Below are 144179 nucleotides of genomic sequence, written 5' to 3'. Positions count from 1 at the left end.
ATCATGTGGGGAGTTATATTAGGAGGTTCCATCAGGTTTTCAGTGAGTACCTTTGAGTAGCAATGAAATGTATACTTCATTCTATGCTAAAGCACTCTATGGTTTCCGAAATCAACTTTTTTGTTTTGAATACCTGAGTGATATAGCAGGTGTCAAACATCTTAGGATCATGTGGGGAGTTATACTCAGATGTTTCCATAAGGACTGAAGTCAGTTCATTTGAGTATAATTGAAATGTATCCTTCTTTCAATGCCAATACTCTCCAGGCACTGAGAAATCACGATTTTTGACTTGAATACCTGAGTTATATAACAGGTGTCATACATCTCAAATGAAGTGGGGAGTTATATTAGGATATTTCCATAAGGTTTGTAGTCAGTACGTTTGAGTAAAATTGAAATGTATTCTTCATTCAATGCCAATGCACTTTATGCACTGAGAAATCAACTTTTTTGTCTTGAATACCTGAGAGATATAACAGGTGTCAAACATCTCAGAATCATGTGGGGAGTTACATTAAGATCTTTGCATAAGGTTTGCATTCAGTACTTTAGAGTAAAATTGAAGATATACATTTAGTGCCAAAGCACTGCATTCACTGGTAAATCAACTTTTTTGCCTTGAATAACTGAGTGATATAGCAGGTGTCAAGCATCTCAGGATCATGTGGGGAGTTATATTAAGATGTTTCCGTCAGGTTTGCATTCAGTACCTTTGAGTAAAATTGAAATGTATACTTCATTCAATGCTAAAGCACTGTATGAACTGAGAAATCAACTTTTTGTCTGGAATACCTGAGTGATATAACAGGTGTCAAACATCTCAGGATCATGTGGGGAGTTACGTTAAAATGTTTCCATAAGGTTTGCATTCAGCACTTTAGAGTAAAATTGAAATATATACTTTTAGTGCCAAAGCCCTGCATTCACTGAGAAATCAACTTTTTGGCCTTGAACGCCTGAGTGATATAACAGCTGTCAAACATCTCAGTATGATGTGGGGAGATATATTAGGATGTTTCCATAAGGTTTGCAGTCAGTACCTTTGAATAACATTGAAATGTATACTTCTTTCAATGCAAATGCACTCTATGCACTGAGAAATCAACATTTTTTGTCTTCAATACCTGAGTGATATAACAGGTGTCAAACATCTCAGGATCATGTGGGGAGTTATATTAGGATATTTCCATAAAGTTTTATATTCTGTACTTTAGAGTAAAATTGAAGTATATACTTTTAGTGCCAACGCCCTGCATTCACTGAGAAATCAACTTTTTTGTTTTGAATACCTGAGTGATATAGCAGGTTTCAAACATCTTAGGATCATGTGGGGAGTTATACTCAGATGTTTCCATAAGGACTGCAGTCAGTTCATTTGAGTATAATTGAAATGTATCCTTCTTTCAATGCCAATACTCTCTAGGCACTGAGAAATCACGATTTTTGACTTGAATACCTGAGTTATATAACAGGTGTCATACATCTCAAATGAAGTGGGGAGTTATATTAGGATATTTCCATAAGGTTTGTAGTCAGTACATTTGAGTAAAATTGAAATGTATTCTTCATTCAATGCCAATGCACTTTATGCACTGAGAAATCAACTTTTTTGTCTTGAATACCTGAGAGATATAACAGGTGTCAAACATCTCAGAATCATGTGGGGAGTTACATTAAGATCTTTGCATAAGGTTTGCATTCAGTACTTTAGAGTAAAATTGAAGATATAGTTTTAGTGCCAAAGCACTGCATTCAGTGAAAAATCACGATTTTTGTCTTGAATACCTGAGTGATATAACAGGTGTCAAACATCTCAGTATCATGTGGGGAGTTATATGAGGATGTTTCCATAAGGTTTGCAGTCAGTACCTTTGAGTAAAATTGAAATGTATACATCATTCAATGCTAAAGCACTATATGCTTTGAGAAATCAACTTTTTTGTCTTGATTACCTGAGTGATATAACAGGCGTCAAACATCTCAGTATCATGTGGGGAGTTATATTCGGATGTTTCCATTAGGTTTGCAGACAGTACCTTTGAGTAAAATTGAAATGAATACTTCATTCAATGCTAAAGCACTGTATGGTTTCAGAAATCAACTTTTTTGTCTTGAATACCTGAGTGATATAACAGCTGTCAAATTTCTCAGGATCCTGCGGGGAGTTATGTTAAGATGTTTCCATAAGGTTTGCATTCAGAACTTTAGAGTAGAATTGAAATATATACTTTTACTGCCAAAGTACTGCATTCACTGAGAAATCAACTTTTTTGCCTTGAATACCTGAGTGATATAACAGCTGTCAAATATCTCAGGATCCTGAGGGGAGTTATGTTAAGATGTTTCCATAAGGTTTGCATTCAGAACTTTAGAGTAAAATTGAAGTATATACTTTTAGTGCCAAAGCACTGCATTCACTGAGAAATCAACTTTTTTGCCTTGAATACCTGAGTGATATAGCAGGTGTCAAACATCTCAGGATCATGTGGGGAGTTATATTAAGATGTTTCCGTAAGGTTTGCATTCAGTACTTTTGAGTAAAATTGAAATGTATACTTCATTAAATGCTAAAGCACTGTATGAACTGAGAAATCAACTTTTTTGTCTGGAATACCTGAGTGATATAACAGGTGTCAAACATCTCAGGATCATGTGGGGAGTTATGTTAAAAAGCTTCCATAAGGTTTGCATTCAGTACTTTAGAGTAAAATTGAAATATATACTTTTAGTGCCAAAGCACTGCATTCACTGAGAAATCAATTTTTTTGTCTTGAATAGCTGAGTGATATAACAGGTGTGAAACATCTCAGGATTATGTGGGGAGTTATATTACCATGTTTCCGTAAGGTTTGCACTCAGTACTTTAGAGTAAAATTGAAGTACATACTTTTAGTGCCAAAGCCCTGCATTCACTGAGATATCAACTTTTTTGCCTTGAACAGCTGAGTGATATAGCTGGTGTCAAACATCTGAGGATCATGTGGGGAGTTATATTAAGATGTTTCCATAAGGCTTGCATTCAGTACATTTGAGTATGATTGAAATGTAGACTTCTTTCAATGCCAATACTCTCTATGCACTGAGAAATCAACTTTTTTTTCTTGAATACCTGAGTGATATAACAGGAGTCAAACATCTCAGTATCATGTGGGGATTTATATTAGGATGTTTCAATAAGGTTTGCAGTCAGTACCTTTCAGTAAAATTGAAATGTATACTTCAGTCAATGCTAAAGCTCTCTATGCTCTGAGAAAACAACTTTTTTGTCTTGAATACCTGAGTGATATAACAGGTGTCAAACATCTCAGTATCATGTGGGGAGTTATATTAGGAGGTTCCATCAGGTTTTCAGTGAGTACCTTTGAGTAGCATTGAAATGTACACTTCAATCTATGCTAAAGCCCTCTATGGTTTCCGAAATCAAGTTTTTTGTCTAGAATACCTGAGTGATATAACAGGCGTCAAACATCTCAGGATCATGTGGGGAGTTATGTTAAGATGTTTCCATAAGGTTTGCATTCAGAACTCCAGAGTAAAGTTGAAATATAATATTTTAGTCCCAAATCTCTGCATTCACTGAGAAATCAACTTTTTTGCCTTGAATACCTGAGTGAAATAACAGCTGTCAAACATCTCAGGATCATGTGCGAAGTTATATTAAGATGTTTGCATAAGGTTTGCATTCAGTACTTTAGAGGAAAATTGAAATATATACTTTTAGTGCCAAAGTAGTGCATTCACTGAGAAATCAACTTTTTTGTCTTGAATACCTGAGTGATATAACAGGTGTCAAACATCTCAGTATCATGTGGGGAGTTATATTAGGATGTTTCCATAAGGTTTGCAGTCAGTACCTTTGAGTAAAATTGAAATGTATACATCATTCAATGCCAATGCACTCTATGCATTGAGAAATCAATGTTTTGTCTTGTATACCTGAGTGATATAACAGGTGTCAAAAATCTCAGTATCATTTGGGGAGTTATATTAGGAAGTTTGCATGAGGTTTGCAGTTAGTACATTTGAGTAAAATTGAAATGTATTCTTCCTTCAAACCAATGCACTTTATGCACTGAGAAATCAACTTTTTTGTCTTGAATACCTGAGAGATATAACAGGTGTCAAACATCTCAGAATCATGTGGGATGTTACATTAAGATCTTTGCATAAGGCTTGCATTCAGTACTTTAGAGTAAAATTGAAGATATACTTTTAGTGCCAAAGTACTGCATTCACTGGTAAATCAACTTTTTTGCCTTGAATACCTGAGTGATATAGCAGGTGTCAAACATCTCAGGATCATGTGGGAGTTATATTAAGATGTTTCCGTCAAGATTGCTTTCAGTACCTTTGAGTAAAATTGAAATGTATACTTCATTCAATGCTAAAGCACTGTATGAACTGAGAAATCAACTTTTTGTCTGGAATACCTGAGAGATATAACAGGTGTCAAACATCTCAGAATCATGTGGGATGTTACATTAAGATCTTTGCATAAGGCTTGCATTCAGTACTTTAGAGTAAAATTGAAGATATACTTTTAGTGCCAAAGTACTGCATTCACTGGTAAATCAACTTTTTTGCCTTGAATACCTGAGTGATATAACAGCTGTCAAACATCTCAGTATAATGTGGGGAGATATATTAGGATGTTTCCATAAGGTTTGCAGTCAGTACCTTTGAATAACATTGAAATGTATACTTCTTTCAATGCAAATGCACTCTATGCACTGAGAAATCAACATTTTTTGTCTTCAATACCTGAGTGATATAACAGGTGTCAAACATCTCAGGATCATGTGGGGAGTTATATTAGGATATTTCCATAAAGTTTTATATTCTGTACTTTAGAGTAAAATTGAAGTATATACTTTTAGTGCCAACGCCCTGCATTCACTGAGAAATCAACTTTTTTGTTTTGAATACCTGAGTGATATAGCAGGTTTCAAACATCTTAGGATCATGTGGGGAGTTATACTCAGATGTTTCCATAAGGACTGCAGTCAGTTCATTTGAGTATAATTGAAATGTATCCTTCTTTCAATGCCAATACTCTCTAGGCACTGAGAAATCACGATTTTTGACTTGAATACCTGAGTTATATAACAGGTGTCATACATCTCAAATGAAGTGGGGAGTTATATTAGGATATTTCCATAAGGTTTGTAGTCAGTACATTTGAGTAAAATTGAAATGTATTCTTCATTCAATGCCAATGCACTTTATGCACTGAGAAATCAACTTTTTTGTCTTGAATACCTGAGAGATATAACAGGTGTCAAACATCTCAGAATCATGTGGGGAGTTACATTAAGATCTTTGCATAAGGTTTGCATTCAGTACTTTAGAGTAAAATTGAAGATATAGTTTTAGTGCCAAAGCACTGCATTCAGTGAGAAATCACGATTTTTGTCTTGAATACCTGAGTGATATAACATGTGTCAAACATCTCAGTATCATGTGGGCAGTTATATTAGGATGTTTCCATAAGGTTTGCAGTCAGTACATTTGAGTAAAATTGAATTGTATACTTCATTCAATGCCAATGCACTCTATGCACTGTGAAATCAAAGTTTTGTCTTGTATACCTGAGTGATATAACACGTGTCAAACATCTCAGTATGATCTGGGGAGTTATATTAGGATGTTTCCATAAGGTTTGCAGTCAGTACCTTTGAGTAAAATTGAAATGTGTACTTCATTCAATGCTAAAGCACTGTATGGTTTGAGAAATGAACTTTTTTGCCTTGAATACCTTAGTGATATAACAGCTGTCAAACATCTCAGGAGCATGTGGGGAGTTATGTTAAGATGTTTCCATAAGGTTTGCATTCAGAACTCCAGAGTAAAATTGAAATATAATATTTTAGTCCCAAATCTCTGCATTCACTGAGAAATCAACTTTTTTGCCTTGAATACCTGAGTGAAATAACAGCTGTCAAACATCTCAGGATCATGTGCGAAGTTATATTAAGATGTTTGCATAAGGTTTGCATTCAGTACTTTAGAGGAAAATTGAAATATATACTTTTAGTGCCAAAGTAGTGCATTCACTGAGAAATCAACTTTTTTGTCTTGAATACCTGAGTGATATAACAGGTGTCAAACATCTCAGTATCATGTGGGGAGTTATATTAGGAAGTTTGCATGAGGTTTGCAGTTAGTACATTTGAGTAAAATTGAAATGTGTACTTCATTCAATGCTAAAGCACTGTATGGTTTGAAAATGAACTTTTTTGTCTTGAATACCTCAGTGATATAACAGGTATCAAATATCTCAGGATCATGTGGGGAGTTATATTAAGATGTTTGCATAAGGTTTGCATTCAGTAATTTAGAGTAAAATTAAAGTATATACTTTTAGTGCCAAAACACTGCATTCACTGAGATATCAACTTTTTTGTCTTGAATACCTGAGTGATATTGCAGATGTCAAACATCTGAGGATCATGTGTGGAGTTATATTAAGATGTTTCCATAAGGCTTGCAGTCAGTACATTTGAGTATAATTGAAATGTATACTTCATTCAATGCCAATGCACTTAATGCACTGAGAAATCAACTTTTTTGTCTTGAATACCTGAGCGATATAACAGGTGTCAAACATCTCAGGATCATGTGGGGAGTTATATTAAGATCTTTGCATAAGGTTTGCATTCAGTACTTTAGAGTAGAATTGAAGTATATACTTTTAGTGCCAAAACACTACATTTACTGAGAAATCAAAGTTTGTCTGGAATACCTGAGTGCCAAATATAGCAGGTGCCAAACATCTCAGGATCATCTGTGGAGTTATATTAAGATGTTTCCATAAGGTTTGCAGTCAGTACATTTCAGTAAAATTGAAATGTATACTTCTGTCAATGCAAATGCACTCGATGCACTGAGAAATCAACAGTTTTTGTCTACAATACCTGAGTGATATAAAAGGTGTCAAACATCTCAGGAGCATGTGGGAAGTTATATTAGGATATTTCCATAAGGTTTGCAGTCAGTACATTTGAGTAAAATTGAAATGTATACTTCATTGAATGCCAATGCAATTTATGCACTGAGAAATCAACTTTTTTGTCTTGAATACCTGATCGATATAACAGGTGTCAAACATCTCAGGATCATGTGGGGAGTTATGTTAAGATCTTTGCATAAGGTTTGCATTCAGTACTTTAGAGTAAAATTGAAGTACATACTTTTAGTGCCAACGCCCTGCATTCATTGAGAAATCAACTTTTTTTATTTTGAATACCTGAGTGATATAGCAGGAGTCAAACATCTTAGGATCATGTGGGGAGTTATATTCAGATATTTCCATAAGGACTGCAGTCAGTACATTTGAGTAAAACTGAAATGTATACTTCTTTCAATGCCAATACTCTCTATGCACTGAGAAATCAACTTTTTTCTCTTGAATGCCTGAGTGATATAACAGGTGTCAAACATCTCGGTATCATGTGGGGATTTATATTAGGATGTTTCAATAAGGTTTGCAGTCAGTACCTTTCAGTAAAATTGAAATGTATACTTCATTCAATTCTAAAGCACTCTATGCTCTGAGAAAACAACTTTTTTGTCTTGAATACCTGAGTGATATAACAGGTGTCAAACATCTCAGTATCATGTGGGGAGTTATATTAGGAGGTTCCATCAGGTTTTCAGTGAGTACCTTTGAGTAGCAATGAAATGTATACTTCATTCTATGCTAAAGCACTCTATGGTTTCCGAAATCAACTTTTTTGTTTTGAATACCTGAGTGATATAGCAGGTGTCAAACATCTTAGGATCATGTGGGGAGTTATACTCAGATGTTTCCATAAGGACTGAAGTCAGTTCATTTGAGTATAATTGAAATGTATCCTTCTTTCAATGCCAATACTCTCCAGGCACTGAGAAATCACGATTTTTGACTTGAATACCTGAGTTATATAACAGGTGTCATACATCTCAAATGAAGTGGGGAGTTATATTAGGATATTTCCATAAGGTTTGTAGTCAGTACGTTTGAGTAAAATTGAAATGTATTCTTCATTCAATGCCAATGCACTTTATGCACTGAGAAATCAACTTTTTTGTCTTGAATACCTGAGAGATATAACAGGTGTCAAACATCTCAGAATCATGTGGGGAGTTACATTAAGATCTTTGCATAAGGTTTGCATTCAGTACTTTAGAGTAAAATTGAAGATATACATTTAGTGCCAAAGCACTGCATTCACTGGTAAATCAACTTTTTTGCCTTGAATAACTGAGTGATATAGCAGGTGTCAAGCATCTCAGGATCATGTGGGGAGTTATATTAAGATGTTTCCGTCAGGTTTGCATTCAGTACCTTTGAGTAAAATTGAAATGTATACTTCATTCAATGCTAAAGCACTGTATGAACTGAGAAATCAACTTTTTGTCTGGAATACCTGAGTGATATAACAGGTGTCAAACATCTCAGGATCATGTGGGGAGTTACGTTAAAATGTTTCCATAAGGTTTGCATTCAGCACTTTAGAGTAAAATTGAAATATATACTTTTAGTGCCAAAGCCCTGCATTCACTGAGAAATCAACTTTTTGGCCTTGAACGCCTGAGTGATATAACAGCTGTCAAACATCTCAGTATGATGTGGGGAGATATATTAGGATGTTTCCATAAGGTTTGCAGTCAGTACCTTTGAATAACATTGAAATGTATACTTCTTTCAATGCAAATGCACTCTATGCACTGAGAAATCAACATTTTTTGTCTTCAATACCTGAGTGATATAACAGGTGTCAAACATCTCAGGATCATGTGGGGAGTTATATTAGGATATTTCCATAAAGTTTTATATTCTGTACTTTAGAGTAAAATTGAAGTATATACTTTTAGTGCCAACGCCCTGCATTCACTGAGAAATCAACTTTTTTGTTTTGAATACCTGAGTGATATAGCAGGTTTCAAACATCTTAGGATCATGTGGGGAGTTATACTCAGATGTTTCCATAAGGACTGCAGTCAGTTCATTTGAGTATAATTGAAATGTATCCTTCTTTCAATGCCAATACTCTCTAGGCACTGAGAAATCACGATTTTTGACTTGAATACCTGAGTTATATAACAGGTGTCATACATCTCAAATGAAGTGGGGAGTTATATTAGGATATTTCCATAAGGTTTGTAGTCAGTACATTTGAGTAAAATTGAAATGTATTCTTCATTCAATGCCAATGCACTTTATGCACTGAGAAATCAACTTTTTTGTCTTGAATACCTGAGAGATATAACAGGTGTCAAACATCTCAGAATCATGTGGGGAGTTACATTAAGATCTTTGCATAAGGTTTGCATTCAGTACTTTAGAGTAAAATTGAAGATATAGTTTTAGTGCCAAAGCACTGCATTCAGTGAGAAATCACGATTTTTGTCTTGAATACCTGAGTGATATAACATGTGTCAAACATCTCAGTATCATGTGGGGAGTTATATGAGGATGTTTCCATAAGGTTTGCAGTCAGTACCTTTGAGTAAAATTGAAATGTATACATCATTCAATGCTAAAGCACTATATGCTTTGAGAAATCAACTTTTTTGTCTTGATTACCTGAGTGATATAACAGGCGTCAAACATCTCAGTATCATGTGGGGAGTTATATTCGGATGTTTCCATTAGGTTTGCAGACAGTACCTTTGAGTAAAATTGAAATGAATACTTCATTCAATGCTAAAGCACTGTATGGTTTCAGAAATCAACTTTTTTGTCTTGAATACCTGAGTGATATAACAGCTGTCAAATTTCTCAGGATCCTGCGGGGAGTTATGTTAAGATGTTTCCATAAGGTTTGCATTCAGAACTTTAGAGTAGAATTGAAATATATACTTTTACTGCCAAAGTACTGCATTCACTGAGAAATCAACTTTTTTGCCTTGAATACCTGAGTGATATAACAGCTGTCAAATATCTCAGGATCCTGAGGGGAGTTATGTTAAGATGTTTCCATAAGGTTTGCATTCAGAACTTTAGAGTAAAATTGAAGTATATACTTTTAGTGCCAAAGCACTGCATTCACTGAGAAATCAACTTTTTTGTCTTGCATACCTGAGTGATATAACAGCTGTCAAACATCTGAGGATCGTGCGCGGAGTTATATTAGGATGTTTCAATAAGGTTTGCATTCAGTACTATTGAGTAAAATTGAAATACATAAACCTTTTAATGCCAAACCACTGCATGCACTGAGAAATCAACTTTTTTGTCGTGAATACCTGAGTGATATAACAGGTGTCAAACATCTCAGTATCATGTGGGGAGTTATATTAGGATGTTTCCATAAGGTTTGCAGTCAGTATATTTGAGTAAAATTGAATTGTATACTTCATTCAATGCTAAAGAAATGTATGCTTTGAGAAATATAGTTTTTTGTCTTGAATATCTGAGTGATATAACAGGTGTCAAACATCTGAGTATTATGTGGGGAGTTACATTAAGATGTTTCCATAAGGTTTGCAGTCAGTACATTTGAGTAAAATTGAAATGTATACTTCATTCAATGGTAAAGCAGTGTATGGTTTCAGAAATCAACTTTTTTGTCTTGAATACCTGAGTGATATAACAGCTGTCAAACATCTGAGGATCATGTGGGGAGTTATGATAAGATGTTTCCATAAGGTTTGCATTCAGAACTTCAGAGTAAAATTGAAATATAATATTTTAGTGCCAAAGCACTACATTCACTGAGAAATCAACTTTTTTGCCTTGAATACCTGAGTAAAATAACAGCTGTCAAACATCTCAGGATTATGTGGGGAGTCATATTGGGATGTTTCCATAAGGTTTGCAGTCAGTACCTTTGAGTAAAATTGAAATGTATACATCATTCAATGCTAAAGCTCTATATGCTTTGAGAAATGAACTTTTTTGTCTTGAATACCTGAGTGATATAACAGGTGTCAAACATCTGAGTATTATGTTCGCAGTTATATTAGGATGTTTCCATCAGGTTTGCAGTCAGAACCTTTGTGTAAAATTGAAATGTATACTTGATTCAATGCTAAAGCACTGTTTGAACTGAGAAATGAACTTTTTTGTCTTGAAGACCTTAGTGATATAACAGCTGTCAAACATCTCAGGATCATGTGGGGAGTTATGTTCAGATGTTTCCATAAGCTTTGCATTCAGTACTTTAGAGTAAAATTGAAATATATACTTTTAGTACCAAACCACTGTATGCACTGAGATATCAACTTTTTTATCTTGAAGAGCTGAGTGACGTATCAGGTTTTAAACAACTCAGAATAATATGAGGAGTGATGTTAACATGTTTCCATCAGTTTTGTATTCAGTACTATTGAGTAAAATTAAAATACATACTTCTGTTAATACCAAACCACTGGATGCACTGAGAAATCAACATTTTTATCTTGCATAGCTGAGTGATAGAACAGGTGTCAAACTTCTCAGAATCATGTAGTAAGTTATGTTATTATGTTTCCATAAGGTTTGCGTTCAGTACTTTGGAGCAAAATAAAAATATATACTTTTAGTGCCAAAGCACTGCATGCACTGAGAAAACAACTTTTTTGTCTTGAATAGCTGAGTGATATAACAGGTGTCAAACATCTCAGGATCACGTGGGAAGTAATATAAAGATGTTTCCATAAGGTTTGCATTCAGTACTTTGGAGCAACATTGAAATATATACTTTTAGTGCCAAAGCATTGCATGCACTGAGAAAACAACTTTTTTATGTTGAATAGCTGAGTGATATAACAGGTGTCAAACATCTCAGGATCACGTGGGAAGTAATATAAAGATGTTTCCATAAGGTTTGCATTCAGTACTTTGGAGCAACATTGAAATATATACTTTTAGTGCCAAAGCATTGCATGCACTGAGAAAACAACTTTTTTATGTTGAATAACTGAGTGATATAACAGGTGTGAAACATCTCAGTATCATGTGGGGAGTTATATTAAGATGTTTTCATAAGGTTTGCAGTCAGCACCTTCGAGAAAAATTGAAATGTATACTTCATTGAATGCTAAAGAAATGTACGCTTTGAGAAATAAACTTTTTTGTCTTGAATACCTGAGTGATAGAACAGGTGTCAAACATCTGAGTATTATGTAGGGAGTTATATTAGGATGTTTCCATAAGGTTTGCAGTCAGTACCTTTGAGTAAAATTGAAATGTATACTTCATTCAATGCTAAAGTACTGCATGCACTGAGATATCAAGTTTATATCTTGATTAGCTGAGTGATATAACAGGTGTCAAACATCTCAGGATCATGTGGGGTGTTATATTAATATGTTTCCGTGAGGTTTGCATTCAGCACTTTAGAGTAAAGTTGAAATATATACTTTTAGTGCCAAATCACTGCATTCACTGAGAAATCAATTTTTTTGTCTTGAATACCTGAGTGATATAACAGGTGTCAAACATCTTAGGACCATGTGGGGAGTTATATTCAGATGTTTCCATAAGGACTGCAGTCAGTTCACTTGAGTATAATTGAAATGTATACTTCTTTCAATGCCAATACTCTCTAGGCACTGAGAAATCACGATTTTTGTCTTGAATACCTGAGTTATATAACAGGTGTCAAACATCTCAAATGAAGCGGGGAGTTATATTAGGATGTTTCCATAAGGTTTGTAGTCAGTACCTTTGAGTAAAATTGAAATGTATTCTTCATTCAATGCCAATGCACTTTATGCACTGAGAAACCAACTTTTTTGTCTTGAATACCTGAGAGATATAACAGGTGTCAAACATCTCAGGATCCTGCGGGGAGTTATGTTAAGATGTTTCCATAAGGTTTGCATTCAGAACTTTAGAGTAAAATTGAAGTATATACTTTTAGTACCAAAGCACTGCATTCACTGAGAAATCAACTTTTTTGTCTTGAATACCTGAGTGATATAACAGGTGTCAAACATCTCAGTATCATGTGGGTAGTTATATTAGGATGTTTCCATAAGGTTTGCAGTCAGTACAGTTGAGAAAAATTGAAATGTATACTTCATTCAATGCTAAAGCACCGTATGGTTTCAGAAATCAACTTTTTTGCCTTGAATACCAGAGTGATATAACAGCTGTCAAACATCTCACGATCCTGTGGGGATTTATGTTAAGATGTTTCCATAAGGTTTGCATTCAGAACTTTAGAGTAAAATTGAAATACATCCTTTTAGTGCCAAAGCACTGCATTCACTGAGAAATCAGCTTTTTGGCCTTGAACGCCTGAGTGATATAACAGCTGTCAAACATCTCAGTATGACGTGGGGAGATATATTAGGATGTTTCTATAAGGTTTGCAGTCAGTACCTTTGAATAACATTGAAATGTATACTTCTTTCAATGCAAATGCACTCTATGTACTGAGAAATCAACATTCTTTGTCTTCAATACCTGAGTGATATAACAACTGTCAAACATCTAAGGATCATATGGGGAGTTATATTAGGATATTTCCATAAGGTTTGCAGTCAGTACATTTGAGTAAAATTGAAATGTAAACTTCATTGAATGCCAATGCACTTTATGCACTGAGAAATCAACTTTTTTGTCTTGAATACCTGAGCGATATAACAGGTGTCAAACATCTCAGGATCATGTGCGGAGTTAAATTAAGATCTTTCCATAAAGTTTGCATTCTGTACTTTGGAGTAAAATTGAAGTATATACTTTTAGTGCCAACGCCCTGCATTCACTGAGAAATCAACTTTTTTGTTTTGAATACCTGTGTGATAAAGCAGGTGTCAAACATCTTAGGATCATGTGGGGAGTTATATTCAGATGTTTCCATAAGGACTGCAGTCAGTTCATTTGAGTATAATTGAAATGTATACTTCTTTCAATGCCAATACTCTCTAGGCACTGAGAAATCACGATTTTTGTCTTGAATACCTGAGTTATATAACAGGTGTCAAACATCTCAAATGAAGCGGGGAGTTATATTAGGATGTTTCCATAAGGTTTGTAGTCAGTACCTTTGAGTAAAATTGAAATGTATTCTTCATTCAATGCCAATGCACTTTATGCACTGAGAAACCAACTTTTTTGTCTTGAATACCTGAGAGATATAACAGGTGTCAAACATCTCAGGATCCTGCGGGGAGTTATGTTAAGATGTTTCCATAAGGTTTGCATTCAGAACTTTAGAGTAAAATTGAAGTATATACTTTTAGTACCAAAGCACTGCATTCACTGAGAAATCAACTTTTTTGTCTTGAATACCTGAGTGATATAACAGGTGTCAAACATCTCAGTATCATGTGGGTAGTTATATTAGGATGTTTCCATAAGGTTTGCAGGCAGTACAGTTGAGAAAAATTGAAATGTATACTTCATTCAATGCTAAAGCACCGTATGGTTTCAGAAATCAACTTTTTTGCCTTGAATACCAGAGTGATATAACAGCTGTCAAACATCTCACGATCCTGTGGGGATTTATGTTAAGATGTTTCCATAAGGTTTGCATTCAGAACTTTAGAGTAAAATTGAAATACATCCTTTTAGTGCCAAAGCACTGCATTCACTGAGAAATCAGCTTTTTGGCCTTGAACGCCTGAGTGATATAACAGCTGTCAAACATCTCAGTATGACGTGGGGAGATATATTAGGATGTTTCTATAAGGTTTGCAGTCAGTACCTTTGAATAACATTGAAATGTATACTTCTTTCAATGCAAATGCACTCTATGCACTGAGAAATCAACATTCTTTGTCTTCAATACCTGAGTGATATAACAACTGTCAAACATCTAAGGATCATATGGGGAGTTATATTAGGATATTTCCATAAGGTTTGCAGTCAGTACATTTGAGTAAAATTGAAATGTAAACTTCATTGAATGCCAATGCACTTTATGCACTGAGAAATCAACTTTTTTGTCTTGAATACCTGAGCGATATAACAGGTGTCAAACATCTCAGGATCATGTGCGGAGTTAAATTAAGATCTTTCCATAAAGTTTGCATTCTGTACTTTGGAGTAAAATTGAAGTATATACTTTTAGTGCCAACGCCCTGCATTCACTGAGAAATCAACTTTTTTGTTTTGAATACCTGTGTGATAAAGCAGGTGTCAAACATCTTAGGATCATGTGGGGAGTTATATTCAGATGTTTCCATAAGGACTGCAGTCAGTTCATTTGAGTATAATTGAAATGTATACTTCTTTCAATGCCAATACTCTCTAGGCACTGAGAAATCACGATTTTTGTCTTGAGTACCTGAGTTATATAACAGGTGTCAAACATCTCAAATGAAGTGGGGAGTTATATTAGGATGTTTCCATAAGGTTTGTAGTCAGTACCTTTGAGTAAAATTGAAATGTATTCTTCATTCAATGCCAATGCACTTTATGCACTGAGAAACCAACTTTTTTGTCTTGAATACCTGAGAGATATAACAGGTGTCAAACATCTCAGAATCATGTGGGGAGTTACATTAAGACCTTTGCATAAGGTTTGCATTCAGTACTTTAGAGTAAAATTGAAGATATACTTTTAGTGCCAAAGCACTGCATTCAGTTAGAAATCACGATTTTTGTCTTGTATACCTGAGTGATATAACATGTGTCAAACATCTCAGTATCATGTGGGCAGTTATATTAAGATGTTTCCATAAGGTTTGCAGGCAGTACATTTGAGTAAAATTGAAATGTATACTTCATTTAATGCCAATGCACTCTAAGCACTGTGAAATCAAAGTTTTGTCTTGTATACCTGAGTGATATAACAGGTGTCAAACATCTCAGGATCACGTGGGGAGTTATATTACGATGTTTCCGTAAGGTTTGCATTCAGTAGTTTAGAGCAAGATTGAAGTATATACTTTTAGTGCCAAAGCCCTGCATTCAATGAGAAATCAACTTTTTGACCTTGAACGCCTGATATAACAGCTGTCAAACATCTCAGTATGACGTGGGGAGATATATTAGGATGTTTCCATAAGGTTTGCAGTCAGTTCATTTGAGTATAATTGAAATGTGTACTTCATTCAATGCTAAAGCACTGTACGGTTTGAGAAATGAACTTTTTTGCCTTGAATACCTGAGTGATATAGCTGGTGTCAAACATCTGAGGATCATGTGGGGAGTTATATTAAGATGTTTCCATAAGGTTTGCATTCAGTACTTTAGAGTAAAATTGAAGTATAAACTTTTAGTGCGAAAGCACTGCATTCACTGAGAAATCAACTTTTTTGTCTTGACTACCTGAGTGATATATAAGGTGTCAAACATCTCAGGTTCATGTGGGGATTTATAATAAGATGTTTCCATAAGGGTTGCAGTCAGTGCATTTGAGTAAAATTGAAATGTATACTTCATTCAATGCCAATGCACTCTATGCACTGAGAAATCAACTTTTTTTCTTGAATACCTGAGTGATATAACAGGTGTCAAACATCTCAGTATCATGTGGGGAGTTATATTAGGATGTTTCCATAAGGTTTGCAGTCAGTACATTTGAGTAAAATTGAAATGTATACTTCATTCAATGCTAAAGAAATGCATGCTTTTAGAAATATACTTTTTTGTCTTGAATATCTGAGTGATTTAACAGTTGTCAAACATCTGAGTATTATGTGGGGAGCTACATTAAAATGTTTCCATAAGGTTTGCAGTCTGTAGCTTTGAGTAAAATTGAAATGCATACTTCATTCAATGCTAAACAAATGTATGCTTTGAGAAATAAACTTTTTTGTCTTGAATACCTGAGTGATATAAAGGGTGTCAAACATCTGAGTAGTATGTCCGTAGTTATATTAGGATGTTTCCATCAGGTTTGCAGTCAATACCTTTGAATAAAATTGAAATTTATACTGCATTCAATGCAAATCACTGTAGGGTTTCAGAAATCAACTTTTTTGTCTTGAATACCTGAGTGATATAACAGCTGTCAAACATCTCAGGATCATGTGGTGAGTTATGTTAAGATGTTTCCATAAGGTTTGCATTTAGAACTTCTGAGTAAAATTGAAATATAATATTTTAGTGCCAAACCACTGCATTCACTGAGAAATCAACTATTTTGCCTTGAATACCTGAGTGATATAACAGGTGTCAAACATCTCAGGATCATGTGGGGAGTTATATTAAGATGTTTGCATAAGGTTTGCATTCAGTACTTTAGAGTGAAATTGAAATATATACTTTTAGTGCCAAATCACTGCATTCACTGAGAAATCAATTTTTTTGTCTTGAATACCTGAGTGATATAACAGGTGTCAAACATCTCAGGATCGTGCGCGGAGTTATATTAGGATGTTTCCATAAGGTTTGCATTCAGTACTATTGAGTAAAATTGAAATACATAAACGTTTTAATGCCAAAGCACTGTATGCACTGAGAAATCAACTTTTTTGCCTTGATACCTGAGTGATATAGCTGGTGTCAAACATCTGAGGATCATGTGGGGAGTTATATTAAGATGTTTCCATAATGTTTGCATTCAGTACTTTAGAGTAAAATTGAAGTATAAACTTTCAGTGCAAAAGCACTGCATTCACTGAGAAATCAACTTTTTTGTCTTGACTACCTGAGTGATATATAAGGTGTCAAACATCTCAGGTTCATGTGGGGAGTTATATTAGGATGTTTCTATAAAGTTTGCAGTCAGTCCCTTTGAGTAAAATTTAAATGTATACTGCATTCAATGCTAAAGCACTGTATGCTTTGAGAAATCAACTTTTTTGTGTTGAATACCTGAGTGATATAACAGGTGTCAAACATCTCAGGATCATGTGGGGAGTAATATTAAGATGTTTCCATAAGGTTTGCATTCAGTAGTTTAGAGTAAAATTGAAGTATAAACTTTTAGTGCCAAAGAACTTCATTCACTGAGAAATCAACTTTTTTGTCTTGCATACCTGAGTGATATAACAGCTGTCAAACATCTCAGGTTCATGTGGGTATTTATAATAAGATGTTTCCATAAGGGTTGCAGTCAGTACATTTGAGTAAAATTGAAATGTATACTTCATTCAATGCTAAAGAAATGTATGCTTTGAGAAATATACTTTTTTGTCTTGAATATCTGAGTGATTTAACAGTTGTCAAACATCTGAGTATTCTGTGGGGAGTTACATTAAGATGTTTCCATAAGGTTTGCAGTCTGTAGCTTTGAGTAAAATTGAAATGTATACTTCATTCAATGTTAAAGAAATGTATGCTTTGAGAAATAAACTTTTTTGTCTTGAATACCTGAGTGATATAACAGGTGTCAAACATCTGAGTATTATGTCCGTAGTTATATTAGGATGTTTCCTTCAGGTTTGCAGTCAATACCTTTGAATAAAATTTAAATTTATACTGCATTCAATGCAAATCACTGTAGGGTTTCAGAAATCAACGTTTTTGTCTTGAATACCTGAGTGATATAACAGCTGTCAAGCATCTCAGGATCATGTGGGGAGTTATGTTGAGATGTTTCCATAAGGTTTACATTCAGAACTTTAGAGTAAAATTGAAATATATACTTTTAGTGCCAAAGTACTGCATTCACTGAGAAATCAATTTTTTGCCTTGGATACCTGAGTGATATAACAGGTGTCAAACATCTCAGGATCATGTGGGGAGTTATATTAAGATATTTGCATAAGGTTTGCATTCAGTACTTTAGAGTGAAATTGAAATATATACTTTTAGTGCCAAATCACTGCATTCACTGAGAAATCAACTTTTTTGTCTTGACTACCTGAGTGATATATAAGGTGTCAAACATCTCAGGTTCATGTGGGGATTTATAATAAGATGTTTCCATAAGGGTTGCAGTCAGTACATTTGAGTAAAATTGAAATGTATACTTCATTCAATGCCAATGCACTCTAAGCACTGTGAAATCAAAGTTTTGTCTTGTATAGCTGAGTGATATAACACATGTCAAACATCTCAGTATGATCTGGGGAATATATTAGGATGTTTCCATAAGGTTTGCAGTCAGTACATTTGAGTAAAATTGAAATGTGTACTTCATTCAATGCTAAAGCACTGTATGGTTTGAGAAATGAACTTTTTTGCCTTGAATATCTGAGTGATATAGCTGGTGTCAAACATCTGAGGGTCATGTGGGGAGTTATATTAGGATGTTTCTATAAAGTTTGCAGTCAGTCCCTTTGAGTAAAATTTAAATGTATACTGCATTCAATGCTAAAGCACTGTATGCTTTGAGAAATCAACTTTTTTGTGTTGAATACCTGAGTGATATAACAGGTGTCAAACATCTCAGGATCATGTGGGGAGTAATATTAAGATGTTTCCATAAGGTTTGCATTCAGTAGTTTAGAGTAAAATTGAAGTATAAACTTTTAGTGCCAAAGAACTTCATTCACTGAGAAATCAACTTTTTTGTCTTGCATACCTGAGTGATATAACAGCTGTCAAACATCTCAGGTTCATGTGGGTATTTATAATAAGATGTTTCCATAAGGGTTGCAGTCAGTACATTTGAGTAAAATTGAAATGTATACTTCATTCAATGCTAAAGAAATGTATGCTTTGAGAAATATACTTTTTTGTCTTGAATATCTGAGTGATTTAACAGTTGTCAAACATCTGAGTATTCTGTGGGGAGTTACATTAAGATGTTTCCATAAGGTTTGCAGTCTGTAGCTTTGAGTAAAATTGAAATGTATACTTCATTCAATGCTAAAGAAATGTATGCTTTGAGAAATAAACTTTTTTGTCTTGAATACCTGAGTGATATAACAGGTGTCAAACATCTGAGTATTATGTCCGTAGTTATATTAGGATGTTTCCTTCAGGTTTGCAGTCAATACCTTTGAATAAAATTTAAATTTATACTGCATTCAATGCAAATCACTGTAGGGTTTCAGAAATCAACGTTTTTGTCTTGAATACCTGAGTGATATAACAGCTGTCAAGCATCTCAGGATCATGTGGGGAGTTATGTTGAGATGTTTCCATAAGGTTTACATTCAGAACTTTAGAGTAAAATTGAAATATATACTTTTAGTGCCAAAGTACTGCATTCACTGAGAAATCAATTTTTTGCCTTGGATACCTGAGTGATATAACAGGTGTCAAACATCTCAGGATCATGTGGGGAGTTATATTAAGATATTTGCATAAGGCTTGCATTCAGTACTTTAGAGTGAAATTGAAATATATACTTTTAGTGCCAAATCACTGCATTCACTGAGAAATCAACTTTTTTGTCTTGACTACCTGAGTGATATATAAGGTGTCAAACATCTCAGGTTCATGTGGGGATTTATAATAAGATGTTTCCATAAGGGTTGCAGTCAGTACATTTGAGTAAAATTGAAATGTATACTTCATTCAATGCCAATGCACTCTAAGCACTGTGAAATCAAAGTTTTGTCTTGTATAGCTGAGTGATATAACACATGTCAAACATCTCAGTATGATCTGGGGAATATATTAGGATGTTTCCATAAGGTTTGCAGTCAGTACATTTGAGTAAAATTGAAATGTGTACTTCATTCAATGCTAAAGCACTGTATGGTTTGAGAAATGAACTTTTTTGCCTTGAATATCTGAGTGATATAGCTGGTGTCAAACATCTGAGGGTCATGTGGGGAGTTATATTAGGATGTTTCTATAAAGTTTGCAGTCAGTCCCTTTGAGTAAAATTTAAATGTATACTGCATTCAATGCTAAAGCACTGTATGCTTTGAGAAATCAACTTTTTTGTGTTGAATACCTGAGTGATATAACAGGTGTCAAACATCTCAGGATCATGTGGGGAGTAATATTAAGATGTTTCCATAAGGTTTGCATTCAGTAGTTTAGAGTAAAATTGAAGTATAAACTTTTAGTGCCAAAGAACTTCATTCACTGAGAAATCAACTTTTTTGTCTTGCATACCTGAGTGATATAACAGCTGTCAAACATCTCAGGTTCATGTGGGTATTTATAATAAGATGTTTCCATAAGGGTTGCAGTCAGTACATTTGAGTAAAATTGAAATGTATACTTCATTCAATGCTAAAGAAATGTATGCTTTGAGAAATATACTTTTTTGTCTTGAATATCTGAGTGATTTAACAGTTGTCAAACATCTGAGTATTCTGTGGGGAGTTACATTAAGATGTTTCCATAAGGTTTGCAGTCTGTAGCTTTGAGTAAAATTGAAATGTATACTTCATTCAATGCTAAAGAAATGTATGCTTTGAGAAATAAACTTTTTTGTCTTGAATACCTGAGTGATATAACAGGTGTCAAACATCTGAGTATTATGTCCGTAGTTATATTAGGATGTTTCCTTCAGGTTTGCAGTCAATACCTTTGAATAAAATTTAAATTTATACTGCATTCAATGCAAATCACTGTAGGGTTTCAGAAATCAACGTTTTTGTCTTGAATACCTGAGTGATATAACAGCTGTCAAGCATCTCAGGATCATGTGGGGAGTTATGTTGAGATGTTTCCATAAGGTTTACATTCAGAACTTTAGAGTAAAATTGAAATATATACTTTTAGTGCCAAAGTACTGCATTCACTGAGAAATCAATTTTTTGCCTTGGATACCTGAGTGATATAACAGGTGTCAAACATCTCAGGATCATGTGGGGAGTTATATTAAGATATTTGCATAAGGCTTGCATTCAGTACTTTAGAGTGAAATTGAAATATATACTTTTAGTGCCAAATCACTGCATTCACTGAGAAATCAACTTTTTTGTCTTGACTACCTGAGTGATATATAAGGTGTCAAACATCTCAGGTTCATGTGGGGATTTATAATAAGATGTTTCCATAAGGGTTGCAGTCAGTACATTTGAGTAAAATTGAAATGTATACTTCATTCAATGCCAATGCACTCTAAGCACTGTGAAATCAAAGTTTTGTCTTGTATAGCTGAGTGATATAACACATGTCAAACATCTCAGTATGATCTGGGGAATATATTAGGATGTTTCCATAAGGTTTGCAGTCAGTACATTTGAGTAAAATTGAAATGTGTACTTCATTCAATGCTAAAGCACTGTATGGTTTGAGAAATGAACTTTTTTGCCTTGAATATCTGAGTGATATAGCTGGTGTCAAACATCTGAGGGTCATGTGGGGAGTTATATTAAGATGTTTCCATAATGTTTGCATTCAGTACTTTAGAGTAAAATTGAAGTATAAACTTTTAGTGCAAAAGCACTGCATTCACTGAGAAATCAACTTTTTTGTCTTGACTACCTGAGTGATATATAAGGTGTCAAACATCTCAGGTTCATGTGGGGATTTATAATAAGATGTTTCCATAAGGGTTGCAGTCAGTACATTTGAGTAAAATTGAAATGTATACTTCATTCAATGCCAAAGCTCTCTATGCACTGAGAAATCAACTTTTTTGTCTTGAATACCTGAGTGATATAACAGGTGTCAAACATCTCAGTATCATGTGGGGAGTTATATTAAGATGTTTGCATAAGGTTTGCATTCAGTACTTTAGAGTGAAATTGAAATATATACTTTTAGTGCCAAATCACTGCATTCACTGAGAAATCAATTTTTTTGTCTTGAATACCTGAGTGATATAACAGGTGTCAAACATCTGAGTATTATGTCCGTAGTTATATTAGGATGTTTCCATCAGGTTTGCAGTCAGTACCTTTGAATAAAATTGAAATTTAAACTGCATTCAATGCTAAAGCACAGTAGGATTTCAGAAATCAACTTTTTTGTCTTGAATACCTGAGTGATATAACAGCTGTCAAACATCTCAGGATCATGTGGGGAGTTATGTTGAGATTATTTCCATAAGGTTTGCATTCAGTACTATTGAGTAAAATTGAAATACATAAACGTTTTAATGCCAAAGCATTGTATGCACTGAGAAATCAACTTTTTTGCCTTGATACCTGAGTGATATAGCTGGTGTCAAACGTCTGAGGATCATGTGGGGAGTTATATTAAGATTTTTCCATAAGGTTTGCATTCAGTACTTTTGAGTAAAATTGAAGTATAAACTTTTAGTGCGAAAGCACTGCATTCACTGAGAAATCAACTTTTTTGTCTTGACTACCTAAGTGATATATAAGGTGTCAAACATCTCAGGTTCATGTGGGTATTTATAATAAGATGTTTCCATAAGGGTTGCAGTCAGTACATTTGAGTAAAATTGAAATGTATACTTCATTCAATGCCAATGCTCTCTATGCACTGAGAAATCAACTTTTTTGTCTTGAATACCTGAGTGATATAACAGGTGTCAAACATCTGAGTATTATGTCCGTAGTTATATTAGGATGTTTCCATCAGGTTTGCAGTCAATACCTTTGAATAAAATTGAAATTTATACTGCATTCAATGCAAATCACTGTAGGGTTTCAGAAATCAACTTTTTTGTCTTGAATACCTGAGTGATATAATAGCTGTCAAACATCTCAGGATCATGTGGGGAGTTATGTTGAGATGTTTACATAAGGTTTGCATTCAGAACTTTAGAGTAAAATTGAAATATATACTTTTAGTGCCAAAGTACTGCATTCACTGAGAAATCAACTTTTTTGCCTTGAATACCTGAGTGATATAACAGGTGTCAAACATCTCAGTATCATGTGGGGAGTTATATTAGGATGTTTCCATAAGGTTTGCAGTCAGTACCTTTGAGTAAAATTGAAATGTATACATCATTCAATGCTAAAGCACTATATTCTTTGAGAAATCAACTTTTTTGTCTTGATTACCTGAGTGATATAACAGGTGTCAAACATCTCAGGATCATGTGGGGAGTAGTATTAAGATGTTTCCATAAGGTTTGCATTCAGTACTTTAGAGTAAAATTGAAATGTATACTTTTAGTGCCAAATTTGTGGATTCACTGAGAAATCAACTTTTTTGTCTTGAATACCTGAGTGATATAACAGGTGTCAAACATCTCAGTATCATGTGGGGAGTTATATTAGGAGGTTCCATCAGGTTTTCAGTGAGTACCTTTGAGTAGCATTGAAATGTACACTTCAATCTATGCTAAAGCACTCTATGGTTTCCGAAATCAACTTTTTTGTCTAGAATACCTGAGTGATATAACAGGCGTCAAACATCTCAGGATCATGTGGGGAGTTATATTAAGATGTTTGCATAAGGTTTGTGGTCAGTACATTTGAGTAAAATTGAAATGTATTCTTCATTCAATGCCAATGCACTTTATGCACTGAGAAATCAACTTTTTTGTCTTGAATACCTGAGAGATATAACAAGTGTCAAACATCTCAGAATCATGTGGGGAGTTACATTAAGATCTTTGCATAAGGCTTGCATTCAGTACTTTAGAGTAAAATTGAAGATATACTTTTAGTGCCAAAGCACTGCATTCACTGGTAAATCAACTTTTTTGCCTTGAATACCTGAGTGATACAGCAGGTGTCAAACATCTCAGGATCATGTGGGGAGTTATATTAAGATGTTTCCGTCAACTTTGCTTTCAGTACCTTTGAGTAAAATTGAAATGTATACTTCATTCAATGCTAAAGCACTGTATGCTTTGAGAAATCAACATTTTTTGTCTTGAATACCTGAGCGATATAACATGTGTCAAACATCTCAGTATCATGTGGGCAGTTATATTAGGATGTTTCCATAAGGTTTGCAGTCAGTACATTTGCGTAAAATTGAAATGTATACTTCTTTCAATGCCAATGCTCTCTATGCACTGAGAAATCAACTTTTTTGTCTTGAATACCTGAGTGATATAACAGGTGTCAAACATCTGAGTATTATGTCCGTAGTTATATTAGGATGTTTCCATCAGGTTTGCAGTCAATACCTTTGAATAAAATTGAAATTTATACTGCATTCAATGCAAATCACTGTAGGGTTTCAGAAATCAACTTTTTTGTCTTGAATACCTGAGTGATATAATAGCTGTCAAACATCTCAGGATCATGTGGGGAGTTATATTAAGATGTTTTTATAAGGATTGTATTCAGAACTTTAGAGTAAAATTGATGTATATACTTTAAGTGCCAAAGCACTGCATTCACTGAGAAATCAACTTTTTTGTCTTGAATACATGAGTGATATAACGTGTGTCAAATATCTCAGTATCATGTGGGCAGTTATATTAGGATGTTTCCATAAGGTTTGCAGTCAGTGCATTTGAGTAAAATTGAAATGAATACTTCATTCAATGCCAATGAACTCTATGCACTGAGAAATCAAAGTTTTGTCCTGTATACCTGATGATATAACACGTGTCAAACATCTCAGTGTTATTTGGGGAGTTATATTAGGATGTTTCCAGAAGGTTTGCAGTCAGTACCTTTGGGTAAAATTGAAATGTGTACTTCATTCAATGCTAAAGCACTGTATGGTTTGAGAAATGAACTTTTTTGTCTTAAATACCTCAGTGATATAACAGGTATCAAACATCTCAGGATCATGTGGGGAGTTATATTAAGATGTTTGCATAAGGCTTGCATTCAGTACTTTAGAGTACAATTGAAGTATAAACTTTTAGTGCCAAAGCCCTGCATTCACTGAGAAATCAACTTTTTTGTCTTGAATACCTGAGTGATATAGCAGGTGTCAAGCATCTCAGGATCATGTGGGGAATTATATTAGTATGTTTCCATTAGTTTGCAGTCAGTACATTTGAGTAAAATTGAAATGTATTCTTCAGTCAATGCCAATGCACTTTAAGCACTGAGAAATGAACTTTTTTGTCTTGAATACCTGAGTGATATAACAGGTGTCAAGCATCTGAGGATCATGTGGGGAGTGATATTAAGATGCTTGCATGAGGTTTGCATTCAGTACTTTAGAGTATAATTGAAGTATATACTTTTAGTGCCAGAGTACTGCATTCACTGAGAAATCAACTTTTTTGTCTTGAATACCTGAGTGATATAGCAGGTGTCAAACATCTCAGGATCATGCGGGTAGGATCATGTGGGGAGTTTCCATAAGTTCTGCAGTCAGTACATTTGAGTAAAGTTGAAATGTATACTTCTTTCAATGCCAATGCTCTCCATGCACTGAGAAATCAACTTTTTTGGCTTGAATACCTGAGTGATATAGCAGTTGTCAAACATCTCAGGATCATGTGGGGAGTTATATTAAGATGTTTCCATAAGGTTTGCAGTGAGTACATTTGAGTAAAATTGAAATGTATACTTATTTCAATGCCAAAGCGCTCTATGCTCTGAGAAATCAACTTTTTTGTTTTGAATACCTGAGTGATATAACGGGAGTCAAACATCTCAGGATCATGTGGGGAGTTATATTAAGATCTTTGCATAAGGTTTGCATTCAGTACTTTAGAGTAAAATTGAAGTATATACTTTTAGTGCCAACGCCCTGCATTCACTGAGAAATCAACTTTTTTGTCTTGACTACCTGAGTGATATATAAGGTGTCAAACATCTCAGGTTCATGTGGGGAGTTATATTAGGATGTTTCTATAAAGTTTGCAGTCAGTCCCTTTGAGTAAAATTTAAATGTATACTGCAATGAATGCTAAAGCACTGTATGCTTTGAGAAATCAACTTTTTTGTGTTGAATACCTGAGTGATATAACAGGTGTCAAACATCTCAGGATCATGTGGGGAATTATATTAGTATGTTTCCATTAGTTTGCAGTCAGTACATTTGAGTAAAATTGAAATGTATTCTTCAGTCAATGCCAATGCACTTTAAGCACTGAGAAATGAACTTTTTTGTCTTGAATACCTGAGTGATATAACAGGTGTCAAGCATCTGAGGATCATGTGGGGAGTGATATTAAGATGCTTGCATGAGGTTTGCATTCAGTACTTTAGAGTATAATTGAAGTATATACTTTTAGTGCCAGAGTACTGCATTCACTGAGAAATCAACTTTTTTGTCTTGAATACCTGAGTGATATAGCAGGTGTCAAACATCTCAGGATCATGCGGGTAGGATCATGTGGGGAGTTTCCATAAGTTCTGCAGTCAGTACATTTGAGTAAAGTTGAAATGTATACTTCTTTCAATGCCAATGCTCTCCATGCACTGAGAAATCAACTTTTTTGTCTTGAATACCTGAGTGATATAGCAGTTGTCAAACATCTCAGGATCATGTGGGGAGTTATATTAAGATGTTTCCATAAGGTTTGCAGTGAGTACATTTGAGTAAAATTGAAATGTATACTTATTTCAATGCCAAAGCGCTCTATGCTCTGAGAAATCAACTTTTTTGTTTTGAATACCTGAGTGATATAACGGGAGTCAAACATCTCAGGATCATGTGGGGAGTTATATTAAGATCTTTGCATAAGGTTTGCATTCAGTAGTTTAGAGTAAAATTGAAGTATATACTTTTAGTGCCAACGCCCTGCATTCACTGAGAAATCAACTTTTTTGTCTTGACTACCTGAGTGATATATAAGGTGTCAAACATCTCAGGTTCATGTGGATATTTATAATAAGATGTTTCCATAAGGGTTGCAGTCAGTACATTTGAGTAAAATTGAAATGTATACTTCATTCAATGCTAAAGAAATGTATGCTTTGAGAAATATACTTTTTTGTCTTGAATATCTGAGTGATTTAACAGTTGTCAAACATCTGAGTATTCTGTGGGGAGTTACATTAAGATGTTTCCATAAGGTTTGCAGTCTGTAGCTTTGAGTAAAATTGAAATGTATACTTCATTCAATGCTAAAGAAATGTATGCTTTGAGAAATAAACTTTTTTGTCTTGAATACCTGAGTGATATAACAGGTGTCAAACATCTGAGTATTATGTCCGTAGTTATATTAGGATGTTTCCTTCAGGTTTGCAGTCAATACCTTTGAATAAAATTTAAATTTATACTGCATTCAATGCAAATCACTGTAGGGTTTCAGAAATCAACGTTTTTGTCTTGAATACCTGAGTGATATAACAGCTGTCAAGCATCTCAGGATCATCTGGGGAGTTATGTTGAGATGTTTCCATAAGGTTTGCATTCAGAACTTTAGAGTAAAATTGAAATATATACTTTTAGTGCCAAAGTACTGCATTCACTGAGAAATCAATTTTTTGCCTTGAATACCTGAGTGATATAACAGGTGTCAAACATCTCAGGATCATGTGGGGAGTTATATTAAGATATTTGCATAAGGTTTGCATTCAGTACTTTAGAGTGAAATTGAAATATATACTTTTAGTGCCAAATCACTGCATTCTCTGAGAAATCAACTTTTTTGTCTTGACTACCTGAGTGATATATAAGGTGTCAAACATCTCAGGCTCATCTGGGGATTTATAATAAGATGTTTCCATAAGGGTTGCAGTCAGTACATTTGAGTAAAATTGAAATGTATACTTCATTCAATGCCAATGCACTCTAAGCACTGTGAAATCAAAGTTTTGTCTTGTATAGCTGAGTGATATAACACATGTCAAACATCTCAGTATGATCTGGGGAATATATTAGGATGTTTCCATAAGGTTTGCAGTCAGTACATTTGAGTAAAATTGAAATGTGTACTTCATTCAATGCTAAAGCACTGTATGGTTTGAGAAATGAACTTTTTTGCCTTGAATACCTGAGTGATATAGCTGGTGTCAAACATCTGAGGATCATGTGGGGAGTTATATTAAGATGTTTCCATAATGTTTGCATTCAGTACTTTAGAGTAAAATTGAAGTATAAACTTTTAGTGCAAAAGCACTGCATTCACTGAGAAATCAACTTTTTTGTCTTGACTACCTGAGTGATATATAAGGTGTCAAACATCTCAGGTTCATGTGGGGATTTATAATAAGATGTTTCCATAAGGGTTGCAGTCAGTACATTTGAGTAAAATTGAAATGTATACTTCATTCAATGCCAATGCTCTCTATGCACTGAGAAATCAACTTTTTTGTCTTGAATACCTGAGTGATATAACAGGTGTCAAACATCTCAGTATCATGTGGGGAGTTATATTAAGATGTTTGCATAAGGTTTGCATTCAGTACTTTAGAGTGAAATTGAAATATATACTTTTAGTGCCAAATCACTGCATTCACTGAGAAATCAATTTTTTTGTCTTGAATACCTGAGTGATATAACAGGTGTCAAACATCTGAGTATTATGTCCGTAGTTATATTAGGATGTTTCCATCAGGTTTGCAGTCAGTACCTTTGAGTAAAATTGAAATTTATACTGCATTCAATGCTAAAGCACAGTAGGATTTCAGAAATCAACTTTTTTGTCTTGAATACCTGAGTGATATAACAGCTGTCAAACATCTCAGGATCATGTGGGGAGTTATGTTGAGATTATTTCCATAAGGTTTGCATTCAGAACTTTAGAGTAAAATTGAAATATATACTTTTAGTGCCAAACTACTGCATTCACTGAGAAATCAACTTTTTTACCTTGAATACCTGAGTGATATAACAGGTGTCAAAAATCTCAGGATCGTGCGCGGAGTTATATTATGATGTTTCCACAAGGTTTGCATTCAGTACTATTGAGTAAAATTGAAATACATAAACGTTTTAATGCCAAAGCATTGTATGCACTGAGAAATCAACTTTTTTGCCTTGATACCTGAGTGATATAGCTGGTGTCAAACGTCTGAGGATCATGTGGGGAGTTATATTAAGATTTTTCCATAAGGTTTGCATTCAGTACTTTTGAGTAAAATTGAAGTATAAACTTTTAGTGCGAAAGCACTGCATTCACTGAGAAATCAACTTTTTTGTCTTGACTACCTAAGTGATATATAAGGTGTCAAACATCTCAGGTTCATGTGGGTATTTATAATAAGATGTTTCCATAAGGGTTGCAGTCAGTACATTTGAGTAAAATTGAAATGTATACTTCATTCAATGCCAATGCTCTCTATGCACTGAGAAATCAACTTTTTTATCTTGCATAGCTGAGTGATAGAAGAGGTGTCAAACTTCTCAGACTCATGTAGTGAGTTATATTACGATGTCTCCATAAGGTTTGCGTTCAGTACTTTGGAGCAAAATAAAAATATATACTTTTAGTGCCAAAGCACTGCATGCACTGAGAAAACAATTTTTTGTCTTGAATAGCTGAGTGATATAAAATGGGGTCAAACATCTCAGGATCACGTGGGAAGTAATATAAAGATGTTTCCATAAGGTTTGCATTCAGTACTTTGGAGCAACATTGAAATATATACTTTTAGTGCCAAAGCATTGCATGCACTGAGAAAACAACTTTTTTATCTTGAATAGCTGAGTGATATAACAGGTGTGAAACATCTCAGTATCATGTGGGGAGTTATATTAAGATTTTTTCATAAGGTTTGCAGTCAGTACCTTCGAGAGAAATTGAAATGTATACTTCATTGAATGCTAAAGAAATGTACGCTTTGAGAAATAAGCTTTTTTGTCTTGAATACCTGATTGATAGAACAGGTGTCAAACATCTGAGTATTATGTAGGGAGTTATATTAGGATGTTTCCATAAGGTTTGCAGTCAGTACCTTTGAGTAAAATTGAAATGTATACTTCATTCAATGCTAAAGTACTGCATGCACTGAGATATCAAGTTTATATCTTGATTAGCTGAGTGATATAACAGGTGTCAAACATCTCAGGATCATGTGGGGTGTTATATTAAGATGTTTCCATGAGGTTTGCATTCAATACTTTAGAGTAAAATTGAAATATATACTTTTAGTGCCAAAGCTGTGCATGCACTGAGAAAACAACTTTTTTGTCTTGAATAGCTGAGTGATATAACAGGTGTCAAACATCTCAGGATCATGTGGGGAGTTATATTAAGATGTTTCCATAACGTTTGCAGTCAGTACCTTTGAGTAAAATTGAAATGTATACTTCATTCAGTGCTAAAGAAATGTATGATTTGAGAAATATACTTTTTTGTCTTGAATACCTGAGTGATATATCAGGTGTCAAACATCTCAGGATCATGTGGGGAGTTATATTAAGATGTTTCCATAAGGTTTGCAGTCAGTACCTTTGAGAAAAGTTGATATGTATACTTCATTCAATGCTGAAGCACTGTATGCACTGAGAAATCAACTTTTTTATCTTGAATAGCTGAGTGATATAACAAGTGTCAAATATCTCAGGATCATGTGGGGAGCTATGTTAAGATGTTTCCATTTGGTTTGCAGTCAGTACTATTGAGTAAAACTGAAATACATACACCTTTTATTGTCAAAGCACTGTATGCACTGAGATATGAACTTTTTATCTTGCATAGCTGAGTGATATAACAGGTGTCATACATCTCAGAATCATGTGGGGAGTTACATTAAGATGTTTGCATAAGGATTGCGTTCAGTACTTCAGAGCAAAATTGAAATATATACTTTTAGTGCCAAAGCACTGCATGCACTGAGAAAACAACTTTTTTGTCTTGAATAGCTGAGTGACATAACAGGTGTCATACATCTCAGAATCATGTGGGGAGTTACATTAAGATGTTTGCATAAGGATTGCGTTCAGTACTTCAGAGCAAAATTGAAATATATACTTTTAGTGCCAAAGCACTGCATGCACTGAGAAAACAACTTTTTTGTCTTGAATAGCTGAGTGACATAACAGGTGTCAAACATCTCAGGATCATGTGGGGAGTTATATTAGCATGTTTCCATAAGGTTTGCAGTCAGTACCTTTGAGTAAAATTGAAATATATACTTCATTCAATGCTAATGCACTGCATGAACTGAGAAATCAACTTTTAAGTCTTGAATACCATAGTGATATAACAGCTGTCAAACATCTCAGGATCATGTGGGGAGCTATGTTAAGATGTTTCCATTAGGTTTGCAGTCAGTACTACTGAGTAAAATTGAAATAGATACACCATTTAATGCGAAAGCCCTGTATGCACAGAGATATCAACTTTTTTTATCTTGCATAGTTGGGTGATATAACGGGTGTGAAACATCTCAGGATCATGTGGGGAGTAATATTTTTTGTCTTGAAGAGCTCAGTGATGAAACAAGTCTCAAACAACTCAGAATCATACGGGGAGTGAAGTTCAGATGGTTCCATCAGGTTTGAAGTCAGTACCTTTGAGCAAAATTGAAATGTATACTTCTTTTAATGTCAATGCACTGCATGCACTGAAAAAAGAGCTTTTTTATCTTGAAGAGCTCAGTGATAGAACAGCTCTCAGACAACTCAGAATCATATAGGGATTTAAGTTCAGGTGTTTCCATCAGGTTTGCAGTCAGTACTGTTGAGTAAAAGAGAAATGTAACCTTCTTTCAATCACAAAGCACTGTAGGAACTGAGAAATCAACTTTTTTGTCTTGAAGTGGTCAGTGATCAAACAGTTCTCAAAAAACTCAGAATCATATGGGGAGTTAAGATCAGATGTTTCCTTCAGGATTGCAGTCAGTACTTTTGAGCAAAATTGAAATATATACTTCTGTTAAGGTCAATGGACTGAATGCAGTGAGAAAAGAGCTCTTTTATCTTGTAGAGCTCGATGATACAACAGGTCTCATACAGCTCAGAATCATATGGGGAATTTAGTTCAGATGTTTCCATCAGGTAAGCAGTCAGTAGTGTAGACCAAAATTGAAATGTATACTCCTTTTAATGTCAATGTATTGTAAGCACTGAGAAAACACTTCAGTTTTCTTGAAGAGATCATTGATGATACAAGTCTCAAACAACACAGAATCCTATGGGGACTGAAGTTCAAATGTTTCCAACAGGTAAACAGTGAGTACTTTAGAGGAAAATTGAAATGTACAGTTATTTCAATGTCAATGCACTCTACGCTCTGAGTAAACAACTATTTTGTCTTGAAGTGCAGAGTGATGAAACAAGTCGGAATGAACTCAGAATCATATGGGGAGTTAAGTTCAGATGTTTCCATCAGGTAAACTGTCAGTACTTTAGAAGAAAATTGAAATGTATACTTCTTTTAATGTCAATGCACTGCATGCAGTGAGAAAAGACGTTTTTTTATCTTGAAGAGCTCGGTGACAGAACAGGTCTCATACAACTCAGAATCAGATGGGGAGTTAAGTTCAGGTGTTTCCATCAGGTATGCAGTCAGTACTTTTGAGTAAAATAGAAATGTATACTTCTTTTAATCACAATCTGCTGTAGGCCCTGAGAAAACAACTTTTTTGTCTTGAATTGCTCAGCAATGAAGCAGTTCTCATACAACTCAGAATCATAAGGGGAGTTATGTTCAGATGTTTCCATCAGGTTTGCAGTCAGTACTTTTCAGTAAAATTGAAATGTATACTTCCATTAGTCATTAAACTCTACTCACAGAGAAAACAAATTTTTTGTCTTGAAGAACTCAGTGATCAAACAGGGCTCAAACAACTCAGCATCATATGGGGAGTTAAGTTCACATGTTTCCCTCAGGTAAACAGTCAGTACTTTAGAGGAAAATTGAAATGTATAGTTCTTTTAATGTCAATGCACTGTTCGCAGTGAGAAAACAACTTTTTTGTCTTGAACTGCAGAGTGATGAAACAAGTCTGAAACAACTCAGAATCATTTGGGGACTGAAGTTCAGATGTTTCCATCAGGTTTGCAGTCAGTACCTTTGAGCAAAATTGAAATGTACACTTCTTTTAATGTCTATGCTCTGCATGCACTGAGAAAAGAGATTTTTTATCTTGAAGAGCTCGGTGAGAGAACAGGTCTCATACAACTCAGAATCATATGGGAATTTAAGTTCAGGTGTTTCCATCAGGTTTGCAGCCAGTACTTTTGAGTAAAATAGAAATGTATACTTCTTTTAATCACAATGCACTGTAGGCACTGAGAAATCAACTTTTTTGTCTTGAAGAACTCAGTGATCAAACAGGGCTCAAACAACTCATAATCATATGGGGAGTTAAGTTCAGATGTGTCCATCAGGTTTGCAGTCAGTACTTTTTAGTAAAATTGCAATGTATACTTCCATTAGTCATTAAACTCTATTCACTGAGAAAACAACTTTCTTGTCTTGAAGAACTCAGTGATCAAACAGGGCTCAAACAACTCAGAATGATATGGGGAGTTTAGTTCAGATGTTTCCATCATGTAAACAGTCAGTAGTTAAGAGGAAAACTGAAATGTATAGTTCAATGTCAATGTACTGTACACACTGAGTAAACAACTTTTTTGTCTTGAAGTGCAGAGTGATGAATCAAGTCTCAAAGAAATCAGAATCATATCGGGAGTTAAGTTCAGATGTTTCCATCATGTACACAGTGAGTACTTTAGAGGAAAATTGAAACGTATAGTTCTTTTAATGTCAATGAACTGTACGCCCTGAGTAAACAAATTTTTTGTCTAGAATTGCTCAGTCATCAACTCAGAAACAACTCAAAATCATTTGGGGAGTTAAGTTCAGATGTTTCCATCAGATTTGCAGTCAGTACCTTTGAGCAAAATTGAAATGTACACTTCTTTTAAAGTCAATGCACTGCATGCACTGAGAAAAGAGCGTTTTTATCTTGAACAGCTCAGTGATAGAACAGGTCTCATACAAGTCAGAATCATATGGGGAGTTACGTTCAGGTGTTTCCATCAGGTTTGCAGTCAGTACTTTTTAGTAAAATAGAAATGCATACTTCTTTTAATCACAATCTGCTGTAGGCACTGAGAAAAAAACTTTTTTGTCTTGAATGGCTCAGCAATGAAGCAGTTCTCATACAACTCAGAATCATATAGGGAGTTAAGTTCAGATGTTTCCATCAGGTATGCAGTCAGTACTTTTGAGCAAAATTGAAATGTATACTTCTGTCAATGTCAATGGACTGCATGCACTGAGAAAAGAGCTTTTTTATCTTGAAGAGCAGGGTGATAGAACAGGTCTCATACAACTCAGAATCATATGGGGAGATAAGTTCAGATGTTTCCACGCGGTAAGCAGTCAGTACTGTAGAGCAACATTGAAACGTATACTTTTAATGTAAATGCACTGTACGCACTGAGAAAACAATATTTTTGCCTTGAAGAGCTCAGTGATGAAACAAGTCTCAAACAAATCAGAAACATATGGGGAGTGATGTTCAGATGTTTCCATCAGGTTTGCAGTCAGTACCTTTGAGCAAAATTGAAATGTACACTTCTTTTAATGTCTATGCACTGCACACACTGAGAAAGGAAATTTTTTATCTTGAGGAGCTCGGTGATAGAACAGCTCTCATACAACTCAGAATCGTATGGGGATTTAAGTTCAGCTGTTTCCATCTGGTTTGCAGTTAGTACTTTCGACCAAAATTGAAATGTATACTTCTGTCCATGTCAATGGACTGAATGCAGTGAGATAAGAGCTTTTTTATCTTGAAGAGCTCAGTGATAGAAAAGGTCTCATACAGCTGAGAATCATATGGGGAGTTAAGTTCAGATGTTTCCATCAGGTAAGCAGTCAGTGCTGTAGACCAAAATTTAAATGTATACTTCTTCCAATACAATGCACTCTACGGACTGAGAAAACACCCTTTTTGTCTTGAAGAGATCAGTGATGAAACAAGTCTCAAACAACACAGAATAACATGGGGAGAGAAGTTCAGATGTTTCCATCAGGTAAACAATCAGTACTTTAGAGGAAAATTGAAATGTATAGTTCTTTGGATGTCAATGCACTCTACGCCCTGAGTAAACAACTTTTTTGTCTTGAAGTGCAGAGTGATGAAACAAGTCTGAAAGAACTCAGAATCATATAAGGAGTTACATTCAGATGTTTCCATCAGATTTGCAGTCAGTACTTCTAAGGAAAATTGAAATGTATACTTCTTTTAAAGTCAATGCACTGCACGCAGTGAGAAAAGAGGTTTTTTATGTTGAGGAGTTCGGTGATAGAACAGGTCTCATGCAACTGAGAATCATATGGGGAGTTACGTTCAGGTGTTTCCATCAGGTTTGCAGTCAGTACTTTTTAGTAAATAGAGATGTATACTTCTTTTAATCACAATCCGCTGTAGGCACTGAGAAAACAACTTTTTTGTCTTGAATTGCTCAGCAATGAAGCAGTTTTCCTACAACTCAGAATCATATGGGGAGTTAAGTTCAGATGTTTCCATCAGGTATGCAGTCAGCACTTTTGAGCAAAATTGAAATGTATACTTCTGTCAATGTCAATGGACTGCATGCACTGAGAAAAGAGATTTTTTATCTTGAAGAGCAGGGTGATAGAACAGGTCCTATACAACTCAGAATCATATGGGGAGTTAAGTTCAGATGTTTCCATTAGGTAAGCAGTCAGTACTGTAGAGCAAAATTGAAACGTATACTTGTTTTAATGTAAATGCCCTGTGCGCTCTGAGATAACACCATTTTTGCCTTGAAGAGATCAGTGATGAAACAAGTCTCAAACAACTCAGAATCATATGGGGAGTGAAGTTCAGATGTTTCCATCAGGTTTGCAGTCTGTACCTTTGAGCAAAATTGAAATGTACACTTCTTTTAATGTCTATGCACTGCATGCACTGAGAAAGGAGGTTTTTTTATCTTGAGGAGCTCGGTGAGAGAACAGGTCTCATACAACTCAGAATAATATGGGGAGTTAAATGCAGGTGTTTCCATCAGTTTTGCAGCCAGTACTTTTGAGTAAAATAGAAATGTATACTTCTTTTAATCACAATGCACTGTAGGCACTGAGAAATCATCTTTTTTGTCTTGAAGAACTCAGTGGTCAAACAGGGCTCAAACAACTCAGAATCATATGGGGAGTTAAGTTCAGATGTTTCCATTAGGTTTGCAGTCAGTACATTATAGTAAAATTGAAATGTATACTTCCATTAGTCATTAAATCTATTCACTGAGAAAACAAATTTTTTGTCTTGAGGAACTCAGTGATCAAACAGGGCTCAAGCAAATCAGAATGATATGGGGAGTTAAGTACAGATGTTTCCATCAGTTAAACAGTCAGTACTTCAGAGGAAAATTGAAATGTATACTTCTTTTAATGTCAATGCACTGTATGCACTGAGAAAACACCTTTTCTTGTCTTGAAGAGCTGAGTGATGAAACATGTCTCAAACAACTCAGAATCATATGGGGAGTGAAGTTCAGATGTTTCCATCAGGTTTGCAGTCAGTACCTTTGAGCAAAATTGAAATGTATACTTCTTTTAATGTCAATGCACTGCATGCACTGAGAGAAGAGCTTTTTTATCTTTTTTATAATATAATTTTTATTGAGTTTTCAAAAAGAATACAAGAAAGATAAAATCTACCCTCCCCCTTCCCCTCAACCCTACCCCCCCCATATATAGTCCTACCTAAAAGGAAGAAGAGAAAAAAAAAAGAGCCGCCTGGGTGTTGGAAGGTTTCCACATGCTCCATGGGATTCAAAATAAATTTGGTATAATTATTCGTTACTTTCCCCAAGGGACCAAGATCTTTTTCGGAGCACTTAAATATGCCATCCTATCTTTTGTAAATAAGGGCGCTAAATGTTCAAAAATGTTACATATTTATCTCTTAAATTATAAGTAATTTTTTCGAGTGGAATAGAACTAGCCATTTCATTATTCCAACGATCCATACTTAAATACGAATCAGATTTCCAAGTAACTGCTATAGTCTTCTTAGCTACTGCCAATGCAATTTTTATAAATTCTTTCTGATATTTATTCAATTTAAGTTTCGGCTTTATCCCTCAATATCACCTAATAGAAATAATACAGGGTTGTGTTGAAGTTGAATTCCAGTAATTTGTTCCAGTAAGACTCTTAGATTTATCCAAAAGGGTTGAATTTTAAAACAAGACCAAGTAGAATGTAAAAAAGTACCAATTTCTTGATTACACTGAAAGCATTTATTGGATAGATTTGAATTTAATCTATTTATTTTTTGTGGTGTAATACATAATTGGTGTAAAAATTTATGTTGTACTAATCTAAGTCGAACATTTATTGTATTTGTCATACTGTCAAGACAAAGTCTTGACCAATTTGTTTCATCAATAATAATATTCAGATTTGTTTCCCATTTTTGCTTTGACTTATGGATTCCTTGTTTAATTGTCTGTTCTTGAATCAATTTATACATACAAGAAATATTTTTTTTAATTTTCCCTTTTTGAATTAAAATTTCAATTTCATTAGGTTTTGGCAAAAACATTGTTTGACCCAGCTTACCTTTTAATTGAAGGTAACAAAAGAAAGTATTACTTGATATTTTATATTTATCCTTTAATTGTTCAAATGACATCAATATACCTCGTTCATAACAATCTCCTATAAATTTAATCCCTTTTTGGTACCAATTATATAAAAGTTGATTGCCCATTGTAAAAGGAATAAGTCTGTTTTGGAACAAAGGTCTCCTTGCTAATAGAGATTTCTGTATTTCATTATCAACATTTATCTTATTCCATAGATCAATCAAATGTGTTAATATAGGAGATTCTTTCTTTTCCCGTATCCATTTAGATTCCCATTTACATATAAAATCTTCAGGTCCATTTCTCCTATCTTGTCTAATTCTATTTTAATCCATGCTGGTTTTCGATCATCGAAGAAAGATGCAATAAATCTAAGTTGATTTGCTTTATAAAAATTTTTAAAGTTTGGAAGTTGTAACCCTCCTAACCGAAATTTACATGTCAATTTTTCCAATGATATTCTTGACATTTTACCTTTCCAAATAAATTTTCTCACATATTTATTTAACTCTTGAAAAAATTTCTGTGGCAGTTGTATTGGTAATGTTTGAAAGAAATACTGTAATCTAGGAAATATATTCATTTTTACAACATTGACTCTACCTACTAATGTTATTGGTAGTATCATTCATTTGTCAAAATCTTCTTGAATTTTTTTCAATAGTGGTAAATAATTAAATTTATATAAATTCTTTACATCATTATCAAGTCTTATACCTAAATACTTTATACCATTTACCGGCCATCTAAATTGGGTTACTAATTGACATTGACTATAGTCTCCTTTAGTAAGAGGTACAATTTCACTTTTATCCCAATTTATTTTGTAACCTGATACCTTCTCATATTCATCCAACCTAGAAGATAATTTACAAGATTTAGAAGATAAAACACATAAACTCCCAGAATCTTTTTCAACAGCGATTGTAATAGTATTGCCAAAAAAAGACAGAGACCCTATGAAACCAACATCATACAGGCCTATTTCTCTGTTGAATACAGATTATAAAATAATAGCAAAAATTTTATCGAATAGATTATCTAAATATTTACCAAAATTAATACATATGGATCAAACAGGATTTATTAAAAATAGACAGTTGGCAGATAATGTAACCCGGCTACTCAGTAAAATTCATTTGGCACAAAAAAGGGACAAGAAGAGTATAGTAGTAGCCTTGGATGCAGAAAAAGCATTTGATAGATTAGAATGGGATTTTTTATTTAAAGTATTAGAAAAATATGGGTTAGGAACATCTTTTATAAATTGGATTAAAACTTTAAATTCTAATCCTAAGGCTAAAGTAGTCACAAACTCTCAAATTTCAACACCATTCCAGTTAAAAAGGTCAACTAGACAAGGTTGTCCATTATCACCTGCTTTATTTGTACTGGTGATAGAGCCATTAGCAGAACGAATCAGAATTGATCCAGATATTATGGGTTTTAGAGTTAATCAGGAGCAATATAAAATTAATCTTTTTGCCGATGATGTTTTGATCTACTTAACAAACCTACAACATTCGTTACATAAATTATCTTCGAGCTTTTTTATCTTGAAGAGCTCGGTGATAGAACAGCTCTCATACAACCCAGATTCATATGGGGATTTAAGTTCAGGTGTTTCCATCAGGTTTGCAGTCAGTATATTTCAGTAAAATAGAAATGTATACTTCCATTAAACTCTATTCACTGAGAAAACAACATTTTTCTCTTGAAGAACTCAGTGATCAAACAGGGCTCAAGCAAATCAGAATGATATGGGGAGTTAAGTTCAGATGTTTCCATGAGGTAAAAAGTCAGTACTTGAGAGGAAAATTGAAATGTATACTTCTTTTAATGTCAATGCACTGTACGCACTGAGAAAACACCTTTTTTTGTCTTAAAGATCTGAGTGATGAAACAAGTCTCAAACAACTCAGAATCATATGGGGAGTTAAGTTCAGATGTTTCCATCAGGTTTGCAGTCAGTACCTTTAAGCAAAATTGAAATGTATACTTCTTTTAATGTCAATGCACTGCATGCACTGAGAAAAGAGCTTTTTTATCTTGAAGAGCATGGTGATAGAACAGCTCTCATACAACTCAGAATGATATGGGGAGTTAAGTTCAGATGTTTTCATCAGGTAAACAGTCAGTACTTTATAGGAAAATTGAAATGTATAGTTATTTGAATGTCAATGACCTGTACGCACTGAGTAAACCACTTTTTTGTCTTGAAGTGCTCAGTGATGAAACAAGTCAAAAACAACTCAGAATCATATGGGGAGTTAAGTTCAGATGTTGCTATCAGGTTTGAAGTCAGTATTTTTGAGGAAAATTGAAATGTATACTTGTTTAATGTCAATGCACTGCATGCTCTGAAAAACGAGCTTTTTTTAATCTTGAAGAGCTCGGTGATCAAACAGTTCTCAAACAACTCAGAATCATATGGGGAGTTAAGTTCAGATGTATCCGTCAGGTAAACAGTCAGTACTTTTGAGCAAAATTGAAATGTATACTTCTATTAGTCATTAAACTCTATTCACTGAGAAAATAACTTTTTTGGTCTTGAAGAACTCAGTGATCAAGAAGGGCTCAAACAACTCAGAATGATATGGGGAGTTAAGTTCATGTTTCCATCAGGTAAACAGTCAGTATTTTAGAGGAAAATTGAAATGTATAGATGTTTGAATGTCAATGACCTGTACACACTGAGTAAACACATTTTTTGTCTTGAAGTGCAGAGTGATGAAATAAGTCTGAAAGAACTCAGAATTATATGGGGAGTTAAGTTCAGATGTTTCCATCAGGTAAACAGTCAGTACTTTATAGGAAAATTGAAATGTATGGTTCTTTTAATGTCAAGGCACTGCATGCCCTGAGAAAAGAGCTTTTTTATCTTGAAGAGCTCGGTGATAGAACCGGTCTGATACAACTCAGAATCATATGGGGAGTTAAGTTCAGGTGTTTCCATCAGGTTTGCAGTCAGTACTTCTTAGTAAAATTGAAATGTATACTTCCGTTAGTCATTATCTCTACGCACTGAGAAAAGAACTTTTTTGTCTTTAAGAACTCAGTGATCAAATAGGGCTCAATCAACTCAAAATGATATGGGGAGTTAAGTTCAGATGTTTCCATCAGGTAAACAGTCAGTACTCTATAGGAAAATTGAAATGTATAGTTCTTTGAATGTCAATGGACTGTAGGCACTGAGAGAACACCTTTTTTGCCTTGAAGAGTTCAGTGATGAAACAAGTCTCAACAACTCAGAATCATATGAGGAGAGAAGTTCGGATGTTTCCATCAGGTAAACAGTCAGTACTTTCGAGCAAAATTGAAACATATACTTCCATTAGTCATTAAACTCTATTCACTGAGAAAACAACTTTGTTTGTCTTGAAGAACTCAGTGATCAAGCAGGGCTAATACAACTCAGAATGATATGGGGAGTTAAGTTCAGATGTTTCCATCAGGCAAACAGTCAGTACTTTAGAGGAAAACTGAAATGTATAGTTGTTTGAATGTCAATGACCTGTACACACTGAGTAAACAAATTTTTTGTCTTGAAGTGCAGAGTGATGAAACAAGTCTCAAAGAGCTGAGAATCATATGGGGAGTTAAGTTCAGATGTTTCCATCAGATAAACAGTCAGTATTTTATAGGAAAATTGAAATTTAAAGTTCTTTTAATGTCAATGACCTGTATGCACAGAGTAAACAGCATTTTCGTCTTGAAGTTTTCAGTGATGAAACAAGTCAAAAACAACTCAGAATCATACGGGGAGTTAAGGTCAGATGTTTCTATCAGGTTTGCAGTCAGTACTTTTGAGTAAAATAGAAATGTATACTTCTTTTAATCACAATGCATTGTAGGCACTGAGAAATCAACTTTTTTGTCTTAAAGAACTCAGTGATCAAACAGGGCTCAAACAACTCTGAATCACTGAGAAAACAACTTTTTTGTCTTGAAGAACTCAGTGATGAAACAGGGTTCAAACAACTCAGAATGATATGGCGAGTGAAGTTCAGAGGTTTCCATCAGATAAACAGTGAGTACTTCAGAGGAATATTGAAATGTATAGTTCTCTGAATGTCAAAGCAGTGTACACACTGAGTAAACAACTATTTGTCTTGAAGCGCAGAGTGATGAAACAAGTCTCAAAGAACTCAGAATCATATGGGGAGTTAAGTTCAGATGTTTCCATTAGGTAAACAGTCAGTACTTTAGACAAATATTGAAATGTATAGTTCTTTTAATGTCAATGACCTGTACACACTGAGTAAACAACTTTCTTGTCTTGAAGTGCTCAGTGATGAAACAAGTCTCAAACAACTCAGATTCATATGAGGAGTTAAGTTCAGGTGTTTCCATCAGGTTTGCAGTCAGTACTTTTTAGTAAAATTGAAAAGTATACTTTCATTAGTCATTAAACAGTATGCACTGAGAAAACAACTATTTTGTGTTGAAGAACTCAGAGATCAAACAGGGCTCAAACAACTAAGAATGATACGGGGAATTGAAATCTGATGTTTCCAACAGGGAAACAGTCAGTAATTCAGAGGAAAATTGAAATGTATATTTCTTGTAATGTCAATGCACTGTACGCACTGAGTAAACAACTGTTTAGTCTTTAAGTGCAGAGTGAGGAAACAAGTCTGAAACAACTCAGAATCATACAGTGAGTTACGTTCAGATGTTTCCATTAGGTTTGCAGTCAGTACTTTGGAAGAAAACAGAAATGTATAATTACTTTAATTTCAGTGCTCTGCCTGCACCGATAAAAGAGCATTTTTTCTTGAAGAGCTCGGTAATAGAACAGGTCTCATACAACTCAGAATCATATGGGGAGTTAAGTTCAGATGTTTCCATCAGGTTTGCAGTCAGTACTTTAAGCAAAATTGAAATGTATACCTCTTTCAATGTCAATGGTCTGCATTTAGTGAGAAATGAGCTTTTTTATCTTGAAGAGCTCGGTGATAGAACAGGTCTCATACAACTGAGAATCATATGGGGAGTTAAGTTCAGATGTTTCCATCAGGTTTGCAGTCAGGACTTTTAAGCAAAATTGAAATGTATACTTCCATTAGTCATTAAACTCTATGCGCAGCATGCACTGAGAAAAGAGGTTTTTTTTTTATCTTGAGGAGCTCAGTGATAGAACAGGTCTCATACAACTCAGCATCATATGGGGTGTTAAGTTCAGGTGTTTCCATCAGGTTTGCAGTCAGTATTTCTGAGTAAAATCGAATTGTATACTTCTTTTAATCACAATGCACTGTAGGCACTGAGAAATCAACTTTTTTGTCTTGAAGAACTCAGCGATCAAACAGGGCTCAAACAACTCTGAATCACTGAGAAAACAACTTTTTAGTCTTGAAGAACTCAGTGATCAAACAGTGCTCAAACAACCCAGAATGATATAGCGAGTTAAGTTCAGATGTTTCCATCAGGTAAACAGTCAGTACTTCAGAGGAATATTGAAATGTATAGTTCTTTGAATGTCAAAGCACTCTACGCACTGAGTAAACAACATTCTTGTCTTGAAGCGCAGAGTGATGAAACAAGTTTCAAAGAACTCAGAATCATATGAGGAGTTAAGTTCAGATGTTTCCATTAGGTAAACAGTCAGTACTTTAGACGAAAATTGAAATGTATAATTCTTTTAATGTCAATGACCTGTACGCACAGAGTAAACAACTTCTTTGTCTTGAAGTGCTCAGTTGTGAAACAAGTCTCAAACAACTCAGAATCATATGGGGAGTTAAGTTCAGGTATTTCCATCTGGTTTGCAGTCAGTACTTTTTAGTAAAATTGAAATGTATACTTGCATTAGTAATTAAACTGTACGCACTGAGAAAACAACTTTTTTGTCTAAAAGAACTCAGAGATCAAACAGGGCTCAAACAACTAAGAATGATATGGGGAGTTAAGTTCAAACGTCTCCATTAGGTTTGCAGTCAGTACTTTTGAGCAACATTGTAATGTATACTTCTGTCAATGTCAATGGGCTGCATGCACTGAGAAAAGAGCTTTTTTATCTTGAAGAGCTCGGTGATAGAACAGGTCTCATACAACTCAGAATCATATGGGGAGTTAAGTTCAGGTGTTAGGACAAGTGACAGACGTCTGTGTAGGGGAGCACTTTGGTTCCAGTGATCATAACACCATTAGTTTCAACTTGATCATGGACAAAGATAGATCTGGTCCTAGGGTTGAGGTTCTTAACTGGAAGAAGGCCAAATTTGAAGAAATGAGAAAATATCTAAAAAACGTGGATTGGGACAGATTGTTCTCTGGCATGGATGTGATGGGTAGGTGGGAATCCTTCAAAGCAGAAATTTTGAGTGTGCAGAATTTGTATGTTCCTGTCAGGATTAAAGGCAAAGTGAATAGGAATAAGGAACCTTGGTTCTCAAGGGATATTGCAACTCTGATAAAGAAGAAGAGGGAGTTGTATGATGTGTATAGGAAGCAGGGAGTAAATAAGGTGCTTGAGGAGTATAAAAAGTGCAAGAAAATACTTAAGAAAGAAATCAGGAGGGCTAAATGAAGACATGAGGTTGCCTTGACAGTCAAAGTGAAGGATAATCCAAAGAGCTTTTACAGGTATATTAAGAGTGAAAGGATTGTAAGGGATAAAATTGGTCCTCTTGAAGATCAGAGTGGTCGGCTATGTGCGGAACCAAAGGAAATGGGGGCAGATCTTAAATAAGTTTTTTGCGTCTGTGTTTACTAAGGAAACTGGCATGAAGTCTATGGAATTAAGGGAAACAGGTAGTGAGATCATGGAAACTGTACAGATCGAAAAGGAGGAGGTCCTTGCTGTCTTGAGGAAAATTAAAGTGGATAAATCCCCGGGACCTGACAGAGTGTTCCCTCGGACCTTGAAGGAGACTAATGTTGAAATTGCAGGGGCCCTGGCTGAAATATTTAAAATGTCGCTGTCTACAGGTGAGGTGCCGGAGGATTGGAGAGTCAGTAGTAGGTAAGTTATTGGAGGGAGTACTAAGAGACAGAATCTACAAGCATTTGGATAGACTGGGACTTATTAGGGAGAGTCAACATGGCTTTGTGCGTGGTAGGTCATGTTTGACCAATCTATTGGAGTTTTTCGAGGAGATTACCAGGAAAGTGGATGAAGGGAAGGCAGTGAATATTGTCTACGTGGACTTCAGTATGGCCTTTGACAAGGTCCCGTATGGGAGGTTAGTTAGGAAAATTCAGTCGCTAGGTATACATGGAGAGGTGGTAAATTGGATTAGACATTGGCTTGATGGAAGAAGCCAGAGAGTGGTGGTAGAGAATTGCTTCTCTGAGTGGAGGTCTGTGACTAGTGGTGTGCCACAGGGATCAGTGCTGGGTCCATTGTTATTTGTCATCTATATCAATGATCTGGATGATAATGTGGTAAATTGGATCAGCAAATTTGCTGATGATACAAAGATTGGAGGTGTAGTAGACAGTGAGGAAGGTTTTCAGAGTCTGCAGAGGGACTTGGACCAGCTGGAGAAAAAGGGCTGAAAAATGGCAGATGGAGTTTAATACTGACAAGTGTGAGGTATTGCACGTTGGAAGGACAAACCAACGTAGAACATACAGGGTTAATGGTAAGGCACTGAGGAGTGCAGTGGAACAGAGGGATCTGGGAATACAGATACAAAATTCCCTAAGAGTGTCGTCACAGGTAGATAGGGTCGTAAAGAGAGCTTTTGGTACATTGGCCTTTATTAATCGAAGTATTGAGTATAAGAGCTGGAATGTTATGATGAGGTTGTATAAGGCATTGGTGAGGCCGAATCTGGAGTATTGTGTTCAGTTTTGGTCACCAAATTACAGGAAGGATATAAATAAGGTTGAAAGAGTGCAGAGAAGGTTTACAAGGATGTTGCCGGGACTTGAGAAACTCAGTTACAGAGAAAGGTTGAATAGGTTAGGACTTTATTCCCTGGAGCGTAGAAGAATGAGGGGAGATTTGATAGAGGTATATAAAATTATGATGGGTATAGATAGAGTGAATGCAAGCAGGCTTTTTCCACTGAGGCAAGGGGAGAAAAAAACCAGAGGACATGAGTTAAGGGTGAGGGGGTAAAAGTATAAAGGGAACATTAGGGGGGGCTTCTTCACACAGAGAGTGGTGGGAGTATGGAATGAGCTGCTAGACGAGGTGGTAAATGCGGGTTCTTTTTTAACATTTAGGAATAAATTGGACAGATACATGGATGGGAGGTGTATGGAGGGATATGGTCCGTGTGCCGGTCAGTGGGACTAGGCAGAAAATGGTTCGACATAGCCAAGAAAGGCCAAAGGTCCTGTTTCTGTGCTGTAGTTTCTATGGTTCTATGGTTCTATGGAACATTAGGAGCGGCTTCTTCACACAGAGAGTGGTGGGAGTATGGAATGAGCTGCCAGACGATGTGGTAAATGTGGGTTTTTTTTAACATTTAAGAATAAATTGGACAGATACATGGATGGGAGGTGTATGGAGGGATATGGTCCGTGTGCAGGTCAGTGGGACTAGGCAGAAAATGGTTCGGCACAGCCAAGAAGAGCCAAAAGGCCTGTTTCTGTGCTGTAGTTTCTATGGTTTCTATGGTTTCCATTAGGTTTGCAGTCAGTACTTTTGAGTAAAATTGAAATGTATACTTCTTACAATGTGAATGGACTGCATGCACTGAGAAAACAGCTTTTTTACCTTGAAGAGCTCGCTGATAGAACAGGTCTCATACAACTCAGAATCATATGAGGAGTTAAGCTCAGATGTTTCCATCAGGTAAGCAGTCAGTACTGTAGAGCAAAATTGAAATGTATACTTCTTTTAATGTCAATGCACTATATGCACTGAGAAAACACCTTTTTTGTCCTGAAGAACTCAGTGATGAAACAAGTCTCAAACAACTCAGAATCATACGGGGAGTGAAGTTCAGATGTTACCATCAGGTTGGAAGTCAGTACCTTTGAGCAAAATTGAAATGTATACTTCTTTTAATGTCAATGCACTGCATGCACTGAGAAAAGAGCTTTTTTGTCTTGAAGAACTCAGTGATCAAACAGGGCTCAAACAACTGAGAATCATTTGGGGAGTTAAGGTGAGATGTTTCCTTCAGATTTGCAGTCAATACATTTGAGCAAAATTGAAATGTATACTTCTGTCAATATGAATGGACTGCAGGCACTGAGAAAAGAGCTTTTTTGTCTTGAAGAGCAGGGTGATAGAACAGGTCTCATACAACTCAGAATCATATGGGGAGTTAAGTTCAGGTGTTTCTATCTGGTTTGCAGTCAGTACTTTTGAGTAAAATTGAAATGTATAATTCTTTTAATCACAATTCACAGTAGGCACTAAGAAATCAACTTTTTTGTCTTGAAGAACTCAGTGGTCAAAAGGGCTCAAACAATTCAGAATCATATGGGGAGTTAAGTTCAGATGTTTCCATCACGTACACAGTCAGTACTTTAGAGGAAAATTTTAAACGTATAGTTCCTTTAATGTCAATGCACTGTACGCACTGAGTAAACAAATTTTTTGTGTTGACGTGCTCAGTGATCAAACAGTTCTCAAACAACTCAGAATCATTTGGGGAGTTAAGTTCAGATGTTTGCAACAGGTTTGCAGTCAGTACTTCTGAGCAAAATTGAAATGTATTCTTCTTACAATGTCAATGGTTTACATGCACTGAGAAAAGTGCCTTTTTATCTTCAAGAGCTCGCTGATAGAACAGGTCTCATACAACTCAGAATCATATGGGGAGATAAGTTCAAATGTTTCCATCAGGTTTGAAGTCTGAATTTGAGTAAAATTGAAAAGTATACTTCTTTCATTCACAATTCACTGTAGGCACTGAGAAAACAACTTTTTTGTCTTGAACAGCTCAGTGATCAAACAGTTCTCATACAACTCAGAATCATATGGGGAGTTAAGTTCAGGTGTTTCTATCATGATTTCAGTCAGTACTTTTGAGTAAAATTGAAATGAATATTTCTTTTAATTGCAATGCACAGTAGGCACTAGGAAATCAACTTTTTTGTCTTGAAGAACTCAATGATCAAACAGTTCTCAAACAACTCAGAATCATTTGTGGAGTTAAGTTCATGAGTTTCTATCTGGATTGCAGTCAGTACTTTTGAACAAAATTGAAATGTTTACTTCTGTCAACGTCGATGGACTGCATGCACTGAGAAGTGAGCTTTTTTATCTTGAAGAGCAAGGTGATAGAACAGGTCTCCTACAACTCAAAATCATATGGGGAGTTAAGTTCAGGTGTTTCAATCAGGTTTGAAGTCTGTACTTTGAGTAAAATTGAAATGTACACTTCTTTTATTCATAATTCATTGTAGGCACTGAGAAAACAACTTTTTTGTCTTGAACAGCTCAGTGATCAAATAGTTCTCAAACAACTCAGAATCATAAGGGGAGTTAAGGTCAGATGTTTCTATCAGTTTGCAGTCAGTACTTTTGAGCAAAATTGAAATGTATTCTTCTTACAATGTTAGTTGACCGCATGCACTGAGAAAAGAGCTTTTTTATCTTGAAGAGCTCGGTGATAGAACAGGTCTCATACAACTCAGAATCATATGGGAAGATAAGTTCAGAAGCTTCCATCAGGTAAGCAGTCAGTACTGTCGAGCAAAATTGAAATGTATACTTCTTTCAATGTCAATGCACTGTCAATCCATCAGGTTTGCAGTCAGTACTTTTGAGCAAAATTGAAATGTATACTTCTGTCAATATCAATGGACTGCATGCACTGAGAAAAGAGCTGTTTTTTCTTGAAGAGCAGGGTGATAGAACAGGTCTCATACAACTCAGAATTATATGGGGAGTTACGTTCAGGTGTTTCCATCAGGTTTGCAGTCAGTACTTTTGAGTAAAATTGAAATGTACACTTCTTTTAATCACAATTCACTGTAGGCACTGAGAAAACAAATTTATTGTCTTGAACAGCTCAGTGATGAAACAGTTCTCAAACAACTCAGAATCATAAGGGGAGTTAAGTTCTGATGTTTCCTTCACGTACACAGTCAGTATTTTAGAGGAAAATTTGAAACGTATGGTTCTTTTAATGTCAATGCACTGTACGCACTGAGTAAACAAATTATTTGTGTTGACGTGCTCAGTGATCAAACAGTTCTCAAACAACTCAGAATCATTTGGGGAGTTAAGTTCAAATGTTTGCATCAGGTTTGCAGTCAGTACTTCTGAGCAAAATTGAAATGTATTCTTCTTACAATGGCAATGGTGTACATGCACTGAGAAAAGTGCCTTATCTTCAAGAGCTCGCTAATAGAACAGGTCTCATACAACTGAGAATCATTTGGGGAGATAAGTTCAGATGTTTCCATCAGGTTTGAAGTCTGAATTTGAGTAAAATTGAAAAGTATACTTCACTGTAGTTCACTGTAGGCACTGAGAAAACAACTTTTTTGTCTTGAACAGCTCAGTGATCAAGCAGTTCTCATACAACTTAGAATCTAATGGGGAGTTAAGTTCAGGTGTTTCCATCATGATTTCAGTCAGTACTTTTGAGTAAAATGGAAATGTACACTTCTTTTATTCACAGTTCACTGTAGGCACTGAGAAAACAACTTTTTTGTCTTGAACAGCTCAGTGATCAAACAGTTCTCATACAACTCAGAATCATATGGGGAGTTAAGTTCAGATGTTTCTATCAGTTTGCAGTCAGTACTTTTGAGCAAAATTGAAATGTATACTTCTTACAATGTCAATCGACCGCATGCACTGAGAAAAGAGCATTTTTATCTTGAAGAGCTCGGTGATAGAACAGGTCTCATACAACTCAGAATCATATGGGAAGATAAGTTGAGAAGTTTCCATCAGGTAAGCAGTCAGTATTGTCGAGCAAAATTGAAATGTATACTTCTTTTAATGTCAATGCACTGTACGAACTGAGAAAACACATTTTTGTCTGGAAGATCTCAGTGATGAAACAAGTCTCAAAAAACTCAGAATCATATGGGGCAATAAGTTCATATTTTGCCATCATGTAAGCAGTCAGTACCGTAGAGCAAAATTGAAATGTATACTTCTTTTAATGTCAATGCACTGTACGCACTGAGTGAACAACATTTTTGTCCTGAAGTGCAGATTGAAGAAACAAGACTCAAACAACTCAGAATCATATGGGGAGTTAAGTTCAGATGTTTCCATCATGTAAAAGGTCAGTACTGTAGTGCAAAATTGAAATGTATAGTTTTTTCAATGTCAATGCACTGTACGCACTGAGTACTTTTGAGGAAAATTGAAATGTATACTTCTTTTAACGTCAATGCACTACATGGCATTAAGAAAAGAGGTTTTTTTATGTTGAAGAAAAGAGAAAGAGCTTTTTTATGTTGAAGAGCTCTCTGATAGAACAGGTCACATACAACTCAGTATCATATGTGGAGTTAAGTTCAGATGTTTCCATCAGGAAAGCAGTCAGTAATGTAGAGCAAAATTGAAATGTATACTTCTTTTAATGTCAATGCACTGTACGCACTGCGTGAACAACATTTTTGTCTTGAGGTGCAGAGTGAAGAAACAAGCCTCAAACAACTCAGAATCATATGGGGAGTTAAGTTCAGATGTTTCCATCATGTAAACGGTCAGTACTGTAGTCAGTACCTTTGAGCAAAATTGAAATGTATACTTCTTTTAATGTCAATGCACTACATGCACTGAGAAAAGAGCTTTTTTATCTTGAAGAGCTCGGTGATAGAACAGGTCTCATACAACTCAGAATCATATGTGGAGTTATGCTCAGATGTTTCCATCAGGTGTGCCGTCAGCACCTTTGTGCAAAATTGAAAGGTATACTTATTTTAATGTCAATGCACTGCATGCACTGAGAAAAGAGCTTTTTTATCTTGAAGAGCTCGGTGGTAGAACAGGTCGCATGGAACTCAGAATCATATGGGGAGTTAAGTTCAGATGTTTGCATCAGGTAAATAGTCAGTACTTTTGAGCAAAATTGAAATGTATACTTCCATTAGTCATTAAACTCTATTCACCGAGAAAAAAACTGTTTTGTCTTGAAGAACTCAGTGATCAAACAGGGCTCAAACAATTCAGAATCATATGGGGAGTTAAGTTCTAATGTTTCCATCAGGTAAACCGTCAGTACTTTGGAGGAAAATTGAAATGTATAGTTCTTTTGATGTGAATGAACCGTACGCACTCAGTAAACAACTTTTTTGTCTTGAAGTGCAGAGTGATGAAACAAGTCTCAAAAACAACTCAGAATCATATGGGGAGTTACGTTCAGATGTTTCCATCATGTAAACAGTCAGTACTGTAGAGCATAATTGAAATGTATAGTTCTTTTAATATCAATGCACTGTACGCACTGAGAAAACACCTTTTTTTCTTGAAGAGCTCAGTGATGAAACAAGTCACAAACAACTCAGAATTTAATGGGGAGTGAAGTTCAGATGTTTCCATCAGGTAAACAGTCAGTACTTTAGAGAAAAATTGAAATGTATAGTTCTTTTAATGTCAATGCACTGTACGCACTGAGTACTTTTGAGGAAAATTGAAATATATACTTTTTTAACATCAATGCACTGCATGGCATTAAGAAAAGAGCTTTTTTATGTTGAAGGAAAGAGAAAAGAGCTTTTTTTATGTTGAGGAGCTCGCTGTTAGAACTGGTCTCATACAACTCAGAATCATCAAGGGTGATAAGTTCCGATGCTTCCATCAGGTAAGCAGTCAGTACTTTAGAGTAAAATTGAAATGTATATTTCTTTTAATCGCAATGCACAGTAGGCACTAATAAATCAACTTTTTTGTCTTGACGAACTCAGTGATCAAACAGTTCTGAAACAACTCAGAATCATTTGGGGAGTTAAGTTCAGATGTTTCCATCAGGTTTGCAGTCAGTACTTTTGAACAAACTCGAAATGTATACTTCTGTCAATGTCAAAGGACTGCATGCACTGAGAATAGAGCTTGTTTATCTTGAAGAGCAGGGTGATAGAACAGGTCTCCTACAACTCAGAATCATATGGGGAGATAAGATCAGAAGTTTCCATCAGGTAAGCGGTCAGTACTGTAGAGCAAAATTGAAATGTGTACTTCTTTTAATGTCAATGCACTGTATGTTCTGAGAAAACACCTTTTTGTCTTGAAGAGCTCAATGATGAAACAAGACTCAAACAACTCAGAATCATATTGGGAGTTACGTTCAGATGTTTCCATTAGGTTTGCAGTCAGTAACTTTGAGGAAAATTGAAATGTATACTTCTTTTAATGTCAATGCACTGCAAGCACTGAGAAAAGTGCTTTTTTATCTTGAAGAGCTCAGTGATAGAACAGGTCTCATGCTATTCAGAATCATATGGGGAGTTAAGTTCAGGTGTTCCCATCAGGTTTGCTGTCAGTACTTTTGAGTAAAATAGAAATGCATACTTCTTTTAATCACAATGCACTGTAGGCACTGAGAAAATAACTTTTTTGTTTGAAGTGCTCAGTGATCAAACAGTGCTCAAAGAACTCAGAATCATATGGGGAGTTAAGTTTAGATGTTTCCATCAGGTTTGCAGTCAGTATATTTTAATAAAATTGAAATGTATACTTCCATTAGTCATTAAACTCTATTCACTGAGAAAAAAACTTCTTTGTCTTGAAGAACTCAGTGATCAAGCAGGGCTCAAACAACTCAGAATGATATGGGGAGTTAAGTTCAGATGATTCCATCAGGTAAACCGTCAGTACTTTGGAGGAAAATTGAAATGTATACTTCTTTTAATGTCAATGCACTGTACGCTCTGAGTAAACATCTTTTTTGCCTTGAAGAGCTCAGTGATGAAACAAGTCTCAAACAACTCACAATCATACGGGGAGTGAAGTTCAGCTGTTACCATCAGGTTGGCAGTCAGCACCTTTGAGCAAAATTGAAATGTATACTTCTTTTAATGTCAATGCCTGCATGCACTGAGAAAAGAGCTTTTTAATCATGAAGAGTTCGGTGATCGAAAAGGTATCATACAACTCAGAATCATATGGGGAGTTTTGTTCAGATGTTTCCATCAGCTATGCCGTAAGTACTTTTGTGCATTATTGAAATGTATACTTCCATTAGTCATTAAACTCTATTCACTGAGAAAAAAACTGTTTTGTCTTGAAGAACTCAGTGATCAAACAGGGCTCAATCATCTCAGAATCATATGGGGAGTTAAGTTCAGATGTTTCCATCACATACACAGTCAGTACTTTAGAGGAAAATTGAAACCTACAGTTCTTTTAATGTCAATACACTGTACTCACTGAGTAAACACATTTTTTGTCTTGAAGTGCTCAGTGATCAAACAGTTCTCAAACAACTCAGAATCCTTTGGAGATTTAAGTTCAGATGTTTCCATCGGGATTGCAGTCAGTACTTTTGGACAAAATTGATATGTATACGTCTGCCAATGTCAAAGGTGGGCATGCACTGATAAAAGAGCTTTTTTATCTTGAAGAGCAGGGTGATAGAACATGTCTCCTACTACTCAGAATCATATGGGGAGTTAAGTTCAGGTGTTTTCATCAGGTATGCAGTCAGTACTTTTGAGTAAAATTGAAATGCATACTTCTTTTAATAACAATTCACTGTAGGCACTGAGAAAACAACTTTTTTCTCCTGAACAGCTCAGTGATGAAACAGTTCTCAAACAACTCAGAATCATAAGGGGAGTTAAGTTCTGATGTCTCCATCACGTACACAGTCAGTACTTTAGAGGAAAATTTGAAACGTATAGTTCTTTTAATGTCAATGCACTGTACGCACTGAGTAAACAAATTTTTTGTGTTGACGTGCTCAGTGATCAAACAGTTCTCAAACAACTCAGATTCATTTGGGGAGTTAAGATCAGATGTTTCTATCAGGTTTGCAGTCAGTACTTTTGAGCAAAATTGAAATGTATTCTTCCTACAATGTCAATGGTCTACATGCACTGAGAAAAGTGCCTTTTTATCTTGAAGAGCTCGCTGATAGAACAGGTCTCGTACAACTCAGAATCATATGGGGAGATAAGTTCCGTTGTTTCCATCAGGTTTCCAGTCAGTACTTTTGAGTAAAATTGAAATGTATACTTCTTTTAATCGCAATGCACAGTAGGCAATAATAAATCAACTTTTTTTTCTTGAAGAACTCAGTGATCAAACAGTTCTCAAACAACTCAGAATCATTTGGGGAGTTAAGTTCAGATGTTTCCATCAGGTTTGCAGTCAGTACTTTTGAACAAAATTGAAATGTATACCACTGTCAATGTCGAGGGACTCTATGCACTGAGAATAGAGCTTTTTTATCTTGAAGAGCAAGGTGATAGAACAGGTCTCCTACAACTCAGAATCATATAGGGAGTTAAGTTTTGGTGTTTCAATCAGGTTTGAAGTCTGAATTTGAGTAAAATTGAAAAGTATACTTCTTTTATTCACAATTCACTGTAGGCACTGAGAAAACAACTTTTTTTGTCTTGAACAGCTCAGTGATCAAACAGTTCTCATACAACTCAGAATCATAAGGGGAGTTAAGTTCAGATGTTTCTATCAGTTTGCAGTCAGTACTTTTGAACAAAATTGAAATGTATACCACTGTCAATGTCGAGGGACTCTAGGCACTGAGAATAGAGCTTTTTTATCTTGAAGAGCAAGGTGATAGAACAGGTCTCCTACAACTCAGAATCATATAGGGAGTTAAGTTTTGGTGTTTCAATCAAGTTTGAAGTCTGAATTTGAGTAAAATTGAAAAGTATACTTCTTTTATTCACAATTCACTGTAGGCACTGAGAAAACACATTTTTGTCTTGAGGAGCTCAGTGATGAAACAAGACTCAAACAACTCAGAATTAAATGGGGAGTTAAGTTCAGATGTTTCCATCAGGTAAACAGTCAGTACTTTACAGGAAAATTGAAATGTATATTTCTTTAATGTCAATGCACTGTACGCACTGAGGAAACAACTTTTTTTGTCTTGAAGTGCAGAGTGATCAAACAGTCCTCAAAGAACTCAGAATCATATGGGGAGTTAAGTTCAGATGTTTCCATCAGGTATGCCCTCAGTATATTTTAGTAAAATTGAAATGTATACTTCCATTAGTCATTAAACTCTATTCACTGAGAAAACAACTTTTTTGTCTTAAAGAACTCAGTGATCAAACAGGGCTCAAACAACTCAGAATGATATTGGGAGTTAAGTTAAGCTGTTTCCATCAGGGTAACCGTCAGTACTTTGGAGGAAAATTGAAATGTATAGTTCTTTTAATGTCAATGCACTGTACGCACTGAGTAAACAACTTTTTTGCCTTGAAGTGCAGAGATATGAAACAAGTCTCAAACAACTCAGAATCATATGGGGAGTTAAGTTCAGATGTTTCCATCATGTAAACAGTCAGTACTGTAGAGCAAATTTGAAATGTATAGTTCTTTTAATGTCAATGCACTGTACGCCCTGAGTACTTTTGGGAAAATTGAAATGTATACTTCTTTTAACGTCAATGGCATTAAGAAAAGAACTTTTTTATGTTGAAGAAAAGCGAAAAGATCTTTTTTATGTTGAAGAGCTCGCATAGAACAGGTCTCATACAACTCAGAATCATATGGGGAGATACGTTCTGATGTTTCCATCAGGTAGCAGTCAGTATTTTTGAGTAAAATTGATATGTATATTTCTTTTAATCGCAATGCACAGTAGGCACTAAGAAATCAACTTTTTTGTCTTGAAGAACTCAGTGATAAAACAGGGCTCAAACATTTCAGAATCATATGGGGAGTTAAGTTCAGAAGTTTCCATCACATACACAGTCAGAGGAAAATCGTAACCTACAGTTCTTTTAATGTCAATGCACTGTACTCACTAAGTAAACACATTTTTTGTCTTGAAGTGCTCAGTGATCAAACAGTTCTCAAACAACTCAGAATCATTTGGATAGTTAAGTTCAAATGTTTCCTCAGGTTTGCAGTCAGTACTTTTGAACAAAATTGAAATGTATACGTCTGTCAACGTTGAAGGTCTGCATGCACTGAGAAAAGAGTTTTTTTATCTTGAAGAGCAGGGTGATAGAACACGTCTCCTACTACTCAGAATCACATGGGGGGTTAAGTTCAGGTGTTTCCATCAAGTTTGCAGTCAGTACTTTTGAGTAAAATTGAAATGTATACTTCTTTTAATCACAATTCACTGTAGGCACTGAGAAAACAACTTTTTTGTCTTGAACAGCTCAGTGATGAAACAATTCTCAAACAACTCAGAATCATAAGGGGAGTTAAGTTCTGATGTTTCCATCACGTGCACAGTCGGTACTTTTGAGGAAAATTGAAATATATACTTCTTTTAATGTCAATGCACTGCATGGCATTAAGAAAAGAACTTTTTTATGTTGAAGGAAAGAGAAAAGAGCTTTTTTATGTTGAAGAGCACGCTGATAGAACAGGTCTCGTACAACTCAGAATCATATGGGGAGTTAAGTACAGATGTTTCCATCAGGATTGCAGTCAGTACTTTTGAACAAACTTGAAATGTATACTTCTGTCAATGTCAAAGGACTGCAAGCACTGAGAATTGAGCTTGTTTATCTTGAAGTGCAGGGTGATAGAACAGGTCTCCTACAACTCAGAATCATATGGGGAGATAAGTTCACAAGTTTCCATCAGGTAAGCGGTCAGTACTGTAGAGCAAAATTGAAATGTGTACTTCTTTTAATGTCAATGCACTGTACGCTCTGAGAAAACACCTTTTTGTCTTGAAGAGCACAGTGATGAAACAAGACGCAAACAACTCAGAATCATATTGAGATTTATGTTCAGATGTTTCCATTAGGATTGCAGTTAGTAACTTTGAGGAAAATTGAAATGTATACCTCTTTTAATGTCAATGCACTGCAAGCAGTGAGAAAAGTGCTTTTTTATCTTGAAGAGCTCAGTGATCAAACAGTCCTCAAAGAACTCAGAATCATATGGGGAGTTAAGTTCAGATGATTCCATCAGGTAAACCATTAGTACTTTGGAGGAAAATTGAAATGTATACTTCTTTTAATGTAATGCACTGTACGCTCTGAGTAAACATCTTTTTTTGTCTTGAAGAGCTCAGTGATGAAACAAGTTTCAAACAACTCGCAATCATACGGTGAGTGAAGTTCAGCTGTTACCATCAGGTTGGCAGTCAGCAACTTTGAGCAAAATTGAAATGTATACTTCTTTTAATATCAATGCACTGCATGCACTGTGAAAAGAGCTTTTTTTATCTTGAAGAGCTCAGTGATAGAAAAGGTATCATACAACTCAGAATCATATGGGGAGTTTTGTTCAGATGTTTCCATCAGGTATGCCGTCAGTAGCTTTGTGCATTATTGAAAAGTATACTTCCATTAGTCATTAAACTCTATTCACTGAGAAAAAACTGTTTTGTCTTGAAGAACTCAGTGATCAAACAGGGCTCAAACAACTGAGAATCATTTGGGGAGTTAAGGTGAGATATTTCCATCAGGTTTGCAGTCAGTACTTTTGAGCAAAATTGAAATGTATACTTCTGTCAATATCAATGGACTGCATGCACTGAGAAAACAGCTTTTTATCTTGAAGAGCAGGGTGATAGAACAGGTCTCATACAACTCAGAATCATATGGGGAGATAAGTTCCGATGTTTCCATCAGGTAAGCAGTCAGTACTTTTGAGCAAAATTGAAATGTACACTTCTTTTAATCGCAATGCACAGTAGGCACTAAGAAATCAACTTTTTTGTCTTGAAGAACTCAGTGATGAAACAGGGCTTAAACATCTCAGAATCATATGGGGAGTTAAGTTCAGATGTTTCCATCACATACACAGTCAGTACTTTAGAGGAAAATTGAAACCTACAGTTCTTTTAATGTCAATGCACTGTACTCACTGAGTAAACACATTTTTTGTCTTGAAGGGCTCAGTGATCAAACAGTTCTCAAACAACTCAGAATCATTTGGAGAGTTCAGTTCATATGTTTCCATCGGGATTGCTGTCAGTACTTTTGAACAAAATTGAAATGTATTCGTCTGTCAATGTCAAAGGTCTGCATGCACTGAGAAAAGAGCTTTTTTATCTTGAAGAGCAGGGTGATAGAACACCTCTCCTACTATTCAGAATCTTATGGGGAGTTAAGTTCAAGGGTTTCCATCACGTACACAGTCAGTACTTTAGAGGAAAGTTTGAAACGTATAGTTCTTTTAATGTCAATGCACTGTACGCACTGAGTAAACAAATTTTTTTGTGTTGACGTGCTCAGTGATCAAACAGTTTTGAAACAATTCAGAATCATTTGGGGAATTAAGTTGACATGTTTCTATCAGGTTTGCAGTCAGTACTTTTGAGCAAAATTGAAATGTATTCTTTTTACAATGTCAATGGTCTACATGCACTGAGAAAAGTGCCTTTTTATCTTGAAGAGCTCGCTGATAGAACAGGTCTCGTACAACTCAGAATCATATGGGGAGATAAGTTCCGATGTTTCCATCAGGTAAGCAGTCAGTACTTTTGAGTAAAATTGAAATGTATACTTCTGTCAATGTCGAGGGAATGCATGTACTGAGAATAGAGCTTTTTTATCCTGAAGAGCAGGGTGATAGAACAGGTCTCCTACAACTCAGAATCATATGGGGAGTTAAGTTCAGGTGTTTCAATCAGGTTTGAAGTCTGAATTTGAGTAAAATTGAAAAGTATACATCTTTTATTCACAATTCACTGTAGGCACTGAGAAAACAACTTTTTTGTCTTGAACAGCTCAGTGATCAAACAGTTCTCATACAACTCAGAATTAAATGGGGAGTTAATTTCAGATGTTTTCATCAGGTAAACAGTCAGTACTTTACAGGAAAATTGAAAGGTATATTTCTTTAATGTCATTGCACTGTACGCACTGAGAAAACAACTTTTTTGTCTTGAAGTGCGGAGGGTTCAAGCAGTCCTCAAAGAACTCAGAATCATATGGGGAGATAAGTTCAGATGTTTCCATCAGGTATGCAGTCAGTATATTTTAGTAAAATTGAAATGTATACTTCCATTCGCCATTAAACTCTATTCACAGATAACAACTTTTTTCTCTTGAAGAACTCAGTGATTAAACAGGGCTCAAACAAGTCAGAATGATATGGGGAGTTAAGTTAAGACGGTTCCATCAGGTAAACCGTCAGTACTTTGGAGGAAAATTGAAATGTATAGTTCTTTTAATGTCAATGCACTGTATGCACTGAGTAAACAACTTTTTTGTCTTGAAGTACAGAGTAATGAAACAAGTCTCAAACAACTCAGAATCATATGGGGAGGTACGTTCAGATGTTTCCATCATGTAAACAGTCAGTACTGTAGAGCAAAATTGAAATGTATAGTTCTTTTAATGTCAATGCACTGTATGCACTGAGTACTTTTGGGAAAATTGAAATATATATTTCTTTTAACGTCAATGCACTGCATGCCATTAAGAAAAGAGCTTTTTTATGTTGAAGAAAAGCGAAAAGATCTTTTTTATGTTGAAGAGATCGCTGATAGAACAGGTCTCATACAACTCAGAATCATATGGGGAGATAAGTTCCGATGTTTCCATTAGGTAAGCAGTCAGCATTTTTAGGTAAAATTGAAATGTATATTTCTTTTAATCGTAATGCACAGTAGGCACTAATAAATCAACTTTTTTGTCTTGAAGAACTCAGTAATCAAACAGTTCTGAAACAACTCAGAATCATATGGGGAGTTAAGTTCATGTGTTTCTATCAGGTTTGCAATTATTACTTTTGAGTAAAATTGAAATGTATACCTCTTTTAGACACAATTCACAGTAGGCACTAAGAAATCAATTTTTTTGTCTTGAAGAACTCAGTGATGAAGTAGGGCTCAAACATCTCAGAATCATATGGGGAGTTAAGTTCAGATGTTTCCATCACATACACAGTCAGTACTTTAGAGGAAAATTGAAACCTACAGTTCTTTTAATGTCAATGCACTGTACTCACTGAGTAAACACATTTTTTGTCTTGAAGGGCTCAGTGATCAAACAGTTCTCAAACAACTCAGAATCATTTGGAGAGTTAAGTTCATATGTTTCCATCGGGATTGCAGTCAGTACTTTTGAACAAAATTGAGATGTATTCGTCTGTCAATGTCAAAGGTCTGCATGCACTGAGAAAAGAGCTTTTTTATCTTGAAGAGCAGAGTGATAAAACACGTCTTCTACTATTCAGAATCTTATGGGGAGTTAAGTTCAAGTGTTTCCATCACATACACAGTCAGTACTTTAGAGGAAAATTTGAAACGTATTTTTCTTTTAATGTCAATGCACTGTACGCACTGAGTAAACAAATTTTTTGTGTTGACGTGCTCAGTGATCAAACAGTTTTCAAACAACTCAGAATCATTTGGGGAGTTAAGTTGACATGTTTCTATCAGGTTTGCAGTCATTACTTTTGAGCAAACTTGAAATGTATTCTTCTTACAATGTCAATGGTCTACATGCACTGAGAAAAGTGCCTTTTTATCTTGAAGAGCTTGCTGATAGAACAGGTCTCATACAACTCAGAATCATATGGGGAGATAAGTTCTGATGTTTCCATCAGGTAAGCAGTCAGTACTTTTGAGTAAAATTGAAATGTATACTTCTTTTAATCGCAATGCACAGTAGGCACTAAGAAATCAACTTTTTTGCCTTGAGGAACTCAGTGATCAAACAGTTCTCAAACAACTCAGAATCATTTGGGGAGTTAAGTTCAGATGTTTCCATCAGGTTGCAGTCAGTACTTTTGAACAAAATTGAAATGTATACTTCTGTCAATGTCGAGGGACTGCATGTACTGAGAATAGAGCTTTTTTATCTTGAAGAGCAGGGTGATAGAATAGGTCTCCTACAACTCAGAATCATATGGGGAGTTAAGTTCAGGTGTTTCAATCAGGTTTGAAGTCCGAATTTGAGTAAAATTGAAAAGTATACTTCTTTTATTCACAATTCACTGTAGGCACTGAGAAAACAACTTTTTTGTCTTGAACAGCTCAGTGATCAAGCAGTCCTCAAAGAACTCAGAATCATATGGGGAGTTAAGTTCAGATGTTTCCATCATGTATGCAGTCAGTATATTTTAGTAAAATTGAAATGTATACTTCCATTAGCCATTAAACTCTGTTCACTGAGAAAACAACTTTTTTCTCTTGAAGAACTCAGTGATCAAACAGGGCTCAAACAACTCAGAATGATATGGGGAGTTAAGTTAAGATGGTTCCATCAGGTGAACTGTCAGTACTTTGGAGGAAAATTGAAATGTATAGTTCTTTTAATGTCAATGCACTGTACGCACCGAGTAAACAACTTTTTGTCTTGAAGTGCAGAGTGATGAAAAAAGTCTCAAACAACTCAGAATCATATGGGGAGTTAAGTTCAGATGTTTCCATCAGGTATGCAGTCAGTACTTTTGAGCAAAATTGAAATGTATACTTCTGTCAATGTCAATGGACTGCATGCACTGAGAAAAGAGCTTTTTTATCTTGAAGAGCAGGGTGATAGAACAGGTCTCCTACAACTGAGAATCATATGGGGAGTTAAGTTCTGGTGTTTCAATCAGGTATGCCATCAGTACCTTTGTGCAAAATTGAAATGTATACTTCCATTAGTCATTAAACACTATTCACTGAGAAGAAAACTGTTTTGTCTTGAAGAACTCAGTGATCAAACAGGGCTCAAACAACTGAGAATCATTTGGGGAGTTAAGGTGAGATGTTTCCATCAGGTTTGCAGTCAGTACTTTTGAGAAAATTGAAATGTATACTTCTGTCTATATCAGTGGACTGCATGCACTGAGAAAAGAGCTTTTTTATCTTGAAGAGCAGGGTGATAGAACAGGTCTCATACAACTCAGAATCATATGGGGAGTTAAGTTCATGTGTTTCTATCAGGTTTGCAGTCATTACTTTTGAGTAAAATTGAAATGTATACTTCTTTCAGTCAGAAGAAATCAACTTTTTTGTCTTGAGAACTCAGTGATGAAACAGGACTCAAACATCTCAGAATCATATGGGGAGCTAAGTTCAGAAGTTTCCATCATATACACGGTCAGTACCTTAGAGGAAAATTGAAACCTACAGTTCTTTTAATGTCAATGCACTGTACTCACTGAGAAAACACATTTTTTGTCTTGAAGTGCTCAGTGATCAAACAGTTCTGAAACAACTCAGAATCATTTGGAGAGTTAAGTTCAGATATTTCCATCATGTTTGCAGTCAGTCATTTTGAACAAAATTGAAATGTATACTTCTTTTAATGTCAATGCACTGTACACACTGAAAAAACAACTTTTTTGTCTTGAAGTGCTCAGTGATAAAACAGGTGTTAAGGAACTCACAGACATATGGGGAGTTAAGTTCAGATGTTTCCATCAGGTTTGCAGTCAGTAATGTTGAGTATAATTGAAACGTATACTTCTTTTAATGTCAATGCACTGTATGCACTGAGGAAACAACTTTTTTGTCTTGTAGTGGTCAGTGAAAAAACAGGCCTCAAACAACTCAGGATCATATGGGGAGGTCAGTTCAAATGTTTCCATCAGGTTTGCAGTTAGTCCTTTGGAGTAAAATTGAAACTTATACTTCTTTTAATGTCAATGCACTACACACACTGCGAAAACAACTTTTTTTTCTTGAATATCTCAGTGATAAACATGTCTGAAGCAACTCAGAATCATATGGGGAGTTAAGTTCAGATGTTTCTATTAGGTTTGCAGTCAGTACTTTTGAGCAAAATTGAAATGTATACTTCATTTAATGTCAATGTACTGTATGCAGTGAGAAAACATCTTTTTTGTCTTGAAGTGCTCAGTGATAAATCAGGTCACAAGGAACTCAGAATCATATCGGGAGTTAAGGTCAGATGTTTCCATTAGGTTTGCAGTCAGTACTTTTGAGCAAAATTGAAATGTACACTTTTAATGTGAATGCGCTGCATACACTGAGAAAAGAGCTTTTTTATCTTGAACAGCTCGGTGAAAGAGCAGGTCTCATACAACTCAGAATCATATGGGGAGTTAATTTCAGGTGTTTCCATCAGGTTTGCAGTCAGTACTTTTGAGCAAAATTGAAATGTGTACTTCTTTTAATGTCAATGCACTGTATGCTCTGAGAAAACAGCTTATTTATCTTAAAGAGCTCGGTGATAGAGGAGGTCTCAAACAACTCAGAATCATATAGGGAGTTAAGTTCACATGTTTCCGTAAGGTTTGCAGTGAGCAGTTTGGAGTAAAATTGCAATGTATACTTCCATTAATCAATACACTGTATTCACTGAGAAAACAATTTTTTTGTCTTGAAGAGCTCAGTGATCAAACAGGTCTCAAACAACTCACAATCACATGGGGAGCTAAGTTCAGATGGATTCATCAGGTTTGCAGTGAGTACTTTTGAGTAAAATTGAAATGTATACTTCTTTTAATGTCAATGCTCTGTACACTCTGAGAAAACAACTTTTTTGTCTTGAAGTGCTGAGTGAGATAACAGGTCTCAAGGAACTCAGAGTCATATGGGGAGTTCGGTTCAGATGTTTCCATCAGGTTTGCAGTGATTACTTTTGAGTAACACTGAAATGTATACTTCTTTTAATGTTATTGCACTATATGCACTGAGAAAACAACTTTTATGTCTTGTAGTGCGCAATGAAAAAACAGGCTTTAAATAACTCAGAATCATCTGGGGAGGTAAGTTCAAATGTTTCCATCAGGTTTGTAGTCAGTATTTTTGAGTAAAATTCAATGCATACTTCCATTAGTCAATACTCTGTATGCCATGAGAAGACAACTTTTTGTCTTGAAGAGCTCAGCGATCAAACAGGTCTCAAACAGCTCAGAATTATATGGGGAGTTAAGTTCAGATGTTTCCATCAGGTTTGCGGTCAGTACTTTTGAGTAAAATTCAAATATTTCCTTCTTTTAATGTCAATGAACTGTATGCACTGAGAAAACAATTTTTCGGTCTTGAAGTGCTCCATGATAAAACAGGCCTGAGACAACTCAGAATCACGTGGGGTGTTAAGTTCAGATGTTTCCATTAGGTTTGCAGTCAGTATTTTTGAGTAAAATTAAATGCATACTTCCATTAGTCAATACTCTGTATGCCATGAGAAGACAACTTTTTGTCTTGAAGAGCTCAACGATCAAACAGGTCTCAAACAACTCAGAATTATATGAGGAGTTAAGTTCAGATGTTTCCATCAGGTTTGCAGTCAGTACTTTTGAGTAAAATTAAATGCATATTTCCTTTAGTCAATACACTGTAAGCACTGAGAATACAACTTTTTTATCTTGAAGATCTCAGTGATAAAGCAGATCTGAAACAACTCACAATCATATGAGCAGCTAAGTTCAGATATTTCCATCAGGTTTGCAGTCAGTACTTTTGAGTGAAATTGAAATGTATACGTCTTTTAATATCAATGAACTGTATGCACTGAGAAAACTATCATTTTGTTTTGAATAGCTCAGTGATCAAACAGGTCTCAAGAAACTCAGAATCATATGGGGAGTTAAGTTCAGATGTTTCCATTAGGATTGCAGTCAGTACCTTTGAGTAATATTGAAATGTATACTTCTTTTAATGACAATGCGCTGTATGTAATGAGAAAACAACCTTTTTGTCTTGTAGTGCTCAGTGAAAAAACAGGCCTGGAACAACTCAGATTCATATTAGGAGTTAAGATCAGATGTTTCCATCAGGTTTGCAGTCAGTACTTTAGAGTAAAATTGAAATGTATACTTCTTTTAATGTTAATGTACTGTACGCACTGAGAAAACAACTTTTCTGTCTTGAAGTGCTCAGTGGAAAAACAGCCCTCAAACAATTCAGAATCATCTGCGGAGTTAAGTTCAGGTGTTTCCATCAGGTTTGCAGTCAGTACTTTTGAGTAAAATTCAAATATTTCCTTCTTTTAATGTCAATGAACTGTATGCACTGAGAAAACAATTTTTCGGTCTTGAAGTGCTCCATGATAAAACAGGCCTGAGACAACTCAGAATCACATGGGGTGTTAAGTTCAGATGTTTCCATCAGGTTTGCAGTCAGTACTTTTGAGTGAAATTGAAATGTATATGTCTTTTAATATCAATGAACTGTACACACTGAGAAAACTACCATTTTGTTTTGAAGAGCTCAGTGATCAAACAGGTCTCAAGAAACTCAAGTATACATTTCACAGATCCTCAGTCTCTCCCCAGCCGAGGGACGACTGTTCACAAGTGTGAGCATTTTTCCGCTCTTTCCAATGGGTACCATTGGATTCCTGGTAGGAGCTATATTAAGCAAGGAATGAATATTGAAACCGAAGGTTAAAAGTCGAAAATAATGAAAGAAAAATTCACTGCTGGCTTATCTTCGGCCTAATTTTGATGAAATATTCAAGGTAATCATCCAAAATCCTCTTCTACAGCTGGATAAAGTGAATTTATTTTTTTACAACCAAACTATAAGCTAGTTTTACATCATTTCAACTATCATTAAAAGCGGATCAACCCCTTGGCCTAGCTCCACCAACTATAGTTGATTGGAAAGGGGGCCTCTTTGTCTTTGTGTTGATTGGAAAAAGAGTAATTTAGTGAGGCAATGAATGAGATGAAATGCATTTCCAAACTTCCCAAATGGTTACTCTCCTCCCCATTAGCATTTGTCACTTCCAAAATATGATATTTATTATTCGTATAGGTACAATAATAATTTATGTAAAGATTCAAGCTGCTTTAACTTTTTATATATTGAAAGACTAAACAGGATCTGTATTGGTCTAACCATGTAATACCCGACGTGTGAGGATATTGTGAGTATCAACACTCACAGGTACACTTAGAAACCATAGAAAACCATAGAAAAACTACAGCACAGAAACAGCCCTTTTGGCCCTTCTTGGCTGTGCCGAACCATTTTCTGCCTAGTCCCACTGACCTGCACACAGACCCTATCCCTCCATACACCTCCCATCCATGTATCTGTCCAATTTATTCTTAAATCTTAAAAAAGAACCTGCATTTACCACCTCGTCTGGCAGCTCATTCCACACTCCCACTACTCCCTGTGTGAAGAAGCCCCCATTAATGTTCCCTTTAAACTTTTCCCCCTTCACCCTTAACCCATGTCCTCTGGTTTTTTTTTCTTCCCTTGCCTCAGTGGAAAAAGCCTGCTTGCATTCACTCTGTCTGTACCAGCGGTCCCCAACCACCGGGCCGCGGACCGGTACTGGGCCACGAAGCATGTGGTACCGGGCCACGAGGAAACCTTTCCTCATTTCCTGTCACGCCTACTGTTGAGCCATTACACACGCGAGGTCATTACCCGTGTGTCATCCATGTCAGTGTGGGAAGGAGATAACTCCTCGAGCTTACAAATGATGGCGGGCTGAAAAGTATGTTTGACATAACATCTCTGCCGGCATTCCGGATCAAAGTCAAGGCGCCGTTGTGCAGGAGGGAAGGAGGGAGAAGAGGAATGCGGTAGTCATAGAGGATTCCATAGTCAGGGGAATGGACAGGAGATTCTGTGAGCCTGATAGAGATACTCGCATGGTGTGTTGCCTCCCAGGTGCCAGGGTATGGGATGTCTCAGATCGGGTCCAGAATATTCTGAAGCGGGAGGGTGAGCAGCCAGTTGTCTTGGTACATGTTGGTACCAATGACATAGATAGGACAAAGGAGGAGGTCCTGAAGAGAGATTTCTGGGAGTTAGGAAGGAAGCAGAGCAGCAGGACCTCCAGGGTAGTAATCTCGGGATTGCTACCTGTGCCACGTGCTAGTGAGGGCAAGAATAGTAGGATCAGGCAGATGAATGCGTGGCTGAGAGACTGGTGCACGGGGGCAGGGCTTCAGATTCTTGGATAATTGGGATCTCTTCTGGGGGAAGTATGACCTGTTCAAAATGAACAGGTTACACCTGAACCCGAAGGGGACCAATATCCTGGCGGGAAAGTTTAATAGAACTGTTAGGGAGGGTTTAAACTAATTTGGCAGAGGGATGGGAACCAGAATGATAGGGCGGAGGAAGAGGAAAACAGAAATAAATCTAAGATAGTGAGCAGTAAAGATGTCAGGAAAGACAGGCAGGTGATGGGGCAAATTTGTAGCCATTGGTATGAGATGCAGTGCAACAAAATTGCAGTGAAATCAAAGCGAAAAGTACCAAATACTAGTCTTAAGGTGTTATACTTAAATGCACGCAGCATAAGGAATAAGGTGGATGATCTTGTCGTACAGCTACAGATTGGCAGGTATGATATTGTGGTCATCACTGAGATGTGGCTAAAGGATGCATGTCTCTGGGAGCTGAACGTCCAAGGATACACGGTGTATCAGAATGATAGGAAAGTAGGCAGAGGGGGAGGCGTGGCTTTATTGGTAAGAAATGATATTAAATCATTAGAAAGAGATGATATAGGATCGGAAGGTGCAGAATCTTTATGGGTTGAGCTAAGAAATCGCAGGGGTAAAAGGACCCTGATGGCAGTTACTTATAGGCCTCCAAACAGCTGCAGTGATGTGGACTACAAATTACAACAGGAAATAGAAAAGGCTTGTCAGAAGGGCAGTGTTATGATAATTGTGGGGGATTTTAACATGTGAGTGGATTGGGAAAATCAGGTCGGCACTGGATCTCAAGAGAGAGAATTTGTAGAATGTCTGCGAGATGGCTTTTTAGAACAGCTTGTTGTTGAGTCCACTATGGGATCGGCTGTACTGGATTGGGTATTGTGTAATGAACCAGAGGTGATTAGAAAGATTGAGGTGAAGGAACCCTTAGGAGGCAGTGATCATAACATGATTGAGTTCACTGTGAAATTTGAAAAAGAGAAGCCAAAATCTGATGTGTCGTTATTTCAGTGGAGTAAAGGAAATTACAGTGGCATGAGGGAGGAACTGGCCAAAGTTGACTGGAAAGGGACACTGGCGGGAAAGACGGCAGAGCAGCAGTGGCTGGAGTTTATGCGAGAAGTGAGGAAGGTGCAAGACAGGTATAGTCCAAAAAAGAAGAAATTTCCGAATGGAAAAAGGATGAAACCGTGGTTGACAAGAGAAGTCAAAGCCAAAGTTAAAGCAAAGGAGAGGGCATACAAGGAAGCAAAAATTAGTGGGATGACAGAGGATTGGGAAGTTTTTAAAAGTTTACAAAAGGAAACTAAGAAGGTCATTAAGAGGGAAAAGATTAACTATGAAAGGAAGCTAGCAAATAATATCAGAGAGGATACTCAAAGCTTTTTCAAGTATATAAAGAGTAAAAGACAGGTGAGAATAGATATAGGACCGATAGAAAATGATACTGGAGAAATTGTAATGGGAGATAAGGAGATGGCGGAGGAACTGAACGAGTATTTTGCATCAGTCTTCACTGGGGAAGACATCAGCAGTATACCGGACACTCAAGAGTGGCAGGGAAGAGAAGTGTGCGCAGTCACAATTACAACAGAGAAAGTACTCAGGAAGCTGAATAGTCTAAAGGTGGATAAATCTCCTGGACCACATGGAATGCACCCTTGTGTTCTGAAGGAAGTAGCTGTGGAGATTGCGGAGGCATTAGCGATGATCTTTCAAAAGTCGATAGATTCTGACATGGTTCCAGAGGACTGGAAGATTGCAAATGTCACTCCGCTATTTAAGAAGGGGTCAAGGAAGCAAAAAAGAAATTATAGACCTGTTAGCTTGACATCGGTGGTTGGGAAGTTGTTGGAGTCGATTGTCAAGAATGAGGTTACAGAGTACCTGGAGGCATATGACAAGATAGGCCGAACTCAACAAGGATTCCTTAAAGGAAAATCCTGCCTGTCAAACCTATTACAATTTTTTGGGGAAACTACAAGAAGGCTAGACAAGGGAGATGTAGTGGATGTTGTATATTTGGATTTTCAGAAGGCCTTTGACAAGGTGCCACACATGAGGCTACTTAACAAGATAAGAGCCCATGGAATTACGGGAAAGTTACATACATGGATAGAGCATTGGCTGATTGGCCGGAAACAGAGAGTGGGAATAAATGGATCCTATTCTAGTTGGCTGCCAGTTCCACAGGGGTCCATGTTGGGGCCGCTTCTTTTTACATTGTACATCAACTATTTGGATTATGGAATAGATGGCTTTGTGGCTAAGTTTGCTGACGATACGAAGATAGGTGGAGGGGCCCATAGTGCTGAGGAAATGGAGAGTCTGCAGAGAGACTTGGATAGATTGGAAGAATGGGCAAAGAAGTGGCAAATGAAATACAGTGTTGGTTATGCACTTTGGCAGAAGAAATAGACGGGCAGACTATTATTTAAATGGGGAAAGAATTCAAAGTTCTGAGATGCAACGGGATTTGGGAGTCCTCGTACAGGATACCCTTAAGGTTAACCTCCAGGTTGAGTCGGTGGTGAAGAAGGGGAATGAAATGTTGGCATTCATTTCTAGAGGAATAGAGTATAGGAACAGGGATGTGATGTTGAGGCTCTATAAGGTGCTGGTGAAACCTCACTTGGAGTACCGTGGGCAGTTTTGGTCTCCTTATTAAGAAAGGATGTGCTGACATTGGAGAGGGTACAGAGAAGATTCAATAGAATGATTCCGGAAATGAGAGGGTTAACATATGAGGAATGTTTGTCCGCTCTTGGACTGTATTCCTTGGAGTTTAGAAGAATGAGGGGACACCTCATAGAAACATTTTGAATGTTGAAAGGCATGGACAGAGTGGATGTGGCAAAGTTGTTTCCCAGGATGGGGGAGTCCAGTACGAGAGGGCATGACTTAAGGATTGAAGGGCGCCCATTCAGAACAGAAATGCGAAGAAATTTTTTTAGTCAGAGGGTGGTGAATCTATGGAATTTGTTGCCATGGACAGCAGTGGAGGCCAAGTCCTTGGGTGTATTTAAGGCAGAGATTGATAGGTATCTGAGTAGCCAGGGCATCAAAGGTTATGGTGAGAAGGCGGGGAAGTGGGACTAAATGGGAGAATGGATCAGCTCATGATAAAATGGCAGAGCAGACTCAATGGGCCAAAAGGCCAACTTCTGCTCCTTTGTCTTATGGTCTTATGGTCTTAAGTATCCTGAGATAACCACGAAAGCACTGAAAACGTTGCTTCTATTTCCAACATTTTTCTGCGAAGTGAAGTTTTCGGCAATGAATGCAACGAAAACTAAATTGCAGAATAGACTGGACATAAGGAACCCCCTTTGAGTATCGCTGTCTCCCATCACCCCCGATAGGACCATCTTGTTGCAGGGAATCCCACTGATTCAGCGATTTTGGTGTGTTGCAATGATTTTATATGTTCATATGGGAAAAATATGTGCTGTGTGTTTAATATCCAAACGTTACTTAAAATGTTATGATGCTATTGACTTATATAACCATATAACAATTACAGCATGGAAACAGGCCATCTCAGCCCTTCTAGTCCGTGCCAAACACTACCCTCACCTCATCCCACCAAGCCTGTAACCCTCCATTCCTTTCCTGTCCATATACCAATCCAATTTTTCTTTAAGTGATAATATCGAACCTGCCTCTACCACTTCTACTGGAAGTTCGTTCAACACTTACTTCAAGCTCCCATGTCCTCCCCTGATAATTGACTTATTGCTATATTCATGCGAGGAAAATATGCGCTGTGTGTTTAATATTAAATTCGGCAGATAAATCCTTTTAGAAACGAAATTGAGTGTATTAGCCACTTATCACCTATATTCCGGTCGTGCTTAACTCAACCCCGCCCCCCCCCCCCGAACAGAATGGCCAAAATCAATTTGCAGAGAGGAAAAAAATCGGCATGTACACGCATGTGCACTGATGCCTGCGCAAGGCTTCATGGTCATTGTAGTCTTTTTCGGGGTAAACACAACGTATTTGACTGCTACTCTTGTCTGATGGGCAACCCTACCCGCACCCCCCCCCCCAGGGTTGGCTGGTCCGCAAGAATATTGTCAGTATTAAACCGGGTCCGCAGTGCAAAAAAGTTGGGGACCCCTGATCTTTACCCATCATAATCAAACCTCCCCTCATTCTTCTGCGCTCCAGGGAATAAAGTCCTAACCTATTCAACCTTTCTCTGTAACGGAGTTTCTCAAGTCCAGGCAGTAGTGATCATAATATGATTGAGTTCAGTTTCAAATTTGAAAAGGAGAAGCTGGTATCAGGTGTATCGATAATTCAGTGGAACAAAGGAAATCACAGTGGTATGAGAGAGGAACTGGCCCAAGTCAATTGGAAAAGTAAGCTGGATGGAGGGCCGGTAGAGCAGAATTGGATGAAATTCCTGCAAGAAATAAGGAAAGTGCAGGAAAAATATATACCAAAAAAAAAGAAAATCATGAATGGAAAACTGGCACAAATGTGGCTAACGAGAGAGGTTAAGGCTAAAATAAAAGCAAAAGAGACAGCGAAGAAAAAATTAGTGGGAAAACTGAAGGCTGGATGACTTTTAACAACTTACAGAAGGAAACTTAAGAAAGTCATTAGGAAAGAAAAGATGAATCATGAAAGGAAGTTGGCAATTAACATAAAAAAAGGGATACTAAGAGTTTTTTTTAAATATTTGAAAAGTAAAAGTGTGACACGTGTAGATATGGGTCCAATTGAAAATGATGCTGGAGAAATTATAATGGGTAACAAAGAGATGGCAGAGGAACTAAATGAGTATTTTGCGTCAGTATTCACAGTGGAAGACATTAGCAACATACCTGATAGCCAGAGGTCTCAGGGAATAGAATTAGGTACAGTCAAGATTACTAGAGAGAAAGTGCTTAGGAAGCTAAATGGACTAAGAATAGATAAGTCTCCCAGACCGGATGAGGTGCACCCACGGGTTCTGAAGGTGGTGGCTTTGGAGATTGTGGAGGCATTGGAAATGATCTCCCAGGAATCAACAGACTCTGGCATGGTTCCAGAGGACTGGAAAGTCGCAAACGTAGTTCCGCTGTTTAAGAAAGGAGCGAGGCAGCAAAAAGAAAATTACAGACCTATTAGTCTGACATCGGTAGTTGGGAAGTTATTGGAGTCAATCCTCAAAGACGAGGTTATGAAATACCTTGAGATGCATGACAAGATAGGCCCAAGCCAACGTGGTTTCATGAAGGAAAGATCCTGCCTCACCAATCTATTGGAATTTTTTGAGGTAATCTCAAATAAGATTAATAAGGGAGAGGCTGTGGATGTTGTGTATTTGGATTTTAAAAAGGCCTTTGATAAGGTGCCACATAAGAGGCTGCTTAATGACATGAGAGCCCATGGAATTACAGGAAAGATATTGGAATGGATGGAGCATTGGCTGATAGGCAGAAAGCGAAGGATAGGAATAAAGGGATCCTATTCTGATTGGTTGCCGGTTACTAGTGGTGTTCCGCAGGGATCGGTGTTCGGGCCGCTTTTCTTTTACAACGTATATCGATGATTTAGATTATGGATTAAATGGTTTTGTGGCTAAGTTTGCGGATGACACCAAAATAGTTGGAGGAGCAGGAAGTGTTGATGAAACGAAAAGGTTGAAGAGAGACTTAGTCAGTTTAGGAGAGTGGGTAAAGAAATAGCAGATGAGATACAATGTTGAGAAAAGTACAGTTGTACATTTTGGAAGAAGAAAGGAGGGAGAGAGAAACCAGGGAATTACAGACCGGTTAGCCTAACGTCGGTGGTGGGGAAACTCCTGGAGTTAGTTATCAAAGATGTGATAACAGCATATTTGGAAAGCCGTGAAATCATCGGACAAAGTCAGCATGGATTTGTGAAAGGAAAATCATGTCTGACGAATCTCATAGAATTTTTTGAGGATGTAACTAGTAGAGTGGATAGGGGAGAACCAGTGGATGTGGTATATTTGGATTTTCAAAAGGCTTTTGACAAGGTCCCACACAGGAGATTAGTGTGCAAACTTAAAGCACATGGTTTTGGGGGTAAGGTATTGATGTGGATAGAGAATTGGTTAGCAGACAGGAAGCAAAGAGTGGGAATAAACGGGACCTTTTCAGAATGGCAGGCAGTGACTAGTGGGGTACCGCAAGGCTCAGTGCTGGGACCCCAGTTGTCTACAATATATATTAATGGACTTGGATGAGGGAATTAAATGCAGTATCTCCAAGTTTGCGGATGACACGAAGCTGGGCGGCAGTGTTAGCTGTGAGGAGGATGCTAAGAGGATGCAGGGTGACTTGGATAGGTTGAGTGAGTGGGCAAATTCATGGCAGAGGCAATTTAATGTGGATAAATGTGAAGTTATCAACTTTGGTGGCAAAAATAGGAAAACAGATTATTATCTGAATGGTGGCCGATTAGGAAAAGGGGAGGTGCAACGAGACCTGGGTGTCATTATACACCAGTCATTGAAAGTGGGCATGCAGGTACAGCAGACGGTGAAAAAAGTGAATGGTATGCTGGCATTTATAGCGAGAGGATTCGAGTACAGGAGCAGGGAGGTACTACTGCAGTTGTACAAGGCCTTGGTGAGACCACACCTGGAGTATTGTGTGCAGTTTTGGTCCCCTAATCTGAGGAAAGACATCCTTGCCATAGAGGGAGTACAAAGAAGGTTCACCAGATTGATTCCTGGGATGGCAGGACTTTCATATGAAGAAAGACTGGATGAACTGGGCTTGTACTCGTTGGAATTTAGAAGATTGAGGGGGGATCTGATTGAAACGTAAAAAATCCTAAAGGGATTGGACAGGCTAGATGCAGGAAGATTGTTCCCAATGTTGGGGAAGTCCAGAACGAGGGGTCACAGTTTGAGGATAAGGGGGAAGCCTTTTAGGACCGAGATTAGGAAAAACTTCTTCACACAGAGAGTGGTGAATCTGTGGAATTCTCTGCCACAGGAAACAGTTGAGGCCAGTTCATTGGCTATATTTAAGAGGAAGTTAGATATGGTCCTTGTGGCTACGGGGATCAGGGGGTATGGAGGGAAGGCTGGTGCAGGGTTCTGAGTTGGATGATCGACCATGATCATAATAAATGGCGGTGCAGGCTTGAAGGGCCGAATGGCCTACTCCTGCACCTATTTTCTATGTTTCTATGTTTCTAAGAAATAATCGGGCAGATTATTATATGGATGGAGAGAAAGTTCAAAAATCAGAAGTGCAAAGTGACTTGGGGTCCTCGTGCAGGATACCCTAAAGTTTAACCACTAGGTTGGATTGGCAGTAAGGAAAGCGAATGCTATGTTGGCATTCATTTCAAGAGGAATAGTGTCTAAGAGTAAGAAGGTGTTGATGAGGCTCTATGAGGTGAGACCTCATTTGGTATACTGTGTGCAGTTTTGGGCCCCTTATCTTGGAAGGGATGTACTGATGTTGGAGAGAGTTCAGGGAAGGTTTACGAGGATGATTCCTGGAATGCAGTGGCTAACATATGAGGAGTGTATGCCGGCTCTTGGACTGTATTCATTAGAGTATAGAAGAATGAGAGGGCATCTCATAGAAACATCAGAGTAGATGTGGAAAGGCTGTTTCCCTTGTTGGGTGGGTCCAGGGCAAGAGGCCACAGTCTTAGAATTAGAGGGTACCCATTTAAAACAGAGATGAGAAGAAATTTTTTTAGCCAGTGGGTCGTGGATTTATGGAATTCGTTGCCACATACAACTGTGGAGGACCGATGATTGAGGTTGTTTAAGGAGAAGATTGATAGGTATCTAATTAGTCAGGGTATAAAGGGATATGGGGAAAAAGCCAGAAATTGGAACTAGATGGGAGAATAGTTTAGCTGATGGTGGAGTGGTGGAGCAGACTCGATGGGCCGAATGGCCTACTCCTGCTCCTTTGTCTTGTGATCTTGTGAAGTATTATATGTTTTATTGTACCAATTATACACTGAAATGTAGTGATAGGCTATAATCTTGTTAATGTCTTAACTATCACTATATTTCTGTGGAGCTCTGGAATTCATGTATTTCTTTCACCTTGGTTTAGTGCTTGACATTATAAGAAACCCTATTCATATACATACGTATATATGTCATACCCAATTTGTGTACCTGCTCATTACATGAATGGGGCAAGGAAGTTGCCCAGTACATTAAATTGGGTACACAAATTGGGTTTGACATACAAGGGGTGATTGATAAGTTTGTGGTCTAAGGTGGAAGGAGTCAATTTTAGAAAACCTAGCAATTTTCAATTAATCTGAAACAGAAATACCACAAAAGTTATTAACTTCAAACTTACAGCATAATCACGCAAAGAGTTGAACTGCATGTGCATGTGATGACAGCTATATAACCTTAGGCCACAAACTTATCAATCACCCCTCGTACAGCTCCAGCATCTAAAAAATTGACTCTGCACCCCTGGCCATTGGCCAACTAGGTTTAAAACTCAAACGTCTTAAGTCACCTGGACCAAGTGGACCACATCCCAGAGTCCTGAGAGAGGTTGCTGAAGAGATAGCGGATGCATTGGTCATGGCCTTTCAAGAATCACTTGACTCTAGCATGGTTCCAGAGGACTGGAAGATTGCAAATGTCACTCCACCCTTTGATAAGGGAGGAAGGCAAAAGAAAGGAAATTATAGGCTAGTTAGCCTAACCTCAGTGGTTGAGAAAGTGTTGGACCCTATTATTAAGGATGAGGTTTTGGGGTACTTGGAGATTAATGATAAAATAAGTCAAAGTCAGCACAGCTTCTGTAAAGGGAAATTTTGCCTGACAAATCTGTTAGAATTCTTCGAGGAAGTAACAAGCTGGGTGGACAAAGGATGTCATTTACTTGGATTTTTAGAAGGTATTTGATAAAGTGCCACAGGAGGCTGCTTAACAAATTAAAATCCAATGGCATTACAGGAAAGATACTGGCTTGGAAAGCAGAGGTGCGGGCAGGCAGGAAGCAGCAAGAGGGAATAAAGGTGGCCTTTTCTGATTGGCTGCCAGAGACTAGTGGTATTCCTCAGGGCACCACTACTTTTCACATTGTTTGTCAATAATTTGGATAATGGAATTGAAGGCTTTGTGGCAAAGTTTACAGATAATGTGAAGATAGGTGGAGGGTTAGGTAGTGCCAAGAAAGTGATGCGATCAGAGCAGCACTTAGGCAAATTGGAAGAATGAGCAAAAAAGTAGCAGATCGAATACAATGTTGGGAAATATATGATAAAGCATTTTGGTAAAAGGAACAATAGTGCAGACTGTTATCTAAATGGGGAGAAGGTTCAAACCTCAGGGGTGCAGGGGGATTTGGGAGTCATCATGCAAGACCCCAGAAGGTTAATTATTAGGTAGAGTCTGTGGTAAAGAAGGCAAATGCAATGCTGGCATTCATTTCAAGGGGAGTAGAATATAAAAGCAAGGAGATAATACTGAGCCTTTATAAGATGTTAGTCAGACCGCACTTGGAGTACTGTCAACAGTTTTGGGCCCCTGTATCTCAGAAAGGATATGTTGTCATTGGACAAAGTCCAGAGGAGATTCACGGGGATGATCCTGGGAATGAAGGGCTTAACATATGAGGAGCATTTAACAGCTTTGGCCCTGTACTCAATGGAATTTAGAAGAATGTGGGGATCTCATTGAAACCTACCAAATGTTGAAAGGATTAGATAGGGTGGATGTGGAGAGAATATTTCCTATGGTGGAGTTACCCAGAACTACAGGACACAGCCTCAGAACTGAGGGGGGACCTTTTATAATGGAGGTAAGAAGGATATTTCTGCAGCCATAAAGTAGTGTATCTATGGAATGCTCTGCCATAGACTGTGGTGGAGGCCAAGTCCATGAGTATACTTAAAGTGGAAGTTAATCATTTCCTGATTGGTCAGGGCATCGAAGGATGTGGTGAATGGGGTCGAGTGGGATTCGGGATCAGACATGATGGAATGGTGGAGCAGACTTGATGGGCTGAATGGCCTAATTCTGCTCCTATGGCTAATGGTCGAATAATCAGTAGGATCCTCTTTCACCTTGTCTAACACAGCAAACTCATGTTTTCTTTTGGCCCTCTCCCTTGCATTTCTTTTACACAAGTGTTCTTTGATGTCTATGCTTTCTATGTATCTACTACTTCTTAACCAGAGCCTCATTATCCCTTGAAATCCCTGGCTCCCTAAACTTGTTAACTCTGTCTTTCATCTTAATAGGAACATACCAACACTCAACATATCGCTGTTGAAAGCCTCCCAGTTACCAAGCATCTATGGCAGAAAACAAGTTATCCCAATCTACACCTGCCATACCCCTTCTAATACCATCAGACTGGCTTTTCTCTGATATAGAATCTCAATCCAAGGATCAGTCCCATCCTTCTCATTATTATTTTGAAATTAATGGAATTATGATCACTCAATCAAAATTGTTTCTGCTCAAGAAAGTCTGCAGCTGCTGGAAATCCAAAGTGATACACACAAAACACCGGAGGAACTCAGCAGGTCAAGCAGAATCTATGGAAATGAATAAATAGTTGATGTCTCAGCCCATAATGTCGACTTATCTTTTCATTTCCATAGACGCTGCCTGACCTGCTGAGTTCCTCCAACATTTTGTGTTTGTTCCCAGATACACTATCACCTGCCCTGTCTTATTTCTCTACTGATTGCACTCTATTGATATATCAATTAAGAAAACTTTCCTGAACACATTTGACAAACTCTATCCCATCCACCCTTTTTAAGTATGGGAGTCATGGTCAATATGTGGAAAATTAGAATCTCCTATCAGTCTCGTTTTTCGTAACTCTCTGTAATCTCTCTACAATTTGCTCCTCTAAATCCTGCCCACTATGGGCAGGTCTATAGTATAATTCCATTCATGAGTTCATCACTTTCTTATTCCTCAGTTATACCCATATAGCCTCAGTAGACAAGCCCTCCACTCTGTCCTATCTGAGCACTGCCATTGCATTTTCCATCTAGTAATGCCACCCTCTGACTTTAATACCTCCTGCTTTATCATGTTTAAACATGGAGGGAAAAATATTAGAACCTGAGAAATGAACAACTCTGAAGCTTATTTCAATTGAGTAACCACCTGCTTGAAGCAAAATTTCTGTTGGACACCACGGGGTGGAGGGAATAGCAGACTCGATGGGCTGAATGGCCTACTTCTGCTCCTACATCTTATGGTCTGCAACACACCCCAAATTACCCAAGAGAAGCACAGTTTAAATGTAAAAAGTGTGATATTACTTTCTGTAATTTACTTAACCAAATCAACTTCAACTTGCTCAAGTTCAAGCTGAACAAAATGGTTCTAGTGAGGTATTTTCACCAAACTTTTGAAAAGTTGAGCTTTAATCTAGAATATTAAAGGAATGTTCCAATAAAATTGTCGAATATAGGTAGAAGTGGTTTTGTTGGCTGGGGACTCTAGAACTAGAAAGGGAATAATTTGAATGTTGGAGGCAGATCTTTCAGTGTTGACATTAGAAATCTCCTCTAGTGATAGATTCATGGAATTTTGGAATATTTCCACAGGTCATAATTGATGCCACATTAATTCTTAGTTTGAAATCCGAAATCAATAGATCTTAATGATTTAAGGACATGTGGGGCAGGGGGAGAAGGGAAGCAAAGATACAAAATTGGGTTACAGATCAGCTGTCTCATTGTAGAAACAGTTCAAGGTCAAATGGTATACAGGTCCTTGAGTTTCATGGCACATTGGCATACTAATTAAAATATGGCAATATCTTTGAGCAACTCATAAACTATCTTTTTCAAATTACAAATGAAACCAGGCCAAATCAGAACTGTTCACTGCAAAATTTTATTCTCCAAGTACTGATGTACAAGGCTGTGTGTAAATAGGGAAATAAAAATGGTTGGTTATAAAAAAAAATACATTATTTACAACTCAGACCTTTAATTATCATAAGAATAACCAAATCCAGTCCAAGAATACAACATGCTCCAAATTACCCAGGAGCAGCACAATTTAAATGTGTCATGTGCTCAAGCCAATACAGTTTTACTTGTAAAAAGTATGAAACTGCATATTGTAATTTACTTAAAAAAAACAGGTGAATGTTCAAATGGCTGCAAGTTCATTTAGAAGATATCAACTATTTGCTTAAATACAAAATGAGGTTGCTTGGGAAAAGCAACTTACTCACTGCACCAGTCTACAGCTGCGGACTGCAGCATTCCATGTTATGCAGTTAATACTGAAATCATAACCACAATTACATTAAGATTACTGCTTCCATTCTTAATCTCATTAAACTAATATTTTAGAAAACATAATACTGGTGAGACAGTCCCCTTTACAGACACTCATAGTAAACATCTAGAATAAATACTTTCTAAATATCTTAAGTACAAAAATGGTTTCCCTGGAACCTAAATGTGTTCTGTCAAAATGTAGGCTTTTGGAATTAGCACGTGGAGCCCACATATCTTCATTGAATTATTTGCTGCCATGGATATCTTATTATTCCTGTAGCTTTTTTAAAATAAGAAATTCCTTTTAAAATTTGTAATACAAATACTTGCAGCTTAACACAGTAAAGAGGAGGGTTTAATTTTAGGTAGCAGTTTAAAATTCTAAAGGGCCAAATCTCAATCTGACTACTGGATGGATAACACCTCTTGCATTACTCTGGTTAAACATGATCAGATGATGCAGCTGCATTCAGCTTATTGCACTGTAGGGTTAGGGAAATTGACTGCAAGAGAACAAGAAACAAGTAGCCTACAATTAATGAGACAAACTTTCACTTGCAGCATGCCTCAAGCTAATGCTGCTACTTTGTCTTGTTGGTATTTATTCCATCAATACAGTTTGAGGGTAGCTGCAGCTTCCAGAGGCAGGATCAAACAACACAAAATCAGTTATAGCTTCCTCACTGATCAACTAATTGAGTGTAATGCAACAAAAGACTCTGTGAATCGAACATTCTTGTCACTGAGCAAGGGTCAATTCTGTTTTACCCATTTGGATACAGTGGCCTTGGAACACTTACAGTGGAAGGGCCCTTCCAGCCCTTCAAGCTGTGCCATCCAGTAATCACTGATTTAACCCTAGCCTAATCACAGGACAATTTACAATGACCAATTAACCTACCAACCAGAATAACTTTGGCCTGTGGGAGGAAACTGGAGTACCCAGAAGAAACCCACAGAGTCACAAGGAGAACATACAGTGACATGAATTAAACTTGGGTCACTGGTACTCTAAAGCATTGTGCTAACTCAACCATGCCATCTGCGGGGAATATCAGAAGCTACCGGCAGGTGACTTGCACAAACTGCAGCTTGGGATCATTCTCAATCATAAGGGTGCAAATCTGTCCGAGGGAATTTTTTGCCTTCCAGATTTATGCCAGCTTTACTCCACGTCACACCTGTCATCTCTAGAAATCTGCAGCCAGTAACTTCACTTCTGAACTTGCAGCTTACAGTTATGAAAACTACAGTTAATTCAAATGTCCCAAAATGCAAGAACTCAATTCTTCATGAATAAATTGGAAAGGGCATTCCAGGAACTTAGTCCACAGAAAAGCAAGAACAGTTGGATTAGCCTTTTCAATACCTCTAAGAAATATACACAAGAGCTTTGTGCCATGTGCATTAACTGGATGATAACACACCCTCCATTTGCTTGAATGCCTAGCTAGAGGTATGGCCCAATGATGTGTCTGCAATTGAAGGTGCCATCCAGAATTTGACACCCTCATCATGAGACAGTTTCTTTCTAGATTTTTTGACAAATGTTGCCCCCAGGTTTCTGTAGAAATCAGTGATGAAAACAACAGCAATTTCAGATAGAGTGGGAAAAAGAATGGGATTTTTGAAATGCAGTTAGATGTGGATTGTGACAAAGTCCATCTCCTTAGGACGACTGCACTGAAAAACAATTCCCTGGCAGAAGTGGGTAGCAAAAGTACAGTACACATACCCCTTGCCCATCCTCTGAGTTTTCCCTCCCTCCCCCTTTTCCTTCTGCCTGGGCCTCCTGCCCCATGATCCTCTCATATCACCTTTGCCAATCACCTGTCCAGCTCTTGGCTCCATCCCTCCCCCTCCTGTCTTCTCCTATCATTTTGGATCTCCCCCTCCCCCTCTCAAATCTCTTACTAGCTCTTTCTTCAATTAGTCCTGACGAAGGGTCTTGGCCTGAAACGTCGACTGTACCTCTTCCTAGAGATGCTGCCTGGATTGCTGCGTTCACCAGCAACTTTGATATGTGTTGCTTGAATTTCCAGCATCTGCAGAATTCCTCTTAGTGACAGGATTTCTACTGGCAGCTTTCTTCACCACCTCTGCTCCACCACCACCTATCTGTTCTGCTTGGTTGATGCACACAAATGAGATGCAGGGAGATTTGGTAAACTGAGACAGAAATAATAGTTGGAATGTTAGAATAGTTAGAAAGGCCTATCCTGTACTGCTTGGTGGGACACACTTCATTATAGCACATCTCCACAGGGTGAGAGTCACTAGGGCCAGTTTCAGCTAGTTAGTTGGAGAGGAAATGCTTTTGGGTTCAAAGGTTTGGGAGAACAGGATGAAGAGTGAGTTTCATAGCTGGAATAGAAGAGGGAGATCCTCTTCTGATAGGTTTACAGAAAGTGAAGTCATCCAATTCCACCTTGGAAGCCCAGTGGGAGGTCATTACTGAGGGCAGTACTGGGAGAAAAAACATACTGAACTGGATACATTGAAAAACTCATTCTTCTCACATGGTTAACAAGCACAAGTCCCAGCTCTCCTGCCTGCCAAGGTCTTATGGCCTTCTTCATACCATTCCTTCCTTCCACTCACCAACTCTTGCATTTGACATCTCAATACACCATCCATAATTACCACTATTCCCACACACTGTACATGTACTGCTAGCTACTCAACCAGGGAAGACATATTGTACTAATGCACGCTTTGCACTTTCCTCTCTATGGTTTCTCCTGATATCATATTAGCAGACAAGATCAGGTTCACTGGTCACCATAGCAAGCCAGAGGTCACTGAAGACTAATTACTCAATCTAACCTTTACACAGAATGTCCTTTGTAACCTCTTCAGTATCAGAATCTGCAGAAAGAATTTACATCTATTACTTTCTGTCTTTCTTTTGCCAACATCTTAACCTACCTTATTAGGTGGGGGGCCAAGTCCTGTTCAGCAGGCTGGTTTGATTTAGATGCCAAACTTCCTGTGTAGTAGAAGCTTCAAATGAACTGCATTCCATTATTGTTAGCTTTTGGCTCATAGACAAAAAAAAAATATGGAGATGGGATTGCATTTTCCACTGCTAAATATCCAGTTTCAAATCACTAATTACTGTTAACTCTTAACAGCAATACCTTAGATGTTAGTGGGGAATGTGCAATTATTCAGAGTCAATGCCTGGCAAGGTGTATAGTGATTCTCAGCCTAACCACACACATTCTCTTGGTGTTGCTGCTTGCCAAATCAAGAAGGGAGAATAGTTGCATTAACACCTTCATTGAAGACATGACAGCAAGAGATCTGTTCCCATAGTATCCATAAACAACTCAAAGAAGAACTTCGGAGTTGTATATGGATACATACTTTGATAATAAATGAACCTTTGAAGATGCCACAGTAAGTAGTCTGTTCCCACAGTCAAGGTAGAAAAGGGGCTCCTAATGTTATCTCTTACTTTCCTAGTAAAGTGCTGACAACAGATCACATGAATAATGATGTAAAGGGTGGATTACTAGAGCAGCAACTAGAGTTTTGGAGTACTGGCCCAGCAACACAAGTTTGAATCCCACCTGGAACTCAAGTTCTCAAAGTATTGATGGGAACTAGAATCAGTAAGTATGCCATCACTGGGCTTTCATTAAAACTTACCTAGTTCACAACTTTAGACCCTCTAAGCATAGAGTCTTATCTCCCTCACTGTGGAGGCAGCTAGTGCCAGTGATCTACATGATCCAGGACAAATAGGAAACCAGTCTAAAGAATGCAAACTGACTCAAGATAAAGCCTATTAGTTGCACTGTGCACTTACTGACTGATCCAGACAGTGGACCTGATGCTCCAGAAAAATTGAAGCAGCATTACTAGCCTTGTCTATCTTCCCAACAGCTTTTCCTACACATTTCTCATGATCAATAACAGGAAGCCAAACCTAGAGTTACAGGGCTTCATTGTAAACATCTTTTGGTATGACAAGGTGCTTGTAAAAGGTCAGGCACAGCAGGCTAGTACATGGCAACATTAAAAAAATTGTACTGAAAGTTAGTCATCAAAATCTTCTGGCTATAGTCACATTCAGGCTGAATGTGAAAGGATTAATGCCTTTGCTTAGAACCAAGCTCTAGTGTGGAATTTACAGTGCAGCTTGTACACAATCAATGACTTTTTACTCCTTAGATTCCCCTATACTAGATGGTCTATTGCACGATAAGATGGTAAATTTGGCTTGCGCTGTGTAGAGCACCTACGTAACTCCCCACACATAGGCAAATAGGAAATACAACTGTGATCTTCAATGTCAGCCTTATTGGACAGGGAGCAGAAGATTACAGCCGTGCTGAATTTGAGTAGCACCAATGCGGCAGCATTAGCCCTGCTGAACAGATGCAGGATTCATTGTAGTACATCTCTATGGTGGCCTCTTAGGAAAAGAGGTCTAATGCAGGACAGCTAGGCCAGAACCTTCCTGTCACTTGAGCCCTTTGGGTCAGTTATTTCTTCTCTCTGGGATCCACAAGTATGGCTTAAGTCCCCAGGTTCCCATTGAATAGCTTTAAGTCTTCCCCTTCCTGACTCAGCAACCATTCACCACAACCAAGCACGTGCCTGCGTATAAGAGGACTTTCCACAAATTTCTGTAAATAAAAGGCAGACAGGCATTAAATTCAACACTGCACAAGGATTGACATTTACTGCCAGCACCATAATGCCAAATTAATGCTTTATGAGCTAATACTGCAGAATACAACCCGTTTTACAAGAGTGATAAATGCATTTTAATCTGTCCAATTTAAGTCATCACTGGATCCTTATTTGTTTCTTGATAGGAGAATGTTTTCCAGAATTGAATTTTCAAGGATTTGTAATTTATAAAAAAAACTTGCCATAAGAAATTATGGAATTGCATGAAATCCAAAAATGCACATCTCCATACATTGAAAATCTGCCTTGCCGGACTTCAAGCCTTTTAAAAATTTTTTACTACCAGCTTGAGCATAAAATGCAGTCGTTTTAAAACTACATTTAACAGGGGTGTTTAGGATAGAGGGAGTGCAATGACAATTCACCATGATTACTGGGAGCACAGTGCTACTGTGAGGTTAAACAAGTCTACACAAGGTTAGACAGATGAGAATTAATTGTATTGTGACCAGCAAATTTTATGAAGTCTGATAGGTAGATGTAAGTCTCTTGCCATAGGGGCTAGAATTTAAGGTTAGCCATTGCAGGTCAAGATGGGTTTCTGCACTCAGGAGTGAATATTTGGTATTCCGTACCCTGGAAAGCTGTGGAGGTTCAAGAAAACTATTGATTTAAGAGAAATGGAGGCAAATATAAGAGAGTAGTGCTAACAATCCCATCTTGAATAGGAAGCAGATACAAGGGGCTACTCCTTCTTCCATTTCTATGTTCCTACGACTGGCAAGAGGCAGGTGTATGGGGTTGAGCAGGATCCGGGATCAGCCATGATGGGACGGCAGAGCAGACTCAATGGGCTGAATGGCTTAATTCTGCTCCCATGTTTTATGGACTTACATCCACATTAGAAGCTTAGTGTTTGGAAACAGCAAGACAGCAAGAATTAGCAATAGGCAACCATCCCTAATTGTACCATGGCAGATATTCTGCCCTGATTAAAGACCCAGTGCATCTGGATCTGGGCAGTTCTGTGTTTCTGACTCTGCTCAGGCTCAGCTTTTTGGCCGCATTATGTATTCTTGGCATCACAAGATAGTGCCCATTTGACATTGACAGTTGTTTAACAAGAGAACAGCAAGCAGGCATATTTTTAATTGTTTCAATTTTAATAAACTTAATTGATTTGGTGTACGAGCCTGTCTTTAGATTTAAAATGTTTAAGTTTTATTTTACTTCCACCCCCCAAATGTTCCAAGTGTTAATGAAATCTTCATGAGCATCAAACACATTCGCACTGACAGTTTTGTGACCTATGGAAAAGTGGGTATTTCACCAGTTGCCAAAGCTGAGAGTCACCTGCTGCCCACTCAGAGATAACCTATCTGCTACCATGAACCAGGGCGAGTGCTGGCCTTGCAGTAGCAGATTGCACTGGGGACATGCTGAAACCAACAGCCTAACTCAAGGCAAGCAGCCAGTGATACCAAGGCAATCAAAGATCAGCCCCAGTGGCTCAAATATAGGAAGGTCTATGTTGATTAAAATCTAAATTTTTGGACCAGCTGAAAACAAACACTTTTTGGGCCATTTGTTTAGAAATAGAGTTTTGTGCCATTAGGATTCAACACATGTGGACAATTTCACTTCCACCTAACTGTGCAGCCCACCATCCCCCCCGCCTACCATCTGTAAACTGTAAGAAACAAACACATCTTTCACCAAGCACCAACTTTGCAGAACATTTCATTATTGGCAGTTCTGCCATTGTTTTTCTCTCCAGAGCCTTCCAGATCCTCTGGTTCAAAGTCATACTGCTGTTTTTGTAAAACCAATAAGGTGGTCCTCCCACTGACATTTTAGTGACATTTGAGGAAATTAAAGCTTTGGAGTCTTGGTTAGCATCAGTGAGCCAACTAATTAACCAAAATATTCACAAATGCAATTACAATTTGGGAGTGACAAGCATTTTTGGGTTTACAATCTTCTTTTAAAAAAAAAATACCACTAACCCTTACCATTAACTAAAGGGCCCCTGGTCTTGTGGATATGTACTTTACTCTTCACCCCATACTTTCCTGAACAAATGAGTAAACAGGAGATTATCAGCATATTGCTCTAGTTCATGCTTGCAGCACCAATACTTTCAGTCACTTGGCTATAAGAGTTTAGACGTTCCAACCAGGAAGAACCACACAGCAACCACAACAAAAAATGGAAGATCTCAGTAGCTCAGGAAGCATCCATGGAGGGAAATGGAAAGTCAACATTTCAGGTCGAGAACTTCATTTAGATGGGTCTTCACCCAAAAAAATGTTCCCTAATCATTTCCCTCTACAGATGCCTGATCTGCAGAGTTCCTCCAGCTTTTTGTGTTGGTCCAGACTTCACCATTTCAAGTCACTTACAAATTTCAGAGAGGACCAATCAAAACCAATTTGAGCTTGCAATGATGGCTGAAGACTGGGTCTAGAACGCAAAGGTGGTCCTCATTTTTGATTGGATATTCTCCTCTCATAGAAAAACAGGAACAGAGCACATTCCAAGAGGGGAAAACAGGCTAAACCCCAACAGCCAGAACACATCATTAATGCAACCCGGAATGGATGAACTTAAATATTCTGGCTCAATAAAAGCTTTTAGTCCATTTCCCTCTCCAAAGAATGTTTCAAACAGAAAGTAACTAGTTTTGTTTTGAAATTTTAAGTGCCTGAAGTAATTTCAACAGCTTCAATATTTTTTGCCACTAAGTCTGCAATTACTTTAAAAAAAAACAAGCTTGTTAATCCTACATTCAACTCTAGGAAAAAAAAGAGGTTCTTGAAGCCACCAAAAACTAAAAGCTTCCAGCAAGCATGTCTCTTCACATTGCATTTCTGAAAGAGGTTTCAATATTTTTTATATAAAGTTAATTTCTGGAACATGCTCTTTAAAAATGACTTTTAATACTAAAGTGAAGCCTGAAGTCATGTCAGTAAGGTGTTAAAGTTTTAACGTATATCTGCAAGTAATCGAAATGCTGTGAAAGGCTCAACCTCCAACAGCTCAGAATTTGAGCTCAAGGAATTTGCAAAGCAGGGGTTTACCTCGCACTGAACAAAAAGGAATTATAATTATTATCTCCCTGATAAAACTCAAGGTTAGTGCATGATAGGCATGTTTCAGTGCTTCAAGATGCATTTTGCTCACATGCACCTGATACTCTAGACAAAAGGAGAATATTCCACCAAGGAGAATTCATTTGAATTGTATCCAGGCTCAATATCTACTGACCTGACATGGTCACTTAGATATCCCTTGGAAAACAACCCTCAAATCATTGTAATCATCGACAGAAGATTGAAACTCCACTCGTAATATGGTGCTGGGAACAAGAGATTCCTTCCTCAATCTCTATAGTAAATGTCCAATGATGTTGCATTATGAGCTGTAAAATGAATGAACCCAAAACTACTAACTTTGTTCTACTTCACACATGCAACCTAAACCTGCTGAGTAACTTTTAGGATTTTCTGTTTTTAAATAATGATGTCCATTTGCATTGCTGCCGACATACCACTCTCAAAGCTGGATCCATTCTTCTGATTAATGTGACACACTCAATAAACTATAATGAGAACCTTGGTTGCATTCTCTACTCACATACAGAATATAGTGGCTCCGTCCCAAAAACATCTATAAAGTGCTGTTGAGTAGTAGATGTGCAGCTGGAAGCAGAATTAATGAACAGAAAGGTAGGTTGCTCATTAGAATGTAAAATCAGCAGTGTTTAAACATGATTACAGGGGCTGGGATTTTCCATCAACACAAATACCATCAGAAATATTTTCAAGTGTCAGGAAAGGCAGAAAAGGAAATGCATCTCATACTTGAAATCTTATGAATATACAGTAGTGTACACCAGCCCCCTTCCCAAAGTCTAAGTTTTGCCTGGATGCCATGGGCTGCAGTTCACAGTTCCAAAATAATGTTTTAAAAATTTCCAAGTTTGGCACAAGTAATACTACTGCTATCCCTGCAGTTTCCATTAGCGTGCAGTCACAGCTGTGTGCATCAGTCACCACTAATGCTCATTGGGGATTGATAACTGTACAGGATGATTTGCTCGTGAGGCTTCATAGGCTCATTAGTAATCTTCACGCTCTCCTTTACGAAGGAAGCACATATGGTGCTGTAGTGCAGATGGCTTGGTTCTGCTCGCCTGACGGTCACATAAGCTTGCTTCTTTCATACCATCTCTTGGTTGCACATCTTGGCATTCAAATCTGTCTCTCAAACTCTTGTCTCCTCATGTTTAAAGAGCTCCAACGATACTTGCTTACTCCTCAGAATTCTGCCCTCACAGGGTGGCTAGAATCCTCGAGAATGAGATGACAACTGTGAGCACTGTTTGTCCAGCACCAAATACCAATGCCTCAAGTGGAGCCATCGTCTTCCCTGCTACCCGGTACACACCGGCAACTGCTGCACCTGCAGAGAAGCAAGGGCATGATTAAGGAGAGAAGTATTAAAGCCATCAAAATATAATCAGACATCATTGTTCAAAATGCTAGTTTAACAGGACAAAGTTCATTGACCACAGACTGAAAGTAAGCACCCTGACAGTGGTGAGAAGAGTTTAGAATGGAGCTGTAAAATTTAAAACCTGGGGGTGCATGACCGTATCTCCATGAAAGTGATGACATAATTGCACAGGAAAGTGAAAAATACATTCCTTAAGCAGAAGCACCGATAACAAGAACTAGGATGTTATATTGCATTTGCACAAAATATTGGTTAGACTGTATTTGTACAATTTTGCTCAAACTATATGGAATGGCAAAGGTTATTACAAAGGTTTGTGGTCATTCATTACCACAAACAGAAATACAATTCAATATTCAGCAAGCACTGTGTACAAATAAATGGTCTAGATAAATTTCACCAAAAGGGGTTAGATGCAGATGTGTGTGAAGAGATGTACTGTGAAATGGCACAATTTTTTTGACATGATTAAATAAATTTATAGCCAGTTGAGAAGCTAAACAACTGACATTGACACAGAACGATAGTTATAGTAGACTCCTTCTGAAGTCAAGAACCTTGCTGAATCAATGATCAGCAAGTCACACAGTATTTGTGCAGAATGCTATTTTCCAAGACAACTAACTTTCCACCCAACTGAAATGTTCCTGTTTCTCCCTTCACAGACACTGCCTGACCTGCTAAATGCTTCCAACATGTTCAGTTTTTAAGACTGCAAACATCTGCAGTGCTTTCCTTAAATGGTGATTCCTTAATTTAGTTATAACTACAAACAAAAAAAAATACAAAATGAGATTGGGGCAGTCTCAAACCAATCTACTGTAAAGCGCAAGTCATAAGGTTCAAACAACAAGTGACTTCTATTGTACAGATCACAGTCTTGTTCAAGTGGCATTGTTGGATTCTGCCTGCTGCGCAGGAAGCAAAGGCAAGTGTTGAGTTAGAAATCTGGGGAGTTTATAATTTCAACAGTATAGAAAAGCCCCAGGATTGACAGAAGTCAAACAAACTACCACAATAAATATCATTCATATGAAAAGAATTATAAAATTGAAAGATACTGCTTCTGATTCAACACTGATCGCTCTCACAAATTACGGAAAACAAAGCACATGCCACATCTGGACAGTTGGTAGAGGCAGAATAGTTTAGCTGTTGGCTACAATTTGAACATTCTGAAGCAACGGCAAGATGGAAAGATATTTTGTTTTTATTCACGTATATTGGCATAGTTTGGTGTAGACCAGCTTTTCACATGGAACATCAGTACTTTCATCCAAATACAACTTGCTGCAGAATTGTCTTACTGTGATACTTTGCTACTTCTCTATATTAAAAAAAAATCTCTTACAACATTATCTTAAGCATTGCAAGAGCTATCCACAAGTTTGGAATTGTTTTTTTCCATAAAATGGAACATTCAAAGTCAAGAGCCTCAGAGTCAGGCATGTTCCACCACTGAATTGGGGGGGAGGGGGAGGTTGAAATTCTTAACCTTCAATTCACATTCCTGCACTAATACCATGTTTGAATTCCCTCAGTATCTGCACCTGAAAACAACTGTAAATGATCACCAAAATTTAAAAAAATGTCAAGTTTGATTTCCCTAAACAAAATAAAACTCCCCGATACAACCACACAATAGAGCTTATGTGTTCACTACAAATAAGGCCATCATCAACCACTACTATGCATCCTTCTCTCTACTTCAAGGGGGTGAGAGGGCAGGGAAAGGAAATACCCTCTTCTCCAACTCCATCCCACAGATGGCGATAATGCAGCATATTGGACTGAGATGGGTCAGCTGGTCGAGTGAGGTCAGAAGAACAACCTTGTGCTCAATATCAGCAAGACCAAGGAACTGATTGCAGAATTTAAGAAGGTGAAGTAAGCAAACACTATGTGTCCTCATTAAAGGGTCTGCAGCGGAAAGGGCGAGCCCCTTCCAGTGAGATGGCAATAAACTTGAACTTGAGGTTCCAGTTCCTGGTGTCAACATCTGAGAAACTATCCTGGGTCCAGCATGTAGTTCATACATTAAAACAAAATGGGAGAAGGAAGGAGGGATAATAATATCTGAGGAAGACTGGACAATAATATGGAGGTATCAATGGAATTGTACCAGTTCACAGAAATGGAGGGAGTTCCGGTGGAAAAACCTGACAAGGTACTTTATTACACCCTCTCAGAAAACTCATTATGATAGTAACCGCCCCCCCCGCACCCCCCCGGCTTGCTGGAGAGATTGTGGAATCAAAATGCAAACCACTATCATATTATCTGGGAATGCTCCGTTATCAAAGACTATTGGAGTGGGATACATAATGCCCTACAAGACATCTTTAACTGTGAAGAACAAGACCATATATTTTAGATATATACCTCAAGAATGGTTGAAAAGAGATAAATATTTAATGAATGTACTGCTGGTGGCTGGTAAAAAGACCCTTACCAGGAAATGGTTATCACAGGAGAGCCCAATTTTTAAATGTATGGATGGAAATTACAATGGACATTTACAAAATGAAGATAACAGCATCTGTTAATCATAAGTTGGAACAATTTTATTCATACTGGAAAAAATGGTTTAACTACATAACACCTCACAGGCCTGATTTTATTCTCACAAGTCAATGAATATGTTGTAAAAAAAAAAATTACTCCCTACTCTGTACATAGTTTTCTTCTTTCGATTGTTCTTTCTTTCCTCTCCTTTCTATAAGTGCATACCTCAGATAAATATTATGTGGAGATTTGTGACAAATATGTTGATATGTACAGTATCTGAAATACATCTTATGAAAATGTTTGTTTGATGATGAAATTCAATAAAAAATAAATTACAGAAAAATGCTTAAGGAGATTGGGCATGTCAAAGACTGACAACTTTCTTTGGAAGGTAAGCATTCTGACAAGTTGCATCAGAGCCTGGTATGCAAATGCCAAAGCACAGGAATGCAAGAAACTACAGAGAGTGGTGGACTCAGCCAGTTCCAACATGGGTACAGTTCTCCTCACCATTAAGAGCACCTTCAAGTCAGAAGCATCCATCATCAGGGACCTCCACTACCCAGGCCAAGCTCTCTTCTCAATGCTGCCATCATTCAGGAAGTACAAGAACTTGAAGCTCAAGATAAAACAGCTTCTTTCCCATTGCCATCGGGTTTTTGAACAGACCTGTAAAATCTTCCACGACCTCAGACCTGAAACATCGACTGTACCTCTTCCTAGAGATGCTGCCTGGCCTGCTGCGTTCACCAGCAACTTTGATGTGTGTTGCTTGAATTTCCAGCACCTGCAGAATTCTTGTTGTTTTTGTTATTGTTATATTTTGTTTATTTTGCACACAGGTATGTTTATGTTAATTTGCAACTGCCATCGCTTTGTTTGGTGATGTGCTGCATTATGCAATTTAAACACATCAATCACAGCAGCACTTTAAAATTCTGGATTTGTCTTGTAATCTCACAAATTACCTTGGCAAGGATAATTATGATATGGCATCAGCCACTTAATCCAAAGTCTCTGAGGTTCTAGTTACCAATATTTAAAAAAATTGGCCTTGAATGAAGTCCATTCTAAATATTCTAAATAAAAATCTATCAATCCTCAAATTGGTGGACCCCGGATGGCAGATTCAGGACACAAGTGTAGTTTCCCTTTAAGAAAACAGAAACAGGGAAGGCACTCTGGGCTACAAGTAGGATTGGAATGCAAAAGCCTTAGACCCCCAACTCCTGACTATCCCGCTGGCGAATGGACAGTCTCTAGACAATAAAACTGAAGACCTCAGGGCAAGATTGCAGTACCAGAGGGACATCAGAGACTGCTGTCTACATTGCTTCACAGAAATATGGCTCGCCCCTGGCTACTTTGGACACAGCGCTGCAGCCAGAGGACTTCACTATCCATTGAAAAGACAGGTCTCCTTTTGAGTTTCCTAAAGGTAATGGAGGTGCAGTATGCTTTGTGATCAACTCCATCATGGTGCACAGGGCAGTTCTACTTCAATCCTGCTCACGCAACCTGGAACATCTAGCAGTCATGTTCATCCATTTTATCCACCATCATCCAGTCAGTGGTGTGCATTCCACCTCTGGTGATCATCAGCCAGGCACTGAGGCAACTGAGCACCATGATCAACGTACACGAAACAGCACAACCTGATGACTTCCCTATCATTGTGGGGGATTTCAACCAGGCCAACTTGAAGTCGTCTCTGAACAGCTACCACTAACACATCACCTGTGGAACCAGAGGAGCCAACACACTTGACCACTGTTACACCACCATTAAGAACGTGTAACACTCAGCTATATTGGCTCGTATATGTCTAGGGGAAGTCCCGCCCAGCACCAGCCTGAACACTTCTCACTGAGTCGGTTGCTGTACCACTGCCACCCGAATCAATCCCACACATCAATCATCAGCCAGCACACACAGTACGTTGTACCAAGTGCACTCTATAGATATTACTAAGCCTATGAAATTAATATAAGTGCGATACAGAAAAGGAAGTAATGGGGAAAAAAAGGCGCCAGACTTATCACAGTCCAAGTTCTTCGTGCGCAACCGTTAGAGCTCAATCAATTTCTGATGACCACCTAGATCCTGTTGACTCGCAGCTCGGGACCACCCGGAGTGATCGACCAGAGCCTTTTCGCACATCCGCCGTCCTCTCCGTCTCTCCTCCGACTCCCCGCCAAAAACCCCCGTTCCCAGTCATATGATACAGCATTATCACCCGAAGAAACGATAACATGAACACCCATTGGCTAATAGCACCCTGCTATCTGTATTAACCCAAGCAAATGTCTAGCTAGAGACTTTCTCAGCATTTAACATAACATAGAAACCATTTTAATCCACATACGCAGCAATTTCAAGATTATCATAACAAAGAAGCCATATACGCAGCAATTTCAAGATTATCATAACAAAGCAGCAATCCACATACGCAGCAATTTCAAGATTATCATAACAAAGACCCCCACCAAATAAAAGTCATGCCCTCATGACGTTAACAGGATTCACCAGTGCTCTTTGCAAAACAAAACCCAACCCAGGTGCATAAAGCAGTGACATAACTTCCCAGGGCTGTAGAGATCACACCCTGTTCTCCCGGCGCTGTAGAAGTCAACCTCTCCAGGGGGTGCCTACTCGTCTGAGACCTATGTACTTCCTCTGCTGGCTCTTCCGGTTCAGACACCCCAGGCCTACCTGTCAGACCCTCACCCTCACGGGGACCCCTTGGCACCTGTGAGCCCTCTGCCTCAGGTTCTGGCTCCACACTCTCCTCCCCCAATCCCGGCTGTATTACAGGCGGCTCTGCAACACCCTTCCTCCTCTCCCCTAACTCAGTGAGGGAAGGGCCAGGAGCCTCTTCTCCCAGCACTGGCGAATCAGTGAACGGAAACAGGTACCACACATCCGAATCATCGTCTTCCGATGACGTATCCCTTCTCGGGGTGGGGACTGGCCCCGTCTCTTTTGCAGCGGGCTCTTCCCTCCCCCCGCACCCTCGCAGAGACCTCATACAAGCCATAAACTCCCATTCGGGCTCTGGGTCTACCTGCACCTCTCGACCTAGAAGCAACAGGTAGTTCAGATGGAGTACCTTGACAGGCCCCTTCCCATCCTCGGGTCTCACCCAGTAAACAGGGAGATTCGGCATCTGACTCTCCACCACATAGGGGGTGGCTGCCCAACGATCCACCAACTTGTGCTTACCAGGTAGTCCTAAATTCCGGATAAGGACTTGGTCTCCCGGCAATAGCTGGATGAACTTTACTTTCTGATCATACCTCTTCTTATTGCGCTGATTCTGCTTGGTTGCCGCCGCATCAGCCAACTTGTACGCCCTTTTCAACTCTCTCCTCACTTCAGATATGGCTTCGAAGTTATTTCACCCGCTTCAGTTCCAAAACACAGATCAATGGGCAACCTCACTTCCCGTCCGAACATCAGATACCCGTAGCGTCATTGCGAGTACAATTGTAAACAGTGAATCAAATGGCCGACGTGCTGACTCCACTTACTCTTCTGTCCGATCTCCAAAGTGTCAACCATGTCCAGCAGGGTCCAGTTAAACCTCTCGGGCTGAGGATCACCCTGCGGGTGATAGGGGGTGGTTCTGGATTTCTCAACCCCAAGCATACCCAGTAATTCGTGGATAAGCCTGCTCTCAAAGTCCCGTCCCTGATCACTATGGATCTGCCGGGGAAGGCCATAATGAACAAAGTACTTCTCCCATACACCTTTGCCACTGTAGTCACTTTCTGGTCCTTAGTAGGAAAAGCCCGCGCATATCTAGTGTAGTGATCCATGATGACCATTGGCGGTGTTGCTGGTGTCTAGCTCAATAGACAGGAAATCCATACACACCAGGTCCATGGGTCCCGCACTCTGCAAATGGGACAAAGGAGCCGCCTGCGCAAGCAAGGTCTTCCTCCTGACGCAATGGCTACAGGTCTTACAGTATTCTTCAACCTCCCCCCTCATCTGGGGCCAGTAAAACCGGTCCTTAAGTAATCCATAGGTCTTTTCTACCCCCAAGTGCCCGGAATCATCACGTAGTGCCTGGAGCACAGTCTTCCGATTCTTCTCAGGCATGACCAGCTGCCAGCACTGGGGGTGGTGCGGGGGCGACGTGACCCAGTACAAGACTTGGTTCTTCAGCTTCAACCGAGGCCACTCTTTCAGTAGTAGGGGAGTGGAGGCGTGCTTTGCCTTCTTCACCTGGGCCATATCCCCGTCTAACCGCATACCAGATAGTGCCAATGCTCGGGTCATCATGCAGAGCCGCCCCCACTCCCTGGGGGCTCAACTCCGGCAGCTGCCTGTTCCTCAGAGCAGTCAAATTACAGTAAACAGTGGTAGCGCGTCATCGTCAACCCCCAATTGATCCACTGCCCGATCCGGCCCCATCGGGGCTCCTGCTTCTCCGTCGCTCCCAACTTGACACATGGCCTTCACTCCCGGGGCAGGGACACTCTTCCACTCCTCAGCCGTGCCCAACTCGTCATGCGCCTGACGAGATAGAGCATCTGCATCGATGTTCCGACTCCCCGGCCCGTACTTCAGGCTGAACTCATAGGCAGACAAGGCCGATAACCACCGGTGTCCAGTAACGTCCAGCTTTGCAGAGGTCAGGATACAAGTGAGGGGGTTGTTGTCAGTTCTCATCTCAAACTGGGCCCCCTATAGATAGTCACTCAACTTGTCCACTACCGCCCATTTCAACACCAAGAACTCCAGCTTGTGAGTGGGATAGTTTCTCTCAGATGGCGACAAGCTCCAGCTGACAAACGCCACCGACCTCAATCCGTTGCCCTGTTCCTGGTACAGGACAGCCCCCAGACCCTCGTGACTGGCATCAGTGTGTAGAACATACGGCTTCCGGGGATCAGCAAAAGCCAACACCGGGGCCTGTGTCAGTGCCCTTCTTAGAGATTAGAACGCCTCTTCACATTGAGCATCCCACTTTGATCCAAAGGGCTCCCCCGGGTTCAAGTATCCTTCTACCTCTGGCCCTCAGTCTCCCTTCCTTTCCTTCTCCACAGGTGGATAACCACACAACAGCTGGTTCAATGGGTGACTCATTTTCGCATATCCTTTCACGAATCACCGGTAATACCCACACAACCCCAAAAAACAAGCGTAAGGCACTCACATTCTGGGGTCTCGGTCAGGTGGTTACTGCGGCTATCTTAACCGGATCAGTGGCCACTCCATTTCACGAGATTATGTGCCCGACATAGCTGACCGACGTCTTACAGAACTGACATTTATCCAGGGAAAGTTTTAACCCGTCCTCCTTCAGCCGACTCAGCACCTTCAGCAGCCGCTCCTCATGTTCCTCCAACGTAGATCCAAACACTATCAGGTCGTCCACATTGAACCAATACCTCCAGCAGGTTCATATCCCCCACTGTCCTCTCCATGAGCCACTGGAAGGTGGCTGGGGCCCCCGATATGCCTTGGGCATTCATTCGAACTGGAAAAATCCCAGGGGCCAGATAAAGGCCGTCTTCTCTTTATCAGCCTCACTCATTGGAATCTGGTAATACCCACTCCGCAAATCCAATACACTAAACCACTGCGTCCCAGTTAAACAGGCCAATGCGTCTTCCACCCCTGGGACCGTATACTGGTTGGGAACCGTGCGCCGGTTCAGAGTCCTATAGTCCACGCACATGTGTACCTTCCCATTTTTCTTCCTTGCCAACACTATGGGGGACGCATAGGGGCTTCGGGACTCCGCGATAATCCCTGCATCCTTCAACTGCCGCACATCTTCCACATCTGCTGGGGCCAACCGCCGCGACCTTTCTCTAAACGGGGTGTCATTTGTCACCCGGATAGTGTGCCGAGTGCCCTTGGAACATCCCACATCAAACTCACCCTGAGAAAAGACATCCCCTAGCTTCAGCATCTTCTCCACCAGCCTGCTCTTATACTTCGGCGGTACAGGGGAGTCTTTAAAATTAAAGGCCTCCTCGGTCAGCTCCCCCCACCCCCCGCCCCCGTTCTCCAATAGTTTTCCTCCAGTGGGTCTCACGGGGGCACTAAACATCACCGTAACCGGGAACAAGTGCGCAAGGGGCATCCCGCACTTAAAGGTGATCTCCCTGTCCGTAATGTTCCTTATCACCCCTATCTGCCGTGCCTGTACAGCTGAGGGCCTCTGCAATTCAGGTCTCACCAGTGCCCCAGGCGGGAACCGGGACTCCCCTTCCAGGTCGTCTGGGGCGTCTACTAGCAGGGCCTCACCCGCCAGTACTCCGGGGGTCCCCATCACTAATGCCACCTCCCCTGGCCATACACCACACTATCCCTAGTTTGCATTCAGGATCCTGCCCCTGGGGGTCACCCACTTCTTCGAACACCACTCGAAACACTGGGTGTACCGAGAGGGTCTCCAGAAAGTTCTCCCACACCTTCTCCTTACAGGCTCCCAAGAGCTGTCGCACCAGAGGGGAGTTAATCCCCATCAGCAGGGCAGCGCCACCGGTTTCCACCAGGTCCGGACAAACCAACACCAATGTGTCAAGGGCTTCTGACACTCCCACATTGCCCTCCGAGAATTCCAATCTCACTAACAGGTACCCATTGTACGGGTAATCACCGCCACCTATGCCCCAAATCTCCAGTGCATTAAACGGGGTTACTGGCAAATGCTTCAGATATTTGTTGTAGAACGACTGGTACAGTAAGGTAACCTGCAATCCTGGGTCAGGGATGGCTTTTGCAAAGATTTCCCCTATCCATAGGGACACACTGGAACGGGGTCCCACCAGTCCATCCAGAATTAAGGGCTTGTGCTTTCGGGGGTTCCATGGCTGCTTTCTGGGAACGTGTTCCTCCTGAGACTCCAGTCCATTCCCTCATTGAGCCTCTCCTAAGTTTCCCAAACCTCTCCCTTCTTAGTGGCCCAGGGGCCCTCCCTCCTCGGAGCATCTTGTCTCTCACAATCCCTCCGCAAGTGACCCGCTTCCCCACAGCTGTAGCACATCCCTGGCCACTCACATTCCCACCAGAAATGCCCCTCTCTCCCACAGTTATAGCACATGCTACCCGCCGCCTCTCTCCTCCCGGGACGCCCCCCGAAGGGGGTAATCCCCTGTCCATCCCCTCAAGCGGTGGGGTCCCTCCCCCCCGGGACCCCTTGGATTTCTCTGTTCTCAACCCAGCTACCTCCTGAACCGCTGAAGACCGTCCCTGGGGATCTGAGCCCCCTTTACAGCCCAAAGCACTCTCCTCCTCCCACACCTCTCTAATCAGCTGCCCGAATGAAGGAGGGCGGCTCCTCTTATATGACTGCTGGATACTCCAAGCCACCCTGTCATCCTCCCAGGAACTGTTACATATCTGACTCATCCTCAACTTTGCCACTTCGTCTGCCTTCACTACTCCTCGGCGCCGCAACCCAGTAAGCTTTCCTTCCAGCCGGAAAGCGTATTCTGAGATCCTTTCCCCTCTTCCCTGCCCCATTTTTTGAAACTCCACTAAAAGTCGCCAGGGATCTCCTGACCGTCCAAACACTTCCTCCAAAGCGTCCAAACACTCCGACAGGGAAGCCGAAGGCCGTTCCGCTCTCAACTCGCAGACTACACTGGCCGCTCCACCCCTCAAACTTTCCACCAATCGCTGTCTCTTTTCCTCATCCGAAACTGACCATGCCTCTAACAACTGAGACGTATTCTCAATCCATACTTCGTAGTTATCCTCCTCTTCCAGGGTAGGCGTGGCTTCTGAGAAAATTCTCAGCTTCCGGCAGGGCCCCTCAACCCTTCTCACCAGGGTGGTAATGGCATTGTTGTTACTTTGCCTAATCTAACAGGTTTCTTTCTTAACTCATGTCCCCGAGAGACAATATTCTGCTACAACTACTAAAAGCATTAAATAACCCTCCCACCATTCTCATTTTGTCACTATTAAATACATTCTTAAAATCCTTATCAACCTTGTTTGCTAATAAAATTGTCTTGATTTTCATTTCTTTATGTTAGTACTTCTCTGTACAACTAACCCTGATGAGGAGGAAAGGACCTATCACCAGAAATCCAGAGGAGATAACTTTATTTCCCCCATCATTGAAATGTTCCCACGAACTATGGACTCACTTTCAAGGACTCTTCACCTCATGCTCTCGATATTTATTATCATTTATTTTGTATTTGTACAGTTTGTTGCATTTTTGCACACTGGTTATACATCCGCCCTGTTGAGTGTGGTCTTTCATTGATTCTATTATGGTTCTTGGATTTACTGAGTATGCCCAGAAGAAAATGAATCTCAGGATTGTGTATGGTATAGATGGGTTGTATATGGCACAGATGGTGTATTTACTTATATATAGAATATTTTGAACTTTGGATTGTTGTTAATTGACTATAGTTGGAATTGTAACTTATTATATGGTGGTTAAGCAATTTAAGAATCTGGTGCTTTGCTACTTTTATAACATTTAGCCCAAGAATAAATTCACCTGTTATTTCTGTTCTTGCTCAGACAGGAGTGCTTTTACTTCTCTGATTCGGTTTCTAAAACTCAAGTTTATACTCCTCTCAAGGGCTTATCCCCTCCTTCATAAAATACTCCTCCATGCTAACTTCTCCTATAGACTCTGTTCCTGCAATTCTACCCTTTGTCAGGATTTTCTCCCTCTTCTCACCAGATTTAGAAAGGAGGACAGCAGAAACCCATAGGAAAAGTCAACCATCTGGTCTGGGTTTGGATTCATGCCTGGGCCAGACCAGCAAACTTGTTTCTCTCGAAGACTTACTGTATATACCAAATTTAACGATTTCATTTTCAAAATCCAGATTATTCGCTGTCTTTGGGGGTCTGAACTAACAGTCTGGGTTACAGTATTAACCATTTATACTCAATTAATTCTTTCCCCAAGCTCTCCAACCTATCTTTATTCCTCAATCCTTTGAAGCTTTCTTCTACCACCACTACCTTTATTATTAGAGTCCCATTAATTTCCCTAACCCCCAATTACACTTCATACCCCTCAAATGCTTAACTCAGTTTTAAATATCAAGATTAGAGGGGCAAAGCTTCAATTTTCAAAAGAGAACTGTGTTAACGAAGTCAGAAAGCATCTAGTTGAATTGTTTAATTTCAAAGGAAGATGAAAGGCTTCCTGCCAACTGGCTTTTCCCACATTTGATAGCTTAACTAATGACACAATTTCAAAAACTCCAAAAATACTAACACAGATTTTAACCAAACTGAGAATGGCTCAAGCACTCTTAAATGGAAATCTATGGTAAGCCACAAGTGGAAAAACTCCGGGGACAAACCAAAGAACTTACACAAATTTTTGATTAAAATCTTCAAAACACATTAACATACAGCATGAAAAATTCCAGGATTTAACTATCCAGATACCAAAAGGCACTATACATAACTGCCCAAATCTCAAGTACTTACTTGTGATCATTCCTCCTGTTATGGATGCCAGGAAGCCCACAACTATGGCTATCACAGATATTAATCTGCCCTGCTTGTGTCTTTGAAGCATTACAAACATCAGGAGACCAACGGCACCATGAACGAAGAGGGAGGAGAAGAGGGCCCAGAGGAAAACCCAGTACCACATCTCTGTGAAGAAAAACAAATAAGACAAATGAAACAACTGAAATAAAGAGGGGATAAATTCAGGAGGGCCCTGTTTTAAAATCGGCTTGGAAAATAAACTAATTCACCTTTCAAGGGAAGTGCAAGCCCAAGTTAGGTTCTTCTTCCGAAGAAATTTATTCTATTAGAGGCAGAGTAATGCAGCACGAAACCAGGCCCTTTAGATCAACTCATCCAAGCTGAGCAAAGTGCTAAACTAGTCCCACTTCATTCTACACTTTTCCTATCCATGTACTTATCTAAAAGCCTTTTAAGAGTTATTATTATACCTGACTCAGCCACTTCCTCTTGCAGCTCATTCCATATACACACCGCTCTCCTTGTAGCCCTTCAAATCTCAGAAATCTTTCCCCTCTCAACTTAAAAATAAATAACACACATACACACACAATCTTGTATGTGAGAGGGTCAGGTCCCAAGCCATGGCATCGTCTAATCTGAGCTTGTGCGCTCCACTGGGGGCAGTTTGGCGTCGCATCCAGGCTGGAGATACTGCTGTTCCCCACACACCCCTACTGTTCAGGGGACAAGCTGTATTGTGGTTGACATGGGTAGCTAATTAGGTAACAACAGTAGTTAAAGAATATTTCAAGACTATAGGGAAGTTGCCCAGCGGTCAGAACGATCATTAACATAGAATGCTCTCTCATCCAGTTCCGGTAAAGTGGCAGCATGTTTGACCACAGCAGCTTCTAATGGGTCAACAAAAGGTGTAATTGTCCTTTTTAAATGTTTTTTTTAAAATGACTACAAGGTCCTTTTAGACATTAAGAACTTAAAGTATTGCAGGTCTTCTTCATCAGCGGATTGCTTGTTGGCGGAGAAAATGAAGGAGCTGCGCGTCTTGCTGCTGCCTGAGTCGAATAAGGCTTACAGTTTAATAGCGAGTCGCTTTTCTTGTGATTGCAAGACCCTTTTGGACATTGTCAATGGGGTATACCACAAGTCTGATTCACTGATTTATTGGCAGAAAACAGGGGTGGATGGCCTTGGTTGTAGCAAGGACTAAACCTCAACTCACAGTGCTGCCAGTTTCCGTGAGGAGAGGGGCGAAGCCGGTGTGCTCCACCAGGAGCGGTGTGGCGTAGCATCCAGGCAGGAGTCAGTGTTGCCTTCCAGTGTTCACTTGGCAGAAGAGAAGCTGTATTGTGATCGAATACAGACTTCTGTGGCCTTTATGGACTCAGGGTCTGGACTTTCTTTCCCCCCCATGTGGTTGTATCTTACTGATAAAAACCAAAAAGGTGCAATGGAAAGTAATCAACAGAAAAAAGGGAAAAAGAAGTTAGTTTTTAACCCAGGGGGTGATGATCGGAGTTTACTGCCTGAAAGACTGGTAGATGCAGAAGGTATCACCATACAAGTAGTATTTAAGGACCCTTACAAATCCAGGGCTAGAAAGTGGGATTACACTGGCTCACTTGTTTTCATCCAACATGGAATATAGGGCAAGTGGTCTCCATGTCAAAGATTTTGTATGATTCTTTGACATTGCATGCAGGTGAACATGCCAGGAGCTGCTAATCTGTCTACTGAAAAGTGCTGCAAAAATATAAATAACCATTTAAGTCAGTTGTTAATCTCTCAGGTTTTCGAAAGGGCGAGAGCAAGTGTTGCTAAACCACCACTTAGTCAATGACTGGCACTATGCCATTGCATTTCATTACACACACATCTTGAAGTGCAATGCAGGCAGTGTGACAGAGCGGCAAAACTTTTCTTTTTAGAAAAAAAACAACCTGCATGCAAGGATAAATTTCCTCCCACTGTGCTCAAATCGAGATTATCTGGAACTTCACCTAAAGGATGTAAAACAAGTAGTCAATTTTATAAATGTACCAGAAAAAGGTAGTTTTAATTTGGTAAAAGACTGATGAACTTTTCTCCCCTGCAGGTGTCTACAAATTAGGTGTTCCTAGAAACCTTAACATTCAAGAGATGCAGTCATAAAGGGTGGCAGTACAACTGCACAACTAGTAATTCCAACAACCCAGGTTCAGTCCTGCCCTCCATTATTGTGGGTGTGGAGTTTGTACATTCTTACTGTGACCGAGTGGCTTTCTCCCACATTCTAAAGACACAAGCTAGTAGGTTAATTAAATCATAACTTGCTATTGGCATGTATGTGAGTAGCAAAATCTGGAAATATCGATGGAAAGGTAAGAAGAATGAAAATGGAATTTAGGTGGGCAATTGATGAACCATAAAGACTCGGTACCTGAATGGCCCCACCTCCATCCTGTATGACATTTCACATGTAACATCAAACATCCAACATTACTTAGAAGACCATAGAATAACAAAGCAAAAGGGGGTCACAAGAGCATGGGTAGCCAATTAGGTAACAGCAGCAGTGAAAGAATCTTTCAAGACTATTGTATTCATGGGTATTCATGTATGGTGGAATGACAGTTAAACTTTAATCTAATTGAATTGAAAAAGAAAAATTCCCTTGAGGATTGAGACTTCACTGTACTGGACACAATTTTCAAACCTGCAGATGGCAAGATTTGGAAACATTGCAAACTCTCAGAACAGCAACAGACCATGCAGAAACAGACAGGTGCAACTGAAATTCAGTGTGGAGAAATGTGAAGTGTTGTAATTTATAGGAAGATGAGAAAAGGTGATTATAAATTGGAAGAAACAATTCTAAAATAAGTGTAAAACAAAAGATTTGGGGTAGATCTGTGGGGTAGGCTTTATAAAAAAAAAGCTGCAGAGAACAAGAGCAAGGGAATCATCATAAACCTTTACAAAGTCCTACATCTGCCACCAATGGAATATTTTGGACTGCTCAAGTTACAAAGACTGTCAAAGGTACAGAAAAGGATTTTTCGAATTCTAGGGACAAGGGATACAACCTTATGGAAAGCATACAGTATTTCTACTTATAGTAGCTTAAGGGGGTTCTGCATGTCATCCAACAGTCCAAATATCTACAGGTGTATTGTTTAAAGTATCCAGACCCAGATTGGTTATATCACAGTCTAGGTCAGCAATCTGAATGTGCAGGAATGAAAGATGCTGCAGAGTGTAGTTATCATACCAATCTATCATCGGCGTACCCCTCCTCAGAACAGATCTCCAAGATTGACGATTCAAGTTTGTCACATCCATATCAAAACATACAGTGAAATGGGTCATTTGTGTTAACAACCAATACCCGAGGGTGTGCTGGGGGCAGCCCACAAGTATCACCACACATTCCACTGCCAACATCACATGCTTGGCAAAACAACACAGAACAAGCCCCGTTCCTTCCTCCCACACACAGTCCTTTAATTACAGGATGGACCTCCAGCTAACACTGACTCAGGTCTACAGACACAGGGCTTCTTTCTTTTTCAGTATTTTTATTAATTTCTTGCATAAAAGAATACAGAGTACAGTAGGATATAATATATATCGATTACAATAAATTGAAGTCACAGATCAAGTGTAATTACCCCATATCCATGCAAATTAAATTTAAACATAATATTGAAAAGAAATGATTTTATTATACAAAAATCTAAACCCACTACCAGAAGAGAAAACAGCTGTTTGGTTTAAAAAAGGAAAAAATCCTTAACATATAGTAAAACATATTATTAGCCTAATAGCAAATCAAAGATTTTGAAAATAATTCAAAAAAAGTCCCCACAATGTTAAAAAATCTTGTCTAGGAAAGGAAAATTAGCCAAGGAAAAGTTGGGGGGGGGGGGTGGAGGGGAAAGAGGGGCATACCTTTTCTTAGAGATGATTATTTTGCAGCACAATTGAGAGCTGTGATATGTTGGTGCAACCCATCATATGACGCTTAATGGAAAAACATTGAGGAGAGGATATTTTTCATCCCCATACAAGCAATTTTGGCTGATAACCTATAAAGGTAGATAAATAGAACACAACATGCTGGAGGAACTCAGCAGGTCAGGCAGCATCCGTGGAAAAGATCAGTCGACGTTTTGGGCCGGAACCCTTCATCAGAACTGTAGGGGAAAGGGGCAGAGGCCCTATAAAGAAGGTGGGGGGAGGGTGGGAAGGAGAAGGCTCTTAGGTTCCAGGTGAAAAACCACTAAGGGGAAAGATGAAGGGGTGGGGGAGGGGAAGCAGGGAGGTGATAGGCAGGAAAGGTGAAGAAAGAATAGGGGAAAACACAATGGGTAGTAGAAGGAGGCGGAACCATGAGGGAGGTGGTAGGCAGCTGGGGGAGGGGGCAGAAGGACATAGGGGTGGGGGAAGGAAGGGGGAGGGTATTACTAGAAGTTGGAGAATTCTATGCTCATACCAAGGGGCTGGAGACTACCTAGATGATATATGAGGTGTTGCTCCTCCAACCTGAGTTTAGCCTCATCATGACAGTAGAGGAGGCAGTGTATGGACATATCTGAATGGGAGTGGGAAGCAGAGTTGAAGTGGGTGGCTACTGGGAGATCCTGTCTGTTTTGGCGGACGGAGCGGAGGTGCTGGAAGAAGCGGTCCCCCAATCTGCGTCGGGTTTCACTGATGTAGAGGAGGCCGCACCGGGAGCACCGGATGCAATAGATGACCCCAACAGACTCACAAGTGAAGTGTTGCCTCACTTGGAAGGACTGTTTGGGGCCCTGAATGGTGGCAAGAGAGGAGGTGTAGGAACAGGTGTAGCACTTGCGCTTACAGGGATAAGTGCCAGGTGGGAGATCTGTGGGAAGGGACGCGTGGACCAGGGAGTCGCCGAGGGACCCAGCCCTGCTTCCTGCACCTATGCAGTCAATTTCATCGACTTCACTTCTAACTTCCACCCAGCCCTCAAATTCACTTGGTCTATCTCGGACACTTCTCTCCCCTTTCTCGATCTCTCGGTCTCCATCTCTGGAGACAGACTGACTACTGACATCTTCTACAAGCCCACTGATTCTAATAACTACCTCAACTACAGCTCTTCTCACCCTGCCACATGCAAAAACTCCATTCCCTATTCCCAGTTCCTCCGTCTCCACCGCATCTGCTCCAAGGATGAGGTTTTCCATTCCAGGACATCTCAAATGTCCTCTTTCTTTAAGGATTGTGGTTTCCCTTCTGCTGTCATCAGTGATGCCCTCACCCGCATCCCTTCCATTTCCCGCACGTCGGCTCTCACCCCATCCTCCCACCAGCACAACAGGGACAGAATTCCCCTTGTCCTCACCTACCACCCCACCAGCAGATTATCCTTAGCAACTACCGCCACCTTCAACAGGACCCCATCACTAAGCACATCTTTCCCTCTCCACCCCTCTCGGCTTTCCGCAGGGATCTGTCCCTCCGTGACTCCCTGGTCCACACATCCCTTCCCTCGGATCTCCCACCTGGCACTTATCCCTGTAAGCGCAAGTGCTAAACCTGTTCCTACACCTCCTCTCTTGCCACCATTCAGGGCCCCAAACAGTCCTTCCAAGTGAGGCAACACTTTACTTGTGAGTCTGTTGGGGTCATCTATTGCAACCGATGCTCCCGGTGCGGCCTCCTCTACATCGGTGAAATCCGAAGCAGATGGGGGACCGCTTCGTCGAGCACCTCCGCTCCCTCCGCCAAAACAGACAGGATCTCCCAGTAGCCACCCACTTCAACTCTGCTTCCCACTCCCATTCAGATATGTCCATACACTGCCTCCTCTACTGCCATGATGAGGCTAAACTCAGGTTGGAGGAGCAACACCTCATATACCGTCTAGGTAGTCTCCAGCCCCTTGGTATGCACATAGAATTCTCCAACTTCCGGTAATTCCCTCCCTCTCCCTTCCCCCATCTTTATGTCCCTCTGCCCCCTCCCCCAGCTGCCTACCACCTCCCTCATGGTTCCGCCTCCTTCTACTACCCATTGTATTTTCCCCTATTCTTTCTTCACCTTTCCTGCCTATCACCTCCCTGCCTCCTCTCCCCCACCCCTTTATCTTTCCCCTTACTGGCTTTTCACCTGGAACCTACCAGCCTTCTCCTTCCTACCCTCCCCCCACCTTCTTTATGGGGCCTCTGCCCCTTCCCTCTACAGTCCTGACGAAGGGTTCCGGCCCAAAACATCGACCGATCTTTTCCATAGATGCTGCCCAACCTGCTGAGTTCCTCCAGCGTGTTGTGTTCTAGTATTGCTTTGACCCCAGCATCTACAGGTTATTTTGTGTTTAAGGTACATTAATACTATTGATAATCCATAGGTGAAATAGACTCTTAAAATATGGAAAACTATTATAAAAGAATACAAACTAGATGGAGATATTGCAGTTCTTAAATGGTGTGCATATGACTCAGATTTTACGTCGAATAAACTGGATGCTAGATTTAAGGACTGGACAACTAAAGGAATAACAGTTCTTTGCAATATGATGAAAGAAGGAACATGGTTCAGTTTTGAAATGCTTAAAGAGAAACACTTATTAGAAAAACAAGACTTTTACCAGTATCTACAGATGCGATAGTATGTTAATAGGAGGGTTAAAAACTGTAACCAAGGAAAGTACATGTTTGATAGAGCTATTTAGAAAAGCATATAATTCAGATAACGGTCGTAGAATCATTTCAAGCATGTATAAGGGTTTGTCAAATCTTAAAACACATTCGACTTCATACATTAAAACAAAATGGGAGAAGGAAGGAGGGATAATTATATCTGAGGAAGAATGGACAATAACATGGAGGTATCAATGGAAGTGTACCAGTTCACAGAAATGGAGGAAGTTTGGATGGAAAAAAACTTAATATATTTTGTTACACCCTCTCAGAAATCACTTGTGAGTCTGTTGGGGGTCATCTATTGCATCCCTGTAACCTCCCTGTTTGCTGGAGAAATTGTGGAAATCAAAATGCAAACTATTTTCTGAGATTGCCCCGTTATCAAAGACTATTGGAGTGGGATACACAATGCCCTACAAGACATTTTTAAAATGTGAAATACCCTTGGAAAGTAAGACCATATATTTTAGGTATGTACGTCAAGAATGGTTGAAAAGAGATAAATATTTAATGAATATACTGCTGGTGGCTGGTAAAAAGACTCTTACCAGGAAATGTAAGATTGAAGGGAAGAAAGCAAGAGGAAGATAAAGACAAATGATGATGGAGACAGCGACCAGAGAACTGGAAATGAATACCAACGAATTGATCCACTTGACCCGAAACAGGAGTGTGTGGGCCATGGCAGTCAAAGCTCAAACTGGGCATGGCACCTGATGATGATGATGACCAGGAAATGGTTATCACAGGACAGCCCAACTTTAAACACATGGCTGGAAATTACAATGGACATTTACAAAATGAACAGCATCTGTTAACCATAAGTTGGAACGATTTGATTCATACTGGGAAAAATGTTTCAACTACCTAGCACCTCATAAACCTGATTTTATTCTCACAATCAATGAATATATTGTAAAAAAAAGATTACTCCCTACTTGTACATAATTTTCTCTTTTTGCTTGTTCTTTCTTTCCTCTCTTTTCTATAGGTGTATATCTCAGATAAATATTATGTGGAGATTTGTAGCAAATATGATTATATGATATATACATACAATATCTGAAAAACATCCTATGGAAATGTTCGTTTGATGATGAACTTCAATAAAAATAAATTACAAAAAATTTTGTCTTGGTTCAGAAATTGAACGGCGAATCTTCTCTAAATTTAAGCAAGACATAATATCCTGTAACCAATGAGTATGAATAGGTGGAATGGCATCCTTCCACTTAAGCAACAATGCCCTCCTGGCTATGAGAGAAATAAAGGCTAAAATATGCAGATCATGTGTCTCCAAAATAATATCATTTCCTTATTTGGTATTGTTGGAGGCTGTCAAAGGATTAGGTTTAAAATTTACTTTAAAAAGCACCGAAAAAGTTTGAAATACTTCCTTCCAATATTTTTCAAGACTCGGACAAGTCCAAAACATATGGATTAGTGAGGCTTCTCCATTATTACATCTATCACAATAGGCAGATATATCCGAATAAAAACAAAACAGCTTATCTTTAGACATGTGGGCTCTATGAACCACTTTAAATTGTAGAAGGGAATGACGGGCACATAATGATGAAGTATTAACCCATTTAAAAATTGCATTCCAAGTGGACTCAGAAATTGAAATCTGTAAATCTTGTTCCCAAAGATTTTTAATTTTATCTAAAGGAATATTTCTCATTCCCAACAAATATAAATATTAGATATCGATGCATAATGAAGGGTTTCAAATTAAAAATTATATCAAGTAAATTTTTATCTGGACTTTCAGGAAATGTATGTACCTGAGAACACAAAAAGTCTCTGATTTGTAAATACTGAAGAAAGTAAGTTCTCGGTAGGCTATACTTAACTGACAGTTGTTCAAATGAAGAGAGACTGTCTCCAACAACAAATCATGAAAACATTTAATACCCAATCTATTCCACTCTTTAAAAACTACATCAGACATAGAAGGTTTAAAAAAAGTTAGAAAAAAATGGGACTGGAAAGTAAAAAACTCAATAAACCAAAATATTTTCTAAATTGTACCCAACTTCAAAATTATCAGTTAAATTACTTAAAGATAACGGAATTGAGGATCCGAGAAGAGAAATGATAGAAAATTTATTAACAGAGTTAGTTTCCAAAGAAACCCAGACCGGACAGTCCTCTCGATTAATATAATATAACCAAAATGTAAGATTCCGTATATTGACTGCCCAGTAATAAAACTGAAAATTGGGTAAGGCCAAACCTCCATTCTTTTTAGCTTTTTGAAGATGAACTTTATTTAAATGAGAAATTTTAGTTTTCCATATATAAGAAGATATAATAGAATCCAAAGAATCAAAAAAGGATTTAGGAATAAAAACAGGAATAGCCTGAAATAAATACAAAAATTTAGGCAAAATATTCATTTTAATAGAATTGATTCGGCCAATCAATGATAAAGAGAGGGGCGACCAATTTGATAGCACCTTCTTAACATAATTCAGAAGTGTAAAAAAAATTTCTTTAAAAAGGAATTTATAATTCCTAGTAATTGTTACGCCCAAATAAGTAAATTGATTTCTTACAATTTTAAAAGGAAATTTAGTATTAACTAATACCAAATTATTCAAAGGAAAAAGTTCACTCTTATGAAAGTTAAGTTTATATACTGAAAACAGGAGAGTAAAGAAAGTAGGGAAGTTAAAGACACAAACACGAGGAAATCTGCAGATGCTGGAAATTCAAGCAACACACAAAGTTGCTGGTGAACACAGCAGGCCAGGCAGCATCTCTAGGAAGAGGTACAGTCAACGTTTCAGGCCGAGACCCTTCGTCAGGACTGGCGAAGGTAAAGAAGACTCCACATTAGGAATGTAGAGCAGAAGGTCATCAGCATAAAGAGAAACTTTGTGGGTAATACCCCTCCTTAAGATGAGTATCACCACACATTCCACTGCCAACATCGCATGCTTGAAAACAACACAGCACAAGCCCCATTCCTTCCTTCCACACACAGTCCTTTAATCACAGGATGGACCTCCAGCACCAGCTAACACTGACTCAGGCCTACAGACACAGGGCTTCAATGTCCCCAGCAGAATCACAGCACTCAACTCTGGTCAACGGGCTTTGAATTCCAGACTTGCAATACATCCTCCGGCCTCAGCCCTCAGCATCAATCATAGTACATGTTGATCAATGAACATCAGATCTCAAAATCTAGAATCTCTGATGGCTGGATTCTGAACACTAGGCCTCAAACTCTGGTCTCATTGAACTGCGCACTCGGGGTCATCAGAACTCATTCCTCCTTCCTGCATGGAACTCTTAATTCTAGAAACTGCAGACATCTCTATGACCTGGAGGTGGAGGGGGAATGGAAGGGGAGGGGCTTGTCCCCCACCTGCTGTCTGCTGGTCTGACATCTGACTGGTCTCATGTTTGCGCAGGTTTTTGTACTCCAGCCTGAGCTCCAATTCCCCATGTCCATAAGATATAGGAGCAGAAGTAGGCCATTCGTCCCATCCAGTCTGCTCTGCATTCAATCATTCTTACAATCATCCCCACTCCCCTGCCTTCACTCCATACTCTTTGATGCCCTGGCTAATCAAGAACCTATCTATCGGTCTTAAATACACCCAGTGACTTGGCCTTCACAGCTGCTCATGGCAACAAATTCCACAGATTTACCACCCTCTGACTAAAGTAATTTCTCCGCACCTCAGTTCCAAATGGAAGTCCTTCAATCCTGAAGTCGTGTCCTCTTGTCCTAGAATCCCCTACCACGAGAAATAACTTTGCCATCTCTAATCTGTTTAGGCCTTTTCACATTTGCAATGTTTCTTTGAGATTCCCCCCTCATTCTCCTGAACTCCAGGGAATACAGCCCAAGAGCTACCAGATGTTCCTCATGTGGTAACCCTTTCAATCCTTGGAATCATTCTTGTGAATCTTCTCTGAACCCTCTCCAATGTCAGTATATCCTTTCTAAAATAAGGAGCCCAAAACTGCACACAATACTCCAAGTGTGGTCTCATGAGTGCCTTATAGAGCCTCAACATCACATCCCTGCTCTTATATTCTATACCTCTAGAAATGAATGCCAACATTGTATTCACCTTCTTCACAATTGACTCCACCTGGAGGTTAACCTTTGGGAGTCCTTGTGCAAGATATCCCAAGTCCCTTTGCATCTCTGCATTTTAAATTCACTCCCCATCTAAATATTTAGTCTGCCCATTTATTTCTTCCACCGAAGGGCATGACCATACACATTCCAACATTGTATTTCATTTGCCACTTCTTTGCCCATTCCCCTAACCTATCCGTCTGTGTCCTCAACACTACCTGCTCCTCCACCTATCTTTGTATCATCAGCAAACTTAGCCACAAATCCATTAATACTGTAGCCCAATTCATTGACATACATCGTAAAAAGCAGCGGTCCCAACACCAACCCCTGTGGAACTCCATTGGTAACTCCAGAATAGGATCCCTTTATTCCCACTCTGTTTTCTGCTGACCAGCCAATGATCCACCCATGCTAGTAACTTCCCTGCAATTCTATGGGATCTTATATTGTTAAGCAATCTCATATGCGGCACCTTGTCAAAGGCCTTCTGAAAATCCAAGTACACCACATCTACTGCATCTCCTTCGTCCATCCCGCTTGTAATTTCCTCAAAGAATTGCAGTAGGTTTGTCAGACAGGATTTTCTTTTCAGGAAACCATGCTGGCATTGGCTTATCTTGTCATGTAATCCGTAATCTCATCCCTAACAATCGATTCCAACAACTTCCCAACCACTGATGTCAGGCTACCAGGTCTATAGTTTCATTTCTGCTGCCTCCCACCCTCAGACCATTAAGCTTCCTGAGCACCTTCTCAGTCATAATTTTCACTGCACAAACTTCACTTCCCTGACATTCTTGAATGTCTGGTATACCGCAGACGTCCTCCACTGTGAAGACAGATGCAAAATATGCAATCAGTTCCTCTGTCATCTCTGATTATAATATCTCCAGCGTCATTTTGTATTGGTCCTATATCTACCCTCTACTCTCTTTTACCCTTTATATACCTAAAGCTTTTCATATCTTCTTTGATAATAGTCGCCAGCTTTCTTTCATAATTCATCTTTTCCTTCCTAATGACCTTCTTAGTTTCCTTCTGCAAGTTCTTAAAAGCTTCTCAATCCTGTATCTTTCCGCTAGCTCTGGCTTCCTTGTATGTCCTCTCTTTTGCTTTTACTTTGGCTCTGAGTTCACTTGTAATCCACAGTAGTGTTCTTCTTCTCTTTGAAAATTTCTTATTTAGAATGTATGTCTTGCACTTCCCTCATTTTTCACACAAACTCCAGCCATTGCTGCTCTGCCATCCTTCCTGCAAATGTCCCTTTCACAAGATCACACAAGACAAAGGAGCAGAAGTAGGCCATTCGGCCCATCGAGTCTGCTCCGCAGCTCCCCCATGTGCTAAACTATTCACCCATCTAGTTCCAATTTATGGCTTTTTCCCCAGATCCCTTGATACCCTGACTAATTAGATACCTGTCAATCTCCTCCTTAAACACCCTCAATGATCAGGCCTCCACAGCTGTATGTGGCAACGAATTCCACAAATCCATGACCCTCTGGCTAAAAAAATTTCTCCTCATCTCTGTTTTAACTGGGTACCCTCTAATTCTAAGACAATGGCCTCTTGTCCTGGACTCACCCACCAAGGGAAACAACCTTTCCACATCTACTCTGTCCAACCCTTTCAACATTCAAAATGTTTCTATGAGATCCCCTCTCATTCTCCTATACTCTAGTGAATACAGTCCAAGAGCTGACAAACGCTCCTCATATGTTAGCCCCTGCATTCCAGAAATCATCCTCGTAAATCTTGTCTGAACTCTCTCCAACATCAGTACATCCTTTTTAAGATAGGGGGCCCAAAACTGCACACAGTATTCCAAATGAGGTCTCACTAATGCCCCATAGAGCCTCATCAACACCTCCTTACTCTTATACACTATTCCTCTTGAAATGAATGCCAACATAGCATTCGATTTCCTTACCACCAATCCAATTTGGCAGTTAACCTTTAGGGTATCCTGCACGAGGACCCACAAGTCCCTTTGCACTTCCGAGTTTTGAATTTTCTCCCCATCTAAATAATAATCTGCCTGATTATTTCTTCTTCCAAAATGTACGACTGTACATTTGTCAACAATCTCATCTGCCATTTTTTTGCCCACTCTCCTAAACTGACTAAGTCTCTCTGCAACCTTTCCGTTTCTTCAACATTTCCTGCTCCTCCACCTATCTTGGTATCATCCACTAATTTAGCCACAAAACCATTTAATCCATAATCCAAATCATCAATATACATCGTAAAAAGAAGCGGCCCCTACACCGTCTCTGCGGAACACCACTAGTAACCGGCAACCAATCAGAATAGGATCCCTTTATTCCCACACTTTGCTTTCTGCCTATCAGCCAATGCTCCACCCATTTCAAAATCTTTCCTATAATTCCATTGGCTCTCATCTTATTAAGCACCCTCATATGCAGCACCTTATCGAAGGCCTTTTGAAAATCCAAATACACAACATCTACAGCCTCTCCCTTGTCAATCTTATTCGAGATTACCTCAAAAAATTCCAATAGGTTGGTGAGGCAGGATCTTCCCTTCATGAAACCATGCTGGCTTCGGCCTATCTTGTCATGCACCTCGAGGTATTTCATAACCTCGTCCTTGAGGATTGACTCCAATATCTTTCCAACTACCGATGTCAGACTAATAGGTCTGTAATTTTCTTTTTGCTGCCTCCCTCTTTTCTTAAATAGCGGAACTACATTTGCGACCTTCCAGTCCCCCGGAACCATACCAGAGTCTATAGGTTCCTGGAAGATCATTTCCAATGTTTCCATAATCTCCAAAGCCACCTCCTTCAGAACCCTTGGGTGCACCTCATCCGGACCGGGAGACTTATCTATTCTTAGTCCACTTAGCTTCCCACGCACTTTCTCTCTAGTAATCTTGACTGTACCTAATTCTATTCCCTGATACCTCTGGTTATCAGGTATATTGCTCATGTCCTCCACTGTGAAGACTGATGCAAAATACTCATTCAGTTCCTCCACCATCTTTTTGTTATCCATTATAATTTCTCCAGCATCATTTTCAATCGGTCCCGTGTCACCGTGACCCTTGTCACTCTTTTACTCTTCACATTTTAAAACTCTTAGTATCTTTTTTTTAATGTTAATCGCCAACTTCCTTTCATAATTCATCTTTTCTTTCCTAATGACTTTCTTCGTTTCCTTCTGTAAGTTTTTAAAAGTCTTCCAGTCCTCATTTTTCCCACTAATTTTTGCTTCCTTGTACGCAGTTTCTTTTGCTTTTATTTTTGCCTTAACCTCTCGTTCGCCACATTTGTGCCATTTTTCCATTCATGATTTTCTTATTTCTTGGAATATATTTTTCCTGCATTTTCCTTATTTCTTGCAGGAATTTCAACCAATTCTGCTCTGCCGTCCCTCCATTTAGCTTACTTTTCCAATCGACTTGGGCCAGTTCCTCTCTCATACCACTGTAATTTCCCCTGTTCCACTGAAATATCGATACACCTGACACCAGCTTCTCCTTTTCACAATTGAAACTGAACTCAATCATATTATGATCACTACTTCCAAGGGGTTCCTTTACCTCCAGCTCCCTAATTGCTTCAGGTTCGTTACACAGCACCCAATCCAAAACAGCCAGCCCCCTGGTGGGCTTCTGGACAAGCTGCTCCAAAAAGCCATCCTGTAGGCATTCTACAAACTCCCTCTCCTGAGATCCATTACCTTCCTGACTTTCCCAATTCACTTTCATATTAAAATCTCCCATAATTATCCTGACATTTTCCTTCTGACTCGCTTTTTCTATTTCCAGCTGCAACTTGTAGTCCACATCCCAGCTGCTGTTTGGAGGCCTGTATGTAACTGCTATTGGTGTCTTTTTACCCTTGCCATTTCTTAATTCTACCCATAAGGATTCTACCTCTTCTGATCCTATGTCCCTTCTTTCTATTAATTTGATATCGTTACTTACCATCAGGGTCACGCCACCCCTTTACCTACCTTCCTATCTTTCCTATACACTGTGTATCCTTGGATATTCAGCTCCCAAACACATCCATCATTTAGCCATGACTCAGTGATGGCCACAATGTCATATCTTTTAACCTGCAGCTGTGCAGCAAGGTCATCCACTTTATTTCTAATGCTGCGTGCATTTAAGTACAGTACATTTAGATCAGTATCTGTTGCCGATTTTGTTATATTTCTATTTTGCAGCAAGTTATCCTGTAAATTCACCGGCCTGTCCTTTTTGCCATCTTTGCTGCACAGTATTTTTGAATTATTTCTATTTTCCTCTTCCTCGACCCTAACACTTTGGTTTCCTTCCTCTTGCCAACTTAGTTTAAACCCTCCCTAACAGCTATATTAAACAATCCCGCCAGGATATTAGTACCTTTTGAGTTCAGGTGTAATCCATCTTTTTTGTATAAGTCATACCTTCCCCAAAATAGATCCCAATGATTCAAGAATTTGAAGCCCTGCCCCCTGCACCAGTTACTTAGCCACACATTCATCTGCTTAATTCTGCTATTCTTGCCATCATTAGCGCGTAGCTCAGGCAGCAATCCTGACATTATTACTCTGGAGGTCCGGCTTTTCAATTTTCTTCCTAGCTCCCAGTAATCATCCTTGGATGATTTCCAGTCATCTTCAGCCAGGTCCCCTCACATGCCAATTTAATTTCCTTTATTCCACTGAAATACTGACACATTGAAATTTGAGAGAGGAAAAAAATAAAATCCAATGTGAACTCGATTATATTGTGATCACTGTTCCCTAAGGGTTCCTTAACCTTAAGCTCTCATCACCTTCGGATCATTGCACAACACCCAAACCAGCACAGACAATCCCCTAGTGGGCTCAACAAGCTGTTCTAAAAAGCCATCCCTTAGACTTCCTACAAAATCTCTCGAGGTCCAGTGCTGACCTGGTTTTCCCAATCCACTTTCCATGTTAAAGTTCCCAATGATTATCATGACCTTGCTTTTCTATCGCCTGCTGTAATTTGTAATCCACATCCCAGCTGCTGTTTGGAGGCCTGTATACAACTGCCATTAGGGTCTTTTTACCCTTGCCATTTCTTAACTCAACCCATAGAGACTCAACACCTTCCAATCCAATGTCATCTCTTTCTAATGATTTAATATTATTTCTTCAACACGGAGCCACACCATCCCCTATGCCGACTAACCTGTTTTTCCGATACACTGTATATTCTTGTCCATGTTCCTAAAGCCCTAACCTGATCTCCTAACTCCCAACCTTATCCCCAAAAATGTTCTTACACACGTAAAAAAAAAATACAATTAATTAAAAAACGACTAAATCTGAGCTGTGACTCAGAAATCAAGCTTGGCACCATCTTGGATTCCAATTACCATCCAAAGGTCCCTACCATCTCAAAGCTACCATTGGGCAGCAAGTAGAGGCCTGTAGTCCTGTACCATCAGGGTAAAGAATATCTACTTCTCTTCAACTGTTCGCTTCCTGAACCAATGTGCACAACCCTATTCAATAGGTCCTTTTAATATCAGAGAAATGTACACAATATTCTTCTTTGCAGACATTCATGAAAAACAGTGCCCCAAAGCCTGAGTAACAGTTAAAACATTAGAACCCCAAATCTGCCCCTCCCCCCACGCACAAGCAGCAAAGCAACGACCCTCCCCCACCCATTTCCACAGAAAAGCATTAGTACCATCAACCATTCAGTAACAAAGCCTCCAATAAAGACCATGATTCGCTGTACAATAAAAACTAATCATTCACCAGACAACTTGGCATACCAGAGGCTCTCCCTCTTCATTACCTTATTATGACAACACTGGCCATTTTGCACAAGAATGGACTTCTTTTTTTTTTAATTCTAATTAGTATTTTGTGTATAATTTGTTTAATTTACTGCTCTGTGCAAAGATCTTAGATATATCTATCTATGGTGCCCAAGACTTTTGAACAGTACTCAAGTAATGTTATGTATTGCACTGTACTGCTGCCATACTTTGCCTTACAAACACTCAGTACAGTGTTTTTTTTGTGAAGGTTGTGTATCTAATGCTGTGTGCCTGTGATGCTGCTTCAAATCAGTTTTGATTCCACCTGTGCAAACATGTAATTGCACATACGGCAAATTCAGCTTTGATTTTGGTGATAATAATCTTGAGAAACTACAGTTACTCCCCTCTTAACATAGAAGATGATGAGTGGACCAGAGAGTGTTTAAAATCATCAAGAATATGGACAGAAATGGTCAAGAGAAACAGTTCTCAGTGGTTGAGTGGTCAACGATAGAACACAATTAACAAAAACAAAGGTGTGGTTCTCCTAGAAATAGGAAGTGCATAAGCTCAGGTGTTGGTAGTGTGTTAATCTAAAGACAGTGCTCAAAAAAATTAAACCAGGTAATTGTCTGAAAATGAAAAATATATATACACAAGCAGGAAGTTGGGAAAGGATAGGTGGAAGGGGTAAAGGGCTGAAGAAGGGATATAATAGGAGAGGAAAAACCGTAAGAGGTGAAGGATGGGTGAGAAGCGGTCCATTTCTCATTCTGGTTACCCTCACTGCTTCTGTTTATTGGCCTTCATGGATGCTGCCCAGCTTGCTGAGCTCCTCCAGAATTTTGTTTCTGTTGCTTTACATGAATACCTACAGAAATTAGGATAGTCAGACCACGATTTTGGATATTGTGATACAAAGGTTGCAACTTCATTGCTGAAAATATGTTTGAAAGTTAGCTCCAATTAATCAGACTAAAAGCATGGGAAATAGTGTGATAGAGGACTGAACATCGACAGAAACAAATCAAATGGCATTGTCTGGCATACAACAGGAATTCTGCAGATGTTGGAAATTCAAGCAGCACACATCAAAGTTTCTGGTGAACGCAGCAGGCCAGGCAGCATCTCTAGGAAGAGGTGCAGTTGACGTTTCAGGCTGAGACCCTTCGTCAGGACTAACTGAAGGAAGAGTGAGTAAGGGATTTGAAAGTGGGAGGGGGAGGGGGAGATCCAAAATGATAGGAGAAGACAGGAGGGGGAGGGATGGAGCCAAGAGCTGGACAGGTGATTGGCAAAGGGGATATGAGAGGATCATGGGACAGGAGGTCCGGGGAGAAAGACGGTGGGGGGGGGGGGGTGAACCAGAGGATGGGCAAGGGGTATAGTCAGAGGGACAGAGGGAGAAAAAGGAGAGTGAGAGAAAGAATGTGTGTATAAAAATAAATAACGGATGGGGTATGAGGGGGAGGTGGGGCATTAGCGGAAGTTAGAGAAGTCGATGTTCATGCCATCAGGTTGGAGGCTACCCAGACAGAATATAAGGTGTTGTTCCTCCAACCTGATTGTGGCTTCATCTTTACAGTAGAGGAGGCCGTGGATAGACATGTCAGAATGGCAATGGGATGTGGAATTGAAATGTGTGGCCACTGGGAGATCCTGCTTTCTCTGGCGGACCGAGTGTAGGTGTTCAGCAAAGCGGTCTCTCAGTCTGCGTCGGGTCTCGCCAATATATAGAAGCATGATTGTTCCTCAGCTCGAGGCAAATCACAAGGGACTGCTATGCACAATTCACATTAGTGAACAAAAATCAAGAGTGCAAACCTTAAGTGCAGTGAACAAAGTACAAGTGGCCCAAAGATGCCAAGAGAAACCCAGAAAGAAATGAGACCAGACACAAAGCAAAACCCTAAAAGAATCCTTCAGATCCAGGAAAACGAAGTTAAAACCCCAAGGATTTGCATATAGTTCAAACAAGCAGAACAGGCCATTATAAACAAATTAAATAATTACTCCTTGGAAGCAGAATGGTAAGAACAATAATAGACACTATGACTTCAGGCAATTTTTTGTTTTTAAAATGATGGATACAGATGGAAAATCATTTTAGGAGAGTCCAAAATAAACTCCTGAGAAGCTTGGGCATACTGTGTTGTTGACTCCATTTCCTTCCACATTTGCAACAAGTTCAACAGTACAACACAATAGCAAATGACATTTAATGTAGGCAAGTGTGGGATTATTCACCATGGACTCATAACATTGAAAAGGGAGATTTATTTATTTAGAGAATCAGCATGGCAACAGGCCCATCTGACTCAATGAGTCCACACAGCCCAATTACACCCATTTGACCAGTTAACCTACATCTCTGAAATGCGGGAGGATTCTGGAGCACCCAGAAGTGAAAACTGCAAAATGGTTGCGGTCAAACAGTGATGGGAATTGAACCCAGGTCACTGGCAGTACGCTAACCGCTACACTATCGTACAGCCCTAAAATATAATGGTAAGAACCAACTGTGGAGGGGCAGCAAGATTTGGCGAGCTCGGTAGACCTAAGAGGGGTGATTGATAAGTTTGTGGCCTAAGGTAGAAGGAGTCAATTTTAGAAAACCTAGTACATTTATTTTTCAGCATAGTCCCCTCCTACATTTACACACTTAGTCCAGTGGTCGTGGAGCATACAGAGACCTTCTTTGTCGAAGTCGGCATCTTGGACCTCCAGAAAGTGGTCCACAGTAGGGGTGATTGATAAGCTCGTGGCCTACAGTAGAAGGAGATGAGTTATTAACTTCAAACTTTCCGCATAATCACTCAAAGAGTTGAACTGCAAGTGCATGTAATGGGGGCTGTATAACTCCACTTTCTGGAGGTCCAAGACGCCGACTTCTACAAAGAAGGGATCCGTAAGCTCCGTGACTGCTGGACTAAGTGTGTAAATGTAGGAGGGGACTATGTTGAAAAATAAATGTGCTAGGTTTTCTAAAATTGACTCCTTCTATCTTAGGCTACAAACTTATCAATCACCCCTTGTACAATTAAAAGCTAGTGAATCTGTACAAGATTGGTCAATGGCAAGCTTCCTGCTTTTGTCAGAGTCAAAAAGGAAATAACGAGGCTGGAATGACACGATCATGCAACACCTTCCATAATTTCATGTTTCAGTGCTTTAGGGTCAATGGAATATAAAAAAAAAGAGATCACACTTCAAAAGTAATGTGGGAAATGCAATATCTAATTTGTCCACAGGAAGCAACAATGAGTTAGCAAATAAAATCTATTTTTAAAGTTGGGTGATAGCTAAACACTGACCAAACACATCAGCAAAAATACCATGTTTTTCTTTCTTTGAACAGTTGCAGCCATCCATGGAGGAAGGTAGTTGCAACTTACAGTCAGAAGTTGGAGCCTCTGGTAAAGCAGTATTCTCACTACTGAACTGGGCTATTATGTGGCTAACCCCTCACACTCTGCTATAGATTCACATGAGAGTGCCAAGGGCTTGCAGCTTTATTGGGTCAGAAGCAGACATTTAGGGAGGGAGAAATATCAAAAAGCATAATTTGAATAGTAACAAATAGAAAATAACATAGTAATATCTATTAAGATACAGCACAGGATAGACCCTTTGAGCCGCACCACTCAGCAATCCCTGATTTAATCCCAGCCTAATTGTGGGAGAATTTACAATGACCAATCAACCTACCAACCAGTACATCTTTGGACTCTGGGAGGAAACTGGAACACCCAGAGGAAACCCACGAGGTCACAGGGAGAATGTACATACTCCTTACAGGCAACAGCAGGAATTGAACCCAGGTCACCTGTACAGTAAAATGTTATGCTAACACTACACTGTGCATGCAATTTCAGAGTTCAAATATATCATAGAAACCATAAAACAGATGTGGAACTCACTGTAAACTACTCCAGTTGAGAATATTGCTATAATGGTGGAAATGAAAGCACAATCAGAATCAGGTTTATTATCACTGACGTATGGTATGAAATTTGTTGTTTCATGGGAGCACTATAGTGCAAGACATAAAAGTTATAAATTACCAAATAAATACATAATGCAAAAGACAAATAATGAGGCTGTGTCATGGATCATTCAGACACCTGACATCAGAGGGGATTAAGCTGTTCTTAAAATATTGTGTGAGAGTCTTCAGGCTCTTGTACTTCATCCTTGAAGATAATTATGCAAAGATGGCATTTTCCAGATGTTGACAGTGTTTAATGATGGATGCTGCCTTCTTTAGGCACCTATTCTTGAAGATATCCTTGATGGCAAGGAAGGTTGTGTCCAAATGGAACTGGCTGCATAAACAACCCTCTACAACTTTTTTTTTGATCCTATGTTTTGGAGACTCCATACCAGGTTGTGATGCTCTTCATAGTACATCTGTAAAAATGATCAGATTTCAAATCTCTCCAAATACCGAACAAAGTAGAGCTGCAGGTGTGCTGGGTCACAGTTTAAGGATAAAGGGGAAGCCTTTTAGGACCGAGATGAGGAAAAACTTCTTCACACAGAGAGTGGTGAATCTGTGGAATTCTCTGCCACAGGATACAGTTGAGGCCAGTTCATTGGCTATATTTAAGACGGTTAGATATGGCCCTTGTGGCTAAAGGGATCGGGAATATGGAGAGAAGGCAGGTACAGGGTTCTGAGTTGGATGACCAGCCATGATCATACTGAATGGTGGTGCAGGCTCAAAGGGCAGAATGGCCTACTCCTGCACCTATTTTCAATGTTTCTTTGAGATTCATTAATGTGTTGGGCCCAGGGAACTTGAAGCCATTCACATTTCCACAGCCATCAATGATGGCTGGTGTATGTTCTGACTTCTGTTTCCTGAAGACCACAATCAACTCCTTGCTCTTGCTGATACGGAGTGGGAGGTTGGTGTTGCAACACCACTTAACCAGCTGATCTATCTGACTCCTTGTCAGTATCTAAGATTCTGCCTACAACAGTAATGTTTAAGCTCTGAAGTGACTCCAAGTTCCTCAGAGGCAGGTTCTGGAATTAATTTCCCAAAACTCCTTTCCTCCTTGTTTCTCAAAACCAACTCCCATCCCCATATCTCCGTATCAAAGAGTGTTCATTAGTACTCCTGTGAGGCACCTTAGAAAAATTCCCATGCCAAAAGGTTCATGTAAATGCCAAGTGTTAAAATGGTTTTGAATATCCAGAAAACCAAAAGGAACCTTATTGGTGATTTTTGTCCAAGATCAGTGATATTGGGCAGGATCTTGCTGAGTTAGCTCAAATTCTAAAACATCAACAGTTCCCAAGTTAGGTGCAAAGACCAAAGCTCACTGGCCATCTGTAACAAGATCTGTGTAACCACTGAGCTACTGTCAATGTACTGCAGAGATATCACCCCTGAAATGCTGCTGACAGCCATAGACAGGAGGCAAAGCTGGGAAGGAGCTTCCAATGTTTAAGTTTCTCAGACATTTAAAAACCTAAAATTAAAGCAAGGTTTAAACAGGGATCTGGAGCTGCAACTTGATGACCTTCCGCTAATTAAGGAAAGTGAGAAGGTAATTGAATATACCTATAGAGAGATAGTTGACAGCACCTCTGTGACAGTCCCCCTCAGAAGTCGATATCTAAAACAATATAATGTTGGAGAGGTTGACCTGACAGAGGGAAGACCACAGCGAACGGGACTCTGGCACTCTGCCCAGTGCTGTGATCAAGACAGCAAGGAGAAATGCAGTAGTTATAGGGGATTCCATAGTGAGGGGAACAGACAAGCGATTCTGCGAGACGGACAAGGATACCCGGATGGTGTGTTGCCTCCCTGGTGCCAGGGTACGGGATGTCTCAGATCAGGTCCAGAGTATTCTGAGGAGAGAGGGTAGGCAGCCAGAAGTCTTGGTACATCTTGGTACCAATGACATAGACAGAAAAAGAGAGGAGGTCCTGAAGGAAGATTACTGGGAGCTAGGAAGAAAATTGAAAAGCTGGACCTCCAGAGTAAATCTCAGGATTACTACCTGAGCCACGTGCTAATGAAGGTAAGAATAGCAGAATTAAGCAGATGAATGTGTGGCTAAGTAACTGGTGCAGGGGGCAGAGCTTCAAATTCTTGGATCATTAGGATCTATTTTGGGGGAGGTACCGCTTATACAAAAACGATGGGTTACACCTGAACTCAAAGGGTACTAATATCCTGGCGGTTGTTTAATATAGCTGTTAGGGAGAGTTTAAACTAAGCTGGCAGGGAGAAGGAAACCAGGGTGTTAAGGTCGAGGAAGAGGAAAATAGAAATAAGTCAAAGGTACCGTGCAGCAAAGATGGCAAGAAGGACAGGCAGGTGAATAGACAGGATAATTTACTGTGCAATAGAAATATAGCAAAATTAGTAACAGATACTGATCGAAACGAACTGTACTTAAATGCACGCAGCATTAGAAATAAAGTGGATGACCTTGTTGTACAGCTACGGGTTAAAAGATATGACACTGTGGCCATCACTGAGTCATGGCTAAATGATGGATGTGATTGGGAGCTGAATGTCCAAGGATACACAGTGCATAGGAAAGATAGGAAGGTAGGTAAAGGGGGTGGCGTGGCCCTGATGGTAAGCAACGATATCAAATCATTAGAAAGAAGGGACATAGGATCAGAAGAGGTAGAATCCTTATGGGTCGAGTTAAGAAATGGCAAGGTTAAAAAGACACAAATAGTAGTTATATACAGGCCTCCAAACAGCAGCTGGGATGTGGACTACAAGTTTCAGCTGGAAATAGAAAAAACGTGTCAGAAGGAAAATATCAAGATAATTATGAGGGATTTTAATATGAAAGTGAATTGGGAAAGTCAGGAAGGTAATGGATCTCAGGAGAGGGAGTTTGTAAAATGCCTATGGGATGGCTTTTTTTAGAAGGTTGTCCATAAGCCCACCTGGCGATCAGCTGTTTTGGACTGGGTGCTGTGTAATGAACCTGAGGCGATTAGGGAGCTGGCGGTAATGGAACCCCTTGGAAGTTGTGATCATAATATGATTGAGTTCAGTTTCAAATTTGCAAAGGAGAAGCTGGTATCAAGTGTATCGATATTTCAGTGGAACAAAGGAAATTACAGTGGTATGAGAGAGGAACTGGCCCAAGTCGATTGCAAAAGTAAGCTAGATGGAGGGCCGGTAGAGCAGAATTGGATGAAATTCCTACAAGAAATAAGTGTAGGAAAAATATATTCCAAGAAAACAGAAAATCATGAATGGAAAAATGGCACAAATGTGGCTAACGAGAGAGGTTAAGGCTAAAATAAAAGCAAAAGAGACAGCATACAAGGAAGCAAAAATTAGTGGGAAAACGGAGGACTGGACGACTTTTAAAAATTTACAGAAGGACCTAAGAAAGTGATTAGGAAAGATGAATCATGAAAGGAAGTTTGCAATTAACATAAAAAAAGGATACTAAGAGTTTTTTTAAATATATGAAGAGTAAAAGAGTGACACGTGTAGATATAGATCCAATTGAAAATGATGCTGGAGAAATTATAATGGGTAACAAAGAGATGGCAGAGGAACTAAATGAGTATTTTGCATCAGTCTTCACAGTGGAAGACATTAGCAATATACCTGATAACCAGGGGTCTCAGGGAATAGAATTAGGTACAGTCAAGATTACTAGAGAGAAAATGTTTGGGAAGCTAAATGGATTAAAAATAGATGAGTCTCCCAGACCGGATGAGGTGCACCCAAGGGTTCTGAAGGAGGTGGCTTTGGAGATTGTGGAGGCATTGGAAATGATCTTCCAGGAATCAATAGACTCTGGCACGATTCCGGAAGACTAGAAAGTCGCAAATGTAGCTCCGCTGTTTAAGAAAGGAGGGGGGCAGCAAAAAGAAAATTACAGACCTATTAGGCTGACATTGGTAGTTGGGAAGTTATTGGAGTCGATCCTCAAGGACGAGGTTATGAAATACCGAGGTACATGACAAGACAGGCCCAAGCCAGTATGGTTTCATGAAGGGAAGATCCTGCCTCACCAACCTATTGGAATTTTTTGAGGTAATCTCAAATAAGATTGACAAGGGAGAGGCTGTGGATGTTGTGTATTTGGATTTTAAAAAGGCCTTTGATAAGGTGCCACATAAGAGGCTGCTTAATGAAATGAGAGCCCATAGAATTACAGGAAAGATATTGGAATGGATGGAGCATTGGCTGATAGGCAGAAAGCGAAGGGTGGGAATTCTGATTGGTTGCCGGTTACTAGTGGTGTTCCGCAGGGGTCGGTGTTGGGGCCGCTTCTTTTTACAATGTATATCAATGATTTAGATTATGGATTAATTGGTTTTGTGGCTAAGTTTGCTGATGACACCAAGAAAGGTGGAGGAGCAGGAAGTGTTGAAGAAACAGAAGGGTTGCAGAGAGACTTGGTCAGTTTAGGAGAGTGGGCAAAGAAATGGCAGGTGAGATACAATGTTGAGAAATGTACAGTTGTACATTTTGGAAGAAGAAATAATTGGGCAGATTATTATTTAGATGGGGAGAAAATTCAAAAATCGGAAGTGCAAAGGGACTCAGGAGCCCTCGTGCAGGATACCCTAAAGTTTAACCACCAGGCTGGATCGGCAGTAAGTAAAGCGAACACTATGTTGGCATTCATTTCAAGAGGAATAGTGTATAAGAGTAAGGAGGTGTTGATGAGGCTCTTTGGGGCACTAGTGAGACCTCATTTGAAATACTGTGTGCAGTTTTTGGCATCCTATCTTAGACAGGATGTTCTGATGTTGGAGAGAGTTCAGAGGAGATTCACGAGGATGATTCCTGGAATGCAGAGTCTAACATGTGAGGGTGTTTGTCGGCTCTTGGACTGTATTCATTAGAGTATAGAAGAACGAGAGGGGATCTCATAGAAACATTTCTAATGTTGAAAGAGCTGAACACGGTAGATGCGGAAAGGCTGTTTCTCACCTATGTTCGTGACACTTCTCACGCTCTGAATCTTTTCAATGATTTTAAGTTCCCTGGCCCCCACCGCTTTATTTTCACCATGGATGTTCAGTCCCTATATACCTCCATCCCCCACCAGGAAGTTTTCAAAGCTCTCCACTTCTTTTTGGATTCCGCTCTACCACCACTCTCCTCCGTCTAAAGGAATTAGTCCTTACTCTTAACAATTTCTCCTTTGGCTCCTCCCACTTCCTACAAACTAAAGGTGTAGCCATGGGCACCCGTATGGGTCCCAGCTATGCCTGCCTTTTCGTTGGCTTTGTGCACAATCCATGTTTCAAGCCTATACTGGTATCTGTCTCCCTCTTTTCCTTCGCTACACTGACGACTGCATTGGCGCTGCTTCCTGCATGCACGCTGAGCTCGTTGACTTCATTAACTTTGCCTCCAACTTTCACCCTGCCCTCAAGTTTACCTGGTCCATTTCCAACATCTCCCTCCCCTTTCTTGATCTTTCTGTCTCTATCTCTGGAGACAGCTTATCTACTGATGTCTACTATAAGCCTACGGACTCTCACAGCTACCTGGACTATTCCTCTTCCTACCCCGTCTCTTGCAAAAATGCCATCCCCTTCTCGCAATTCCTCCGTCTCTGCCGCGTCTGCTTTCGGATGAGACTATTCATTCCAGGACAAAGGAGATATCTTCCTTTTTTAAAGAAAGAGGCTTCCCTTCTTCCACCATCAACTCTGCTCTCAAATGCATCTCTCCCATTTCACGTACATCTGCTCTCACCCCATCCTCCCGCCATCCCACTAGGAATAGGGTTCCCCTTGTCCTAACCTACCACCACACTAGCCTCTGGGTCTAACATATAATTCTCCGTAACTTCCTCCACCTCCAATGGGATCCCACCACCAAGCACATCTTTCCCTCTCCCCTCCCCCCGCTTTCCGCAGGGATCGCTCCCTACGCAACTCCCTTGTCCATTCGTTCCCCTCATCCCTCCCCACTGATCTCCCTCCTGGCACTTATCCTTGTAAGCAGAACAAGTGCTACACATGCCCTTACACTTCCTCCCTCACCACCATTCAGGGCCCCAGACAGTTCTTGCAGGTGAGGCGACACTTCACCTGTGAGTCGGCTGGGGTGATATACTGCGTCTGGTGCGGTCTTCTATATATTGGCGAGACCCGACGCAGGCTGGGAGACCGTTCCGCTGAACATCTATGCTCTGTCCGCCAGAGAAAGCAGGATCTCCCAGTGGCCACACATTTTAATTCCACGTCCCATTCCCATTCTGATATGTCTATCCACGGCCTCCTCTACTGTCAAGGTGAAGCCATACTCAGGTTGGAGGAACACTACCTTATATTCCGTCCGGGTAGCCTCCAACCTGACGGCATGAATATTGGTTTCTCTAACTTGCGTTAACGCCCCTCCACCCCTCATCCCTTATTTTATATATTTTTCATTTTCCCCTCTTTTTCTCTCTCTCTCTCTCTTTTTTTCTCCCTCTGTCCCTCTCACTACAACTCCTTACCTGCTGTCCCCCCTCTAGGCTCCCCTCCCCCCTTCTCTTTCTCCCCAGACTTCCCATCCCATGATACTCTCCCTTCTCTAGCTCTTAGATCTACGCCTCCCCTCCTGTCTTCTCCTATCATTTCAGATCTCCCCCTCCCACTTTCAAATCTCTTACTATCTCTTCTTTCAGTTAGTCCTGACGAAAGGTATTGGCCCGAAACGTCGACTGTACCTCTTCCTGTAGATGCTGCCTGACCTGCTGCATTCGCCAGCATTTTTTGTGTGTGTTGCTTGAAGAGAATCCTGGCTATTTCTTTTTTTACTAGATTTTGTTCTTTAAGAGTTGTCCGAAATAGCCAGCTGCTCCGATTAACCGACGGTCCAATTTACTGGATCCCACTATAAAAGGAAACGTCAAATCTATTCCTCAGAGCAGATCACATCAAGAATTTGAGTCTACTGTCAATGGATTTGTCCAAATGTTAATCAGGACACTACAGTCCATTTTGATATCACAACTCAAGAGGATATGCTGTTCTGGATATTAATGACATGCAGATGAATTTAAAGTAACAGCACACAATGAATTGTGCTTTTCTGCACTCCAATAACTAGATCCTACTTTCCTTCTGCTAAAGATGATTTACTAGGTCTACCAGCATTAGGCCACTTCAAATAATCAGGAGCAAATCCCTTACTGTGACTACTTAAATCTTTTAGCTGTTAGATTAGGAAAATATTTGCATATTCTCTCATGAATTGAGCAGTGTTGAGATTTTCTTTGGATGTGTGTAATCCCCACATTATAAAAAAATTGTCACTTTCCAATTGAATGTTTTTATTTCAAAAGCTGTCTTGCACTTTTCAGAACATAAGCAAATAAAATGCAGCAGTACAATTTCCAAAGCTAGGTACACCATACAAAACCCTGAGATTCACTGTAGTTACTGTGAATGCCAGCAAAATAATGAAAGACCACACACAAGACAGACAACCAACCAATGTGCAAAAGACAACAGACTGAAACTACAAAAAGAAAACAATAAATAAGTAATAAATAGAGTACATGAAATGAACAGTCCTTGAAAGCGAGTCCATATAGCTGTTGGGGTGAATGAAGTTATCCCCTCTGGTTCAAGAGCCTGATGGCTGAGGAGTACTAAGCATTCCTGAACCTGGTGGTGTGGGACCTGATGCTCCTGTACCACCTTCCTGATAAGAGAAGAGTGAGAAGAGAGCACGGCTTGGATGGTAGGCAGCCTGTGATGATGGATGCTGCTTTCCTGCTACAGTGCTCCATTGTGAAGTGCTTATCAGTAATATTACAATCATAGAACAAAAACAAAACTTGTGTATCCTTCCTACAAGAGGAAGGAGCCTCAGAATAGATTCTCTTCCAATGTGTGGAACAACTACTCTGGATCCCCAAAGAACCATGCCAGTTGGGCAACTATCATGGCTTCTGCATTTTAAATGCCAGGAAGTTTAATCATTATGCATAAATTTAGAAACCTATTAAAAAGAAGCTTTGATGTCATACCTGTACATGTACTAATAGCTCAGATTTCTTCTTTATTCTTTTTCATTTGCATTGGTAGTACTATTTGTGACAGGTTTCCTATCTGCATTTGTTGCTGGTGAAAGATAATTTTCAAGGCAAAGGTGGTTCAATACCTAGAAAAAGATAATTCATTCAAACAGAGGGAGATTATCTGTTCTCATTAAAACAGGCAGTACAAGTTTCTACAGTACAAATAAAGGAAGATAGTGGCCCCTTAGAGGGAGAGTCTGAGATATTAATGGAAAATGGAGAAATAGCTGAGATTTCTACGACAATAAAAATAATCATGGGCCCAAAAAGGGATAGAGGAACTCAGACAAAACTACTACTATATAACGTAGTTAATAAGCAAAGTAATGTGGCTGAAGACCAACTAGTCCCCTGCACCTGATGCCTAAGAGAGTGGCTGCAGAGACTGTGGAGCTTTTGTATGTGCCCAGTTGTGACACCACTACTTAAGATGAGATTGACCCTAAAAACAGGAAAGGATAAGAGAATTAGTCCAGTATCTGATGTTGGGAAAAAAATTGCTGGGAATTAAAGAGGAAATAGCAGGACATTTATTAAACCATTAGAAAAATAATCAGTTTTATTGAAGGAACACCCATAGCCTTACTGATGGAAGAACTGGCTCAAGAGGTTACTGTACTCCAGATTTTTTTTTCTTTTAAAAGAAAGATATAGCCTTCACTCTAATATTGCCAAAAATGCATCACCTTTATATTTTCCTTCCACTCCAGATTGAACCACAAGAGGGTAGGATCAAACCTTAAAGCAGAGTGTGACTGGAAGTACTGTCTATATATAACAGTGGTGGGGGGAAAAAAAAAATCACACCTACACACAATTGCCTCACACAGAAGTGCACCAACTGTGAAAACCAAATCCTCTCTGCATCTGCATTCTCATTTATTTGGATTCACCAAAAGAAATAGTCTGCAGGGGCTTATATGGTAAAATTTCACCATATATGTGGTTCCAGTACTCTCATTCCACAGGCAATTGTCAAATCCTTGTCAGATTCCATTATTGATTTTGAAAGAGATCTTGAAACAAAACAAGCCATTCAACTCCATTCTCCTCAGTTCAAGGGAAAAAGAGAGAAAAATCACCTACCAATACCAAGCTGAACCAACACTGGTCAATGACAACAACTTCATGGATCATTACCAACAAGAAGCTGAAAATTTAGCAGCAACTGATCCAGTTCTCAGAGGTCAGCTTTCTGCTGCTTTGTCTAATTCCATGTTCAACCAGAAACTCTTGAAGGGGTCTAGCAGTGCTTGAAGATTTTGTGAAATGTCCATAGTCATCGAGATGTTCATTAAGTCCATCAAGCTGGTCAGACAAGTTGTCCTCAACTGTTTTAACAGGTCCCTCAACTAGTGCAGATTTTCAATGTACATTCAAATTGGACCTCTTTAGAGATACAAGTCTCTTCTCAACTTCATTCCCACGAGATTCTGTACCTTTCGCTTTGTCTTGGTAGACACCAAGCTAGAGCTAGGTAACATACAGCAAGATTAATTAATATTTTTCCTCACTCTCTGCAAATCTCTTGAAATAGAGGTTTGTTAGAAACATAGAAAACCTACAGCACAATACAGGCCCTTCAGCCCACAAAGTTGTGCCGAACATGCCCCTACCTTAGAAATTACTAGGGTTACTCACAGCCCTCTATTTTCTAAGCTCCATATACCTATCCAAAAGTCTCTTAAAATACCCTATTGTATCTGCCTCCACCACCATTACTGGCAGCCCATTCCATGCACTCACCACTCTCTGCGTAAAAAACTTACCCCTGACATCTCCTCTGTACCTACTCCCCAGCACCTTAAACCTGTGCTCTCTTGTGGCAGCCATTTTAGCCCTGGGAAAAGCCTCTGACTATCCACATGATCTATGCTTCTCATCATCTTATACACCTCTATCAGGTCACCTCTCATCTTCCGTCACCCCAAGGAGAAAAAGCAGAGTTCACTCAACCTGCTTTCATAAGGCATGCTCTCCAATCCAGGCAACATCCTTGTGAATCTCCTCTGCACCCTTTCTATGGTTTCCACATCCTTCCTGTAGTGAGGCGACCAGAAGTGAGCACAGTACTCCAAGTGGGGACTGACCAGGGTCCTATATTGTTGCAAAATTACCTGTTGTTGAGGAACACCAGGTGAGCACTCCTCTGAAGTGCACAACACATCAAGTGTTGTGAAAACAAGTATCCTACCTAGCTGGACTAACTAATCAGAGGTAAAAGGCATACCTTTACATGCCTATTGATTGATATCTTCTAACATTCAACAAACCTGAAGATGCTACCCGTCTTCATTTTAGGAAAAAAGAACAACACAAGTGGAAATATCAACTGATTTAATGACATTGCCTACGTCTCAGTTTCCTAAATGATTCAGTTCTTTTTGAACAACTTGGGCATAGCATTCATTTTGACATGAATTATACTATCCACACATTAAATGCTACGGTCAATCTTAAAGGCTCAAAGAATTCCTGAAGCCCAGAATTCACATTTCTACAGGCAATAAGTCAGTCAGGTAAGGTTTAAAAAAAAACTGCTGGAGGAACTCAACAAATCAAATGCTGTCTGTCACGGGAAAGAAATCAGTAATGTTTCAGGTGACCGGTGTAAAGAGGAGAGGGGGAATAGCAAGACAGATCAGCGGATGATAGGTGGACCTGGGAAGGGGCAGGGATGATGGGCAGAAAGAGCCAGGCTGTGGAAGGAGAGGGAAGAGTTAGAAGATAGGTGGAACACAACAAGGGATAAAACTGGGCAGATGAAGCCAAGTTTGGTGGTGCGTTAAGGGTAGGGTGAAGACGGAGACAGAGGCTGGAGGGTGCTAGCAGGGACACAAAAAGCTACAAATTGATAAAGAATGTGAAAATGGAAACCACTTAAGGGAGTTTTTTTAAAAAAAATATAATCTGTCTTGTTAATCTTATGATTGTTTTGGCATTCCCAGTTGGCACTGTTGAAAGGCAATTTTGCTGGCAAAGCAAAATGGTCCCTTAGGCTTCACTCTTTTAAATTGCAGATTTCCTGTAGCATGCTTGAAGGGAGAATGTGATTTTGAGTTTATATTTCCTCCAAAGTTTTCTTCAGCTGGGATTTTCCCTTGTTTCAGACTCTATAATTTCCACCTTAACTTCCTTTGACTGACCCCAGCTACATCATATACCACCCAGGTGATACTTCTACTTAGAATGCCATTGAACTTTGGTAGATCATATTTATTGATTTTTATTCCATGCATTTTCCTCTTTCCAAGTTCTTAAGAAGTACTCATGAAAGGCCATTCAGCCCATCATTCAGGTGCCCATAATGGTGTTTCATACAACGTACTCATCTTTTGACTATAAATCCACAAGTTCTTCAAATACTTCCCCAATTCCTTTCCAAAGTTATGCTTGAAAGTTAGGAACCCATTTCCTATTTGAGTAGCATATTCTACATTTCAGCAACTCAGTGATAAACATTCTCTACATTCCTATAGATCTTTTGTGTTTTTTCAGCTATTATTTTCCACTTGAGATAACAGTTATTCTTTACTTCACTTTTCCAACCCGTCTTCCTCACTGAGCTCCTTAATGTTTGGCAACATCCGGGTAAATTTTCCCTCTACCTTTTTTTTTTGTAAGGTCCCATTATCTTTCCATGTTGTCAAGTGCAAAGAATTGTCCACCATACTGAAGCATAGACCTAACCTACAAGTTGTGCAACTTCTCTACTTCACTTTCATATACTATGTAACCAAGTACAAAATCAAAGACTGGTTTTACAGTCACTCTGGTTCCAAAATCTCCCTGCTACTCAACAATTGTGCTATTCGTGGTATATGGCCTTTCTCCAATAGTCTACCTGGAAGTCCATCACTTCCCACTTCCCTGCACTAAATGACACTTGCCATTCTTCCACTTTGTTACCTTGTCTAAATCACACAAAAGTCTGCCACTATCCTCAACTATTTTGATGTTGATTTCATACATACAGGCCAAAAGCTTTTATAATAGAAGATGGCAAAGCAGCAAATAGGGTGAATTTATCAAATGAGGGAGAAGATATTTTAAGAAGTTTATAATGCTACTCCCTCCTCCCAAGCCTAGATCATTTCTATTTTTAAAAAATTCAAATGATATCCTAAAACTGAGCATTCAACATTCCAGATGCAACACAACCATCCATTACCACCACCCGCTTCTCATCACCAGCCCTAACCCATGTTTATACTGTCAACACTCAAGTCCATGGCTTGTATCAGCTCAACATGATACAGGCTTTCCATATTCCTTTCATATGCCCATTCACAACATTTATAACATCTAATCAACCTTCCTTCAATCATCTTAGTCAAACTTGTCTGGCCTTTACCAAATCCATTCTGACTGTCCTTGATAAACAATAAAGATCACAATAGCACAAGCTAAAATTGACCAAATTTTTTTGCTCTAATTGTGTTCTTTCTTGGAAAGTGTTTTTTTTCTTGTGAATACTGCTTATATGTGTATGTGATGCTGCTGCAACCAAGTTTTTCATTGCACCTCTGCATACATGTACTTGTGCATATGACAATAAACAAGACTTTGATTTTTATCTATTGTTACCCATTAAATTCAAAAATTAGTTCCAACAATGGAACAAAACATTCTGCAACTCTCACTTTATTCTGAAAATAGTGAAATGGTGCATTCACAAAATGCTCCTGGACCCAATTACAATCTACAAATCACAGATCAAAAATGCTTATTCATTTTAGTGTCAGACTCTACCATTCACTAACTTCAAGAATTACTAAACCCAATGAGGTTACAATACTTTCTAATAAAAAAAACCACTGTCATTCCCTTAACATCTTTCCCCATCTAATTTGATTAATCCCACCTATTTGCTTCTCTATCATTGCCCATTAAAATAGGTTTGTTCTAGCAATAGGGCTTTTATTCACAAGACTCCATCAACATCCTTGCGCAATGACTGTATTGATGTTCCTGTAATATGTACTGTGAATAGTGTGAATTAAAAAGTGTAATTAATATTAATTTGTCCAAGCCTAAAAGTACAGCAACATCTGGCCCTCACCTTCCAAGTTTAGGTCTACAGTGAAAGCAGTTCATGAACGAAGGAAAGGGGACATTGGGTGACAAAGAGGTACAAATCCCTGCTGCTTTGAAAACAAAAAAACAAGTTACATTAGAAAAAAAAGTCCCAAAGAACAAAGACAAAATGCTGGAAGAACTCAGCAGGTCAGGCAGCACCTATGGAAATAGATTTCCATAAAAATAAATTACCATAAATGCTGCCTGACCTGCTGAGTTCCTTCAGCATTGTGTGTGTTTTGCCTTGGATTTCCCATATCTGCAGATTTTCACGTTTGTGCCCAAAGACCAAAATTTGACAGCAAAGCGTATTCCTTGCACTGATCAATGAGGAAGATCATTTAAGAACTGCAATAACTTGGGGATTAGATTTCAGATCTTGAGGCAGGGTCACCAATGGGAGAGGGTGGTGGGCAGTGGAAAGGCTTGGCTACAATTTGAAAGCAACACTGATCATTTTGAAAATCAAAGTGTGGCTAACAGGTGTGAAAGCAAGGACAAACAGAAAAGAGTTTCCCCAAGATTGCAAGTTCACAAAAGGTACAAGGGAGATGAGAAAGGTAAAATAACGGAGATGAGAGCTAACAAGGATCTAATGCAAGGGGATGGGGTGGGTGCAGCAGAGCAGGAGGCAAGAATGAAATACACCAGCCTTCATGATGGCACAGATGTGTGGTCCTAAACTCATCCATTCAGTGAGTTGTAATATAGCATTCTTACCGAGCAAATGTAATCATCTGTTTCAGTTTCAGGCAGTTGCCAGGGAATGGAATCAAGGTTACACTGGTGACCAAATTAATGGCAACCCTCTTCCAAGTAATTACTTGGAGGAAATTTTGGCTCACCCAGTACTGAACATTAAACAAGTAAACTGGGCAACACACATAAAATGCTGGAGGAACTCAGCAGGCCAGCCAGCATCTATGCAAAAAAGAGTACAGTCGATGTTTCAGGCCAAGACCCTTCAGCAGGGCAATCAGCTAAGAATATCTTGGAAGACAGAGAGGGTTTGAGTGCCGAGTGTCCTATCATACTCGTCTATCATTTATGGACATTATAGGGGCCAAGTGAGGTAGTGGAGGTGGTGGAACTGTACATAGTCATGTATTTGGAAACTCACACTGCATATATCCCCAATGGACACCAGAGGTAAAACACACAAAATGCTGGAGGAACTCAGCAGGCCAGACAGCATCTATGCAAAAGAGTATTGTTGACGTTTCCAGCTGAGAAAAAAACTGAGTAGAAGATTTGTGTGTATTTTAAACCTACTCCTCAGCACTTGTTCCTCCAGTACTGTCGAAGAGTCTCAGCCCAAAAAGTCAACAATACTCTTTTCCAAAGATGCTGCCTAGCCTGCTGAGTTCCTCCAGCATTTTGTGTGTTTTTGCTTGGATTTCCAGCAAATGCAGATTTCTCGTTTGTGATTGGACACCAGAGATGACTATTTAGGGGTAGCATGCTGCACCCAAATTAATTGACTATGCTCAAGTAGTAAAAACTTCAACCTGGCCAAGTCTCCCCAAATGGACAAGAACACTCAAATGATGTGACGACAGTGATGTCTTAATGGCATTAAAAGCTGCAGCCACGTTGCAAAAGGATAAGAGAAAACCTTTGTCCCTGTCATATTGGAAACCTGATCAGGTTTAGCAGTTAAATCCAAGTACTCTTGTTTATTTAAAAGGGAACTGCACAATAACTTCATTTAGTGCCATAAAGAAGTATCATCTTCTTTATGGCACTAAATTTAGTGTCATCTTCATAAGTTTTCAGATGACTCTGCCATAGTTGGATGCATCAGCAAGGGAGATGAGGTTGAGTACAGGGCTACGGTAGGAAACTTTGTCACATGGTGTGAGCAGAATTATCTGCAGCTTAATGTGAAAAAGACTAAGGAGCTGGTGGTAGACCTGAGGAGAGCTAAGGCACTAGTGACCCCTGTTTCCATCCAAGAGGTCAGTGTGGACATGGTGGAGGATTACAAGTACCTGGGGATACGAATTGACAATAAACTGGACTGGTTAAAGAACAGAGGCTGTCTACAAGAAGGGTCAGAGCCGTCTCCATTTCCTGAGGAGACTGAGGTCCTTTAGCATCTGCCGGACAATGCTTAGGATGTTCTACGAGTCTGTGGTGGCCAGTGCTATCATGTTTGCTGTTGTGTGCTAGGGCAGCAGGCTGAGGGTAGCAGACACCAACAGAATCAACAAACTTATTCGTAAGGCCAGTGATGTTGTGGGGATGGAACTGGACTCTCTCACAGTGGTGTCTGAAAAGGGGATGCTGTCTAAGTTGCATGCCATCTTGGTCAATGTCTCCCATCCACTACATAATGTACTGGGTGGGCACAGGAGTACATTCAGTCAGAGACTCATTCCTCCGAGATGCAGCACAGAGCGTCATAGGAAGTCATTCCTGCCTGTGGCCATCAAACTTTACAACTCCTCCCTTGGAGGGTCAGACACCCTGAGCCGATAGGCTGGTCCTGGACTTATTTCATAATTTCCTGGCATAATTTACATATTACTATTTAACTATTTATGGTTCTATTACTATTCATTATTTATGGTGCAACTGTAATGAAAATCAATTTCCCCCTGGGATCAATAAAGTATGACTATGACTAAAACATATCATTTGCCTTTTTTGATCCACAACCACAGTAATCTTCAGAGCATGGGTGTTATGATACAAGTCACTGAGACTGAAATCTTAATTTAACTTTTTCTCCAAAGCTATCAGAGTTCACAAATGCTCCAGGTCTCTCCACACTGTCACTAGAAAACACATCACGCCAGGCTCAAGTACAATTTCTGCCAAACAGTAACAAGTCTCTTAAGTGACCTCTTGTATATTAAAAATAAACTCTCGACTTCACAAGCTACCTCGTTATGACCCTTGCACCTTATTATTTACTTGCACTCTCACTCTAATTGTATACCCTGCAATGCTATTGCTTTTCCATCTGTATAACCTCAATTTACTTATGTTTTGAAATCATCATTTGATTACATACAAAACAAGTTTTCACTGTATTTCAGTGCTCATGACAATAATAAACCTATTCCAGTTGAATAACTGTGAAACCAAGCTTTGAAACTCATTCTTCCATGCAACTCAAAAGCACAATTCAAAATTTTAAAAAATGGGACACTCATTTTAACTATTTACAAATAAGAGTGAAGGAACCTGCAGAAGACTTCAACCCAGCCACGCTCTGGGCATAAAGTGCAGCCATATTAAAAAGCAAACCAGTGAGACAAAAATCAATAATACCCTTGCTTTTGATGCCCAAATCTAACAGGAAGTTGTCAAGAGGACTGGGAACAAGCTTTATTGTTCAAAGTATGATGCTGTGCTGGTCCTTTCCAGGCATTGTAGAGTTGAACAAGGTCAACATTCATCAACTGAAATCCTGCAAGATGAAGCCAGCGCAGCACTAATCCGCTTTAAAATTCAGACTTCGTAGCACCATTAGAAAATACACTCAATACAGATCTATATATGATAAAATTATTTCAACCTGTATGTTCTAATTATGTGGAAAACAGAGCTCTTCCTCGCAGTAGTAAAAACAATTCCCTCTGATCACATCCACTCTGATGGTGTGGGACGTAAACCTGGACCAAGTACAGGCCACCTTGTTATGGTATTTGCAATAGCAAAGAGATTGTACCAAGATATAGTAAACTGTGCAAGAATTTGGTAGCCAGGCATGACACTACAAAACACTGGAATGCAAGCAGTTTTGAAGCCTCCACAATAACACTATTAATGCAGCAGGAAATCACAAGGACAGATGGGGGTGGGGGGTTAAGAGGTATAGGGGAGAGAAACTCCACAGCTCAAGGACTAGACAGCGAAAAACATGACCACCAATGGTTTCACATAACATACTCTAGCTCTGTGCATCAGTGCTGGCCAATAAAACATACCAACTTGCTAGATGGTTTTGCCATATGTCAGTTTTAAAAGAAACATTACATCCCACTTATAGCAAGGAAATATTTACCAAAGAAATATGATTTTAATTGCTGGATAAGACACATACTCTGCTTTACAACCTACTGTTTTATCAAATAGCTAAACCATTTAAAGTAACAGAAGACCATTCAGCCCATTAAGTGCATACCAACTCCAAGTTATCCCATTCTATTGGAAATGTCTCTGCAGCCCATTTGCACTCATGCAGCATATAAACAGGTGTCAAGATCAAATGGCCAAAGGGGCTGCCTGTCCCACATTTATGAACTACTCTAAAACTGCATCTTCATTCTCGTTTGATTGCACACAAGGCAACACCAAATTCCATTTTTCTTTCCAACAGGATAATTAAATTCAAAACTTGCAATGAAAGTTGCTTAAAACACCATTTTAATTATTCTAGATAATTTTTAAAAATATACATGGTTCCAACTCAAAAGCACCTTGTATACTGTACAAGTAGTTACTAAATGGTATTTAGTAATCCGACTGCCAATGGTGTTACTATCATCTAAACCGAGACAAAGAGCGATTCCTCGAGCAGGTTGGTAGTTTGATGTATAATTCACGATGCAGTTTCTTATTTCCTCAGCACTTACACGGCTAGTAATGTAATTAACTCTTTATTCAGCATAATTCATAAAATAAGAAATATATAAAAAGGAAGTTTTGAAATATGCACGTTCTCTTTTCCTCTACAGATCAAATAAATTAGCAATTTCGTCCCGTCAGCTGATGGAGAACAAAATTGTGCAAATGCTCTCAAATTTTCTCGACTATAAAAGAGTGGCTCTAACCCGGTTCCAGGAGGAGCCCTGGCCTTTAAATCGATAGCGCCGGGCTTCAATGCGTCAGAATGGTTAGTTTCACCCCCTGAGGAGCTGAAACCCAGCGCGTCCATTGGCTGGATTAGGTCGCCGCAGCGGGCAGACTCGGGTTGGATGTGGAGCCGATACCCCCTCAGAGGGAATGGGTGGATAGATAGGGAGACTCTGCTCTTGGAATGGAATAGATGGATAAGGAGCCGCCGGGAGGGGATGTATGGGTAGACAGGTTGTCTTGTGTCTAACTGCTCCCCAACACAAACCCAGTCACCGCCTCGCCATCCTCTCCCTCCTTCCCCTACACCCACCCCCACCGCTCTCTACCTGTGAAATGCCGCAGGGTACCATGCGCCCACAGGCTCAGCACTTGCTGCACTGTCAAATTGATGGAATAGTCGCCGGCTGCCATGGCTGAACGGCCCGCTCGCTGCTGCTGCTGGGGCCCACTCTTACTCGAGGCGGCCGGCATTGGGATGCAGGGACTCGGAAAGGGGGGACGGCCAGGACAGCAGAAATGGACGAGCACACCGTTCACGACAATTCCCGCTCGCCCACTCGCAGATTACACAAGCGCTGCAAAGTCACATCAGACCGCCCGCTACCAACACCACTCACACTCTGCCGCTCCAACACCGAAAAGCACGCCTTTAAGAGAAGGCAGGCGCATTTAAAGGGATTTTCTCTCTCTCTCTCTCTCGCTCTCTCTCTCGCTCTCGCTCTCTCGCTCTCACGCTCACGCTGGGAAACATATCTGACTGCCACAGTGTTTCTCTTAAAGGGCTTTGTTTCAGAAATAAACAAAACTGCAGATACTGGAAATCTGAAAGAGAAAAAAGCCGGTAGGTCAGGAAGCATCTGGGTGAGAGGAAAGAAAAGGTTTCAGGTTGATGATTTAGATTAGATTTTGAGTTAGATAAATTTATTGTCATTTTTGCCAGTGTATTAATGAAATTCCTAGCTGGAGTGAAGCTCACAGAATAAACGGTATACAGGGTCATAATAAATATAGTAATGTATCATGGTTTCTTAGTGAATGATGTCTTGGTTTGCCTTTTCCTCTTCTGGCTGTTTCCATCAGACAAGAAGTACAGAAGCATGAAGTCCCACACTTTGTGAATAGGAACAACTACTTTCCTGGAAACATCAACTTGTACAACCCTAATTCTACCTCAGCAATAGAACACCAAGGACCACTTCTTGCATTACTGCCGACTTGTCTCTGAATGTGGTTTTGTTTCCACTAATGTCTTGTTTTGCACTGTCTTTTTCTGAACTGTCTTGTCTTATTGATGTTCTGGGTACCACATGTAAAAAATGCTGGTGAACTTAGCAGGCCGGGCAGCATCTATAGGAAGAGGTACAGTCGACGTTTCCGGTTGAGACCCTTCGTTAGGACTGTTCTGGGTGTTGTCTGAATCTACATACCCGTGATGCTACAGCAAGAATTGTTTTCATCATATCTGTATATTGCTGTACTTGTGCATATGACAATGAACTTGTCTTGTTGTGACTTGGCTTGACCTGGCCAAGTAAAGTGGTGCTGGATTTCAGGGACATCTACTCTCATTAATGCCTGGGGTGTCAGAAGTTCCTGCCTCCAAAGAAACAGCTGAATCTACCTTCTTCAGATCACCATTTACCCATCCATCCCACTGCAGTTTTTACAGTTTCCTGATGCAAGACTGTGGATTTCTAGATATTCATGGGTGCCATACAATCTAATATTCAGAATCAAGCAGAGGAATGATCTGAACAGTTAACATGGTGATATAATTGCAGGGATAGTATTTGACCCAAGAAGCAATAATTTTGGAGTGAACAAGAGGTTTTGAAAAGGGTTTTAAATAGGGAACAGAGAGTGAGCTCCTGGGTGGTTTTCCTCATGAACAAGTTAATGGGGAACTTGGTACACCAAAAATCTTGCAACAAAATTTCAGGCAGGACACTTGCATTCAGCAATTATAGATAACTTTACAGATAACCTTAAGCAAACCTTGGGGATTGGGAGATGCAACTTGAGTTATTTCAACTTGAGTAATGTCAACCACATTAAAGGAAGCCTGGGTGACTTTGCTGAAATACAGCAAGTAGAACTGAATATGGTTCTCCAGGTGTGGTGATATTACCTCCCAGAGTTGTCAACCCTCTAGCCATACATCCACATGTCCTGTTCCCTGACATTATTGTTGTTGGACTCAATGCTGAATGTTTCAATGATCCAGTGTTGCAGACTCATTTTTTGTTATATCCTGAACCCTCCACCACCAGACTGTCTAATACCTGGCACTGAATGAGAAGAAACGTTTTCCAATTGAAAACGAAAGATCTCCATCACAAGGCTGACTGACCAACTCTATCTGTCTCAGAGACAACTTCTTAAAACTGAAATTAACCAATCATAATACTAGTCCAAGTTCTGGGCTGCAGATCCATATCCATGCCATTGGAAAGGCTGTGATTTCCTCTCTCTGGCATTTTCCCTCTCCTGCTTCATCTCACCTGCTGCTGAAGCCTTCATTCATTCCATGTTTATTCCTCTTCTAACCTGCCCCTATAAACTTTAGCTCATCTGAAATTTTGCTGTCTAAATCTTAACTCACTCAAAGTCCTGGCTCCTGCTTAAACAATGCCCTATCTTCAAAATTCTCATCCTTACTTTCAACCCCCTTCATTGCATCACCCCTCTCTCTCTCTGAAGTGTTTCCCCTACAAAGGACATGTGGTCCTCCCTTCTGGTCTATTGAACAGCCCTGAATCTAATCCTTTTGATATTGATGGCTGAGCCTTTAACTGTCAAGGCCCTACAGTTGGATTCCTTCCAAAAGCCTCTCTACTTCTATTAACTCTTTAAAATGCTTCATAAAACCTAGCTCCATGACTAAGCCTTTGGCCACATGCCCTCGGTACCCATGTATGGCACAGCATCGATGTTTTTATTTGCCTACATTTCTCTCAAATGTGCAGAGATATGATGAATATTAAGATGGCACCAGAGGGCGACTTCTTCCACTTAACATCAAAGTAGCAAGCTGTTGGTCTCCCCCATCATTACACTGGGAGTGATACTACTCTGTCCCTTATTAATGAGAGAGAGAGAAAGAGAGAGAGAGAGAGAGAGAGACTGTGGAATGTTGAAGTGTTTGGATGAACAGTGATTTTTTTTAATGGACTCTAGATCGTGGTTCCTTTGGGTTTTGCTATAGTTTGCATGGTGGATGGTGGGGTTCTGATGCTTTTGCTCAGGCAGGTCTGGAGAGGAGGAGGGGGAAGGCTAATGCTTTACTGCTGCTTGTGTGTGGGAGGGTGAGGGGGGCTTTGGGGTTCTAATGTTTTTTTGTCATTCATTCTTTGGGGGTTTTCTTCTGTTTTATTGATGTCTGGTAAGAGCAAGAATTTCAGTTTATATACTGTATACATTCTCTTATATTAAATGGAACCCTTGAACCATTGAACCATATATAAATACAAGCTGATGCTCAGTATTTGCTAATGGATCTGTTTGTGTTCCTACTATTTACCTGCCCTTTACTAATCTACATTAACATATCCTGATTCCTTTGTATTCTGTTTGCATAGCAAAGTAGGAAAAGCAAAGTTGTGCATGAAGTGGTTGAACTCTGATAAGTTTGGCACCTTTTACTTTCCTTTTATATTGTATCTCTATTGATTATATAGTTCCAGTAAGATCTATAAAGTGTAATCTGTAAATTGTTCATTCTGTGCTGTCTGATATTTGATGTGTGAGTTTGTACCAGGGTGCATTACACAGCAACTACGCAAACGCGAGACACGGTTTGGTGGGCAGACAAGGTTTCCCCTAGATAAACACGGGCCGATAGCCCTGAGCATAAAGGATCCAATATACCTTCCTTGACTTAGAACTTCATTATTGTGGATAGCGTGTCGTACAGTATCAACCCCTGTGCTTGTTCTCTGCGCACTTTTGGTTTGTTTGCAAGTAACTGCTACTATGGATATGTTGGGGAATGGATAAGATTGTGGAAAGCAATAGAAATTGGTTTGCAGAATAGAGTAGACAAGACTTTTTGTGCTAATGCCATTTTTTTTTTGTCTGGCTACATTATTCATCGTTTATTAAATACAGAAGGCTGATTCTCAACACTGGACAAAACTATATTTCAACCCAAAGATTAATGGAATGAACAAGCCATTATTCTACATATTTAAATCAATTTTGATCTATAAATCTTTGTTTTTTTTAATACCTTGGTGATGTTTTGGAATAATCTGCCAGCTCTTTTGCACTCCAGGTATTGCCATCTCTTTCAAAGTAATGAAACTGTATATCCGAAATTCCAATCTCCAAACAGTGTCTGTCACTGGCAAAATTGAAATCCTCAATGTAGAGATATTGAGTGATACGAACTATATAAAGTGGTCGGCATAGGCAAGCTGGGCCAACGGGCCTGTTTGTGTACAACACAGCTCTATGACCCAATGACTTCAGGTCATCACAGAATGTTTTTCTTGCAGAGATTTTCAGTGGCATAGCTTCAGTAGCTAAGGAAGGCAAAATATTGAAAACAAGACACTCTTGGGATGATTTGTCATTAAAATGCAGTGGCGATTTGGTTCCAGTCCTTAAATGCCCTTTAGATGGTGGTGATGATCTGGAAGATCAGTAGTCTATCTGGTGAAACCATTCCTCTTTGACAGTGAATTCCAAGACTTTGATTGAATATAAAGAAGGAATGGATGTTCAGGTCAGGGTGGTGTGTGACTTGGAGCAGAAAATAAACTAGCGATAGAGATAAAGATAATAAAGATAAGCCTTATTTATCACATGTACATTGAAACATCAAAACACATGTATATATGATATACATTGATCATTGATCATTGGGCATTGATCATATGGATAGCCAGAGGCTGTTTCCAAGGGCTGAAAAGGCTAACACAAGGGGGCTTAGTTTTAAGGTGCTTGGAAATAGGTACTGATGGAACATCAGGGGTACGTTTTTCACACAGAGAGTGGTGGGTACATGGAATGCACTACGGTGGATATAGTGGAAGCTGATACAATAGGGTCTTTTAAGAGCCTCTTAGAAAGCTAGAGGGCTATGCGCTAGGGACATTCTAGACAGTCTCTAGAGTAGGTTACATTGTCAGCACAACATTGTGAGCCAAAGGGCCTGTAATGTGCTGTAAATTTCTATCTACTGTGTTCTGTGTTCACACAGCAAAATGTGTACTTTAAGTCAATGGCCAATACAGTCCAAAACTGTGCTGGGGGCAGCCGCAAGTGTCCACCATGCTTCCGTGTGCCAACATAGCATTTACTAACCCTAATCTGAGTGCCTGCATACTTTTGGTAGTGGAAAATCCAGATTTGGAAACTTGATCAGCATTATTCGGTGGGACTAGGTGAGAGTAAGAGTTTGGCACGGACTAGAAGGACTGAGACGGCCTGTTTTTGTGCTGTAATTGTTATATAGTTATATGGTTAAACCATTGACATCATCAGTGTCCAAGTCAGTTCTGAGGATCACTGAGTCAATAAACATTGTAGTCTGACATTTAGAGCTTGAATAACAGAAGTAGCTGACTTGTTTTCTCTTTTTATTTCAGACTTCCAGCACCTGCAGTTCTTTTTTTAAGT

The 144179-nt window shown here is 39.2% G+C and overlaps 1 protein-coding gene across 1 annotated transcript; it reads right to left on the bottom strand.

The window, feature by feature from the left end:
• Nucleotides 1–87773: 87773 nt before the first annotated feature.
• On the bottom strand, nucleotides 87774–139028 carry tmem170b (transmembrane protein 170B). The gene is made up of 3 exons (XM_072283070.1): nucleotides 138884–139028; nucleotides 100107–100277; nucleotides 87774–88109 (listed from the first exon to the last, which is right to left on the bottom strand). The coding sequence occupies exons 1-3, from the start codon at nucleotides 139026–139028 to the stop codon at nucleotides 87979–87981; spliced, it is 447 nt and encodes a 148-aa protein (XP_072139171.1). The 3' UTR covers nucleotides 87774–87978.
• Nucleotides 139029–144179: the final 5151 nt, after the last annotated feature.

This window comes from Mobula birostris, chromosome 19 (assembly GCF_030028105.1).
Source record: "Mobula birostris isolate sMobBir1 chromosome 19, sMobBir1.hap1, whole genome shotgun sequence".
Taxonomy (NCBI): domain Eukaryota; kingdom Metazoa; phylum Chordata; class Chondrichthyes; order Myliobatiformes; family Myliobatidae; genus Mobula; species Mobula birostris.
The sequence above is the reverse complement of the archived record's forward strand: the minus strand, read 5'-3'. Positions and strand labels throughout refer to the sequence as shown.

Excerpts from the sequence above, each read along its gene's own strand:
- tmem170b (XM_072283070.1), bottom strand. The coding sequence starts at position 139,028 with ATGCCGGCCGCCTCGAGTAAGAGTGGGCCCCAGCAGCAGCAGCGAGCG. Across the intron at positions 100,278-138,883 it reads TACCCTGCGGCATTTCACAG|AGATGTGGTACTGGGTTTTC; the intron begins GTAGAGAGCGGT and ends TTTTCTTCACAG. Across the intron at positions 88,110-100,106 it reads AACAGGAGGAATGATCACAA|GTGCAGCAGTTGCCGGTGTG; the intron begins GTAAGTACTTGA and ends GCTTCTCTGCAG.